The sequence below is a fragment of the Mauremys mutica genome, chromosome 20 (genome assembly GCF_020497125.1).
Source record: "Mauremys mutica isolate MM-2020 ecotype Southern chromosome 20, ASM2049712v1, whole genome shotgun sequence".
NCBI classification, from domain to species: Eukaryota; Metazoa; Chordata; order Testudines; family Geoemydidae; genus Mauremys; species Mauremys mutica.
The window spans coordinates 13,742,475-13,883,650 of record NC_059091.1 but is presented as its reverse complement, the minus strand read 5'-3'; the positions used below and the strand labels follow the sequence as shown (position 1 = coordinate 13,883,650).

Here is a 141,176-nt window from a genome sequence, read left to right as displayed (position 1 = left end):
TTCAACCAATATCATTACACTGGGACAAGCCCAGAGTCGATGACCTTAGACTAAGCTAAGATTGGTGGTGCTGGATAATCAGCTGAACATGAGCTCCCAGTGCGCCACTCTGTGGCCAAAGGAACCAGTGCCATCCTAGGATGCAATAAACAGGGGAATCTCAAGCAGGAGCAGAGAGGCTATTTTACCTCTGTCTTTGGCACTGGTGCCACTGCTGCTGGAATCCTGCGTCCAGTTCTGGTGCCCACAACTCATGGAGGGTGTTGATCAATTGGAAGGTTCAGAGAAGAGCCGCAAGAATGATTAAAGAAAACCTGCCTTATAGTGAGAGACTCCAGGAGCTCAATCTATTTAGCTTAACAAAGAGGTGCCTATAGGTGCCTAAGTGGGGAACAATATTTAATAATGGGCTCTGCCGACTAGCAGAGAAAGGTCTAATGCGATCCAGTGGCTGGAAGTTGAAGCTAGGCAAATTCAGACTGGAAATAAGGTGTAAATTTGTAATGGTGAGAGTCATTAGCCACTGGAACGATTTACCAGGGTCATGGTGCGTTCTCCGTCACTGACCGTTTTTCAATCAAAATTGGATGTTTTTCTTAAAGCTCTGCTCTGGGGATTCCTTGGGGGCAGGGCCATGGGCTGCGTGTTGCAGGAGGTCAGTGGGCCCTTCTGGCCTTGGAATCTCTGCCTCTGCGGGCTCAGTGCACCAAAGCGGGTGGTCGAACAAACAGGTTTTGCAGTGAGCTGGGATATAATACTGCAGATGTTACTGGAATAGGGTATTCTGCCCACCCCATCTCCAAAGTATAGCGCAGACAGTGAAGGGGATGGGAAGTGATTAGAGGTCAGGCGAGGTTGACAAGGTTGGGGGTCAGGAGGAAGGGGGAGCAGGAGAATACGGGGCGCAGAGAAGTCAGGTGCCCCCAATCTCTCTTTCTCATGGCCACTGGACAAAACCAAAAGGCAACACATATACAGCTGATCAGAGGGTCACATGATGCACAGCTAACCTGCAGAACTCCCTGCCCCAAGACAGCATGGAGGCCAGGTATTCAGCTGGACTCTAAAAAAGGACTGGATGTTTATATGGAGAATGAGAACAGCCGCGTGACAAGATCGGAGGCTACAAACTCTCCCACTCCAGGACATGAGACTGACATGAGTTGAGGGGAGTGGGCCATGGGAAGAAACTCTGCCCCTCCCCCCCAATTCTCTGCTAGGGGGTTTCTTGCCCCTTCCTGTGAAGCAGCCAGTAACTGGCCACTGTCCGAGTAGAGACACTGGGCCTCCTGGACCCTGGATCTGCTCTGCTCTGGACTATGGTGCTCAAGGTTATGAACTGCCAAACCCACGCAGACCAGGGACCCATCTAGCCCGGTATCCCGTCTCTGATGGGCCAGCCCCAGCTGCTTCAGAGGAAGGTGCAAAACCTCCTGAACTGCCAGCTCTGGGATAAACTACCTCCAAGGAAAATGCTTTCCTGCTCCCCCTCCCCCTTGAGATATGTTCTGACACAGGAGGATTTCGAGCCCTTCCCAAACTCCTGCTACCTCTTAACCCTGGCTGTGATTATACTCTGGATAATCTCCTTATCTATATAAATGTCCAGGCCTTTGGGGAATCCTGATAAACTCTGGGCCTCAATGGAATCCCATGGCAGGGAGTTCCACAGGTTAATATGGGTTATGTGAAAAGGTTTTTCCTTTTTTCAGTTTTTCATGTGCTGCCTTTCACTTTGTGTCCCCTTGTTGCTGGAGGATGAGCTGAGGAAACAGCAGTTCCTGACTAGCTTGCTCTTAACAAGCCATTATTTGTATAACTTCATCATCAGCCCCCCCATTCATAACCGCTCTCACATAGAGTCCTTCCCGAAAGAGCTCACACTCTAAACAGAGAGAGCAAGGGTTAGCACCCCAATTTACCCCCTGGGGAAACTGAAGTGCAGAGCAATTAGGTGACTTGACCAAGGCCACACAGGGAGCCTGTAGCAGAGCCAGGAATGGACTCCAACTCTCCTGGGTCCCAGGCCACAGCCTTGATTACAGGACCATCCTTCTCCACCTTTTGCCCTTGCTTCGGGACTGGATAGAAGCACCAAAACACCCCTAGCAACGCTGTTGTTGTGATGCCTCTGCATCCTGCTGGGATGGAACAGGGAGCCCTGGAACCCTCTCAAGAGATCAAGCTGGGAAGAGATGTCCCATGAGAAATTCCCTCTCCGGGTGTTTCTCGCTGGTTTACATCCTGCTCTGAAACCAACAGAAGAGCTGAACGATTCTTGTGCTGGCTCCTTCAGCCCCATTTTGTGACACACTCGAGGGGGCGTGGACACTGGAGTCCTGTCTTAGCCCCCAGGCCCAGACAGGCTGGAGGTGCCTCTGGGGGAAGCTCGCTCAGTGGCTGCCTCTCTCCGGGTGCTGGTTATCGGACACCAGGGTATCGGCCAGCCTAGCCCCTCCCCACCACAGAGCGCAGCCCGCCTGCATCACAGCCGATGTCTGGGTGGGAGGAGCGTTCAGCCGCCACATCCTCGTGTGGAGGCTGGAGCCGCTCCAGGCCCCACATCCAGTGACATTTCCGGCTGCTGCTCGCCGCACGCCTTCATTCACGCGCCGAGAAAAGGTACAGCTGCCGCAGCATGTCCCCCGAGGGACGCGATGGCGCCGTCCGCCCATGAGTGCAATTTGTATGTCAGAAGGACCCATGCGGACCCGGACAATAGGGGAGCCTGTCCCTCTACCTGTTTCCTGAAGAGCTTCTGGCTCCCGGCCCGATGAGCAGGAATGAGCTTCCACTCGCCTGCTGCTGCGCTGCGCACGCCTCTCCCTGTCGGGGGACTGCATTCCAGCACCTTCTGAACTGCTCCCTGCAGGGCATCTGCCCGTCCATCTGTTTGCCCCCATCCGTGCCCTTCTATCTGCTTGGCTGGCTGGCACACACTGCCACCCATCGCTGCAGCGCTGGCACTTAAAATCAATGGGCAAGAGCGAAGTCCCTAACAGCTGCTGGCTTTTCTCCCTTTTTGAGGGTATAAAACCTCCGCTCGGGGGGGCTGGAATTTGGAAGATTTGTTTTTAGTTTTTCAGTTTGTTTTTGGAGGGAGGGGCCGGTTGGGGGTGTCAGTGTCGGAGGGACATTCGTGGGATGGTAGAAAGGCCTGTATCAAAGAGGAAGGGCTAACAGTGTGTCCTAGTGCTGGTCAGACAGCGGATTCAGCTGATCTCCTCTGGGAGTGCGTCCCAGAGCCAGACCCCCGACTGGGAATGCTGGGTCCCCAGTTCTCCTGGACGCTGTGATCTGCACCGTCCCAGAGGACCACAGCTGTCCTGGCTGTCAACAGATCAAAATTCAGTCTGGGGCTTGATCTGTTCATTGCTTCGAAGATTCAGACTGAGGCCTTGAGAGCTGATTGAATGAGATTAATGAGGGGGGAGGCTGTTCAGCCCACCCAGAATCACTGCTGCAGGCTCTCTGCAGACTCAGGCAGATTTCACTGCATTGGTTAACCTCCATTCATATTTCATGGGGTCAGTCACGGCTTGTAAAGCCAGACTGTGCTGATGGGGCCACTTGAGTTCTTACCCCTCCCAGCCCACTAGTCTGATTGAATCATGACTCAGGCTACATTTCAGTCACGGGTATAAAAAGTAAAAGTCACGGACAGGTCACGGGCAGTAAACAAAAATTCACGGCCTATGACCTGTCCATGACTTTTTCTATATACCCCTGACTAAAACTGGGGGGGAGGGATGGCTTGGGGGGTCAGCTCAAGGGGTGCCGCAGATGCTGGGGAAACGGCCCAGGGGGCACCAGGGGTACTCAGGGGGCATGGCCTGGGGGAGCACCGGGGGGGGGGGTACGGCCCGGGGGTGCCATGAGTACTCGAGGGGCGGGAGGGTTGGCAGGGCTGGGGCAGGTTCCCTACCCAGCTCCTGGGAAGTGGCGACCTCCAGCTCCTAGCTCCATGTGCTGCCTCCACTCTGCCCAAGCCCCAGTTCTGCAGTTCCCATTGGTTGGGAACTGCAGCCAATGGGATCTGCGAGGGCGGTGCCTGTGGGTGGAGGCAGCAGGTGGAGCTAGGAGCTGAGGGAAGGGAGTTCCTGTTGTGCTTCCAGGGAGGCCTCCCCCACCCCCCAGATTGCCTGCACCCCAATCCCCACACCCAAACTCCTGCTGCTGTGGGGCAGAGGGGCTTGAGACTGCCCCAGAAGCAGCTGGTGTGACTGGCCCAGGGGCTGCCCGAGCTGCTCAGGCGGCTCCCAGGCCATCTGCATGGGCTGCCGCAGAAGTCACAGAGGTCACGTAAAGATACAGAATCTGTGACCTCTTTGACAAACACAGAACCTCAATCATGACCCCCAATCAGCTTCTCCTTGGGCGCTAATTAGCCTCCAAGTGATCTGTGTGCAGGCTCAGGGACTCATTCCCTGCACAGTCACACCCCTGGATGGAGCCCAAGAGCTTGTGTTTGACTAATGCATTTTCCAGCAGGGCCTCCAGCCTGGATCTGAAGGGAGGAAGAGGTGGAGACTCCATCCCTTCCCTCCAGAGTTTGTTCCATTGTTAATCACCCTCCCTGTTACAAAACTGCACCCTATTTCCAGTACAATTTGCCTGGCTATAGCTTCCAGCCATTGGCAGCTGTTCTGCATTTCTCTGCTGGATGACAGAGCCCTTTAGTACCCGGGGTTGCCTCCCCAGGGCTGCCCAGAGGATTCAGGGGGCCTGGGGCAAAGCAATTTCAGGGGCCCCTTCCATTAAAAAAAGTTGCAATACTATAGAATACTATAGTCTCATGGGTTCCCCTGCGGGGCCTGGAGCCCTGGAACTCCTCATTGCCCCCCTCCTCTGGGCGGCCTGTGCCTCGCCAGGAACGCACTTGTACGTCGCAAGCTTCTTTTCACTAAACTGAATAGATTGAGCTCGTTAAATCTTGTTCCAACTTTTCAACATCGTCTTAAAAATGGGGACACCAGGCCTGGCCGCAGCATCCAGTATCTGCACCACCGAGGCCATGCTCAGAGGTGAAATCACGTCCCTGCTCCTCCTCGTTGCTCCCCTGGACTAGCCTCCAAGGACTGCACTAGCCTTTTACCACAGCCCTGCACTGGGAACTCCTGTTCCGCTGCTTGGCCCCTAAATCCTGTCTACAGTCACTGCTTTCCAGGGCGCAGGCCCCTGTCTGAAGGCAAGGCCTGCAAGTGCACTCCTTGTTCCGAGGGTGACCTTGCCTTGCCTGGACTAAAGGGCATTTTCTTAGAAAGGACCCAGCTAAGCTTATCAAGTGAACTGGAGAGCTCCATGAGACAGCCCTGTCCTCCTCATCACTGCCCACTCTGCCAATCTTTGTGTTAATCAGCCGTGATTGTATGTTGACATCCAGATCGCTGAGGGAAGGGCTGGAAGATTTTCAACACTACTGTGGGGGTGAGAATGGACTTTTTTGCTTTGTTGTTAATGAAAGCTGGGAGTCAGCACAATCTGTGTGCCTCATGATCCCGTCAAGCAGGCCTGATTCGGTGCACACACGATTCAGGTCCTGGTGCTGCAGGCTGTTACTCCCATGGAGTAGCACGTACGTAAGGAGAAGCTGCATTGAAGCTGGTCACCATTGTGCGAGGCAGGGAGCGTGAAATGCAATTCACCCCTTTTTTGGAGGCAAACAAGGACATGGTAGTTCTCTCGGCCATGTCCTGGCTAGTGCGCTGTGATTTATTGTGGGCAGTTCACCCTGAGATGTCAGTCAGTGTTTGCACAGGGCCCCGAGGCCATCACTCACACAAGAAGCTGTAGCTGAAACTGACAAACTGATTGTTTCTTATCAGGGGGTAGCCATGTTAGTCTGTATCCACAAAAACAACAAGGAGTCCAGTGGCATCTTAAAGATTAACAGATTTATTTGGGCATAAACCTTCATGGGTAAAACAACCACTTCTTCAGATGCATGGAGTGAAAATCCCTGATGAGGCCCTGATGAGGCCACGGCACACCTGGTGGCTGAGCTTTGTGACTTTGTTCTCACCCACAACCATTTCAGATTTGGGGACAATTTATACCTTCAAGTCAGTGGCACTGCTACCCGCATGGCCCCACAATATGCCAACATTTTTATGGCTGACTTAGAACAACGCTTCCTCAGCTCTCATTTCCTAGTGCCCCTCCTCTACCTGCACTACACTGATGACATCTTCATCATATGGACCCATGGGAAGGAGGCCCTTGAAGAATTCCACCTGGATTTCAACAATTTCCACCCCCCATCAACCTCAGCCTGGACCAGTCCACACAAGAGATCCACTTCCTGGACACTACAGTGCAAATAAGTGATGGTCACATAAACACCACCCTATACCGGAAACCTACTGACTGCTATACTTACCTACATGCCTCCAGCTTCCATCCAGGACACATCACACGATCCATTGTCTACAGCCAAGCCCTAAGATACAACCGAATTTGCTCCAATCCCTCAGGGAGAGACAAGTGCCTACAAGATCTTTATCAAGCATTCTTAAAACTACAATACCCACCTGGGGAAGTGAGGAAACAGATTGACAGAGCGAGACGGGTACCCAGAAGTCACCTACTACAGGACAGGCCCAACAAGGAAAATAACAGACCACCACTGGCCATCACGTACAGCCCCCAGCTAAAACCTCTCCAGCACATCATTAAGGATCTACAACCTATCCCGGAAAACAATCCCTCACTCTCACAGACCTTGGGAGGCAGGCCAGTCCTTGCTTACAGACAGCCCCCCAACCTGAAGCAAATATTCACCAGCAACCACACACCACACCACAGAAACACTGATGCAGGAACCAATTCCTGTAACAAATCTAATTGCCGACTCTGTCCCCATATCTACTCTAGCGACACCATCAGAGGACCCAACCACATCAGCCACAACATCAGGGACTCATTCACCTGTACATCTAGCAATGTGATATATGCCATCATGTGCCAGCAATGCCCCTCTGCCATGTACATTGGCCAAACCGGACAGTCTCTATGTAAAAGAATAAATGGACACAAATCAGACATCAGGAATGGTAACATACAAAAGCCAGTAGGAGAACACTTCAATCTTCCTGGACATTCTATACCAGATTTAAAAGTAGCCATACTTGAACAAAAAAACTTCAGAAACAGACTTCAAAGAGAAACTGCAGAACTAAAATCCGTTTGCAAATTTAACACCATTAATTTGGGCTTGAATAGGGACTGGGAGTGGCTGGCTTACTACAAAAGCAGCTTTGCCTCTCCTGGAATTGACATCTCCTCATCAATTATTGGGAGTGGACTACATCCACCCTGATCAAATTGGCCCTGTCAGCACTGGTTCTCCACTTGTGAGGTAACCTCCTTCTCTTCACGTGTCAGTATATAATGGCTGCAACTGTAATTTTCGCTCCATGCACAGGTACCAACTTTTTTCGGCGCCAGTGGGTGCTCAGGCCCCCACTGCCCGAAAGTCCCCGCCCCAACTCCACCCCTCCCTGTCCCTATTGGATCCCTTCCCAAATCCCCGGCCCAGCCCCACCTCCTCCCCCAAGTACACCGTGTTCACCCTCCTACCTCCTCCCGACCAGGCTTGCCACATGAAACAGCTGTTTTGCGGCATCAAGCACTGGGAGGGAGCGGGGAGAAGCAGGCTGCAGCGGCGCGCTCAGCGTAGGAGGCAGAGCGGAGGCGGAGGTGAGCTGGGGTGGGGCGGGTAGCTGCCGGTGGGTGCAAAGCACCCACCAATTTTTCCCCGTGGGTGCTCCAGCCCCGGAGCACCCACGGAGTCGGCGCCTATGGCTCCATGCATCTGAAGAAGTGGGGTTTTTACCCATGAAAGCTTATGCCCAAATAAATCTGTTTGTCTTTGAGGTGCCACCGGACTCCTTGTTGTTTTAATTGTTTCTTGTTACTTGTCGAACTCTCACATCCCTGGATCCTAACAGGCGCTTTGCTTTTCTTCTCCTCCAGTGCAGTGTGGGCATCCCTGGCAAATCTCTTTGGGGTCTGCAATGCCCAGCACTATGGTGCAGAATCTGGCCATGCATTGCAGCAACCCGGCCTCCCCTCACGTTGTCAAAAGCCCATTCAGCTGGGAGGAGCTGAGCAGAATCCAGGACATTCAATGCGGGAGACAAAGGGAAATCCCAGTGGGCACTCAATGGTTTTAAATTGTTTAAGCCAGTGTCTGTCACTCTGAGATGAAAATGTATCTGCACTTGGTATGTTCCTCTCTTGCTGTGGCACCTGGCTCCCCTGCATCAGCCAGTTCCAGCACATGTAAATGCCAATGGGAATGCAACTGGAAAGTTCCCAGTTCCCAGTGTATGGCCATGCAAAGCTGCAGTGTGGTGTAGGGTGTGATTGTGTGGGGTGGGCTGGCAGAGAGGATGCTGCCAACTGGGTGAGTAACACCTGCTGCTTTCTCTCCATCCCATAGACTTTGTGTTTGTTCTTTATATGTTGTGTTTTCTGAATCTGAACTAAAAGGGAAGGTTTGGGCAGTGGTTCTGGCACTAACCTGGGATTTAGGAGGGCTGGGTTCAGTTCTCATTGCCTTCTATGATGAGATAACTGGCTCTGTGGATATGAGGAAAGTGGTAGCATAGCTTTTGATACGGTCTCCCACAGTATTCTTGCCAGCAAGTTAAAGAAGTATGGATTGGATGAGCGAACTCTAAGGTGGATAGAAAGCTGGCTAGATCATCAGACTCAGTGGGTAGTGATCAATGGCTCCATGTCTAGTTGGCAGCTGGTATCAAGTGGAGTGCCCCAAGGGTCGGTCCAGGGGCCGGTTTTGTCCAACATCTTCATGGTAGATACACTGGAGGGTGGGGATAGGGTCCAGAGTGACCTAGACAAATGGAAGGATTGGGCCAAAAGAAATCTTATGAGGTTCAACAAGGACAAGTGCAGAGTCCCGCAATTAAGACAGAAGAATCCCATGCACTGCTACAGGCTGGGGACTGACTGGCTAAGCAGCAGTTTTACAGAAAAGGACCTGGGGATTTCAGTGGACAAGAAGCTGGATATGAGCCAGCAGTGTGCCCTTGTTGCCAAGAAGGCTAATGGCATATTGGGCTGCATTAGTAGGAGCATTGCCAGCAGATCGAGGGAAGTGATTATTCCCCTCTATTCAGCACTGGTGAGGCCACATCTGGAGTATTGCGTCCAGTTTTGCCACTCCCCCGCCCACATTAATGGTGGCTTAGAATCTTGATGGCTCCCATTGACTAGAACAATTGGTTGTGAATGGGTTTATTTACCTGCAAGCCTTCCTGTGTCGGTGTGGGCCAGCCCATGGGAAATGAAGAATGAGGTCTCACAGGGCATGTGACCATCTTAAATCTGGTACTTTTCCATTTAGCCTGCTGCTAGCATCTGGCTCAACAAGGCAGGGTTCTGGAATTCCCAAGCTGACAGGGAAAACGGGCTCGGTAACAGTCCCAAGGGGGTCTCTGTGACCAAACCCCTCACAACTATTTCACTAGGAGGGCGGTGAATCACTGGAATGGGTTCCTTAGGGAGGTGATGGAATATCCATCCTTAGAGGTTTTTAAGGCCTGGCTTGACAAAGCCCTGGCTGGGATGATTTAGTTGGGGTTGGTCCTGCTTTGAGCAGGGGGTTGGACTAGATGACCTCTTGAGGTCTCTTCCAACCCTGATAGTCTATTAGTCCAAGCCCCGCCCCCTTCACTTAGGCTCTGCCCCTTCCCCTAGGCCCCACCCCCTTTCCCAAGGCCCCAACCCGGGCTCCGGCTGGGGGTGCATGCTCTGGGGTAGGGCTGGGAATGAGGGGTTTGGGGTGCAGGAGGGGGCTCCAGGCTGGGAGATGGGGCTGAGGGATTCAGAATGTGGGAGGGGGCTGTGGGTTGAGGCAGGGGGTTGGGGTGCAGGAGTGGGTCAGGGCTCTGGGCTGGGGGTGTGGGCTCTGGGGTGGGGCCAGGGATGAGGGGTTTGGGGTGCAGGAGGGGGGTCCAGGTCTGGGGGGATCAGAGCTGGGGAAGGGGGTTTGGGTGTGAGCTTACCTCATGCGGCTCCTAACGCAGGAGCTAAGGCAGGCTGCCTACCTGTCTTGGCACCACAGCGAGCAGGTCCAGCACCTAGGTGAGGGTCCAGGAGGCTCCGCGTGCTACTCTCACCAGCAGGCATCAATCCCCCAGCTCCCATTGGTCAGTTCCCAGCCAATGGGAGTGCGGAGCTGGTGCTCATGGTGGGGGCAGCCTGCAGAACCCTGTGGCCTCCCCGTCCAGGAGCAAGACCTGCTGGCCACTTCTGGGGCACAGTGCAAAGCCAGGACAGGTAGGGACTAGCCTGCCTTAGCCCTACAGCATCGCCGATCAGACTTTTAATGCCCCTGTCGGCAGTGCTGACCGGAGCCGCCAGGGTCCCTTTTTGACCGGATGTTCCAGTCGAAAACTGGACACCTGGTCAAGCTACCTGAGTGAAGAGTTGCTATGTCGGCGTGAGCCATCTCCAACATGGCTGCGTCTGCACTGGAGGGTTTGTCAGCAGAGCGACATCAGTCATAGGTGTGGTTCTTTCACATGCCGACCGATGTAACTGTGCCAATATAACTTTGAAGTGTAGACCAGGCCTTAGTTTCTGTGACATACCCAGGTGAAGTCCAGACCCGTGGGGCTGTGTCACCCCTACCATGCAGCCATGGGTGCCTTACAATGCCTGGGCCACTCACAGACAACCTTCCAGCATGCAGGTCACACCCGGAGTGTCTGTGTGAACCACAGCCTGCCAGCCACACTTGGGTTACCTGGCTCTCACCAGCCTTGTTTAGACTGCAGGGTGACCCCAACACACCCCCAGGCTCAGATTTTGCCCCAGCAATGTATGTGCTGTACTGCCCAGCCCTCTCCTGGACAAGACACATATTTTAAATCTATTATTCCCTTAAGGGAATAATATGCCAGTTTATTAGCTCAAATAGTTATTCAAACACTTCAATTTAAACACACTGGATTAGATAAAACAGTAAAATAAAAAAGCTGATTAATGACAAAGAGAGAGATTTTAAGTGAGTACAAGTTAATGAGCCATAAAAGTCAGAAATGGTTTCAAGAAAAGCAAGATAAAACATTTACTAATGCCTAATTTAATGAACTATATTAGATTGAAGCAAAGCTTCTCATCACATGCTCCAGCTGATTACTGACCAAACTCTCTGTCCAGGACCCCTGCTCCAGAGTCCAGTGCCTGCTTCCTTTGTCTCGTCAGGTGCAGTGAATGCAACGGGCGGGCGGGGAGTGGGGGGCGGTGTGCCCTGGGATGCTTGTCCCTCCTTTTTATAGTTTCAGTTCCCCACTTGGAAAACATTTCCAGCTGGGCACCAGGAGACAAAGATTCTATGTGGAAGGATGTTCCCTGCTGCTTTTTCTCACCTGTTTGAGCTTCCTTTGTTTCCCTTCCTGCTTGATGACTCTGGTTACTGCTAAATGCAAATTAAGGTAAGCACACATTCCTTTGTGTAGGACAGACCTGTTTGCCAACTTCTGTCTGGGCAGCTATGTGGAGTTTGTAGCATGTGTTACTAAAACCAGACAGGGGACTCCTATAATTTTACGTACAATGTTGCCACACATATTTTACCAGGACAATACTGACCAGCAAATTATGAGTTTTCAAATGATACCTTACAAGGCATACCGTGTGTGACACATTAGGATATTATGAATACTAATATTGTAAAATGCAATGAGTGGAGCCAGGTGTTCCGTGTGGGGTATCTGCGAAGATGTTGTGATTTGCCAAGTATGATAATCTTGTTTATATGTTTGTATCACCTTCGTATTATGAGTTATAGATATGTAGGGAATATCTGGATTTCCAGCTTGTGCTCTGCATCTGGGTGACACCCACAGACAGATTGGCATCAGCAATGCCTAGGCTGCTTGATGGCCCATCAAGGGACATCAGTGGTACAGTGAACCCATTGAAAGGGTCAGGGATACACCTTATGACTCAGCAAGGCAGGCAGGGGCCTGCCTATGGCCAGAACTCTAAGGCTTCCAGGTTGTGTTTGGGACAAAGGAAACACAAGCCACATGGCCAAAGACTATAAAAGGTAGCTGCATCTTCTCCATTTTGTCTTCATTCCTGCTTCTTTCCTCTGGAGTAACCTTTCTACAAAGGAAACTCCGAACAAAGGACTGAATGAGCCATCCAAGCTAGGGATGTGTTCCAGAGGGACTTTCAAACCAGCAAACTCACCAATACTGCTAGGAACCTGATCTGTGGACTTTGAAGTCTTTGTATGTATGTGACTGCTTTAACGCCGCTCTTCTTGTTCTTTCTTTTTCTTTATAATCAGGGCCGGCTCCAGCATTTTTGCTGCCCCAAGCGGCAATAAAAAAATTAATTAATTAAATAAAAGCCACGCTTGGCGGCACTTCGGCGGCAGCTCTACCGCCGCCGCTTCATCATTCGGCGGCAATTCGGCGACAGGTCTTTTCCCACAAGAAGGACTGAGGGACCCACCGCTGAATTGCCCCCAAAGAGCCGGACGTGCCGCCCCCTTTCCATTGGCCGCCCCAGGCACCTGCTTGCTGCGCTGATGCCTGGAGCCGGCCCTGTTTATAATAAACCTCTAGTTTTAGACACTAAAGGATTGCCTGGCAGCATGGTATTTTGGGTAAGATCCAAACGTATACTGACCTGGTAACGTGGCTGACCATTTTGTAGATGGGAGCAGAGTTTTTTAAATAACTTCTCAGTGTACTGGACCTAGGTGCTGATTGGGAGCCAGAGACTGGAATGCAATGAAGAGGGCCGCGTGGTTTATTTTTTGCTTCTCAGTAACCAGTGGGGGGGGATCAGAAGCTCGGTTTGTGACTGGTTGGGGAGTTTAACTTCAGTGTTACCCACCAGTCTTGGAAGTAACTGCTCTCCCTTTTGCAGCCTGCCCTGATTGGCGCGTCTAGTGAGGGCTGCCCTAGGCACACCAGGTCACACCTTGTACAAAAATTATTGCAACAGTGTGCAGGGTGTGACTAGAGGGGTGTATTATTATAGTAAAATGTAGGGCGTGACTACAGGGGTGTAAGATGTGGATATGGGGTGTATTTTGCAATAGTGTGTAGGGTGTGAATACAGGGGTGTATTACAGTAGGGTGTGAACACAGGCTATATTATTACAGTAACATGCAGGGTGTGAACACGGGTGTATTATTACAGTAGTGTGCAGGGTGTGAATATAGGGCTGTATTATTACATTAGTGTGTAAGGTGTGAATAGAGGGATGTACTACAGTAATGTGCAGGGTGTGAATACAAGGGTGTATTTTACAATAGTGTGTCAGGTGTGAAAACAAAGGTGTATTATTACAGTAGTGTGCAGGGTGTGAATAAAGGGGTGTATTATTGCAGTAGTGTTTACAGTGTGAATACAGGGGTGTATTATTACAGTAACACACAGGGTGTGAATACAGGGGTGTATTGTTACAGTAGTGTGTAGGGTGTGAATACAGGGGCGTATGCTGTCACAGTTTTCCCAGCTGTGAAAGGGGATAGTAGCTTTGCCTCACACAGGTATTGGGAGGGATTGTGATGTGCTGAAGTACTACAGGAATGGGGGTCAGACACATCCCACCGTGAGAAAGTGGGGGGTAAATATAGACCAAACCAAGGCAAATACCCAGCCCCCTGAGAGAGAGCATGGTGTGTTCGGCCCTCCAGAGGGCCCAGACAGGCCAGCATGAGTGGCGCCTCCCCAGGACTGGTGCCTGGCAGAAGGATGGCTTCAGGCTGTGCGCTGAAGAGAACAGGGTTCAGTGCCTGCTGCTGCCACCACAGAATCTGTAGCTGACATTTTCCAAAATGTTCAGCGCCCCTGGCTCTCGGCGGGGGGCAGGGGCATCTCTATTGCTCCTAGCAGGAGGGGTGAGTTGAATGCTGCCTGAGACGGCTCAAGAGCATGGTACAAATCTCAGGGCAGGCTGTTAGGAAGCAGGGCACAACCCCAAACTGGCTGTGAGGGCTATTCTGAGATTTCTCCAACCAGCCATTAAGTGTAAACTCCTCAGGCGGTGTACCAGCCTTAACCTTGAGTCATAGCCAGTCCCCCTGGGTACTCCCATCTATCTTGCCACCCAGGGGAGCATCTCTTTGTGACAGATGGTCCCTTACACCAGGGATCAAAGCATTAGTCAGGTTACTTCCAGTCCCAAAGGACCAGCCACTTACCCCAGCTCAGTTGTACCTCAGATCTCAAACCCACGACAACGCTTGTAGCCAGTCCTATAATAAACTATATACAGATGTATTAACCAGGGAAAGGAAACCAGCGAGTTATTTACAAGGGTGAAGCAGGTAAACACACACACGCGCACACACACACATTCCAGTCTTACGTTTCAGAAGGGAATAGAAGCATCTCTAATCAGCAAGCTCTGTGTGCCCTTCGGGCTAAGCCAGGCTAAGCAGCTGGGGACCACTCACTCACGCTTAGAAATACCTGGTCCCCTTAGAGGCCACGCACCAGAGACAGACCAAGTTCCTTTTGTTTGAGGTTTTCATCTCCCTTCTGCCATGTGCTCTGAACTGCTGGTCTTGGAGACAGTGCAATACCAGGTCAATGCATGGGGTGAACAGAGCAGCTCCTGTTCCATCCCCTTGTTTCAAAAATCAGTTTAACATACAGTCCTCAGATAAAGGACCTATCAGATATTAAACTGATAAGAACAGACGCTGCACTTTGATCTTAGCTCCAAGGAGCAGAATCCTCTTGCAGGACTCATCTTCACAGGGAGGAGACAGGACACATCTTTTGTCCTCTTGTTGAGGCTCCATAGGGAAATTCCAGTCCCACAATAGTCCATCTGGTAGGGATGGTCTTGCCTTTTGGGAAGGGTGTGACACCTTCTGCTGAAGCTTGGCCCTTCGCACTAGTTAATGTCTGGTGATTTACACAGAGACTCACAATGCCAATGCACAAATATTACCTTGCAATATGGGATCCAGAGTGAGATGGATGTGAGATTAATGCTGCAGCAGCTCACGAGTGTTCAATAAAGTCTAAACACTAAACACCTTCTTATCATACTAATACCTGTCGTAACAACACTAGTACATGGGAAAATTCCAGCTAGGGGGTTGTCAGTGTTCAACTCAGCCCCGGGACTCTGGCATGAGCTGGCACCTGGGCTGCCCCCATCACACTGAGCACTTTGGGAAATCTGTCCGCTATGCTCTGTGCCTCAGTTTGCCCGTCGGTAAATGGGGACTAGCATGATCCTGTCCCAGGGGGCGCCTATGCAGAAGACGCTATTGCTGTGTGACAGGCTCAGGTCCTTGGTGGCGCAGCTGGAGTTAATCTGGGCTGGGCTGCAGATCAGGAATTGTTTTTATCGAATGGGTTTGTAAAGCAGTGAATGTGCCAGAGCTGAGTGCTCAGCGGGGCCGAGCGACTATGGGAGAAACAAACACGTTAATTAATTAAAGCCAATAAATCTTGGAAGCGCTCGCCTGCCTCCCCATCACCACGCTCGGCACCACCTGCCAGACAACAAACCAGGCTTTAATGAGCAAAGCAGCGCTATGCTCCCCACGGGACATCAGCCTCACACAGCTGTAAGCCCAGCCCGGCTGCGGATGGGGAAGTGAGGAGATAGCAGCACCGTGACCCCAGGATTAAGTCTGACGGTGTCATTGCTGGGCACTGCTCGGTGTGTGTCATACAGACTGGGGTTCCTTTGTGTCAGCTCTGGCTCCACGACTCAGCGCCAGGGGATGGTGGGGGCAGGGGGGTGAGGAAATGCCCCTCTTTAATGGCCCATTCTTGCACCCGTGCGGTTCCCAATGCTCAGTGGCCCAGGAGGAGCTGCCCCATTAGCTGCACCCCGTCCAGGGGGACGGTCACACCCAAGCTGGTGCATCGGCAGCGTTGCTGGGAGGTTTGGCCTGGCTCGAGGGGCTGGGCTGTCTATGGAGCTGAGGGCTGGCTATGCTGGCCAGGCTATCACCCCTCCCCCAGTCAGGCCAGGAAGCCTGTGGGTAAAATGCTGAATCACAGGTGCCCCATCACAGCACCTGGTCTCAGAGTCTGGGACCTTCTGTCCAGCAAGTGGGATGCTCTGAAATCCAAACTATTGACTGGAGAGGCAGTGCGTAGAGTGGGGGGCTGGGAGCCAGGACGCCTGGGTTCTCTCCCCAGCTCTGGGTAGGGAAGTGAAGTTTAACGTATTAGTGCAGAGGGGGCCGGGGCACCAGGACTGGGTTCTGTTCCTAGCTTGGGACAAGTCACTTCACTTCTCTGCCCATATGTAACGTGGGGTAATTCCTGGCTGAAGCAGTAACACCAAGAATTGTATAGTGAGCGCACGACCCCTCCGCACAACTGGCAGGAGTTGTGGCTCCCCCTCTCCTCCCGTACCACCAGTGTCCTGGCCAGAGTCCTTCCCTCAAGCCCCCTGCAGTTTCCCCTGCATGTGGGACTCTTCTTCACTTCCTGTCCTAAACCAGCTAGCTGGGTTGTTGTGCTCATTTAAACAGCTGCTGCTCCCCACCCCAGAGGTGGCTGCATGTCAGTGGTGGGAAGGAGTTTACTGTGAAAGGCACAGGGCAGTGTTTGGTCAAACAGTGCTGGGAAAACGCCAGCGCAGTAATGTTAGTGCATGAACAACGGGCCAGATCCTTTGCGCTTGGGCCCTGATCTAACACCCAGCCACTGCTGCAGGGGAGGCTGCCAGGGCAGGGTCTTCAGGCAAAGGATGAAATGCGCCAGTACTAATGGCAAGCCCCAGCCGGGAGTGGAGTTGGGCATCTCCCTGAGCCTGTGCCGAGGAGGAGGCTGCGGGTGGCTCTGGGTCAGTGGGGATCCTGGGCCCGGCTGCCTGCAGAAGCATGTTTGTCAATTCCAGAACCACCCGAGTGCCGGATTGTGACTCATTAGGGCCCGACTCCCCCCCTCCCCCCCCGCTTGGGGCCTGCTTGGCCTCCCTCCTCCCAAGGAGAGGTGGCTTGGACCCCCACGCTGATGGGCCCTGCCAGCTGCAGCCTCAGCATGACGAGCTGGGGAGAGCTTGGGGGGATAGTGACTGGGGAGGTTGGCGATGGGTGGGAGGGGAAAGGGGGATGAGGGGGCAGAGTGGCAGGCAGCACCCTGCAGCAGAGGTGGGGGTGGCGGAACCAGGGGACACTCGCTAGGACCCATTAAGTCAGATCAGTGGTGTGGCACCAATGCCTAGAGGCCCCCATGCTCTGTGGATACTCCCAGGAGGGAGACTGCCAAGATCCAGCACTTTGGCTTCAAGATGGAGACAAGTTCTGAGAGAGGGACACTGAACAACACAGGTGCTGGGCAGGGCCAGCGCCTGGGCTCACTCCCCCATCCAGCTATGGGGTGCGCATCAGAGGCAGCAGGCAGTTAACCTGCAGGACTCGCTGCTGCAGGGGATTCCAGAGGCAGAGTCCCCAAAAAGGACTGAGGCGTCCCAGGAATGAGGCTATTCCTATTACTGTTTAATCCTTACTGGGTGGCCAGCAGTCACTGAGAGTCTCCTGTTTGGTTGGTGCTTTTCCTAAAGCCTCAGCTCCTGGAGTCATGTGAAGACATGAGACTTGACACTTTCCTTTAAAAAAACATAGCAGCGTCTAGCCCTGGTGCCTGCCTGGGAAAAAAGATGGAAAATGTGACCAAGTGCGACAGGCTGGAAACCAGGAGGCAATGACGGAGCCCCGAAGCCATGCTTGTGATTTTGTGGGGTCAGACTCCTCATTAAGAACATTTGGGGCTGGTGGGACTGTCTGTAGATCAGGCATTATTGCCATTTTTAGGGGTGTTATAGGAACACCTAGAGACCCCTAATTGAGTAGGAGTTCATGGACGGGTCAATTGCAACACAGCTCTGCCACGTCCAGCGTCATCTCTTGCTTGCTGTGTGATGGCATAGTGCGTCGTGAACGTGTGTGCAGGAGATCGTTGCTGACATCCAAAGCCCCTGAGGCCGACCTATGTCCCTGTGAGGGCTGTGGGAACCCCCAGGGATTCCAGAGGTGCCAGGGGGCAGGCCAGTGGCCCTGAGGCCACGCTGCTGCAGGAGGTGCCATTGGGAATGTCGGCCCTCTGGCAGGGACTCCTCCTCGCTAATGGAGCCTGAGTAGGAGGGGCCGCATCCTGGGGACCAGGACGGTGCCGAGGCCGTCTGTCTACCCTGGTCATGTCACTGGCCCCAAGGCTCCACTGGGGATCTGCAGGAGGGTGATGACTCTCAGTGCCTTGATGCCAGTGACATGAACCTGGCAATTTACACCTAACACTCAGCGAGCAGTGCCGGTCCATTGAGTGGGAGTGAGAGTGAGTAGGCCACCATGCCGGGGAACGTCGGCGTGCCCACAGTGATCCGTACTGGCACTCCGGTGACCGGTAACGGGCTCTCTGGACCGGTGGCTCGAACCGCCAAAGCAGTGCCATACACTGGGAGAGCAGGTATGGTGCTCTGGGCTGCGGGGCTGCAGGGATGGGTGCTGCACCTCTGCGGGTCTGCACTGTTCCACTGGCGATCGCCGCTTCAAGCTGACCCATGTCGGAGGCGTGGTGAGCACTGGCAGGGCACTGCTTGTAGTGAGGAGCAGTGCCGCACGGATGGGGACCATTGGAAGGGTCCCAAGGCAGGTTTACACCTAGAACAGGGCACCGCCGTAACTGGTGTGGGCAGCATCAGTAGGGACAAGATGCCAGATGCCGAATGCCCGTGCCAGGGTGGCGAGCGTGTCCTGGAGTGGGTTAGCCTGCTCAGTGGGAGCTGGGGCCCGACCTCCAGCTGGAGGTGAAAAGCCGCCCCTCACGGGTCTTTGCTCTCCTCCAGGCCTCTCCTTCCCTTTGCAGGATGCAAGAGAACGTCCTCTCCTGGTCTTTCTTTGCCTTCTAGCTGGTACAGGGAGGGGGATCGACACCGGGCTGCAGACAGCACCGAGGCCATGGTGCTAGGAGCGGAGTCTGATCTGGACAGCTCTGGTGCCGCTGCAAGTGCTGACTCCATAAGGAGCGCCCGGAGATGAACGTCCCGCTCCTTTTTGGTCCGAGGTTTAAAACGTTCTCAATGTAATACTTGTCGCTGACGGGGGGTTTCCCCCAAGCACTTGAGACAGCGCCTGTGGGGGTCGCTGACTGGCCCAGGCTTTCTGCAATGGTCGAAGGGTTTGGAGCCCGGGGACTGGGCCATGCCCTAGGGTGACCAGATGAGATGAAGGGGCGGAGCAGCCGAGTGCTGCCAGCGGAGCAAAATATTGGGAGAAATTGCGTCCCGACCAAAGATCGGTCAGGACACGGGACAATATCAGGACGGTCCCGATTTTATCGGGACGTCTGGTCCCCCTACCATGCCCCTCCCTAGGACTACAAATAGGGCGACCAGACGTCCCAATAAAATCGGGACCATCCTGATATTTTTGCTCCGCCGGCAGCACTTGGCTTTTTTTTTTCTCGCTCCCCCGCCAATGTGTCCTGATATTTTCTTCATCTCATCTCGTCACCCTAACTACAAACTAACACTAAACTACACTAATGAACTAAATTAACAACTATATACAGTAAAAAAGTTGACAGCGAGCAGCTGAGCGGGGTAAGCTTATCGAGGCAAGGAGCTGTTCCAGCGCCCTCACTGGTGGTAAGAAGGAACTGACAGTGGGGGAGCCGGCAGTGCCCCCTATACCACGCCATGCCGGTGTCACTCCAGGAGGTGCCATAGGGGAAAACTGTATCCCCTACAGATACTGCCAAGAGGGAAACTTCCGGCACCAGTTTGTGTGGCGAACACACACATCTGCAATGGAATGGACATGAACAAGCACTCGAAGAAGAACCCAGGTGTCCGGCCTCCCAGTGCAGTGGCCGCCCACTAGCCAGCACTGCCTCCCCTAGACCTACAGGTACCATTAACTAGGGCACAAACCTCCCCCATTGTCCTGCTTCAGGGGGACATCTCATTGCCAGCCAGGGGGCCCTGGGAATCGGTGCCTGTGGGATGCCTATTGCACAGCCAACTGGGCACTGCCCCGTACTGTGCCTGGCTCAGTGCCCGGCTCAGGGCAGTGCCGTGGGAGGGCAGTGGGCTCTGCACAATGGGCGGAGGGAGGGACGGGGAAATCTCAGCCCTACCGTAATACACCTAATGACAGTAATGACAATGATCAAAAAGCAAGAGACTGGATCCGGAAGGGGCTCTGATGGTAGGGGATGACATGGGGGCCCGGCCTGGCATTGTTTCTGCTTCCCCTACCCCAGCAGGACCCGGTCCAGGTGCTGGACAGGGCGAGGGGGCGGGACAGAATGCCCTGGCAAGAGAGATTGAAAGGAGCAAGGCTGTTTAGGAGGGAGGGGAATAAGGGGGAAACATGACACAGGGATGCAAAGTAATGGCTGGGCCATCACAGGGTTAAGCAAGGCCTGACAACTTTCTCGATGCCAAGCTCTAGCCCAGCAAGGGCTCCTGACTTCTTGGAGGAGTCAGTGGGGCCGTGCCCCATGTGGGGCCTGGGCAGGGATGGTGCCTGGGTCCCTGGTTCTAAATCACCCACTTGAGCTGGAGAATCCACTTGCTAGAGCTCCACAAACTCTGCCTGGGGGCTCATCACTGGAGGGGGACACAGCACTAGTGCATTACCCAGGCCTCCAGCCCGGGAACCCTCTGGGCAGCCAGAGCCCTGCCTGGGACCAGCTCATGACCGAACATCCCCCAGGGAATCACCATCAGGGGCTGGACCCAGGGCCTCAGGATCCACCCACGTGAGCCGCTGCTGCCAGGGCTAAAGCTCCTGAATGAGCCAAGGCCCCACGGGGGCCAAGACTTTTTTGATACTTTCTCTGGAGTGGCGACACCCAGACTCTTCCCCATGCCCCATGGAATCTGTGGGTTGGGCGACACGGAGCTCTTTTGCGGAGCCAGAGCCATTCTGCCACAGGGTCTGGAGCGCTCTGGTCATGTCTGACCAGACAGCTGGAGATGCCAATTGAAATCCTGATCTTTTGGCCGAAGAGCAGCCTGCCCCACACGAGGCTGTTCCATGGCAGCGCTGGGGAGAGCCTGGGGTCCATCCAAAGTGAGAGACAAACAGGTCAAAATCTCCAAAGTTGTGGTGGGACGGAGGTGTCATCCCACCCCAGCATCCTGTGCAGGCCTGTCCTGGGGACAGGGGGCAAGTTCCTCACTTCCAGCTCCTGTTCAGGGGCCTCCAGACCCCCTCCGCCCTGGCCACACTCCCAGCCTCAGGGTTCCCAGATGTGGCTCATCCGTGGCCACTAGTTCCACCCCCAGGGTCCCTGGAGACTTTGCCTTCTGCTCCATCATGATTCCCACAGCGAAGGTTCCCAGAAATGGGCTCCTCTCACGTGTCCATCAGTATCAGGTCTCACAAACGCCCAGCGCTCTGTCACCCGGCTGGGGCGTCAGCAGCACAGACTGAACCCACCAGCTCTGGCTCGAAGTGCGCGAGCTGCAGAGCCAGAGCTAAGGAGCCAGGCTCCCTGGTTCAAAGGGTGTAACAGGCTCCCAGGGCGCTGTATGTGGAGTGGCCACTGGAGGGAAACAGAGCACCGACCTGCAAGCGCAGGTGACAAAACATCGGGGTGCTGAAATGGGGAGGGGGCAGAGGGCCATGGCCCCATCACTTTTTACTGTTCGTTAAGTGTGACTGATGGAGGGGAGGGGGACGAGAGGAGTGGAGAGGAGAGAACGGGGGATGGGGCGTGTGATGGTGCCCCCCATAAGTCTTTATGGAATATGCTTATGAGTGTATCTATGACATAACTTGAATATGTTTTAGGCTACATGTGCCATGTAACATAGCTACGTAAAGGTTATGAGCTACTGAATGTATTCTCCTGTTCGTATGCATGACTCATTTTTGCATTCAAAGTTATGAATATTGGCTGGGTACTGGCTTGATTTCAACTAGCCTAGCAGAGCATTTGGGCAGCTTCCTGAGAAAAGTGCAAATTAAGTGCCCAGTCAAAAACCACTTACGCCAACAATGAACTTGAAGCTGCCAATCCACATCTGAGCCTTCTCAGCAATGTGGCTTCGCTGGTAAAAACTGAGTCATGCATGGCCTTGTGGCTTGCCCATGTGACTCCAACACTCCATCTTGGAGCTGGACTTTGCATAGGCATGAGGAAGGGGGTCTCCACCCACAAAAGAAAGTCTATTTAAACCCCTGGGAGACCCCCCTATTTTGTCTTCAGCTGGCTCAAGAGAGAGCCTCTCCACCCCTAGGGATACCTGAAAGAAACTGGAACAAAGGACGGTAACTACAGGGGGTGTGGGTGACTGCAGGACCCAGACTAGCAGGAGACTAGTTTGTAAAAAGCAGCTTACTGGAACTGGTGAGGTTTTATTTGTATTCAGTTTCTTAGACATAAACTTTCATATTCTACTTTATTTTACTTGGTCATTCACTTTGTTCTGTCTGTTACTACTTGGAACCCCTTAAATCCTACTTTCTGTATTTAATAAAATCACTTTTTACTTATTAATTAACCCAGAGTGTGTATTAATACCTGGGGGGACAAACAGCCGTGCGTATCTCTCTATCAGTGTTATAGAGGGCGAACAATTTCTGAGTTTACCCTGTATACGCTTTATACAGGGTAAAACAGATTTATTTGGGGTTTGGACCCCGTTGAGAGTTGGGCACCTGAGTGTTAAAAACGTTTCTGTAAGCTGCTTTCAGTTAAGTCTGGAGCTTTGGGGCACGTGGTTCAGCCCCTGGGTCGGTGTTGGAGCAGACGGGAGTGTCTGGCTCAACAAGACAGGGTGCTGGGGTCCCAAGCTGGCAGGGAAAGCAGGGGCAGAAGTAGTCTTGGCACATCAGTTGGCAGCTCCCAAGGGGGTTTCTGTGACCCAACCCATCACAGGGGGGTCTTGTGAGGAAGAGGCAGCATGATGGCAGGGGCTGGTGGAGAAGTGGCGGAGTGAGGGTGGGGCCTTTGGGAAAGAGGTGGAGCAAGGGCGGGGCCTTGGGAAAAGGGGTCATCTAGTCCAACCCCCTGCTCAAAGCAGGACCAATTCCCAGCTAAATCATCCCAGCCAGGGCTTTGTCAAGCCTGACCTTAAAAACCTCTAAGGAAGGAGATTCCACCACCTCCCTAGGTAACCCATTCCAGTTCTTCACCACCTTACTAGTGAAAAAGGTTTTCCTAGTATCCAACCTAAACCTCCTCCACTGCAACTTGAGACTGTTACTCCTTGTTCTGTCATCTTCTACCACTGAGAACAGTCTAAATCCATCCTCTTTGGAACCCCCTTTCCGGTAGTTGAAAGCAGCTAAGTCATGTGCTCCAGCCCCCTAATCATTTTTGTTGCTCTCCACTGGACTCTTTCCAATTTCTCCACAACCTTCTTGTAGTGTGGGGCCCATAACTGGACACAGTACTCCAGATGAGGCCTCACCAATGTCAAATAGAGGGGAATGATCACGTCCCTCGATCTGCTGGCAATGCTCCTACTAATACAGCACAATATGCCATTAGCCTTCTTGGCAACAAGGGCACACTGTTGACTCATATCCAGCTTCTCATCCATTGTAACCCCTAGGTCCTTTTCTGCAGAACTGCTGCCTAGCCACTCGGTCCCTAGTCTGTAACAGTGCATGGGATTCTTCCATCCTAAATGCAGGACTCTGCACTTGTCCTTGTTGAACCTCATCAGGTTTCTTTTGGCCCAATCCTCTGGAGGCTTTGACCTCTGGATCATCACACACAATGACCACTTGGTTTGAAATCAGCACTTTTCTGTTAACGTTTTTTATTAGCATTGCACAAGGCTTCTTTCTCGTTTGATGGCTCCTTTGCTGGGTTATTTAGTTACAGGGGAATACACAATATAAATGTTTGCTACTCCACTACAATGGGATACAGAGACATGAAAACAATACAAGAAACATCCCACTAGTTTTATGAAGTTTGAACAACAGCTACACTCTTATACATTCAACAATCACTCTGATCTACACTGATACACAAGGAAATTGGCCTGGGGCTCTGGCATGGGCTGGCACCTGCTCTGCCAGCGTCACACATCGGTATGCAAATACGTAAAGCCCTTAGGCCCTATGCCTATGGCAATATGGGAGCCCGCTCCGGGACCTGGAAGGTGCACTCATTTGCAATGCGTCAGGGAAGGGGTGGGTGAAGGGAGGCTGGGACCCCGGGCTGCAGCTGTCAGTGGGCAGGGAGTTTGCTCAGCAGGAAAGCCCTGTGCACCTCGCGATAGGCATTGCGGAGCAGGACGTAGGGGAAACAGGTCTCCAGCATGTCGACTGTCAGGAAGGACGACTCCTCCACAATCTGAAAGAGACACACAGAAGAGCAGCATCAGGGCCCGTCCCCACCGCATGTCCCAGTGTATGGCCCCATGGAGCAGAGGAACCCCAGGCACAGCTGCCACATGGGCCTTCTGGAGATCTCTGGGTATTTCATGGGGTGTCCCGCAGCGGGATTAGTAGCAGTAACAGCAATTGCCCTAGAGAGAGCCATATGGCTGGGCATGTAGACCTCAGGGACTGGGCACCCTAGCGAGCCAGGAATAAGGGACCAGCTGCAGGGAATGTCAGGGGGAAAGGCTGGGCTGGTGGCTAAGGGACTGCCTGGGGACTCAGCAGACCTGGGTTCTACTCATCACTGCTCTGTGCCTCAGTTTCCCCATCTGTACTAGGGGTGACCTACAGGAGTGAAGAACGGATACGGGCTGGAGAGGGGAGCGGTGACTTTCCTGAAGTCAGGGAGCAAGGCAATGGCAGTGCACGGGATAGAACCAAGGAGCCCCCTTTGCATGGAACAGCTAGGCAGGGGAGACCAGTGTCCATAAGGCTCCAGCTGTGGCAGAAATTCACACTGGCCCTGCAGTAAAAGTGCTTCAGAACGAAAGAGACCAGTGCTGCCCCTGGGGAATGAGGGGCTGGGATGGGGCTGGGATGGCTGGACGTCAGGGGAAAGCTGGGCCATGTCTCCAGGAGGGTCAAGCACAGCGCTGGCATTCAGAAGGGCCAAGGCTGCTCCTTGGATGGGGCCTTCCTCCCCTGAAAGCCCTGGCAGAGCCGGGTGGGCAGACTGGGAGGTGGGCGTGGGATCATAACTGGCAGCTGCCCCTGCCCCCACAGCACACCTAGCCATCGCCCGTGGCTGGGGGATGGGGACGGGGCATCGAGCCAGGGGCAGAACATCTCCCCAGCAGGGAGAGGCTGGGTGAGAGCGTTGCCTCCGACACCAGCACTGGGTGGGAGGGGAGAGGGGGCCAGTGGGTTTCCTTCTGTATCTAGCGCATGTGAGTCAGGGGAGACGGGCCCAGCACTCTCCATTCACCAGACAAAGGAGCTAGGGACAGGGGTGTAAGAACAATTTGTATTGGTTCCCCAGCACCTCTCGTGCCAGCATCCCAGGCCAGGGATGAGCCCAGGGCCTGCACCCACTCTGCTGTCCCTGCTCCCCAGACAATGCTGCATGGGGCGGCCCATCCCCCCCAGCCAGCCCGGGGGCGGGGGGTTAAGAGTGGATGTGGCCTGCAGCAGCCACGGAATCCAGCATCCCCTAACGCGGCTGTGGAATTTACCTCTCACCCCGTGGCAGCTAGGCACAGAGCCCATGCACTGGGCTCAGCAGCGCTCCCCCCAGAAAGGCACAATGAGCCCATGCAGCCTCATTCACACTCTCTAGATTGAAACATTTGCATTTAAATTGCTTTGCTGCCAACACCCCTGCTCCCCGAATACCAATCACAGGCAGCGGACGGGGGAGCCCTCGCCTTCCCCAGACACAGCCGTCTCCTCCCATCAGGGCAGGAATCAATATCCTTCCAGTGCTAATGGAGACAGATAGCTGCCCAGCCTACACGGATCTGGTGCCAATAGGGCAGCTCCAGGGGTGGCAGCTGCCTTCTTAGAGATCCCCCTCTCACCGGGCCCCCTGCCCCACACACGACAGGGGAATGACAGATGTATTAAACAGGCAGGGAGGGGTCTCTCCCCAATGGAGAGCAGCTAGGGCGTGGGGGACAGGGGAGGCTGGGTGTGTGCTGTGATCTCAGCCCACTAAAGCAGAGGCTGGACCTGGTGATCAAAACCGTCAGGGACTGAAGCCCGGACCCCCTGACAGCAGCTCAGCATCCACACTGTGGGTAAATCCAAGTAAGGGCCAGTGGTACCCACAGTTCCAAACCCATCTCCCAGGGGCCAGTGGCAGGGACACACACCACAGCCCTGGCAGTGCAGGGGCAAGAGGCAGTAGCTGTATGAGCCGTTTGCTGGGCTCTGCCCTGGACGCAGCCTGCCTACCGCCTCCTCTCCAAATGCCCAGGGAAGCCCTGGCCCAGCAGGGTGACTGGAAAGCACCGACAGAGGGGCGTGGGTACAGCGCCCACTAGTGCTGGCCCCAGGGACTACAGCAGCTTTCCTTGTACAGAGGCTTGTGTGTGGTGCTGGGGGTTCGACCCCCACTGAGTGCTGGAGCGCTCGCCTACACAGGGGGCTGAAGGAGCAAAGAGACGGGGCTCTGTCCCTCTGTGGGGCCATGCTCTCACCCCAGAGACAGTGGCTCGGTCCCCAGGAGGGGACAGCAATGGCCCATCCCTGGGGCTGGGTGTGAGAACCGTCCTGAAGCAGCTCACCCTGCTCTGCCCCCAGCAGCGCCGGAGCCGCTGGAAAGCCCAGGCTGCAGGGAGACAGCCTGAAACCTACCCCGAGGCTGGCAGGGCCTGGGCAGGGAGCCTGTCTCTGCTCTGCTGACTGCTTTTATCCCCTGCCCTGGGAATGAGAGCTGGGGAGAAGGCAGGTGCAGCTGGAAGCTCTGTGGGAGCCCAGCCTCACCTCCAGTCTGGGAGCAGCTCAGCACCAGACCACCCAAATCCTAGCCAGGCTCCACAGCACCAGGCCCCGAGTGCATGGCGGGGGTCTCTTAGCCCGAGTGTCTGCCGGGGAGGAGCTGTCCATCGCCCCCAGCACCTGCCCCAGCGCGCAGGAGCCTCACCAGGTGCATCAGCAGGGAGATGGATTCCCGGTTCTTGGAGCGAAGCTTGTCAGTCTCTTGTCCCAGCTGCAGGAGGCTCACGGACGCCAGCTGTGAGGAAGAAGAGAGAGATGAGCTCTCGGGCTCAGCCTACGGTGCCTCAGCAGGGTCTCCAGTTAATGAGGGAAGCAAACCCACAGAGGCCCCTGGCCTGCTCTGTTGCTTTTTGGGCCTTGCCTGCACCAGGGTCAATGGGACCAAAGAGACGACTGGGCTGGGAGCCCGTCTCTGACACCAGCCTCAGCTGGGCGGGAGGAGCAAGGTGAAAATGCTCCTGGGGCACCTGGCCTGCTGCCAACTGTGCATTGGCCAGATCTGCACAAGGGCTCAGCTCCCATTGTTCGGGGGGAGGGGGTTCTCTACTGTTCCTAATGGGAGGGATTCATTCTCAGCAGAGGGGGATTCTCCATTGCTGGGGCGGGGGTGGGGGGGACTTATCACTGTTTGCAGTGAGGAGAGGTGGTTCTCCATTATTCACAGCAGGGGGAAGGAATTTCCATTGTTCTCAGTGCAGGGGGAGGGGAATTCTCCATTGTTCTCAATGAGGGAGGAGATTTTCCATTGTTCTCTGTGCAGGGAACTGGATTCTCCATTGTTCTCAGTGCGGGGGAGGGGGATTCTCCATTCTTTGCAGCAGGGGGAGGGGGAATTCTCCATTGTTCTCAGGAGGAGCTAGGATGACCAGACAGCAAATGTGAAAAATCAGTACAAGGTGGGGGGTAATAGGAGCCTATATAAGAAAAAGACCCCAAAATCAGGACTGTCCCTATAAAACCGGGACATCTGGTCACACTATGGGGAGCTGCTGGGTGCTCAGCACTTTTGACAGTCCCTCCCCACCTCTCCAATCCCATTAGCTGAATCTCAGAACGGGGTCAAGCAGGACCCAAAGAGCGGGGCAGCCAGAGGCTCCCAGACTCGGGGGATGATGACACACACCTGGCTTTGCTTTCCCTAGTGCTGGGCCCAGACTCACATCTCCACCTCCACCCGCCTCACCAGTCCATGTGCAGGATACAACGGCCCCCCGATCCCAGCCAGCCGTGGGCTGGGGGGCAAGCCACGGCCCGGCCTCCTCGGCCCCTCTCTGCCACTCACACACTGTCACAATTGCTTCTTCCAGAGACCTGGGCCCTCTCCCAGCTCAGCCCCTGCGACAGCCTGGGCGCTGCGAGGTTAGTGCTGCCGTGTGCTGGGCACGGAAGGAAACACAGGTGCATCGGGCTTGCCACACTTGATCGGAGCAGGGTCCCTCTAGCGCAGGATCCCACCTCTGGCAGGGGCACCTGCTGCTTCAGAGCAAGGTGTAGCAGCCCCCCTAGTGAGCAGTGGTGGAATAACCTTCCTGACCCCGCTCAGCCAGAGCATGGTTTGCCCTGAAGCAGGAGGAGATTACAGTCTGAGCCCATGTCTACACTACCGGCACCACGACAGTGCTGTAGCCAAGCTGTAGTGGCATATTGTCAACACTTCCTACAGCAAGAGAAGGGGTTTTTCCATTTCACTAGGAGCCCCCTCAGCCCCTCGAGGGATGGTAGCTGGCTTGATGGAAACATTCTTCCCTCGACCTGGCTGCATCTCCATTGCGGGGGTCGGTCACACACCCCTGAGCGCTGCAGCTACAACAACCTAACGTTTAAGTGTAGGACAGGCCTAAACAGACAGACTGACAGACCCATCTCCCTGAGCAAGCACCCCTCTGCTCCATGCTGGGGTAGCTGAGAACAGCGCCCCCTAGTGAGTCGCCCGCACCACTGGCCCCAAGCCATGGGGCATGACGGGACCCCCATCCCTGAAGCATTCCCAGCTGTGCACTGCCCAGGGGGACAGTGCTGATGATCTAACAGGCTCTGTGATTCTTCATGCCCCCTGTGAAGGGCAGCCCAGGCTTGGCACCTGTCCTTGGCATTATTTATCTCTGCAGATGCCCAGACGCATCCCATGCCCTGCATCTGTCTCCAGATCTCTGTGCTGGCCGATGAGGGCAGCAGGGCGCGGTGTGCAGCAGCAGGCAGTGAACGGGCATGCAGAGGACAGATGGTTTGCTTTCAGCTGCACTGGCAAACAAGCCTCCCGCAGCTGAGAGGCCAGTGCTGCCTGCCCCTGGCATGCTCTCATTCCTCCTGTAGAATTTGCACATTGATGCTGGGGTCTGGCCCCCGCCACACGAGAATATGCCAACGTATCTGATCTCACACGCACCAAGGTCACTTAGGAGCAGCTTCGTTGCAGTAAAAGGAGATACACCAGTGCAAGCGAGATCAGGAGCAGACCTGAGTAACCAGCCCCCCGAGCCATGCCAGTCACTCAGTGGCTCGGGCCCGCCAGACCCTTAGACTGGGGTAGAGGCTTGGGGATACAGCACTGCACTAGGACCCAGGGGACTAGGCCTGTAATCCTGGCTTCCTGCTGGGTTATAGGGTGACCAGACATCCTGTTTTTAAAGGGACAGTCCCGTATTTAAGCCCCCTTGCAGGTATCCTGACTTTTTCTTAAAAACGGGAAAATTGTCCTGTATTTTTTGTCTCCCCCCCCCCCCTTTCCCCACATCAGCATTGGCAGGTCCTGCTGCTGGCCGGATCCCTGCTCGCCAGCCACCTGCTCACCAGCGTTGAGTGGGGGGTCCAGTGGCCAACAATGGGGGGGGGGGTGTGCAAGGCTGGTGGCAGGGCAAAGCTGCAGCACGCAGGGCTGGCTGCTCCCCCTGCTGGTCTGTCAGCTCAGCCCCCGCTGTGCGCCGGCTCTCAGCCAGCAGGGCCCTGGCCCCAGTCTTGTTTCTGGCCAGCACTGACTGTGCACTGTGAGCTGCCGTGGCTGGTGAGTGCGGGCAGGCGCCAGCCGGTCACGTGTCACCTCTGCTGCCCCTTTACATGTTCCCCCTTTCGCTGTCCTCTCCCTGCTTTGCCCCTTCACCCCCCCCTCCACCTCCGCCCAGCCCTGCTGTTCCTGCATAATCCCCCCCCACGGGGCCCGTCTCACTTCCAGCACTGGGCAGAGAACCAGCCCCTGGTCAGAGTGCACAGCTCACCAGCAGCCTGGCCGGCAGGCTCCTTCCTTCCCACACTGCCTCTGGCCGGGCTGGCACCCTGGGAAAGCCCAAGATCTCCGGCCCAGGGCGCCGACCAGGAGAAGCCGAGCTCTGCACGGGGCTGGCACGGGGAAGCCTCTCTGCCCCTCAGCTAAGCACACACCCACCCACCTTTCCCCGACCTCCCCCCCCCCCGCGTCTGGAAGCAGCTCCCATCTCTTCCCTCTCGCAGGGCTGAAAGGTTTCTGCTGGCCACATTCTGCTGCGAACCCTGGCAGAAATCTGGGGGGGGAGGGGCATGTGACCCTGCATCCCCCTGCCCCAAGTCGTGCCTTGGGAAGACGCCCTCCCTATGCGAGAGAGGGGTGTGTGTGTGTGTGTGTGTGTGTGTGTGTGTGTGTGTGTGTGTGTGACCTCTCCCTGTGTGAACCCTAAAGCCTGAAAGATAAGAAGGTAAATAAAAAGAATCCAACTCCGCAGTATTTCTTTTTAACAGGGGCTCAGTCAACTTGATGTTAATTTGAACGTTGTGCTGCATAGTTCTGATTGATTGCAGCTGAACTCGCTTGAATACAAGTAATTTTACCAGGTGTCCCATATCCAGCATAGGGAAATATGGTCACCCTACTGGGTGACCTTGGGAAAAACTCTCTGCCTTGGATTCCCACCTGTAAAATGGGACTGTGCTACTGCCCTCCTTTGTAAGGCACTGCAGAGAGCTGGGAAAGACTGAGACTCAGGTATTATTAGCTGGCAACAGTAGTAGTCTGTTACCCTCTAGGTGGACTGGGGAAACACTAGGGGAAATGCAGTTTCAGTTCCCTGTTCTGCCAGACTTCCTGCATGACTCTGGTACTTGAGATATGTCCACACTGCAGTTAAACACCCACAGCTGGCCTGTGCCAGCTGACGTGGCTATGATGCTGTTTAACTGCGATGTCAAGCCGGGTGGGTCACCGAGCCTGTGCTCAAGCATGAGCCTGAATATCTACACCACCGTTCAACAGCCCCAGATCCTGAACTCAAGTCAGCTGACACAGGCCAGGCCTGCAGGCATTTAATAACAGTGTCGACATATCCTTAGTCTCTCTGTGTCTCAGTGCTAGCCCTGCCCTGCCCCCATGGGGGGTGTGGGGATAAATACATTAAAGATTGGGAGATGCCCAGATGTTACAGCAATGACTAAGCTAGCCCAAGGCACAATTTACAAGTCTGTTACCCTGTGATGCTTCTTCAGTAGGAAGTGAACTGAGAACTAACAACTCGTTACACATTGTGGGCCATCAGGAGATGCCAGCTTTTGGTTACTACCATCCTAGGCCAGACCAAACCAGCAGCTGATCCCTGAGCTCTCAACAGGGTTTGTGGCTGCAGGTGAAAGTCCACAGAAAGGACGCCACTGGCTTGTTTTGCGATCTCTGACGTTTCTAATCAACAATGAATCAGGTTCACTCCCTAGCTGGCTGTTTTCCCACAGGCCAAAAATAAGTCTGACGCACAAGCCCTTTCCAATCCCCCAATTCCTCCGTCAATCACTCACGGCGAGCTGGGGAGAATGGCACAGGATTGATTTCCCTCGTGTCTGGCCTTGGGACTCCAGAATTGCATGGAGTAAGGGCTCAAAAGCATGGAAAGCCTGAAACACTCGGAGAGAAAAGACCCGGGAGGCACTGGGAACCGGGCAGTGGCTTGTCCCTCGCAAAATTCCCCCAGCTTAACAGATGGGCAGGCAAAGCCCTGCCAAGATTGAGCTGTGCAGATAGGAGTAAATTGCAGTCTTATCCAATATGCCATCGTATTGCTCTCCAAAGGCTCTCGCTTGTTTCTCTTTCCTTGAAAGGAATTTAAATGTCTCTGAAGAGCTCAAACGAGAACTCCCTGGGGAAGGAATTATTGTTTATTGACAGACTCAGCAGCAGCAGCTCCCTGCTACTTTCCCCTGGGCCATGATTAATTAGCTTCTGTGATAGTACAGCAGCGCCTAGAGACCCAAAGGGCAGGGCTGGACAGGTAAACACCGGGAGACAGCCCCTCCCCAAAGACCTTACAGGCAAGAAAACAGACAAAGGGTCAGAGGCAGGTGAAGTGACTTGTCCAAGGTCACACATCAGGTCAGTAACAGAGCCAGGATTAGACTACAGCTCTTCCCAAATCCTACCCTGGGGCCTTACCCACCAGCCTATGCCAGAGCCTCCCGCCAGCCGTTACCCCGTTCAGGGGGGAACTGGCTGCCCAGCCAGCCCAGCTGGACTCATTTGGATTTTAAATGAAGCCACCAACCACTTTGCACTGCCCAGAAGAGTCCCTTCCCCCACCAGAGTGACTGGACTGCTCCATGCGCTGGGCCATAAACCTCACTCCGGCTCAACCAGGAATTAGCTCTGGGCAGTGCCATGGCCTGGGCTAGGCAGCAGCTCAGACTACATAGTCACAGGCTCCCTTCTGACCGAACACTGACTCTGTGACGCAGAAGCTGAGCCGCCTGGACCTGCCAGATTGGTGCTGATGTCACTGAGAGTTTAACTGCAGCGAGATTGGGCCCTCCTGTGTCTTGGGAGCTGAGAGAGTCACAGGCTCAAACATACTTCAAACTCCTTGGTTCATTGACAGGCTGTCACAAGGAGACTCATAGACTTTAAGGCCAGAAGGGACCATCGTGATCATCTAGTCTGACCTCCTGCACATTGCAGGCCACAGAATCTCACCCCCCGTCTCCTGGAATAGGCCCCTAACCTCTGGCTGAGTTACTGATGTCCTCAAATCAGGATGTATCGACTTCAGGTTACAGAGAATCCACCATTTACACTAGTTTACACCTGCAAGTGACCTGTGCCTCATGCTGCAGAGGAAGACGAAACCCCCCTGGCCTCTGCCAATCTGACTCGAGGGAAAATTCCTTCCTGGCCCAAGATATGGTGATCGTAGGCCCTGAGCATGTAGGCAAGACCCAGAGCCCGCCCCAGCTAGTGTCCCATCACTGGCCATTGGAGATATTTGCTGCTAGCTGTCACAGACTGGCAGTCCCATTATCCCGTATCCGCCAGAAATGTATCTGATGAGCGATAACAGCATCAAGCTCTGGGCTGGCATCAAACACCAGGACCCGGCTGTCCCACTCAGCTGTACCCTTCTCTGCTCAGCCCCCACCGGGCTCCTCTGAAGCCAATCAAGGGTTAGGGGTGCCAGGACCCAGCCGCGTGCCTGCAGGGCATTTTGCAGGTGTGAAAGTGAGGGTACAAAAGGGGTAGGCAGACCGCATCTGTGCTGAAGGTACTCTCCCCTCCCCCCCCAGCACAAACCCCTCCACCCCCAGCTCTGATTTTGAGGGACGCTGAGCAGCTAAAACACCAGGTAAAACCAATACGAGCAGTGAATGCTCAGCACCTTCAGGGGCCTTGAGTTGGAACCCACAAACTGTGCCCCCCCGCAAGTCATTCTTCTAAATGTACCTGGCAGCTCTAACCCGCCCCGGCTGCAGGCCACTGAGATGGGACTCACCCTGGGCTGGCCATGAGAGCTCGATTTGATGTCCTCAGCTCTCACTGACCTTCAGCCCCTGCCTGCCTCTAGCATCCCAAAGCACTTTGCACATGTCAATGAACACCCACAGCCGGGTCAGATCACCCCCCTTTTACAGAAGGGAAAAAACGGGGGCCAAGAGAAGGGACTTGCCCAACTCCCGCAGTAGGATCAGGAATAGAACCCAGGAGTCCTGACTGCCAGGCCCCCAGCTCTAACCAATAGTCCACACTGTGTTCCTCAAAATAGAAGCCCAGAGTCCTGCCTCCCAGACTGCTGCTCTACCCTGGGCCCACACTCCCTTCAGCGCTCAGAGTAGATCCCAGGAGTCCTGACCCCAAGTCACCTTTGCTTAATGACAAAACCCCATGGAGCCCTCAGGCACATGCACACCCCGTGTGGACGGGTTGGAACTGTTCTCAGTTAAAATCTCAGCTAGCAGAACTCACTGATAAGATTCACGTTCTCACCAGCAATGGCCAGATTTCCAGAACAGCTGAGCTCCACAGCTCCCACTGGCTGCCTGGGGTGGCGGCGAGGGGGAGGGGGCTCTAGTGTGCTCAGTGATTCTCCTAATGCGCAGGTACGGCGGGGATGGGTTCCCCATTGCTCGCTGCTGGGTGCCAGGCAGGAGAAGGGAACCAGCTAGCATGTCACCGAGCAGGGAGGTGGCTTGACTGGAACACAGGTGGCTGTGTCCATCCATATCCCATTGGACGCTCCCTGCCAGCTTCCTGTCTGGCAGGGCAGCAGGGACAGCCACTTACTGGGGCTGCCGCCCTTCCCCCAGTGCCAGCTGCCTCCAATGCCACACACCTGGGAGTGGGAGGCCCCTCAGAGCCCCGAATCCAAGGTCTGTGTGAGATGAATCAGGCAGGTCCCGCCAGCCTTCCCCTCTCACATCCCTGTGCTGTGATTGCTGCGGGGTGACTTCACGCTTGCTAAGCACCTGGTGGTGCCTAGGAAGGGGCCAATGATGACCCACCTTGTGGGACCCAGGCGGTATTTGCTGTGGTCACTGTGGGTGAGGCTCTCTGGCCGGTGCTAGGCAGGAGCTCAGACTGGGTGATCAGAATGATCCCTTCTGGCCTTAACAGCTGGAAATTACCAGTTGTCAGGCAGGACATTGGAGTAGCTGAATCTCTGGTCATTCCCATGTACCTGGGCTGGACCATTTGGAGGATAAACAAACTGTTTCAGGCACCTAGCAGCGAGAGGCAGCTCTGAATTCACTGAGCACATCATAACCCACATCCTGCGAGCTCCAGTTCGGCTGGAGAGAACCATTCAGTTCACCCTCAGGTGCAGTACTCTCAGCATGCCCTCGGGCGCAGTACTCCCAGCATGCCCTCAGGGGGCAGTACTCCCAGCATGCCCTCAGGGGCAGTACTCCGAGCATGCCCTCGGGCGCAGTACACCTGGCACACAAGCCCGCTGCGTGGAATGAGACCCGCCCGCAGCCTCTCACCAGCAGGAACTCCTTGAGGTGTGTCTCGATGTTCTTGCTGTGGATGATGAAGAGTGCGGCAGACACGTGGATAATGGCTTTGGCCAGGCAGTGGATATTGTTGCTGTAACCTGCAGGGAGAAGGAGACAGGGGGCTTGGTACTCACAGCGCACTGAACTGCGGCTGGGCAGAGAGGCTGTGCTTGTCTCCTTACAGCAGCCCCAGTCCCCTGCGTGATCAACAGCGCGCCGGGTGCTGCACTGCTACAAAGACACCACCCCTGCCTCTAAGGGCCCGATCCTGGGAGCACTTATACATGTGCATCTCAACCTCACTGAAGTCACTGGGGTGACTCCAGCGCTTACCGTCTGAGGAGGTATTGGCAGCAGAGCTAGGGAAGTATTAATGCCATTGACACGGCACTCGGGAGACCGCCTCCGGAATACCGGGTGCAGCTGTGGCCACCCTCGCTGATGGGAACGAGGCGCAGAGAAGGGCTGCTAGGATGGCCAGGGATGGTGAGCTGATCTTACAGAGGAGACTGGCTCAGCCTATCAAGCGAGGCGGAGAGGGAGGGGGCCACTCTCTGCAAACCCTTCGGGGGAAATGCCAGAGGGGGGAAGAGCTGTTGAAGCCAAAGGACAAGGCTGGCACAGGAATCCCTGGGGTCGGGGATAAACTGGCCAGGGATAAAAGGAGGCTGGAAATGAGAAGCAGGTTTCTAACCATCAGAGGAAGGAGGTTCAGGTTGGAAGATGGAGCTTGAGATGTTTAGGAAGGGCTGCTGACGGGGCTCTGACGGGGCTACTGGCAATCGCAGGGTTTGGGACGCAAGGGTCCTTCCAGTCCTGTGTTCCTGGGGCAGGATCAGGGCCTAATGCTGCGAACTCCCCTGCTTGTCACTGATACGACCTGCGCAAGCAGCCCTGTCCCAGCAGGGAGACTTGGGCCTTTTCCTTTGTTCGTTTCTGTACTTTTCTTGACAAATGACTTATAGAAATAATTAAACATGTCAGCTGGGGCAGGTTCCCTTGAAATGTGAGCCAGGCCTGTGTTCAACAGCTCTGGGACCCCACTGAGCCTTTCCACTAATGCAGGCTGAGGTTGAGTGCGGAACAACACGTGAAACAAGGGCCCGTTTCCTGGGAGTGTGTGTTTTGTAACAAGAACTTCCACAAACTGCCCTGCAGCCTGAGCAGCCCCGGGGCCATTCACCCAGGACAGCAGTGTGGTGGCCTGGGACGCCCCCTGCAGGGCAGGATGGGGATCTAGTCATGGAGCAGTGACAACAAAAGCTCAGACTGGGCCATTTATCGGCATGTGCGGCGGGTGAACAGATTCCGGTGTTTGGAAAACAGCCCGTCCCAGCCTCTTACCGTCCATCTCGACGCTGTACACGGAGAAGGGGTCGGAGGCGAGGAGTGGCAGAGATACAGCCACGAAGACCAGCAGCAGACAGGCTGACTTGTACTCCTCCTCAGGGGACGAACTGTCTATCGGGCAGAGAGGGAGAAGATGCACAACCAGAGATTTCAGTAATAAGCTCGGTTTACGCTCCCCATTCTTCTCTCCGGCTTGGCTACTCGACAGACTTACAAATATATATATAGAAAATCACCCAGCGGCTGTGACAGGCCAGTAAATTATCTGATAGATGGAGCCAGGTCCCTGCTGCTCCGGAGCTTTGAGTTTTGCTGAACAGAACTGACACTGCTCAGATTCGCTTGAAGCTGCATGTGCACCATGGAAAAAAATACCAAAGTGGTGGGGGAAGGGAGAGCTCCCTTGGGTGTCCCAGGCTGGTGGGTGACGTGCAGACAGCCGGGGGACCAGAGCCACGGGGATCCCGGCTGTGTCCCTGGAACATCCCTGGATCAGCTGCGGCCCCTGTGACAATGCTACGTGTGTTATTAAGGGGTATGTGTCATCCCTGCCCAAATCTTTATTGGCTTCGCTCACTGCATGGAGGCAGCTACTGTGGAGCTACCAACGGGTTCTGCCTCCGGCGCCAGATGCTTCAGGGTAAGGCAATTCCCCCTTACTATGGGCTTCCGCTAATAACAAGCCCTTAATGAAGAGAACCCAAAGGCCACTCTCACCATTCCCATTTTACAGAGGGGAAACTAAAGCACAGGGCGGGGCAGTGACTTGCTCAAGGTCACCTTAGCACTTGTATCGTCAAAGCACTTGGCTAACTAAGCCCTGCTCCTCACTGGGAAGTGTCCTGTTTTGGGTCTGTCGGGTGTGGGGGGTGATATTGTACCGATACAGTCACACTGGCACCAGCCCTAGGGGGGAATCGCTGCACTGGCATAAAGCCCCTTTAAACTGCAGTAACTGCATTCATGCTGGGTGGGGATGTACTGCTTTGACTAGACTGGGAGAGTTAAAACGCTACCACTTTCTAGTGTAGACAGGGCCTACCCCCTCCAGAGCCCCTCCCTTGTGGAAGCTGAGTATTGTTCCAGACACAAACGTCTCTAGCGCACATGTGTGTGAGCTGGGACAGAAGCGTGCGTCACGATTCACAATCACATGCTAAAACACGACTGAATGTGCGAGTGCAGCCAGAACCCAGGGCGGTGTCAGCGCTGGGAGACTGGGCTAGAGGGACCCTGCTGTGACCTGGCCTGGCAGCTCCCAGCCTGGCTCTTACCTGTCTTCAGGTTGGAAAGTGCAGTCACCAGGGCTGGGTCAATGTCGCATGGGATCCCGGCAGCCGTGGCCAGCTCGAAGATGCTCAAGGTGACCTGGGGGAAAGGCCAGGAGAAGGGAGGGTGTCAGCAAGGCTGGAGAGCTCCCAGGCTCCCTCGCTTCCACTCCATGTAATGAACCAGCTGCATGTTTATGGGGAAAACATGGCAGCTGCTGTGAGTGCCTGGTCAGCAGGCCGTGGGCAGCTATCAGCCAGGGAGAAACAAGCCTCTTCTGCCACATATTGGCACAGCCTCCTGCAACAGGCCAGCAGGGGCCACAGACAGACCTGTTGTTCCCCCGGGAGCATCTCCCTTCCATGCAGAGGAGCTGGGGGCCCAGAGCCCACTGGGATGTGGACACTGGAATGTGTGAGGCACCAGAGGGTGAAGCAAATGGAGCCTGGTGGGGATCAGAAACCCTGTTGCAGGAGGCTGTGGGGCAGCAGTCGGGACGTGCTCCCTGGAAACATGCAGAGCACGGTGGACAGGAGCAGCAAGCTGGGACCAGCTGCTGAGAGCACTGCTCTCTGGGGTGTCCCACAGCACAGCGGGGAATTACTGGACCCAAACTGTGGCAGAAGTGGCTTGATATTAGCCCCTGCTACAAGCCCCTAGTTTAGACATGATTTACACCAGTGCAGCTGGCTGGACAGCTGAGTCACAAAGGGCTGCCCCTCAAGTATGGACGTAGGGTTTCAAACAGGAGTGTAGCTCCCCCATCGCCCTGCCTGTGCCACCACACTGCTAATTTTAGTGCCCTAGCTCGTGGAAAGCTAGCGCATGTAGATATCCCTGAGCTGGGAATTACGCTTTGCAGCGGCCGCGCAGAGACCCCGAGGAGTGGATTAAAGCTAAGGTACTTGAGACATGACTTTGCCATGCCCTGTGTCCAGCCTGGAGCCTGCACCTGGCCTGACCGCGCCGTGCCCTGTGTCCAGCCGGGAACCCGTCCCTGGCCTCACTGTGCCGTGCCCTGTGTCCAGCCTGGAGCTTGCGCCCGGTCTGACTGCGCCGTGCCCTGTGTCCAGCCGGGAACCCGTCCCTGGCCTCACTGTGCCGTGCCCTGTGTCCAGCCTGGAGCTTGCGCCCGGTCTGACTGCGCCGTGCCCTGTGCCTAGCCGGGAACCTGCGCCTGGTCTGACCGCGCTGTGCCTAGCTAGCAATGGTTGCATTTACACAGACTCTGCCATTGGAAGAAGTTGCTGTGAAACGGCCCTGGGATCTCCACAGGAAGGCGCATCTCATCACAGGTGAGTGCCACTGGGGAGGAAGGGTGCATCAGCGAGCAGGTCGTTCCCCCACCTCCATCAAGTCCAGCGGCAGAGAAGTCCCATCCTCGTCACAGCATCAGTGTGACACAGACCGAGCCAGGCAGGTATGTCACCCCGATGTCCAACCATCTGCTCAATATCTCCCCAAGGGGGGTTGTGTGTGGTCTCTGCCAAAAGCTAGGAACCAGCAGAGGGCCGTGGCTATGGCCAGATGTTTGTACAGGAAACAGTTTGCGAGAGATGCAAAATGTAGACTCTTAGGTTGCAAAACTGCTGCAGTGAAACCTGCCACCTGAGGTGAGGGGGTGTCTCGGGGCTAATACCATCCACGCTGAGAGCACTGGACACCCGTGCAGACAGCCCTTGGCTCACTGGCTCCGCGAGGTGAAGACATCAGCATTTACAAAACCCAACCAACCCAGGAGAATATTCTGGGCATAGAGACAATCGGAAGAGCCTATAACTGTACGAGAGCAGCCAAAATGGCACGAGGTGTTATCCACTGCCCAGGAGAAACTGCCAGCGGGCGGGTAAGGTGGAGCCCAGCTCTCTGGACTGGACGAGCGCCGCAAGGGAGAGAGAGACCGTATTAGGACGTCGCTCGTTAAGACACACTGGCTGTGGATTGCAGGCCATGGTTTCTTTTAGCTGTAACCTTGTTTCCAAATCCTTGGACTTGCTTTTAGCTGAATCTGTCTCAAGCTGTTAAATAAACTTCCATTTGCTTTTACTAGACCCCCGTCTAAGTGCCTTGTGCTACCCAGAGTATTGAACTGAGGTGAGACCCATGCCCTGGGCCCTGTTTCCATGGAGACAGCGGACCAGTGTGCGCTGCGGGTGTCTGGAGGACAAGGGACTGGGCACTCAAGTGTAACAAAGTGGGGTGTCAGCTGCCAGCCGCGGAGGGAAAGAGTAAGGTGTTGCCAGCAGCTGGTGGCTGGGGACCATTTCTGCTCGTGGGCACAGACAGGGCTTTCTCTGCTGAGCAGGTTAGTGATTCCCCTCGGACACCTCAGGTAACCCCCAAGTGTCACAATTAGCTGGCCCCCGAGCCCCACAGAGACCCCTTTATTCCCCAGGAGGGCAAGGGCTGAGGCTGGGGGATAAGACCCTTAGCACCGAGCATCTTAAGCCCAAGTTGTGTTTGCCGCTGGATGGCGCCACCCTCCCCGGCACTCTGACCCAACAGTGCCCTGAACGCCCCCCACGGGCAGCTCCAAGCTCTTGGGATTGTGCCTGGGGAGCAGAGTGATCGAATCCACAGCCCCAAGCGGGAAGCCAGGCTGGCTGCTGGCTGCTCCAACGGCCACCAAGCTCTGTGACTCTAGAGAGAGGATTTGGGGCTGGAAAGACAGTGACGTTAGGAGCTCAGGAGCTGCCCCGGGTCTGGACAGAGCACCAGGATGTAGCTCCCTGTAGGGACTGCCAGAGCGGATCAGACCTGGGCCTCCAGCAGGGGCACCAGCTGCTTCAGGAGAAAGTACGGGGAACCCCTGGGGGAGATCAGGGCATAACCTGCTCATAGGGCACAGATGGGCAAACTTTTTGGCCCAAGGGCCACATCTGGTAATAGAAGTTGTATGGCGGGCCATGAATGCTCACAAAATTGGGGTTGGGGTGTGGGAGGGGGTGAGGGCTGTGGTTGGGGGTGCAGGCTCTGGGATGGGGCCAGAAATGAAGAGTTCAGGGTGTGGGAGGGGGCTCCGGGCTGGGGAGGGAGAGTTGAGGGGCTGTAGTGGGTCAGGGCTCCGGCTGGGGGTGTGGGCTCTGGGGTGGGGCTAGGGATCAGGAGTTTGGGATGTAGGAGGGTGTTCCGGGCTGGGACCGAGGGCTTCAGAGGGCAGGAGGGGGATCAGGGCTGGGGCAGGGGGGTTGTGTGCGGGACAGGGTGCAGGCTGCAGCTGGGGGTGGAGGCTCTGGCGTGGGGATGAGGGGTTTAGGGTTCAGGAGGATGCTCCAGGCTGGAATTGAAGAGTTCTGAGTGCGGGAGGGGGATCAGGGCTGGGGCAGGGGTTTGGGGAGAGGCTCAGGGGTGCAGGCTCCGGGCGGTGCCTACCTCAAGTGGCTCCCAGAATCAGAGGCAAGTCCCTTCTCTGGCTCTTATGCAGAAGCACAGCCAGGCAGCTCTGCATGCTCCCTCGTCTGCAGGCACCACCCCTGCAGCTCCCATTGGCTGCAGTTCCCAGCCAATGGGAGCTGTGGGGGCGACACTTGGGGTGGAGGCAACGTGCAGAGCGGAGCCCCATGGTTGCCCCTACATGTAGGAGCTGGAGCGGGGCCATGCCGCTGCTTCCGGGAGCCATGTGGAGCGGCCCCCGACCCTGCTCCACGGCTGGAGCACCGGAGCAGGGCAAGCCCCAGACCCCACTCCCCAGCGGGAGCTCGAGGGCCAGATTAAAACGGCTGGCGGGCTGGATCTGGCCCACAGGCTGTAGTTTGCCCACCCCTGTCATAAGGGCAATGCCTTTAAGACCCTGTTATTGGTTGTTTCATGTAGGGAGGCTGATAGCCCTTGCACACCTACACGGCCGCTCTGTGCAGTGGGACATGTTCTCACTATCCATACAAATACGTGCTCCTTGCTGGAACCCTGCTGAATTCTTGGGCTCATTGACACCCTGTGGCAGGGAGTTCCACAGGCTAAATGTGCAGTACATATAAGACTATTGCCTGGCTCAGTTTAAATGTGTTTCAGTTTTGTCCAGTGCCACCTCGTTCTGATGTTGACGCCCATGCATGGCTCTTGTAACCGTGGCTCTTGTATTCCTCTTTCCAAGCAGCTCCCCTCTCTTCTAATGTCTTCTACAGCATCCTTTGCACTGAGAGGTCTCCTGCCTGGGCCACTGGCACACAGGATCCTGCCCTGGCTGCAGCCCTGCTCTGAGCAGCTCCTGGTTGGTCAGCACTCTGAGCTCTCTGTGGATAGGCAGGGCTGCCCAAGGCAACGGGGCACAACCCGGGGATCTGCTCAGCACTGGCACAGGAGCTCTGCGCCCCGTGGCAGGAGCTTTCTCTCAGCGCTGGGTCTAAAGACCGCTTGCACTGTGGCCACCACTCTCCCCCCGGCACGGTCTCGGAGCACTACCTTGGCACTTTGCCAGCTCCTGCCACTAGCAGCGTTCCCATTCCTTCCCTCCAGTCTGGAGGGTGAGCAGCTGGTGGCTTTGTAATGGACCAGCTCCGCTGGGGCTGTTTGACTGCCCAGTCCTCAGTGCTTGACTGTCTGGGGGCTGCTGCAATTACTGCACCTACAAAGTTACCCTAAGCTCAGTGAGTTCATAAGATGTTACAATACCCACAGAAATAGGTCCAGGTGTTTATAACAATGAACATGGCAACAGAACACAAACAAACCAGTGCTCGGTGTAAATCAAGGACTGTGGGGGGATCGGACTTGGTGAACAAGCAAATGTGGGAGCAAAGTTTGCCATGCCAAGCCTGGCCTTACGGAAATGGATTTCGCTGGTGGACAAAATAATGAGGATAAAACATATCACCAACTTGTACTCCTTTTGGGGGCTCTTAAAAGGAGACTTTGAAAAAAAAGAATAATCTTCCCCCAGCTCCTCCCCTGCCTGCAGCTCTACAACTCAGCTAAGGCTCTTCCTTGGGGGAAGGCCGGCTGGCCCTGCTTGTTTCTACCTGTGAGTGCTGAAAGTCATCCCATTATCCTGGCATCCAGCCCTCAGCCCACAAGCGGGGATAGCTAATTACCAGCACCGCAAAGGCATGTAAGTTCCTGCATTGTATTCCCTTCCCTTCTTGGGTTATTTTCTGCCTCACAGTGTCTCTCCTATCCTAGCTCACTCTCTTGGCTTTTCTTTGAATCTGAAGTCAACTCTACTGCATTCATCCAAACTTGCCTTGCCTAAGGAGCAAGGATCCAACCCGATGACAGTCCTGACCAGATTGTAACTAACCAGGCTCCAAGCAGTAGGTGTCATGGTCGACTTGCCAGCCAAGCCACCCACTTGTAACTAACCAGCAGTCCAGTGTTCCAAAAATATCAGCAAAAGCTGCATTTCATCCATCTTTTCTATCCCGTTTCTCCTCCACCTTGGGTCTGTCTGTTAGAACAGGCCACACTAAGTTCCCCTCACATCCAGCCTGCGAGTAAAATTAACCTTTCCCTTTTTATTGAAGAAAGATTGTTCTGAAAATAAGAGACTGATATTTTGACCCCAGAAGGTGAGAGACTGGCAGATCTGACTACATTCGTTTTGCATAATCACTCAACCACAGTTTCAATGGAAACGCTGGCTTTGATTTCTTGTTCTTTCATGTGTTTAATCAATAAGGTTCCAATGTGAATGCATGCTCCTGGGTATGCCCAACGCCCGCTGAAGCCAGCTCGTGGTGTTTAATGCTGGACAGCAACGGGGTTTCACTCTTCAGGCCTTTGAGCTCAATATCCGTACAACAGTCGGGGATTAGTGAGGGACAAGGAGCCCTAAGAGCAAAGTGCAGCCTCACAACGTCCCCTAGAGACAGGCTGCGAGGGCCAAGCCTTAGGCCCTGTCACAAGCTGACAGGCTCTTTAAGGGGAGACAAGGCCCAGCCGCCACCTGGACTGATTAGCTGCCTCCCAGCAGAGGCCTGGTCCATATAAAGGGCTCAGCTCAGGGAGAGACTCAAAGGAGAAGGCAGGCTGCTCTGTACAGAAAGACTCACCTTAGCTCCTAGCTGGAGAGCCTGGGAGTGTGGAGCTGCAGAGAGCAGCCTGTGGGAGCTGGCCAGGGCTCCAGGGGGAGCAGCTCTGGGAGTCTGTGCACTGTACGGGTGTGCAGGGGCGGCTCTAGGAATTGCGCCGCCCCAAGCAGGGCAGCACGCCGTGGGGAGCGCTCTGGCGGTCGCCAGTCCCGCGGCTCTGGTGGACCTCCTGCAGGCATGCCTGCGGAGGGTCCGCTGGTCCCGCGGCTCCGGTGGACCTCCCACAGGCATGCCTGCAGGAGGTCCACCGGAGCCGCCTGCCGCCCTCCCGCAGCACACTGCCCCAAGCACGCGCTTGGCGCACTGGGGTCTGGAGCCAGCCCTGCGGGTGTGTCTGTGCTGTATCTGGAAGTGAGCCACTCTTCTCACTTCTTCCTGGTGCCTCCAGCATGACCCTGCCTTTCCTGCTGCTTCCCCATTCCCTTACTCAAAAGAAACACACCGAGAACAACAAACCACAGCCTTCTCTTTACCTTGAGCCTCCAGGTATCTACATTAACTGTATATAAGTGCCTGGAGCGTGACCCTTAGCTAACCAGCAAACTGAGTATAGATCCGGCCAACTATGCCACTGTGACGCTCCCCAGCAGCACCCAGACCCTTCACTACCACTTGCTCTTAGCGTGAGAGTCTTGTCTGTGCCTGCTGTGGATCAGCTCCGTGACTCCACCAGCCTCTGACAGCACAAGCCCGGCCTCCCAGGCCTGCCCCGGCTTCACTCTGTCTGTACAGGTCAGCGATAGACATATACCAGCCCTGAGTCCTCTGAGCATCCCTCTGGAGGGCTCAGCCCCGATCCAGAACAATCACAGAACCCTCCGAGTCTGCTCCCCAAGGAACAGTGCACACCAGCTCAGTGGTCTGAACTCAGGATCACCACTCCGCTTAACACACCGCACTTAGCTACAGCCACAGTGAAAATGAGAACGAGTTTATTATCAGAGACTCCAATGGCAGTAGGTCTGAGGACTGGAAACACAGGATTACACATAAAACTTTCTAGAGCCTCAACTTAACCCACAAGATGGGCTGTCTCCTGCAGCCAAGTTTACCCTCCAGGCCTTTTCAACCAGCATGGCTGGGACCCCCCTTCATCAGATCGACCCTGCTGGCAGCTTCTCGTCACCCGAGTGTCTCTGCGTGCCCAGAAATACCAGCGCAGAACTCGGATCTTCTCCTGAAAACAGGCCCCCGTCCCCCACTGTCCACCTCTTCCTGTTCCTTTGCTTCTGAAATCTCTGCGAGCTCTTCATTAGCATTTGACTCACTTCTGGTGTGACACACACAATGCACCAGGCCAGGGTGATAGGGTCTCCCACCTCCTGTCTGGAGGAGTTTGTCTCCAAGCATGACTGACCGGCTTTTAACAGTAATGCTTAGAGCACATCATTTTCAGCGTATACCCAGAACTCCTCACATATTTCCTGCACGTACGTCTCGTAAGGATTGATGTGTGTGACAGGCTGGAAGCAGACACCTTACGTGGCTTTCTTTGGGGGAACTCAGGGCAACCTTGTCCCTCTGTCCCCCTCTGCCAGCTGGCACCAAGAGGTCCCTGGGTCACAGGGGCGGAGGGCAGGGTGGTATCTTCTCCAGGAAGGGGAGAGTTGTGGACACACTGAGATAATGGTTATTTATCACTTATGTTACAACAGTACCTAGAGGCTCAATTAAGACCAGGGCACCAGGTGCTGCACAGATGAATGCGAATCGCTGCCCCGAGGACTTTGTGGGTTAAGGAGGGACCTAGCAGCAGTAGCAGCACACACCAGCTCTGCACTCTATCTGTGGCCAGGCAGCAATGTGGGGGCAGCTCTCCACCAGTCTAACAAGCACCAGCTTTCAGTTTCCTATCTGCATCATTGCAGAGCTGGGCACCGGGGGGGATTCAAAGCAGGATGAGCTGCTGGCTTTATGGATCTGCTCAGGGAATGGAGGGTGGGAGGGGACTGTGGGGAATCAGGCTAAGGAGGGGGTCTCTCTGAGCTTGTGATAGGATAGCAGGTAGTGAGAAGTCGGGGCTAAGCTGTGCAGGGGGGAGGGGGAAGGATTTGCCAGGGTGAGGGAAGAGGAGTGGCCAAGGGAGGGGTGCCGTGGCCTGGGCGATGACCCAGGCAGATGGCTTTAGCAGCACCATTGCTAATGGACGGGGGAGTTTAGGGGAACTGCAGGCATCCAGCCAGAAGGGGCATGTGCTAGCTGCGGCATTAGGCAAGAGTTCTGGCCGGGTGGGCAGAGAAGGAAGGTCACAGCTTGGCAATGCTGCAGCGAGACATGAGATGACACAGGAAACGCTGGTCACACATGGGGGAGGGTGAATGGCATAATCTGAACCTGGCCCACGGCAGCTCTATCTGACAGCATGAGCCTTCTCACCTTGTGTGAGACAACAGCTGGCAGGGAGATGCCTGAAGCTAGTTCTGTCCATGCAACACGTGAGTTACCTGCAGCACCAGCGCAATGGACACCAGAACATCCCAACATCAGCTCTACTAGGCAACTATCCAGCTCATCATCCTCGTACCGAGCACCCGCTTAATAGCCTCTCCTCCCACCCCCCGTGAGGCGGGAACTCCTAGCCCCGTTCCACACAGAGGCACAGGATGAATTAAGTGCCCTACATAAGGTCACGTACACAGAGTCTATGGCTAAACTGGGAATTAGCCCCAGATCTCTCAAATCTTAGTCCAAAGCCTTAACCACACAGCTACCATCCCCCATCCCCTAGGAAACGGTCATTTCACTGCAACACAATCCCCAGACAAATCCCTTGACAGGTTAAAAACAGAAACTAACAAAAAGGAAAGCGCAGTTGAGCATCCAGGAAAAAGGAGAGGCTGCCTGGAATCTGAACAGCTAAGTGCTGGCTGTGAGCGCCTGTGGAAGAGCCCCGGAGACCGCGGTCGGGTTCTACAGGCTATGAACCCCTATGGAAGGGTCCCTGGAACACAGTCGGGTTCTATGGGCCGTGAGCCCCTATGGAAGGGCCCTGAGGAACATGGTCGGGTTCTATGGGCCGTGAGCGCCTGTGGAAGGGCCCCGGAGACCGTGGTCAGGTCTATTGGGATTTCATGTGTGCTCATTGAAAGGGCTCTTCAGAGCCTGTAGGATTTCCTAGATAACAAGGTTCTGTCTCAAGGATTTCAGCTCCATTTCTCTCAAATCCTACATGGTGGATCATTGTCTATTACACCCTACAGGAAAAGCAGCACGTGGGGAGCGAGAGCCCATGCCGACACTAACAATGAGTAGGACTAGTGACCATCTACATCTCAAGGTCACAAAGGTCACGTGGATGGAAACTAAATGGGCAGAGCTAATGTTAGGGCTCTGTGTTCATTACCCCAGATCCCAGCTCTGTGCCCCAGCGCAGGACCAGTCCTTTGGAACACTCTGCATCTGGTCAAACACTTCTTAGCAACATTAATTAGACCACGGTAATGGGACATGACACACCAAATAAGAGACATCCCTTAAAAAACAGGACAGGTGGCCTCCCTGATTAGAACTAATGTTGGGCATTAAAGGTGACCCCGGCACAGGCAGAGTGCAGCCCTCTGGCCACATGTGGCTGGGAGAGGATTCTAGTCCTTAGAAGATCCCACTGATCCCCCATGTGCTCTGTCCTCGCTGTGGGAAGGAGGCAGGCTCCAGCCTATCCCAGAGGCCTCACCAAGAACACAGGGATCTAGGGCCATGGAGGGCTGGTGAGTCTCACCTGCTGGGAACTCTGGGAATCTTTACCTGGAGGACGGCTGCCCTTTATTTGCAATAAGCATGATAAATGGTTGAGAGGAGCAATTGACATGTCCCCCAGGGTAGGAGGAGATGCCGATCCAGCCCAGATCCAAGAGAGGTGACACCCCTACCCAGCCCAAGGTACTTAGCCCAGCCAGGCTAACTCCCCAAGGGTGCAGCCCCTGACCCACTATGACAGCTCAGTCAGAGGGGCAGCTGCCCTCAGACTGAGATACCTAGTGGGACTCACGTCTGCTCTGCAGGGCATGACGCTACCCAGCTCTGGCTCCCAGCACTAGGCCATTCATGACCCACCACAGCTATCACAGTCGCCAGCTGACAGAACCTCTCCAAGCCCCCGTGACGTATGGGAGTGTGCCGGAGCGGGAGCCGTCAGTTGTCTCCAGTCCACCAGGGCTTCGAGCCTCTGAATCCCAGCTGTCTGGGGGAAGCAGCGCGAATGGCAGGGCAATAAGTGGAAGTGGGACTCCACCTGCCTAGCGAGGAGGCTGGGACTGGATCCAAAGAGAGGGGGCAGAGAGGAAATGCCCCCCAGAGGTGACAGCCAAGGTAATGCCGGTGCCAGCTGCATCGCTCTTCTGTGCAAGCCTCCCTCTGGTAACCGGCTCGGCTCTAAGGCATCCGGAAACCTGCTGTCACCCTCATGGCAGCTGCTGAGCTGACAGGCTGTCACCGGGTAGGACACGCCAGCGACACTGGAGAGGGCTGTGAATGGCACCGAGAGAGGGAAGACTCGGCCCAATCAGTGCAGCTCACCAGCCAGCACCTGTCCCAGACACAGGGGCCCGGCTACACTAGGGAAATGGCGCTTTGCTGACACTGGCCGAGTGAGCTGCATTCCGTCCCTCCGTGCAGCAATGCAACTGGGCACTAGGCTGCCCCAGATTTGCCCACGGCCCAGTGTGACCCACAGATCCCCTTCCCAGTAAGAAGGGGAGAGCCTAGCATGATCTGGCCCTAGGTCCAGCCCTTGGAGGTTCCTACCCCACATCCATCTCTGTCAGAGGCAGCCACACGGGCTCTTTCTCCATCTGCATCATGGACCTGAGAGACCTGCCAGGAGCTGGTACCAGAGTGTGGCAGGTAAATCCAGGGCAGTGTGGGGAGCAGGGCTGGAAGTGGGATGGGATGGAGCGGTGCAGCAGTGGTAGGATCCAGAGCTGGTGGGACATGAGTGACTCCCAGTGATCCCACAGCCCTTACTGTTGGGGGGCTGGGTCCCAGGGTCTCAGTCCAGCTTCTAGTGTCCGTGGTGGTGGCCTGTGCCCACTATCTGGCCTCCTGGCTGGGATCTCAGCCTCCCTGCTGGCTATGAGCAAACCCTAATCCTCAGGGAGGAGGAGACTGATGGGGGCTGGATGGGCTGCGCCCGCTGGGGAGAAGCGGGGGACGGGGGGGGTCCAGGCTCCTCAAGGACAGGGCCCTGAATTCACATCACTCAGATGGGCTTGTTCTTTAGACAGGTTAAGGGAGAGATGCAGGCAGCCCAGAGAGAGAGACAGACCTGACACTGAGAGAGGCAGATGGACAGCCATGACACACACACACACACAGATGGACGGACAGCTCCCTTCATGTTTCAGGAGCCGAGCTCACGGTATGGAGCAAGATAATGAGCTCGCACCAATAGCTCCTTCCTTTCAGCTGCACCTACAGGAATCTGGGGCCTAGTGCTTGTGCCAGGAGGAGGGAGGCAGGACTCCTGGGTTCCATTCCTGGCTCTGCCACTGACCGACTGGCGACCTTTGGTGAGTCACTTCCCCTCCCTCTGCGCTGCAACTTCCCCCACTGCAACATGGGGATAACAAGGGAGCCCCTCCCTGTGGGGTCATTCGCGTCCCCAAGCACCAGGCCCCCGAAGCCCAGGCTTGTCTGCACTCTGCTGCTGAGCAGCAGGTCGTCCTCGGCTAGCTCAGCTGGAGCTCCACAGCACCAGATGTGCCACGACCCCAGTGCGTACATCAGAGAGCTGATCCCCCACGTGTGCTCCAGCACAGCCCCTGCCTGGCAGCTGAGCCAGCTGCAAATTCCAGCATGACACAGACCCCTCGGCAGCTTGGCTTCCTTTGCCCCTGTGTCAGGCCCCAAGTCACGCCTGGGTGGGCTGGGTTTTCCTGACCTCAACGTCCAGCTTTCAGCCTCAGCCCCGGCCACGTTATCGCCCCGCGATCTGGTAAGGCTCATTTGGCAGCGCTGAGCTGTGATTACTGTCCTTCCACGCCTGCTGGAGGTGAGTAACCCCATTACCATTCTCCTCACCCCTCCATTCTGCCGGGAACCTCTGGTTCTGCTTCCCTGTAATTGCTTTGTGGCTCTGGAGGCATTCGCTCCCTCACTACCGGTGCAAAATGAGTTGCACTCACTCCTTATCTGTGCTGCATTGCTGATAATAAAGCCATTAACTCGGCAATGAAAAATCACCCTGCTTACATCCCCGCTCTCCCTTCCCCACCCACTGGCTTCGGGTGTGCAAATACAGGATTGCTTTGTCCACCATGCTAATGCAGCCACCTCTGGAGTTGAACACAGCAGCAACACAACAGGAGAGGACCCCTGGGCGCACAAGGGAATATTGGTGAATATTGGTGATGTTGCTGAAATCAACACCCACCCCAGGGCCAAACCCAAACTAAATACCAACCTAGTTACACATCCATGGGTCCGAAATGGAGAATCAGAACATCCCCGGCCCAACCTGACATCCTAGCCCAGCGTCTGCCCGAAGATCATGGGAGCAGGATAACCCAGTTCCCTCCCATTTCCAGCTTGACTTTGTTTGAAGATCTGGCCCCACAGCGCCACTGCACAGTTCCGACCTGCCCGAAAACCCGAGGTGAGCCCAAAGGGGCCAGCATGGCAGCTTGCCGGACCCATCCCACCCTCTCCGAACACACTCCCACCCGTAACACGGTGCCCATCCCAGCTGTACAGAGAGGGGCTCCCCCCCAGCTCTGCCCCAGCAAACACAGCTCCAGACAGCCCTGTTTTTAAACTGCCATAGCACAAGGCAGCACCTAGCCAGACATCTCATGTGCTGTCTGCTACTGCCCCCTGGGGCTCATGCAGGGTATGACCACCCTGACCCAATTACCCACGTACTGATATTCTCCCAGCTCTGCCTGGGCTCTTCCCTGCAGATAACCCCCCACTGTCCAGAGACCCAACCCTCCCTAGGTGTTTCTCAGGCCTGTCCCCTGGCTGGTCCCCATCAATGGCCCTGGGAAGCACAACCAGCAGAACAGGACAGCACCTAGATGCATCCATCCCTCCTGTCTGTGATGGACAAACTCCTGGGGATCCGCGGCGGTGGCGTCCATCCCCTCCAGCGTGGATCAGGACACATGGCTGCGTCTCCCAGCCCCGCACACCTGGGTCTTGCTCCCAGCAATGCTCCCTGCCCACTCCCCACCACTGCTTGGACCCCAGCCGAGCGGGCGTTTGCATGCAGTGTGCTGGCAGATTCATGGCCTCTCCCTCTCCAGGTCCCTCAGTCCGGGCTGGACCCTCTGGTTGCTAGAGGCACCGTCTGGGCCTCCCTGCTCTTTCTAGCCAGGTGGCTGCTGACACCGCGCTAGTTCTACTGCAGCAGCCAGTTCCTTCCTCACAGGTTCTCCATGCTCTGGGGAACAGCAGAGGGCCTGGCTCTGGCTGAGGGGAGGAGAGATGGGTGGGGACAGAGCTGCCAATCCCAGCTGCACCTTCCGCACTGCTCCTGCATGCTCATCCCCCGTGACAGTGCCACAAGCCCAGCTCTCAAAGCACTGGGCCAGCCCAGTCCTGCCTGCACAAGGACACTGGGGGTCAATGGAGGACAGGACCCAACCGGCAGCCCCAGGCAGCTCTTTCCTAAGCTGTATGGTTCTTGGCTCCCCCCTCCATCTCTCACTGATCATCACCGGCTCCAGCCGCATTAGCCCAGCCCCATGGTCCATCTGCCAGGTGCAAGCGGCATCCAGGCCTGGAGTGATTCATTCCCAGCCCTGCTGAGCACCTCCACATCTGACAGGCCTCAGCATGACAGACTAGCTCAGCCTGCAGATGGCAGGTGTGTGCTGCCATCACAAGATCCCGTGGCCAGCGCCCTTGTGCGATTTGCCTGAATCTAACCAGGGTGACAGTCACCCCTACACGGGGTGCGGCGCCGGCCAGCGGGCCACATGGCCAGATCCAATGCCCTTCTCAGAGCTGCGAAACCCATCTTGCTAAATGGAGCTGGAGTGGGGTTCCCAGCCCTCTGTCCATGGCTCTGAAAAATGGGCAAGTGCTGGCATGTGCCTCTCTGGCAGTGTGGGCACGTTCATACCCAGCCAGTCCAATGCCTGGCCACCACACCCCATTACTTGACTGTCTATGGACTGCTGTACAGTAAATACCCCATGGCACCTCTGCATTCACACCCTGCATCATTAACATACACCCTGCCCGGCATTCACACCCTGCATCATTAACACACACCCAGCCCAGCATTCACACCCTGCATCGTTAACATACACCCTGCCCAGCATTCACACCCTGCATCATTAACATACACCCTGCCCAGCATTCACACCCTGCATCATTAACATACACCCTGCCCAGCATTTATACCCAGCGTCATTAACACACACCCTGCTCTGCTCTGCATTCACACCCTGCATCATTAACATACACCCTGCCCAGCATTCACACCCTGCGTCATTAACACACACTCTGCTCTGCATTCAGACCCTGTGTCATTAACACACACACTGCCCAGCATTCACACTCTGCATCATTAACACACACCCTGCCCAGCATTCACACCCTGCGTCATTAACATAACATACACCCTGCCCAGCATTCACACCCTGCATCATTAACACACACTGCTCTTCTCTGCATTCACACCTTGTGTGATTTAACACACACCCTGCTCTGCATTCACACCCTGCAATAACAGACTCCCTGCCTAGTTCTGCATTCACACCTTGTGTCATTAACACAGGTACAACCCAGCTTTGCATTCACACCCTGCATCAAGACACCCATCCTGCTCTGCATTCACACCCTGCATCATTAACACACACCCTGCTGTCCATTCACACTTTGTGTCACACGCCTGCTCTGCTCTGCCACTACCCTCAGGCCGACCTTTCAAACATCGGTACTAAGGATGGGTCCCATCTAACAGGCATGTCCCCTGGGTTTCCACGAGGACCCCGCAAAACCAGCTCCTTTGGGCTGAAAATGGGGCCCAGCCAGGAAAGCACAATTTGAACTGAGACAACCCTGTGAGCTGCGCCCCTGGGAGGGACCCGCCACACCAGAACATGCCTGTCCGCCAAAGCCAGCGGGAGCCCACCGTGCTCACACATCATGCCACCCTCCCAGGGACCAGCGGGGCAACAAGAGCAATATGGAACAGTCAGTGCCAACTGCATCTGCACATCCCAGTTCTGCCCACCTAGAAGCCGCCCGCGCCGAGCCCAGGGCAAACTCTGGCTCACAGTTTATCGAGTCTCACAATGTGCTCCAACCCCAAGGACGCAGCGTGTGTTCAGGCCTCTCCACACGACAGAACATCTCCAGACCCTGCCACCCTGGCAGCGCAGCGTCCCTGTTCAGAGCTGCCCGGGCTGGGGGCACGGCGCAGGGCTGAGCACAACAAGCCACACGCCTCGGCAGAGCTTGGTGCAGCTCTGCCTAGCCTGAGAGAGGCCCCCAGGTGACCTGCACGTCAGGCAGACTCCACTCCCACCCACGGCTGGAAGCCAATGAACCCGCCAGGGCCCCCGACACAAGATTGTCCAGCCAGGGCAGCTCTGGGGACTGTGGGCTGCTAAACCGCAACCCACTGATGTCAGGGGAGTTTTGCCACCGAGGCCCATGGGGCCGAGATGACACATTCCCAGAGTGCTGCTCTGGCCAGTCACCCTCTGGTAGCGGAGCCCCCTGGGGCTTATGCCCACAGAACAGCCTCTCAGCAAGGCCCACCCAGTCCTGGCACTGGAGTGGGAGTTGGGGGTGTCTCCATTTTTTACCCTGGGTCTCTGCACCATTCGAGGCCTGGGTTCCCTCAGGGCAGGGCAGAGGATTCACGGCGAGCTCTGAGTGCTCCTCCCCTCTGCAGCAGCCGTGATCACTGGCCCAGGCCCAGGCAGCCACTAGTCCCCGGCACTCCCCGCCTGGAGACTGCAGGGAGTGATCTGGGGAGGCTGCTGCTGGCTAGGACGATGCTGAGAGCCCTGTGGACACTGCAGCACACTGGGCCCAGGCCCTGCAAGGCGACGCCTCGGACAGACCCAGACCCCACTCTGTGGTGGGCAGGCATCCTGCATCGCCATCTCTGCAGCATGGGCAGGGGCTGAACTCAGGCCCAGAGCTCCTGGATAAATATTAACTCAGGCGCCGAGGAGAGAACTCTGGTTCATGCAGCAACACCCCTCACCCATCCTCGACTGGGTCTGCAGACCCCCAGTGGCTGCTCCTGAGAACCTGAGCCAGGCAGCCACATGGGGGCTAGATAGGAGGGTCAACGAGAGCTGGGCTGCGGGTTGGAGGGGAGCTGGGACTTTTGTCTCCTGGGGGAAGGAGCATCTCCCATGTGGCTGGACAACCCCCCCAGCCCAGGATTAGGGCTGTGGGGCCTGGCACACACTGCCGCACTCTGGATCCCCAGCTGGGGTAAAGGCCCCTGGCAGGAGGAGAGACGCCCGGGCCAGTCACCCCGGGGCCCGGATGTGGACAGCAACGGGAGGCTGCCTGCGCAGCAGCCCAGCCTGTTCTCTGATCTGCCTGCCTAGCCGCAGAGCCCACCCACAGCAGAGAGAAGCACAAGGGTCGCCCCCACCTTTATGTCCGTGTCTGGGGTGACAAAGTCCTTCAGGCACTCGATGGGGCCCATCAGGAACGGGCAGCGGTTGGAGAAGACCTGCAGCGAGGAAAGAGCCAGCCCTTGAGATGGCAATGGACACAGATCGCCCCCTCTCAAGTAGCAGCCTCTGGGGTGGGACGTGGCAGCTCTTTAACAACTGCCCAGCAGCCAGGTGCAGGAAGTGAGCAATGCAATGCTTGAGGCGCTCCAAGCACCGCACAGGTGTTAGCCAACAAACCCTCCCCACCGCCCCCAGAGAGGGGCTGGGGCCAGTTACTGTCCCTGCTTTCCACAGGCCACCTGGGCAGAGCTGTCCAGAGACCTGTCCGAGGAGGGATGTGGGACACTCACCACCCCTGCCCAGCCACGTCCCCAGCATACATGGGGGGGGGGGTCTGTGACTCCCCTCCATCACAGCCCCATAATGCTCCAGGAAGAGTGTGAAAGCCCTGCCCCACACAGTTCCAATGCTGCCTCCCAGGCTGGTGCACAGTGGGGGCAGCCAGCTCCTCCACCCTGGACTTGAATGGCCCCCCACAGACATGCCGGCCTAGGCCTGGCTCAGCTCCACTCCCCCCCACCCCCAATGGGCCGGCACCCACCTCACGCAGCCCACTCTGTGCCATGGAGCGGAAGCTCAGGATCTCCCCAATGATGGTCATTCTTTTCAGCACATTGTCAGCAGCTGGGGGAGAGACGGGGTGGGGGGTGAATTGCGAGGACACACAGGAGACGGGGCTGCAAAAAAACACGGGGTACAACGTGCCCCTGGGCCTATGCCTGGAAACTAGCACCCCTCTCCCCAACCCTCAGCCCCCTCCTGAGCCCCCAGCTCTGCCAGTGCCCCTCTCCCCAACCCTCAGCCCCCCTCCTGAGCCCCCAGCTCTGCCAGTGTCCCTCTCCCCAACCCTCAGCCCCCCTCCTGAGCCCCCAGCTCTGCCAGTGCCCCTCACCCCAACCCTGAGCCCCCCTCCTGAGCCCCCAGCTCTGCCAGTGCCCCCACCCCAACCCTCAGCCCCCTCCTGAGCTTCCAGCTCTGCCAGTGCCCCTCACCCCAACCCTCAGCCCCCCTCCTGAGCCCCCAGCTCTGCCAGTGCCCCTCACCCCAACCCTCAGCCCCCCCTCCTGAGCCCCCAGCTCTGCCAGTGCCCCCACCCCAACCCTCAGCCCCCTCCTGAGCTTCCAGCTCTGCCAGTGCCCCTCACCCCAACCCTCAGTCCCCCCTCCTGAGCCCCCAGCTCTGCCAGTGCCCCCACCCCAACCCTCAGCCCCCTCCTGAGCCCCCAGCTCTGCCAGTGCCCCTCACCCCAACCCTCAGCCCCCCTCCTGAGCTCCCAGCTCTGCCAGTGCCCCCACCCCAACCCTCAGCCCCCTCCTGAGCTTCCAGCTCTGCCTGTGGCCCTCACCCCAACCCTCAGCCCCCCCTCCTGAGCCCCCAGCTCTGCCAGTGCCCCTCACCCCAACCCTCAGCCCCCCCTCCTGAGCCCCCAGCTCTGCCAGTGCCCCTCACCCCAACCCTCAGCCCCCCCTCCTGAGCCCCCAGCTCTGCCAGTGCCCCTCACCCCAACCCCCAGTCCCATTCCCCACCCCACCTGCTATTCCCCACCTGAGTCTCCTCTCCACTCAGCGCTCATTGCAGCTCAGCCCTGAACTCCATCCTCAGCCGGCCGTGGATTGGGCAGGGGGTTCAGTGCAGATGCCAGGGAGGGGATGATGAGGGTGGGGGAATGACACTTACACGTCAGCCTGGGCAGCAGTGATACCATCTGCTCTGGTTTGTAGAAGTTGGAGCGGATCTGCACCAGCACGTCCATGTTCTCAGTCACCAGCTTCTGCAACAGAAACAATCACAATGGTAAACGGGGGCCAGCCAGAGCCGGAGCCAGCCAGGCCCGACTGGCCCAGAGTCAGAACCAGAGCCAGAGCCAGAGCCAGCCAGGCCCGACTGGCCCATAGCCAGAGCCAGAACCAGAACCAGCCCGGCCCAACTCACCCAATGCCAGAACCAGCCAGGCCCAACTCACCCAGAGCCAGGGGCTGCTGCCATGGGACTCTTCCCTGATATCGGTGTTTTGCCCAGCGCCAGCACCTCCAGCTCTGAAGGGAACTCCCAGACACTGATGTACTGAGCCCCGTATAACAATCACATGAACCTAGGAGCAGGGGCCCTGTGCGCCCCACAGTTAGCTGGGAGCTGATGGGATATTATCCACTGGGAACACAGCAAGCCAGTGACAGGTCTGGCAATAAAACCCAGGAGTCCTGGCTCCCAGATCTCATGCTGCTCTATCCTACTAATCCCACACCGCCCCTAGAGAACCCAGGAGTCCTGGCTCCCAGCCCCCCAGCTCTACCACACTAACCCCACACTGCTCCCAGAGAACCCAGGAGTCCTGGTTCCCAGCCCCCCAGCTCTACCACACTAACCCCACACCGCTCCCAGAGAACCCAGGAGTCCTGTTTCCCAGCCCCCCAGCTCTACCACACTAACCCCACACCGCCCCTAGAGAACCCAGGAGTCCTGGCTCCCAGCCCCCCAGCTCTACCACACTAACCCCACACCACCCCTAGAGAACCCAGGAGTCCTGGCTCCCAGCCCCCCAGCTCTACCACACTAACCTCACACCACTCCCAGAGAACCCAGGAGTCCTGGCTCCCAGCCCCCCAGCTCTACCACACTAACCCCACACCGCTCCCAGAGAACCCAGGAGTCCTGGGTACTCTGCTCTAAGCACTGACTCCCGCTGCCTGCCCAGCCCGTAGCCCTGGGGAGTTGAGTGCAGCCAGCAGTGGCTCCTCCCGTCCCAGCCTCCTACCTTCAGCTCCACCACCTGCGAGGTGACGTGCCACATGAGGTTGTCACTCAGGAACTTCATGCCGTAGGGACCCAGCAGCTCGGCCAGCGCCCGCATCTCTGGGGGAGGGGAGCGGATCATACACAGAGCGTTAGCTCCTTCTGGCCTGCTTGGGTCACACCAGCCCTCGCACACTCCACAACGGCATGTCCCAGCACCGGGCCTCCCAGTCTCCAGCCAGCCAGCCCAACTCACTCTGAGCCAGCCGTCCGCCACCACGCATCCCCAGCCCCAAACCCAGGGCCGTCCGGCTGCCATGCATCCTCAGCCCCATCCCCAGAGCCGTCCCGCCGCCGCGCATCCCCATCCCCATCCCCAGAGCCGTCCCGCCGCCGCACATCCCCATCCCCAGAGCCGTCCCGCCGCCGCACATCCCCATCCCCAGAGCCGTCCCGCCGCCGCGCATCCCCATCCTCATCCCCAGAGCCGTCCCGCCGCCGCGCATCCCCATCCCCAGAGCTGTCCCGCCGCCGCGCATCCCCAGCCCCAACCCCAGAGTCCATCCGGCAGCCGCGCATCCTCAGCCCCATCCACAGAGCCATCCTGCCACCTTGCATCCCCATCCCCGCCCCCAGAACTGGCCGTCCCGCCGCTGCACATCCCCACCCTCAGCCCCACAGCCAGCTGGCCTGCTGCTGTGTGTCTCCACCCCCCGTCCCCAGGGCCGGCTGACCTGCCACCACGCATCCTCACCCTCCTCCCCAGAATCAGCCAGAGCCAGCTGTCCCAGCGCCATGCAGCCCCCTCTGCATCCCGCCGTCATGCGGCCCCATCATCAGGGCATGGAGCTGCCCCGGCTCACCTGAGATGTCTGAAAACTCCTCTGCACTGAAACTCTGCTCCCCCTCCCTGGGGACACTGACGAAGGCCTGCATGGCTGGGGACAGCACAATGGCCCCAGTGCTGGCCTGGCGCAGCAGCGCCTCCAGGTACCTGCATGGAGCCAGAAAGCATCCACTTACACCGGACAGCCAAGCCCAGCACTGTTCTCCCAGCCTGCTCCGAGTCTGCCCTGCCAGAGCCCAAACTCCCTTGTACCGGTGTGCGAGCATGGGATGGAATTGAGGGGCACTGGCAGAGCTGTGTGGGGAGCTCAGAGCTGGGCTAGCAGGGGCTGTGGGTCAGGATTGAGGGGCACTGGCAGAGATGGGGGGGAGCCCAGGGCTGGGATAGGAGAGGGCTGTGGGTCAGGATTGAGGGGCACTGGCAGAGATGGGGGGATGGGAGCCCAGGGCTGGGATAACAGAGGGCTGTGGGTCAGGATTGAGGGGCACTGGCAGAGATGGGGGGGAGCCCAGGGCTGGGATAGGAGAGGGCTGTGGGTCAGGATTGAGGGGCACTGGCAGAGCTGGGGGGGAGCCCAGGGCTGGGATAGCAGAGGGCTGTGGGTCGGGATTGAGAGGCACTGGCAGAGCTGGGGGGAGCTCAGGGCTGGGATAGCAGGGGGCCGTGGGTCAGGATTGAGGGGCACTGGCAGAGCTTGGGGGAGCTCAGGGCTGAGATAGCAGAGGGCTGTGGGTCGGGATTGAGGGGCACTGGCAGAGCTGGGGGGGAGCCAGGGCTGGGATAGCAGGGGCTGTGGGTCGGGATTGAGGGGCACTGGCAGAGCTGGGAGGAGCCCAGGCTGGGATAGCAGGGGCGTGGGTCAGGATTGAGGGGCACTGGCAGAGCTGGGGGGAGCTCAGGGCTGGGATAGCAGGGGCTGGGGGTCAGGATTGAGGGGCACTGGCAGAGCTGGGGGGATCACAGGGCAGGGATAGCAGAGGGCTGTGGGTCGGGATTGAGGGGCACTGGCAGAGCTGGGGGGGAGCCCAGGGCTGGGATAGCAGAGGGCGGTGGGTCGGGATTGAGGGGCACTGGCAGAGCTGGAGGGAGCCCAGGGCTGGGATAGCAGGGGGCCGTGGGTCAGGATTGAGGGGCACTGGCAGAGCTGGAGGGAGCCCAGGGCTGGGATAGCAGGGGGCCGTGGGTCAGGATTGAGGGGCACTGGCAGAGCTGGGAGGAGCCCAGAGCTGGGCTAGCAGGGGCTGGGTCAGGGTTGAGGGGCACTGGCAGAGCTGGGGGGAGCCCAGGGCTGGGATAGCAGGGGGCCGTGGGTCAGGATTGAGGGGCACTGGCAGAGCTGGGGGGAGCCCAGGGCTGGGATAGCTGGGGCGGTGGGTCAGGATTGAGGGGCACTGGTAGAGCTGGGGGGAGCCCAGGGCTGTGGGTCAGGATTGAGGGGCACTGGCAGAGCTGGGGGGAGCCCAGGGCTGGGATAGCAGGGGGCCGTGGGTCAGGATTGAGGGGCACTGGCAGAGCTGGGGGGAGCCCAGGGCTGGGATAGCAGAGGGCCGTGGGTCAGGATTGAGGGGCACTGACAGAGCTGGAGGGGAGCTCAGGGCTGGGATAGCAGGGGGCCGTGGGTCAGGATTGAGGGGCACTGACAGAGCTGGAGGGGAGCTCAGGGCTGGGATAGCAGAGGGCCGTGGGTCAGGATTGAGGGGCACTGGCAGAGCTGGAGGGAGCCCAGGGCTGGGATAGCAGAGGGCTGTGGGTCGGGATTGAGGGGCACTGGCAGAGCTGGGAGGAGCCCAGGGCTGGGATAGCAGAGGGCCGTGGGTCAGGATTGAGGGGCACTGGCAGAGCTGGGGGGAGCCCAGGGCTGGGATAGCAGAGGGCCGCGGGTCGGGATTGAGGGGCACTGGCAGAGCTGGAGGGGAGCTCAGGGCTGGGATAGCAGGGGGCTGCGGGTCAGGATTGAGGGGCACTGACAGAGCTGGGGGGAGCTCAGGGCTGGGATAGCAGAGGGCCGTGGGTCAGGATTGAGGGGCACTGGCTAAGGGAAGCTCTCCCATGGGCAGCCTGCTCCCTTGTTGGCTCTAGAAGTAGGTTTTTGTTCCTTCTCCTCCCCAGCCCTATTTGCCCAGAAAGTGCGAGATCGAGGGGCCTGACTGTTCCTCCCATTGCTGTCCCCATGCTGGGCAGGGCCACCCGTCGCTCTCCGAGCACCCGCTTTCCAGCCCCAGGAAATCCCCCCAGGTGCACAGAACCACAGAAACATGGGGCTGGAAGGGACTGCGAGAGGCCACATAGGCCAGGCACAGAGGCAGGACATCTGGACCATCCCTGACAGGGGTTTGTCCAACCAGTTCCTACAAACCTCCAGTGATGGGGATTCCACAACCCCCTCGGAGCCTGCTCCAGAGCCCAGCGACCCCAGGAAGCTTTTCCCACTATCTAACTGAGATCTCGCTGGCTGCAAACAGCGGATTCCTTCATCTCCCATCAATGCACACGGAGAACAACTGGGCATCGGCCTTCTTCGGAACAGCCCTGACCGTAGCTAAAGACTGGTGTCAAGTCCCGCCTTGGCCTTCTCTGCTCTACACTCGACATGCCCAAGACTTTCAATCTTTCCTCATAGGTCAGCTTTTCCCACTTCCCCCATCCCTCCAGGCATCTCCCAGGCTCTCCTGCCCCACGGCCCAGGGATACCCAGAGCTCTCTCCTGTCCGGTGGCCCAGGCCAGGCTGCCCCCAGCCCAGGCACCCACCAGTTGGTGTAGATGGTGGTGAGGGTCTGCTCCCCGCTGGAGTCCAGGGGTTGTGTCTGCTGAAGCAGGACATTGCGGATGATGCGGCTGGAGTCCATGCACGTGAACTGCCCCAGCGACTGGATGAAGGCGAGGTAGGAGCGCAGGCCAGCCAGCACCTCAGAGGGCCGCGCAATCTCCTGCGTAGCCTGGTTGTAGCTGGCCATCCACACGAAGGATCTGTAAGGGGATGAGGGGCTCAGAGGGGGCCCCACACAGACCCCCAAGTGGATCCCTCCCAGTGGGGGAGGGATAGCTCAGTGGTTTGAGCATTGGCCTGTTAAACCCAGGGTTGTGAGTTCAATCCTTGAGGAGGCCACTTAGGAATCTGGGGCAAAAATTGGTCCTGCTAGTGAAGGCAGGGGGCTGGACTCGATGACCTTTCGAGGTCCCTTCCAGTTCTAGGAGATTGGTATATCTCCAATTAAAAAAAAAAAAAAAAGATCTGCTGAGCCCACAACCTCCCCACTCAAAGCACCCAGCCCCCCTCCCATGTTCCCTGCGAATGGGCATCTCCCAGCACAACTCAGCTCAGAAGTTGGTTGGGGCTTGTGGATGTAATAGCATCAATAGCCAACTCAGTCTCCCAGCCCGAGGGCCATGGACAGGGACACGCCACGTTCCCCTCCCCACCCACCTGCCTGAGGGCCACTGACAGGGACATGCTGTGTCCCCCTCCCCACCTGCTCGAGGGCCATGGGCAGGGACACACCACTCCCAGCCCAAGGGTTGTGGGCAGGAACGCAACGTGTCCCCCTCCCAGCCCATGGTCAGGGACCCATCACGCTCCCATCCCCGCCTGCCCGAGGCCCATGGGCCATGCGCAGGGATAGGCCGCACGCAGCCAGCCAGCCACGGGGCCTACGTACCTGTTGAGCCGCGTCTCCAGGTGGCTGCTGAGGTATTCGGCCGGTGTGACCATGTGCTCGAACACGGTGAAGCTGGGGACGTGGTTGATGCTCAGGGAGAGCTCGCTCAGCATCTGGTGCAGCTTGTCCATGCTGGGGGCAGAGACGCCGGCACGGTCACCGCTCGCCGCAAATGGCTCTGGTGCCCGGGCCCCTCCCCCACACCTGTCAGCCCAACGCACACTAGCTCCCAGACCCCAAATGTGGTGGGATCATTCAAATGAATGGGAAAGTGGGCAGCCCAGATGCCTGGGTTCACCCCACCTCTGCTCCGAGGGGCAACGGGCATCCCGGACACCTGGGTTCACCACCCCCTCCACTCCGAGGGGCGACAGGCAGCCCGGATGCCTGGGTTCACCACCCCCTCCGCTCCAAGGGGTGACAGGCAGCCCGGATGCCTGAGTTCACCCCACCTCCGCTCCGAGGGGCGACGGGCAGCCCGGATGCCTGGGTTCACCCCACCTCCGCTCCAAGGGTGACAGGCAGCCCGGATGCCTGGGTTCACCCCACCTCCGCTGAGGGGCAATGGGGCAACCCCAATGCCTGGGTTCACCCCCACCTGCACTCCGAGGGGCAAGGGGCAGTCCAATGAACCAAGTGTATCTTGGGCAATGGGAAGGCTGGGAGTGCTTATGAAGGGCCAGGTATCAGTATCGCTTCCCGGATCTGAGCCATCAGCCATTCTGGGGACCCAGAACCTGTCCCCCCACTGCCCAGTTACCCCAGCCATCTGAAGCACAGGGGGAGGAGTCCTCTGAATGGGGAGAACCCCCACCCCCAAGGGATGGCAGAGCAGCTCTAATGCCCCTTGGGAGACCCCACGCGGTGGGCTTACTTGGTCACCACGATCCGGTCCTTCCTCTGGCTCTCGGCCCCTGGCTTGTCCCGCTCCGGCTCCCCCTTCTTGGGGGGCTGCTTCTGGGCCTTCTTGTTCCGGGCCTTGCTGATGGTGGAGGCGCAGTGTTTGGGTAGCAGCTTCCCAGGAGATAGAGACAGGGGCACTGAGCGAGGGAGGGGCTGGGGGCCTGGAGGGCCAGGATTTGGCAGCCCCCCAGACGCACATAGGGTCCCCTCCCCCCACAGTCCTGGTGCAGGACACATCCCACCTGCCTGGCATCTGGCTCTTCTTGCCACGGAGCCACTGGCCACACTGATGCCCACCCCCACCGCCGCCAGGGCTCAACAAGCAGCAGTCACTGGCCGTTTGTTCCCTGGCAAGGCTACATGACTCCAACCACGGCCATCTCCATAGCCCCCAGCACCAAACAGCCCCGCAGGGCTTTGCCAGCCTGGAGAGCAGCCTGTGGAGGGCCGGCCACAGCCCTCAGTCAGCGCGCCCAGATGGTGAGCAATCCTGGTACATGCAACTGCTGCTGTGCACTCAGCTGGCACCTCAACAAGGTACCCACCCAGGATCATGCCACACCCTGTGCCCCTCACCTGCCCGCCGAACCCCAGGCTGGAAGCAAACCCAGGGACCCCACCCAGTGCCATGCCACGCCCCATAACCCCCTTGCTCACTGACGTGCCCCCAGTCTGGCAGCTCCCCCAGTACCGCCCAGCCCCATGCCCATGCCCCTCACCTGCTCGCAAAGGGGCCCCCAGGCTGGCAGCTGCCCTAGGCACCGCCCCAAGGGTACAAGCTCCTCCGGCACCCCCAGCACCATGCCACGCCCCTCACTTGCTCGCAGAGGGGCCCCCATGCCCCCAGTCTAGCGGCTGCCCCGGGGAGGGGACTCCCTGACACCATGCCACACCCTCCACCTGGTTGCAGAGGTGCCCCCAGTCTGGCAGATCCCCCGGGCGCCCCCCAGCACCATGCCACACCCCTCACCTGCTCACAGAGGGGCCCCCAGGCTGGCAGATTCCCCAACACCCCCAGCACCGTGCCACACCCCTCACCTGCTCACTGAGTTTGCGCTGCTCGGCACATGCGTCCATGATGCAGTTGGCAGCCTGCTTGGCGATCTCCTCTAGGAAGTTGTTGCATAGACCAAGGCTGCAGCTCTTCAGGTGGGGATACTGCGGAGAGAGGCCAGGGACGGCTCACGGCTCTGCTTCCCCACCTGGCACCTTCCAGCCACAGATCTCAAACGCCAGCCACTGAGCTTCTTACCCCATGGGAGAGGCAACCCTTCCCCTTCCCCATGCGTTGTCCTGTCTCCCCCGCCTGCTCCTCACCCACACATCTCCATGAATGCCTGCCCACCCCTCCTCCCCTCGAGTTCTCCCCACATGGATCATCATGCATGCTCCCCGGCCCTCCCACAGGGGGGGTTTCTTCCCCTTTATATTGCCACCCTTGTCCCCATGTCCCCCCTAAATCCCCATGCATGTCCCCCGCACCTCCCCGATGCATCACCATGCATGCCCCCCAGGCTCTCCCCAGGCAGTGCCCCTCCTCATGCAGTACCCCCCCAGCTACACACCTCCTCTGGACACATGGGGTGGGTGCAGTGGGCAAAGTGGCTGCAGACGAGTGGGAAGGCGATGGTGAAGCGCAGCATGGCCGGCTCCTCCATGGTCAGAGCAAACAGCTTCTCAAAGGGGCGGACGTAGAAACTGTCGGGGTAGAAGGACACATCAGCGCAGGTGGGGCAGGAAGAGTCTGTGTGTGCACACACGTCTCTCCATGTAGGTGTGTGTGTGTGTGTGTGATTCCGTGTACATGTGATTCTGTGTTTGTCTGCATGTGCATGTGCTTTTCCATGTAGGTGTTTGCATGTGATTCTGTGTGTGTGATTCCGTATTTGTGTGTATGTGTGTGATTCCAGGTGTGTGTGATTCCGTGTTTGTGTGTGTGCGCATCTGCCTTTCCATGTAGGTGTGTGCATGTGATTCCGTGTTTGTGTGATTCCATGTGCATGTGATTCCATGTTTGTGTGTGTGTGTGAGATTCCAGGTGTGTGTGATTCCGTGTTTGTATGTGTGTGATTCTGTGTTTGTGATTACATGTACATGTGATTCTGTGTTTGTGTGTGCATGCATGTGATTCCATGTGAGCAGCACCACCCCAGCCCCTTCAGGTCGCTCAGAGGCCTGGATCCCACTGGCTGCTGTGCCCTCTGCAGCTGCATCTCAGTCCCTCATACCCTGGATCAGAGCCAGGTTCTGGGGGGCGTGGGTCTGAATGGGCCAAGTATAGGGCCAGAAGCCAGGCCTTAGTAACACTCTTCCCACCCGCCATCTGACTGTCCAGTGCTCCCAGAGCAACCCCTGCCCAGAAAAGTCAGTGAACAGGCCTCACACCACGGCTCCGAGGGCAGCAGATCCTCTCCCGCACCAAATGGGGCGACGGGGAAACTGAGGCACTGATGGGGTTGAGGCAGGCCCAGCACTGGCCCCTGGGCTCCGGGCGGTGCTGGCCTGCCCACGCCGGGCACTGCGCATACACACCAGAAGGCTGACAGGTCCGAAGTCTCCACTACCAGCTCCTCCAGTGAGTCCAGCATCCTGGAGTGGAACATGATGAGGTTCATCACACGGCCCACGTCCGGGCTCTCGCGCAGCTGCATGGGGGCCTTGGCCACACTGGTGTAAGCCTTGGGGGAGGCAGAGAAGGAGGTGAGAAAGAGCCCAGCCCCAGGGCTTGGGGCAGCCACGTCACCACTCCCCCACCATCAGTCCTGCAGCTCCCCCAGTCGAGCAGAGCGACTCTGTTAGCTGCCAGGACAGGGCGCTGTGCGCTTGGTGCTGCCCTGCCAGGAGTGGTGCCACCAGCTCCCGCTCCCAGCTGTCTTTCCCATGGGCCTGTGGCTGGGCAGGGGCCGCTCCCAGGGCAGGGGAGCCCAGAGCCAGGCCATGGCCCTAGTTAGTGAACAGAAACGGAGCAGAGCTGATGTGGCTGTGGTGGGGGGCAGGGTTGACAACTGTCTACTCCAGGGGTCAGCAACCTTTCAGCAGTGCTGTGCTGAGGCTTCATTTATTCACTCTGATTTAAGGTGTCGCGTGCCAGTAATACATGTTAACATTTTTAGAAGGTCTCTTTCTATAAGTCTGTAATATAGAACTAAACTATTGTTGTATGTAAAGTAAATAAGGTTTTTAAAATGTTTAAGAAGCTTCATTTAAAATTAAATTAAAATGCAGACCCCCCTGGACTGGTGGCCAGGACCCAGGCAGTGCGAGTGCCACTGAAAATCAGCTCACGTGCCGCCTTCAGCACACGTGCCATAGGTTGCCTACCCCTGGTCTACTCGCACAAACCCAAATGCCTTTGCCCTGCCCCCTGTCCCACCCCTTCTCTGAGGCCCCGCCCCACTCACTCCAGCCCCCTCCCTCCAACGCTCGCTCTCCCTCACCCTCACTCACTTTCACAGGGCTGGGGCAGGGGGTTGGGGTGTGGGAGTGGGTGTGGCCTCTGGGCTGGAGGGTGGGGTCAAGGGTTCAGAGTGTGGGAGGGGGCTCCAGGCTGAGCCTGGGGCAAGGGTTTGGGGTGCAGGAGGCGTGTGGGCTCTTGGAGGGAGATTGGGTGGGGGAGGGGGCTGGGGCAGGGGGTTGGGGTGGAGGAGAGGGTGTGGGGTACAGGCTCCAGCCGGGCAGCACTTACCTCATGTGGGTCCCGGAAGTGGCGGTATGTCTGACAGCAGCTCCTAGGCTCAGGGATGGCCAGGTGGCTCTGCGCACTGCCACTGCCTGCAGACACCACCCCCACAGCTCCCATTGGCCACAGTTCCCTGTTCCCAGCCAATGGGAGCTACAGAGTTCCTGTTCAGGGCGTGGGCAGTGCGCAGAGACCCCCCTGGCCCCGCCTCCACCTAGGGGATGCAGCGCACGCCAGCCGCTTCCAGGAGCGGCACGGAGCCAGGGTAGGTAAGGAGCCTGCCTTAGCCCCAGTGCACCACTGACCGGACTTTTAGCGGCCTAAAATCTCCTGGATTGGTTCAGTTGCCTCTGGGAGATGGAGCCCGATTCCGGGAGACTCTCAGCCAAACCGGGAGGGTTGGCAACCCTAGTCGGGGGCTGGGCTGGGTGTGGGAGGTCAGGGGTTGCCGGTTGCAGCCTGTCAGGGGGCTGAGCAGGGGAGGGGAGGGCTTGCTGGTGCGGGCTTGGCAGGGAACTGGCTGGGGAGGGGTTGTTGGTGCAGGCCTGGCAGTGGGCTGGGCAGGGGAAGTTTTGCTGGTGTGGGCCTGGCGGGGGGCTGGGTGGGGTGTGTGCGCCCTGGCAGATGCCCAGCCCCTAATGGGGATGCAAACATCTGGCAGGGGAGTTACCTGCAGCCGGAACCAGTCCAGGCGAAGCCCCAAGAAGTCGAACTTCTCCTTTTTGTCCACTGCAGGAAAGAGAAGCAGCTTTAGAGAGGCGTCAGCAGCCCCATGGGCGGGGGGCTCTCCCCTCTGAGCTAGGGTTGCCAACCCTCCAGGATTGTAGTCTCCAAGAATTAAAGATTAATCTTTAATTAAAGATTATGTTATGTGATGACATCTCCAGGAATGCATCCAGTCAAAATTGGCAACCCTACTTTCTGTGTTCCTGCCCCGCAGTGGCAGGGGCAGAGACAGGGCCTTGGAGGGGGTGGTGAACCCAGGCATCCGGGCTGCCCATTTTCCCACTCATTTGAATGATCCACTCAATGTGCAGCGCCAGTGCCAGTCAAAAAAGCTAACAGAATGTTGAGAATCATTAAGAAAGGGGTAGATAATAAAACAGAAAATATCATATTGTCTCTATATAAATCCATGGAACACCCACACCTTGAACACTGCATTCAGATGTGGTCACCCCAACTCAAAAAAGATATATTGGAATTGGAAAGAGTACAGAAAAGGGCAACAAAAATGATTAGGGGTATGGAACAACTTCCATATGAGAAGCGATTAATAAGACTGGGACTTTTCAGCTTGGAAAAGAGACGACTAAGGGGGGATATGATAGAGGTCTATAAAATCATGACTGGTGTGGAGAAAGTCAATACGGAAGTGTTATTTACTCCTTCTCATAACACAAGAACTAGGGGTCACCAAATGAAATTAATAGGGAGCAGGTTAAAACAAACAAAAGGAAGTATTTCTTCACACAACGCATGGTCAACCTGTGGAACTCCTTGCCAGAGGATGTGGTGAAGGCCAAGACCATAACAGGGTTCAAAAGAGAACTAGATACATTCATGGAGGACAGGTCCATCAATGGCTAGTAGACATGATGGACAGGGATGGTGTCCCTAGCCTCTGTTTGCCAGAAGCTGGGAATGGGTGACAGGGGATGGATCACTTGGTGATTACCTGTTCTGTACATTCCCTCTGGGGCACCTGGCATTGGCTGCTGCTGGAAGACAGGATACTGGGCTACATGGACCTTTGGTCTGACCCAGTATGGCCGTTCTTATGTTCTGGGCTGGAGCTGTGGCCTGGCGCCTGCACACCCCATGGAGGGACCTGCTGCTCCGGGCACAGCAGGGGGCCGTGGGGGCACCTGCGTACCTTGTTTCAAGGTGAGAGACGACAGGGTGCTGACGAAGGATGACATAATGATGGACTCCTCCTCGGGGCAGACGGTCAGATTCTGAAAGAGATGGGCACAGCTTAGGGGGGCTTCTCGCAAGCAGCTGGGCAGGCGCATTCTGGGGTGTGGAGAGCCCATGGCGATGGCAGCGTTCCTGCCCAGAGATGGGGCTGGCTAGTGCAGGGCTCCCACGGCCCAGGGAATTTTCCCCTCCCAGGGTTGCGTGTCTCACTGTCGGGGTCCTGGCTGCATGGATCTAGAGCCCTTCCCCTCGGCATACCTGGATGATATCGCTGAGCAGCAGGGCGTCGAAGCGAGCCAGGTACTGGACGTGGTAGCGCTGGATCACTGGGCCATGCCTGTGCACCAGGGTACGCAGCTGCTCCATGAGGAACAGCAGCTCGGCGATGTGACTGCAGGGGTGACATGGGGCTGGGTCAGGCTTCTCTGAGGGAGACAGTGCTGCACCCGGGCTCCTGCTGCCAAGAGTCACTGGGGAACCAATCCCACAATCCTCCACCCATATCGCCACACCTGGGGGCGGGCAGGGATGGATCCGAATCTGACAGCTCCAGTTGGAAACAGGGTACCCAGGGCAGCCCCGTTCCCACCACAGTGCCACGGGACTCCTGCCACGCCCCCACGTAGGTGTCCAGACAAGTGCTGACCAACCCACCGGCCAAGCGCACGTCACGTTCCCCTCTAGATTCCACACCCAGAAGGGACCCCTCTGACCACTGAGTCTGAGCTCCTGCGTAGCGCAGGCCACAGGCCTTCCCCAAATTCATTCCTGTTTGAACTCGAGCAGGCCTTTTCGAAATTGCCAGTGGTGGAGAACTCCCCGCACTCCTGGGTAACCTGCTCCAGTGATTTCATTATTTCCAGCCTGAATGTGTCTAGCTCAGGGGTTGGCAACCTTTCAGCAGTGCTGTGCTGAGTCTTCATTTATTCACTCTGATTTAAGGTGTCGCGTGCCAGTGATACATGTTAACATTTTTAGAAGGTCTCTCTCTATAAGTCTATAATATATAACTAAACTATTGTTGTATGTAAAGTAAATAAGGTTTTTAAAATGTTTAAAAATCTTCATTTAAAATTAAATTAAAATGCAGAGCCTCCAGACCGGTGGCCAGGACCCAGGCAGTGCGAGCGCCACTGAAAATCAGCTCGCGTGCTGCCTTCAGCTACCGGCCGCTGGAGCATGTCAGACGTTTGTCTGCTAGACTGAGGAGCCTAAATGCACCCTTTTCCGTTTCTCCGGCGGCAAGTACTAGGGACTGTGATCTAGTCGCCCTTTGACCTGCTCTTTGTGAAGATAATCCACGGAGAACCTGCAGTGTTCCGCTAGAGTATTTTCCAATGCTACGGGGAGCTGCTTTAGCTCTCCTGGCAGCAGTCTGGCCTGTGGTGCTGGGGCTGCCGACTCCCCAACCCCCAGGGCAGGATCCACAGCGTCTCCCCTTCCCCGCAGGGGTCATTTCCCATCTCCCCTCGCTCGCTCTTGGCCCATGTCCCGTCAGGCCATGCCAGGCAGAGCGGGTGCCACTTGGGCCTTGCAGCAGCCGCGCCCCCTTTGCACACCTGTGCTGGGGTATGGGCCACGCGCTGCTGGCTGAATTGGGCACAGGATTGTCACCAGGGCCACAAATTAATGCCATGTCACTTGGTTTAATTTCCTACCCCCAAACCAACGCCCCCACGCTGCGGGGCCCTGAGCAGAGACCCCGACCTTCTCCTCTGCCCAGGGGGCCCGTGGGTCCAGTGCACCCCACTCAGCATGGGGCCCACACGGCCTCCCATGTCTCACAGTGAATAGTGTCAGTCTCCCCCCGCCGAGAGCCAGACCCCCTCTAGTGCCTGTCCCCTTCAAGAACCAGGCCCCCCACAAGTGCCTACTCCCCACAGAGCCAGACCCACCATGAGCCTGTCCCCCTCAAGAGCCAGACACCCCCTTCACTGCCTCCCCTCCCCAGAGCCAGACCTGCCCAGTGCCTCCCCCTCTCCACACCAGACCCACAATGGGCCTACCCCCCCCACACATGGAGCCAGCCACCACCAATTCACCCCCCACCCCAGACCCAGACCCTCCCAGTGCCTACCCCGCACATAGCCAGACCCACCATGGGCCTGTCCCCCTAAGGAGCCAGACACCCCCTCCCCACTGCCTCCCCTCCCCAGAGCCAGACCTGTCCAGTGCCTTCCCCTCTCCACGCCAGACCTGCAATGGGCCTAGCCCCACACATGGAGCCAGCCCCCACCAATTCCCCCCCCACACACAGAACCAGACCCTCCCAGTGCCTGCCCCCGCCCACAGAGCCAGACCCCCCAGTGCCGGTCCCCCCCCAAGCAGAGCCAGGCACCCTCAGCCCCAATAGCCAGACCCACCACGGCCTGTCACACCCAGAACCAGACCCACCCCGAAGATCCAGACCACCCCAAAGCCTGTCCCCACCCCCCACTCGCTGACAACCAGACCTCACCTTGGACCACCACCCCTTGCCCAGGACATCCCAGGCCCCATCCCCCCAGTCCCACCCCGCCTCCTGCAAGCCTGGCCCTGCCCTGACCTGTCGGCGTAGTCCTCAGGGGTCTTGGTCTTGGTGACATGCTCAGCATGACGCACCAGCCAGTTCACCTCGTCGCGGCACAAGGAGAGCGCCATGAAGACGTAGAGAGCCTGGCAGGGCGGAGATCGGTGGGGTCAGCTCCAGGCAGGGACAGCTCTGGCCTGGCTGCATGCCGGGCACCTGGGGCTCACAGGCACCACCGCAAACCAGACAGCAAATAGGGGAGGGGCCATCAGAGCCAAATAACCTCCCCTCACGGGCAGCCGGGGGCATGGGGTCATTCAGGGCTACCTGGGATGGGGGGAATCACTTCACAGGGGCAAGGGAGAGGAAACAAACCTCCCGGCATGGCCCCGCGACGCAGGCAGGCCCACACGTGCCCTGGCGGGTAGATTACGTCTGTGTCTGACCATTTCCTCCCTATGACACTGCAGAGGGACGAGGGGGGCTCTGCCAAGAGCTAAGAACTAGCTGATTGTCCTGGTATTGCCAGACCTTGGTATGGGAAATTATGTCTGAGCTGTGGGACATGTGGGCTATTAGGCTCCGAACCCGAGGGGGAGAAACCTGTCCCAGGGCCGGGGACAAGAGACAGCCCGGGGCTGAGCCCGCTGCCTTGCTGCCCAGGGAAGATGCACCCTTGAGCCTACCCAAGACAAAGGAACCCCAGGGGACATCTCAGCCGAGGGCGTGGGGCTCAGACACTGACTGGGACTGAACGAGAGATGAGAGGGAGCGCGCTGCGTGCTGCGTCCCCCTCACAGCGGGAGATTCGCCAGCCGTCTGGAACTGCTGGAACTGGAGGAACGTTGCATGGTCTGGCCATCGGGTGAGACCCCTTGTCCCCCCAGACCTGGGACTGCAGGGCAGAGACCGGAGCACTCCCTGTCAGTGTGACAGGCAGGATGTGGGGCAGAGGGACACTGGACATAAAAACACATGGCACCACAGTGACCGTACATGTTCACACACATGCACACGCATGCACACAGACACGCTCCCTCCCCTTCCCAGTTCCAGCCCCGCCCTGCCCCCTCACCTTGGGGCCCAGCAGCCCGGGCTGGTCGCTCAGCAGCGCCTCCAGCTCCCGCACCGCGTTGCGTAGGAAAGCCCGCCGGTTCCGGTGCAACTGGCCACTGTGCAAGGGGGGCAGGTGATTGCGCTGGACACTGCACTGCCCACCCCCACCCCAGTTCCATGCCCACCCCACAGCCCGGCCCAGCACCAAGGAGTCCAAGGCTGCTCACTCCACTGTGGATGCAGCTACAGCATGGCCATGCAGGAGGGTTGGGTGGGGCAGCCGCATCAGGGGAGTAATGAGGGGCAAATATCTCTCGTCCCTGAAACCAGTGTGGGGCTGGGACAGCAAGGGCCATGGGTCGGGCTTGAGGAGCACTGGCAGATCTGGGGGGGAGCCCAGGGCTGGGATAGCAAAGGCTGTGGGGCAGGACTGGGGGCACTGTCGGAGCTGGGATAGCAGGGCCTGTCGGGCAGGACTGGGGGCACTGTCAGAGCTGGGGGGGAACCCAGGGCTGGGATAGCAGGGGCTGCGGGGCAGGACTGGGGGCACTGTCAGAGCTGGGATAGCAGGGGCTGTGGGGCAGGACTGGGGGCACTGTCAGAGCTGGGGGGGAACCCAGGGCTGGGATAGCAGGGGCCGTGGGAGGAGACTGTGGGCACTGTCAGAGCTGGAAGGAAGCCCAGGGCTGGGGTAGCAGGGGCTGCGGAGCAGGACTGGAGGCACTGGTAGGGCGGTGGTGGAGGAGCCCAGGGCTGGGATAGCAGGGACTATGGGGGGGGGGGAACTGGGGGCATGGGTAGAGCAGTGGGGCAGGACTGGAGCAGCACAAGGTGCTGTGTGTTAGCAGAGGCGTGTTGGACGCCTGCCCTGCTCACACTGCAATGGGCACTGGCCAGTGCCAAGGGGACCTCCCCACCACAGGCACTAACCCCCGTCCCCATGGATGACCCAGGACCCAGGTGTGGATGGTGGATGGCCCTTTACCTGTGCGCCACAGCGTGCTCCTTGCACTCCTTGACATCGGCCACCCGCTTCCCGTACCTGCAGAGGGGGCGAGAGTGAGTGCTGATCACCAGGGCAGCCCCCAGCCAGCCCTGAGCCCCAGCAAAGCCCTAGCACAGCCCCCAGTGCAGCCCCCTGAAGCAGAGCCCCTGGCACAGCCCCCAGTGCAGCTCAGCCCCCTCCCATCCCCAACCCACTGGACTCCAGCACAGACTTTGCTGCATGTGACAAAGTGGGAATTTTCTGTAATATTTTTGACGCCTGTACGTGCCTCAGTTTCCCCCAAACTGTGCATTGCTACCCTGTGAAGGGGACACGGGTTAAGTTTGCACTCGGGGCTGGCTAAGAGATGGGGCGGGGAGGGAGGGTTGCCTGGCTAGCTGACCCTGAAGGTCACTAAAAGTCTGGCTGAGGCCGACCCATCTCAATGGAAAATCCAGTCACCAGGACAGTGATACCTCGTGCCCAGCGCCAAGTGGGAGGAGCAGGCCCCCCTGGAGAGCAGGCCTGGGCGGGGGGAGGTGGGGGCCTGAGTGTTGGCTGCTGGAAGGAACCCCCAGCCCCTGGGAGCTGAGGAAGGGAGGAAGTCAGAGAGGGAGACACGAGGCCTGAAAAAGGAGCTCCCTGGGGCCCCGGCCTGGCCACGTCAGCCTGTGCTTTCCCCTTTGGGCCGCGCTACTGGGGACTCCAGTACTGGGCTCCAGGGGACACAGCTGGGCTGGGGGAGGTGGGGAAGGGGCGTCCGGCTCTGACGAGGGGACCCAGCGGCACCAGGAGCCTGGCTCAGGGAGCTGCTGAGCAGAGCTCCCGGGGTGGGGCAGGAGGGCTGGAGCCCCGAGGGTCAGTCTCAGGAGGCTGGGAGGCCCCTTAGCTGCCCTGGAGGAAGTGAGACCACCTTAGGGTCCAGCACATTAAAGGAGTCCCTCCAAGGGCCTGTCCCAAAGCTGTGGTGTGGCACCGATCCTGGGATCTGGGACACTGTACTAGTCACTTTGGGTGCTCCCTGCCCTTCCCCTGGGTCTGGTGGGGATCCCCCTCCACCTCCACCAGCCACACACCCCCCACCAGCTGCCCACTGCCTCCCTGCCACTGCCCTGCCCTCAGCAGCTACCCTCCGCCTCCCTGCCACTGCCCTGCCCTCAGCAGCTACCCTCCGCCTCCCTGCCACTGCCCTGCCCTCAGCAGCTACCCTCCGCCTCCCTGCCAGACGCCCCCCTGCCTTCCACCCCCAACCTGCCTTCCACCCCCAACCTGCCTTGCCCCAGCAGCCATCCTCCATGCCCGTGCCAGCCCCCACGCATGCCAGCCCCCCCCACCTGCTGCCCCCCCAGCGCCCTCTTACCCTTTCAGACTGCTGAAGAACTCCTCGGTGACCTTGTGGATCTGCAGGGCGTCGTCGCGGATGAGGCTGATGTAGAGCGAGCCCTGCAGGCCCAGCTTCCACAGCTCCAGGCACTGCGGGTTCGAGCTCAGGCAGCCGTGGCACAGGAGGAAGCCGACTGCAGGGAGGGGCAGAGGGGAGGGGTCAGGGGCACAGCAGGGAGGTGAGGAACACAGAGGGTGGGGCGGCAGGGGGCAAAGGGGCATGGCAGGGATGCAGAATGTGGCAGGTCAGGGGAGGAGGTGGCAGGAGCGAGGGGCCCCGGGGTGGGGCATGGCAGGGATACAGTAGGTGGCAGGGCACCGGGAGCAGGCAGCAGGGGTGAGGAGCATAGGGGCTGGGGCAGCAGGGGTCAGGAGGCACAGGGGGTGGGGTGGCAGGTGCATGGCAGGGCACAGTGGCAGGGATGAGGGGCACTGGGGCTGGGGCAGCAGGGGGCGAGGGACCCCGGGGTGCAGCATGTCAGGGATACAGTAGGTGGCAGGGCATGGGTGGCAGGGGTGAAGGGCACAAGGGTTCAGAAGGAGGGGAAGGGGCGTAGTGAGGGGGATGTCAGGGGCACAAGGGGCACAGAGGAGCTGCCAACCCCAACTCCCCATCCTGCCCCCTCCCATCACCATGGGGCGAGCAGGCACTGCCAGGCATCCAGAGGTCAGCAGACGCAGGTGCTGCTGGGCCAAAAGGGGCAGTGATCCCCAGCACCGAGGCCCCAGATTGGGGCTGCTAGTGTGAGGTAATGGCCAGGGCTGGGCAGGGCTCCGGGCCGGGCTCCTGCCTGGGCTGGGCTCTCTCTGGTCTCTGGTGCTTGTGATTTTCAGAGAGGTGGGACCTGCCTGATCCCCCAGGACCAGGCAGGTGATGTGATGAGTGTTAACCCTTCCCTGCCACCTGCCTGCTCACCACACTGGGGGCCTCGTACTGTGAGGGGTGCGTATGGCGATGGGTGGATGCCAGGTGGGGGATGGGCCCCCCCGAGGGCCCTTCCCACCAGGTGCAGCGTGACTCACTCAGAATCCAGCGCTCGATCACCTCCAGCGACAGGTACTCGCAGGCCATCTGTGGAGAGAGGGGCCGTTCCTCAGCGTTGCTCTCCACGGCCCTTCCCAGCCACTCGCCACTAGGAACGGACGCTGGGGCAGAGCCGCTGTCCTGGCTCTTGGCCCTCACTGCCCCCTTGGCCCTGTGGGGGACTGACCCAGCCCCCCAGCCCCCATGGCCAAGCACTTGGGATCATGGGGTCCTACCTGAATGGCTGCACCAAGAGGCACCCCGCCCTCGCTCCCCATGGACAGGGGTCGGCCGTGCATGCTGGGAGTCCCTCCACTGGTCCCTACACTGCTGGACAAGGGGTTGGGGTCTGTCCCAGCCCCCTGGGATCCCCTCAGCTGGGCGAGCCGGCTGCAGGCAGAGCCATCGTACAGTGTCCTGCGGGCAACACCCCCCTGAGCTGTGCGTTCAGGGCCCCTCCCGACGACCCCCAGGCCCCGGAAGTCCAGACTCACGACATCCGAGCTGGCTGGGCTCAGCATGGTGGCCGCATTGCTGATCAGGCTCAGGAGCTGGTCGCTGCGCCACTGCTCGGCCGACTGGTTCCTCCGGGCAAAGAGGAAATGGAGAGACAGAAGTGCACTGGTCATGGCCTGGAGGGGGCAGGGGGCAGTTAGCAGGGGCAGCAGCAGCAATACAACAGCTACAGCTACAACTACACAACCTCCTAGAAGGAATGTTGCGGGCCAGAAATGGGCCCGTAACCATGTGCTGCTCTCAGGGGAGGATAGCACCATAGGGGGCCTGGGGCCAGGCATAAAGCATTATGTGGAGCTAGGTTTGGGGCTGGATGTTGGGCCAGGCCTGCTGGGGCAGGTTCAGATCTCAGCTGCCCCAGCTGAGAATCTGGAGCGAGCCAGGAGCTGTCTATACCACACCTCTGGTCTCGCACACATTGCCCCACAAGCAGCATCTGGCCTCTCACATGCACCGTCAGCATAAGCACACATGCACACCAGGCCAGGCTGGCACAACTGCATGCCAGCTGTGCCTTACTGAATTCCAGGTGGCAGGTGGGCACAAGCCTGTCCGGATCTAAAGACCCCTCCCCAAACCTTACAGGAGGGGCCACTGAACCCAGGGTTCAACTGAGTGCAGGGGACAACTCAGGAAGAACAGAGTCGGGAGTGGGGGTCTGTGACATTCTATTCCAGGGGTTCTCAAACTGGGGATCAGAGCACCTCAGGGGGGCGCAAGGTTATTACAGGGGGTCGCAAGCTGTCAGCCTCCATCCCAAACTCCATTTTGCTTCCAGCATTTATAATGGTGTTAAATATATAAAAAGTGTTTTTAATTTATAAGGAGGGGTCGCACTCAGAGGCTTGCTATTTGAAAGGGGTCACCAGTACAAAAGTTTGAGAACCGCTGTTCTATACCTTGGGGGAGCGTCCTGTAACCCCCATATTCTTCATTTTCATATAATCATATAAAGCATGCCTTGTAAGGTATCAGGGAAAAGGTTATGATCTGCTGAAAGTAATTTCTCTATCCATATATGTGTATCATTAATGCATATGAAGTTATGAAAATTGTGTTGTATGGCGGTCACTAAAACATGCTGTAAGTTGGGGAATCAACCAGACATTAGCTCCCCAGAAGCAACATCAAGGAAAGTAACCAACACCAGGGTGGGGTTTCAAACAACCCATCAACAACCATTGTCCAGCAAGGGAGCTACAATTCAGTGATTCACCTGCACGAGGCCACACCAGGCGAATTGCTCAACCTTGCCTGAAGACTCAGCAATGCCCCCCAGACATGCCTGGACTTGTGTCCCCGAGCACATGGAAGGTATAAAACAGACAGGGTGGACAGATAGAGTAGACAGAGGTATAAAGCAGACATACTGGGCCTTTCTCCTTCACCGACCTACGCTGCAGGCATCAAGGACACTCTGAAGCCTCCACCTGAGGGGACTGGCCCAGATTTCAAGGAGGAAACCTGTATACTATGGACTGCAATATCCACTGGGGTGAGAAAAACTGCTTAAGCTAGATGATGCCCAGTCTAATAGGGTCAAGAGTTTAGACTGCGTGCTTATATTTATTTTTCTTTTGGTAACTAACTGACTTTTTGCCTATCACTCAATATCACTTAAAAGCTACCTTTTACAGCCAATAAATATGTTTGTTTATCTTTACCAGTGAGTTTGTATGAAGTGTGTGGCAAATCTGCTCAGGTTTTGCAAAGGCTGGTGTATGTCCACTTTCCATTGATGAAGTGATGAACCAATTAATAAATCTGCATTGCTCATCTTGAGCAGTGCAAGACGATGTATTCCTGGGGTACAGTGCTGGGAGCTGTGGGGATTTGGCTCTGGTGCCTTTCTCTGTGTGATTTGTGAGTGGCTCTGGGAGCATCCAGGCAATCTAGCTAGGTTTGGGGCTCCACATACGGTTGTGCTGAGTGATATCAGCACCTGGAGGCATCGCTAACAAGGCATCATGAGATACAGTCCAGGCTGGAAAGCGTTAAGGGGGCACAGTGGTCCCACAGTCCCAGGCTGCACCCTGGGGATCCCATCACAGTGACGCAGCGAGCAGGGTGAAATACACAGCTTGTTGTACTGAGCAAGATTTGCACTTCGTACACTGGTGTAAAGATTTTAAGTGAAGGCTTTAAGTGTGGTGGCTAAGGAGAGTCAGGAGGAGGCTACCAGTTTATTTTCTGTTTGCTTATTTTGGGTGAGGGAAGTAGGGACAGAAAATCAGGACAATGAGTGAAAGCAGTGAAGCAATTGTGAAGGAGCTTTTGAAGCTGCAGGTTGCAGAAAAGGAGAGGGAGCACCAGAGACTATTGGACCTGAAAGAACTGGAGATAAAGGAGAAGTGGGAAGAAAGAGAAAGAGAAAGGGAAAGAGAGCAGGAAGAAAGAGAAAGGGAAAGAGAGCAGGAAGAAAGAGAGAGAGAGAGAGTGAAAACACCAAGTCAACCTGCTAGAGAAGCAGAACCAGAACCCACCAGCCCCAGCAATTCCCATCACTCCAAAAATCCACAATTGGGATCATTTATGTCCTGCATACAATGAGGCAGACAATGTTGCTGAATATCTGAGCACCGCTGAAAGGCTGTGTGCAGTGCATGAGATCCCTGAGGCTAAGAGTTCCTACCCTGACTGCAAAATTAACTGGTAAAGCTCTAAATGTATTAAATGAAATGCCTATGGAGGATGCTTTTAGACTATTGTAAATTTAAAAACACGCTTTTGCGAAGGTTTCAGATTCCCCTGAAACATACAGCGTTAAATTTAGGCATGTTAAGAGGGATACTGGTATGAGTAATGGGGAATATGAGACCAAAATGAAAGATTTGATGGGAAAGTGGGTGAGGGCAAAGGTGTTACAAGCTTTGAGGGAATGCTGGATCTTGTTGCTCAAGAGCATTTCCTAGGCACGTGTAAGGCTGATGTAAAGCAGCGTCTATGGGACAAAGATGTAAAGTCTGTGGATGAGACGGCATCTCTTGCTGATGCCTTTGAATGGACGCAGGTGTCTATTGAAAACAAACCACTGAAAGAGGTGTTTAAAGCTGGTGGGAAGGGAAGATCCCATTTTATCCCTAGCAAGAGGGAGGATGGCTGGGAGGCTGAGTACTCACCTCCCCAAAACCATTCCTCTAACCCTTGTCCCAAACATCCTGTAAAAGCAGAAGAGCCCAAAAGGTGCTGTCAATATAAGTCCAACCAGCATCTGAGGAATAAACGCCTTGTGCTAGGAGGAAGCAGGCAACCAACAGCTCATGTTAGTTCTGCTGTCCTCAACACAGAACCCCCCCCACCCCAAGCAATTGGAACCTATCATATTGGTTTTGTGAGGTTAGCCTCTGCAGAACCAGATATGGAGCATGTTAAGATTATCGAAATTAATGGCAGGGAGTACTGGGGGCAGAGGGATACAGGGGCCCAGATCTCTCCGGTTAAGCAGAGTGTGGTCTCAAAGGCCAGTATGTTCCCTGGCCAAACGGCAGAGATTGTGGGGTGGGCGAAAGCAGATTCCTTGTACCACTAGCTAAAACCCATGTGGTGTGGGAAGATTTGGAAAGTGTTTTGAGAGTGGGGGTAGTGGAACACCTCCTAGTCAACCTGCTTCTTGGTAATGATTTTTTCTGTGTAGCTCAGATTAAGGTATTTACCCACAGCAAGAAGAAGTTTTATGCTGGGATCCCCAAGGGAAAGGGTAGGTCTCAGGAACTGCTGAGAGAATGGGAGAGAGTCTCCTTGATTCCTCTGCAGCAGGGAGAAACCACATGCCTTCAGGTGGGAGGGTGGTTGAGACCAACTCCTGCCCTGCAGCTGGAGGAACACCATATCAGGAAGTAACGCCTGCCAGGAGAGAACTATCCAGGTTGTTAACTGCCAGCAAGTTGCAGCTTGAACCAGAGACAAGCCAGGCTCTAGGGAGCAGAGAGCAATGTGTCCCAGAGGAGAGCCCAGAGAGGGGACAGGGGATCTCAGAAACCACTGAGGTGGGTGAGGATTCTGGTGACTCTGTAACACAGGGAAGCAGGGTGCTTCCAAGTATAGGAGGGGCTGAGACTAGCTCCTTTCCAGCAGAAGGCAATGTGCCCTCAGGTGCAGGGGCAGGAGAGGTGCTGTCAGTGATTAAGGAAACTGTCCAGAGTTTTGCAGCTGAACAAGGGAGGGGACCCCTTCCTAGGGAGCACAGAGAAATGTGTCTTGGGAGGGGGCCCAGAGGAGCAGACTGGAGAAGGACTAGGGGGGGTACAGGAATGTCTCCTCACTTGGGAGAGGACGCCCAGGACTGGATGGCTGAGTCAGCATCTGTGCATCCAGGCACTCAGCCTGTGACCCAGGTTTTGAGAAGGAACTGTGTAACCGACCTCCTGGAGGGGAGCAGTCACACGGCTGACTTCTCAGGGACAGAGAAAGGGGTGGCGGAGGGTACCCCAATCCAGGTCCCAGTTTTTCAGGATGCTATTTCTGATACGTGTTTGAAACTTAACTGTCTCTTTAAACCAAGATGCAGCTCCAATGCCTGTGATGGCAGAGGAGTTGAGACCAGAAAATTGCCAGGTGGTAGTTTGTGAGAACAGAAATAACCCAGCTGACAGAGAAGGGGATGGTTTTCCCCCAGGCTGGTGAGAGACAGGGAGCAGTTATGGGAAAGCTGCTGGGAAAAGGTGAATCTGATCAAAGAGTAAACAGACACCTAGCCCAGAGAGCACAGATCACAGCCCTCTAGGGGTCAGGGCTGGGAGGGGAAAACACTGGATAACCCCAAAAGGAAACTGGATTTTACAGTCCTGAGGTTGGGCGGTAGCCCCACAAAGGGCCAGCCAGTGTGCAGGATCCACCTGGACCCTTATCTGGCCAGACCCTGAGATATTAAAATCCTAGAAACGTAATTAAATTAAGAGCCCCCCAGAGGGGAACACTGAGGGAAAGAAAAGCCAGTGACTGATTACATGGGAGAGAGTCAAAGGACACCCTGGGTACCGAACAAACTAACCTCAAACTACACTGAACAGGAGGTGTGGTATCATAAAGATACTTGTAAACACCCATCTGTGATAAAAAAAAATCTGGTATTAATTAAATACTGTTGGTATTAATGTTAAGTTTTGGGATAAGAATTTTGTTACTGACATTAAACCTTATAGCACAGGCAGCCAACCTGTGGCTCCGGAGCCGCATGCGGCTCTTCAGAAGTTAATATGCGGCTCCTTGTATAGGCGCCGACTCTGGGGCTGGAGCCACAGGCGCCAACTTTCCAATGTGCCAGGGGTGCTCACTGCTCCATCCCTGGCTCTGCCACAGGCCCTGCCCCCACTCCACCCCTTCCCACCCCCTCCCATAGCCTGCTGTGCCCTCACTCCTCCCCGCTCACTCCCAGAGCCTCCTGCATGCCAGGAAATAGCTGATGGGGAGGGAAGGGGAGGCGCTGATTTGCGGAGCTGCTGGTGGGTGAGAGGCACTGGGAGCAGGGGGCGGGCTGATCAGGGGCTCCTTTGGCTCTTTGGCAATGTACATTGGTAAATTCTGGCTCCTTCTCAGGCTCACGTTGGCCACCCCTGGCTTAGGGTAACGTTAGTTCTCAGTTAATACCTGTAAACAGATTTAAAGCTTATCACAGCAGAGAAACCATAACAAACCTGGTTTGCTGTGTGTGAATGGGGAAACTGAGGCACGCCACCTCATGGCCTTGATGGCTGGGTGCCAAGAGAACTATAACACGAACTGCCTTCGAGTTAGTCAGTGACCAACCCTCCTGCAGTAACCTAAGGCGGGAGGTGTGACTTTCTATACCTCCCAGGCTGCAGAAACCAAAGGGGGCACAGCAGTACCACAGTCCCAGGCTGCACCCCAGGGAGCCCTGCACAACCAGGGTCATAGGTTCAAAAGCAGGGATCCAGAAGGGGACAGCAGAGTACCCTGGACAGCACCCACTGCGCCTCAAAGGTGTCTAGAGAGCCAGTAGACGCCACCCATAGGAACTCTGCCCATATGCGTGAGACAAGGGAGGAACGGAAATAGGACCCACAGCCGCAGAGCACCCCCTGGTCTAGCATCCTCCTCCTGGTGCTGTAGATGGGGCACTTTGGCCAGCACCAGGAGGAGGTTGCTGAGGAGGTCTCGCGACTTCGTGGGGCTGCGGACAGGGTGTGTGTATATGAAGAGGTGTGGGGAAAAGTGCAGCCAGAACCTCATCAGGAGGTTCTGAAGGAGCCAGAAAAGGGGTTGCAACCTGGAGCATTGCAGACAGGTGAGCGTCAGGGTCTCCCTCACACTGCAAAATGGACAGGAGTCAGGATGGAGTGAGCCGCGCCAGGTTCGCGCCTGTGCTCATGGCTCCATGAAGGAGTAGCCAACTGATATCCCTGGCAGGCCGAGGGACCAAGGTGGAGCACAGGCTGGCCCACCGGGGTTCCTCATCCAGCCACTTGGTATCAGGGCGGGACACAAGGGTGAGGAAGTGCAATGTGTGCAGCACGAGTGTGTAAAGTCGTTCCCTAGGTGCGGTTCAGAACGAACCAGCTGCAGGGCGTGCAGCTGTATCGGGTTGCGGAAAGGAAGGGGTCAGGGGGCTCGTGGGGCAGGGGCCCAATGAAAAGGCCAGGGGTGAGGGGCGGGCAGGGGGCACCTCTCACAGGACCGTGCATGCGGCCCGGACTCTGCTCTCATGCAATGACAGCTGGGAACAGCAGCTATCACTAGTGCCAGCCACCCCCTCCCCCAGTCCACAGCCCCTCGCTGTGTCCAGTGGTTATCACTAGTGCCAGCCACCCCCTCCCCCAGTCCACAGCCCCTCGCTGTGCCCAGTGGTTATCACTAGTGCCTGCCACCCCCTCCCCCAGTCCACAGCCCCTTGATGTGCCCAGTGGTTATCACTGAAGGTGCCAGCTGCCCCTCCCCCCATAAGCAAAGCCCATCGCCAGTGTCACTCACCTTGGTGTGAGGCCCGAACTCCTCTGTGAGTTTCTTGAGTGGGGTGTCATACTCCAGCACCATCTGGGCCAGCCGGGCATAGCTGGGGTCGCTGCACAGGGACAGCAAGGGCAGAGATTTTGTTCATGCCCCCACAGCAAACTGCCCCTCACTGCCTGGGTCATGCACCCCTCAGCAAACTGCCCCCCAATGCCTGGATTGTGCACCCCTCACTAAACTGCAATGCAATGCCTGGGTCATGCACCTCATGACAAATGACCTTGCAGGCTCTGCCAGTGCCCCTCACACTTCCACATGGGCACTACCTCTGGGATTTATACACTACCCCCTGGAGCCCTCTGACCCACACATACCCTGCAGCAGGGAGTCCCACTGGTTAACTCATCCCGTGGCCCAGCCCAGCGCTGTGTGAACCACCCTCTCCTGCACAACCCCCCTCAGTCCCTTCCCCCCAGTTCCCTCTCACCCGCTGCCCTGGATCATCTCGTGGGCACAGTTGTACATCCCGATCAGGGCTTTGCGGTCCTCGATACGCGACAGCAACAGGATAACAGACGTGTAGGTCACCACCAGGTCCAGGTAGTTCTTGGTGAGGTCGTAGTTCACGTGCTGTGGGGGGCAGCGTAGTGGGGGGTGTCAGTGTCCAGGAGCAACTCTGTGTGTCTGTGTGCGCGCGTGTGTGCAAGCGCTGCCCCCTGCTGGAGGGGATGCGCCCTGCAATGCAATGCATGCAGCACATGGAGATGGAGGGTCCTGCAGAGAGGAGAGCTGCAAAGCCAGGCATGCGGTGGGGACTCCCCAGCCCAGCACCCCCCAGGCTGCTCTTTGCACACAGCCTTGCTGGCTGTTGGTATCGGGTGACATTCCTGGGGGAACAGCAGCCCCCAGGGTGGGACGGTGCTCGGTGCATTATGGGCCCACCGGAGATCGGGGCCCCAGGTGCTACATGGACACAGAGCGAGAGGCCGGCCCTGCCTCTGGTAACTTACCCTCAGGATTATCCCTACTTTGCCAGTGGGCAGCTGGGGCCCAGAGAGGCTGAGAGAAGATGGCAGGTGCTGGGGGCACCATTGGGGACAGTGCCTAGCCAAGCACCTGAGGATCTAGCCAGAGGTCACACCAGGGATCTGTGGCTAAGTTGGGACTCAAAGCCAGATCCTCTGACTCCCAGCCCAGTGCATCATCCCCACAACCTTCCTGCCTCCCCAGGGAAGCAGAGACACCAGCAGTCTGTCCCCACTATGCCCCTGCCCACGAACCGCCCGTCCATGCACCTCACCTGCAGCCTGCTGTACCCCTCCCCATGCATTGCCCTCGCAGCCCCCTGTCCATGCACCACCCCCGCAGCCTGCTGTGCCCCTGCCCACGCAACACCCCTTGCAGCCCTCTGGCCATGCACCTCCCCCACAGCCTGCTGTGCCCCTGCCCACGCACCACCCCTTGTGGCCCTCTGGCCATGCACCTCCCCCGCAGCCTATTGTGCCCCTGCCCACGCACCGCCCCTTGCAGCCCCCATCCATGCACCACCCCCGCAGCCTGCTGTGCCCCTGCCCATGTGCTGCAGCCAGGGGACCCGCCCGGGACTCACGATGTCGAAGTAGCACTGGCTGGCATCAATGGTGTTCAGCAACTCGTACACATGGTCCTGCCAAGGGAAGCTGTGTCAGTCGCACCTAAGAGCCCCCAGCTGTGATTCGCCCTCCCCCAGGCCTCAGCCCCAGCAGCCCCACACCAGGCCCGGCATTCCAGGACAGATGGCTGTGTCAGCAGGGGCGGAGGGCTCCGCTACACACATACAAGCCCTGAGTACGCTAAGGAGGGCAGGTGGCTTCCTCACCCGAGATTTGGCACCTACAATAGGGTAAAGAGTCTCCCCAATGCCCCCTTCTGCTCCAGGAGCAACAGGCCCTGGTGTAACTGGTGCCCAGGGTGCAGGGATGCAGACCCCGGGCCTGGAATGAGCCATGGGAAGTGCTCACGTGGAAGCTAGGGCCATGGGGCCGGCCACAGCCCCAGGCAGCCTCCATGACACAGGCAGCAGGTTTAAGCAGCACCAGCTTCATCCCTCATGAACTGACTCAGATTGGTGCAAAGCAGGTGAGAGCTGGGGCCAGCATCCCCAACGTGTGCCCATGAGCACAGCATCTCGGCATCCAACAGTCTTCAGCGCATTTACCCTCCTCAGTCCTGGGTTTACAGTGGCACCATGGAGCCGGGCCCATGCTCAGAAGGGGCCCCCGGCCTGCTCCGCTTGCATTGCGCTCCAAGACCCTGCCAGCCGCTGTCTCCCCACCACCCACTACTTGCTCCTCTCGACCCGCCCGCCAGCCAGCTGAGGGCTCCTCTCCGCCCCCGGCCCCACCCGCCAGCTCCTCTCTGCCCCCTGGCCAGACCCCAGTGCACCTCCAGCTCTGGGCAGTCTCTGCTTCGCACCCCCTGGGGGGCCCCACCTGTCTCCCCAGAGCTGAGCCGCCTGGGACTGGTGCAGAAGCCCGGCTAGTCTCAGCCAGGTGTGTGGGGGGGATGTTGGGCTGGGGCTTGGCTGGGCCCCTCCAGGCAAGTGGGTCCTGAGGGAGCCCAGCCGGGGCAGGACTGGAGCGATTCCCGGGACCAGCCCTGGCTGCGCTGCCGGCTCAGCCTGGCAGACACAGTCGCCTCCCAGCAGGGCCAGTGAGTGCAGCCAGGAGGCAGAGCATGGAGCCTCCATGCCCCCAGCCACCGGCCGACACCCGCCGTCTCCCCAGGGCCGTGGTGCCCCCTGCAGGTACTCACCCGGAACTCCATCACGTCCACGAAGGAGTGGTAGTAGCTATTGAGCACTTTGATGATCTCTGCCTTCTCCTTGTGCACCGGGCCCAGGTGTTGCTAAAGCAAACGACAGACATGGGGAGCAGATTTCACCCTGACTGGCCATGGGGGGAGCCAGCCGTGCGGCTGAGAACGCAGAGCCCTGCCACGGAACCAGCTACCCAACCCCTCACCGCTGGGGACAGAGATCACTGACACACGCAGGGCTGGACACAGCTGCCCTGGCACACTCATCCCTGGGCATCTGCAGCCTTCAAGCTGGAGCTGGGTTGAGAGCCCCCATGCCAGGGTGGTGGTGTGCGGATCCAAGCACTGCACCAGCGGGGGATGGGGCTGTATGAATCCGAGCACTGTGCTGGCAGGGGGAGGGGGGACCTGTACAGATCCGAGCGCCGCGCCGGCAGTGGTGGGGCTGTATGGATCTGAGCACTGTGCTGGCAGGGAGAAGGGGGGACCTGTACAGATCCGAGCGCCGCGCTGGCAGTGGTGGGGCTGTATGGATCTGAGCACTGTGCTGGCAGGGGGAGGGGGGACCTGTACAGATCCGAGCGCCGCGCTGGCAGTGGTGGGGCTGTATGGATCTGAGCACTGTGCTGGCAGGGGGAAGGGGGGACCTGTACAGATCCGAGCGCCGCGCTGGCAGTGGTGGGGCTGTATGGATCTGAGCACTGTGCTGGCAGGGGGAGGGGGGACCTGTACAGATCCGAGCGCCGCGCTGGCAGTGGTGGGGCTGTATGGATCTGAGCACTGTGCTGGCAGGGGGAGGGGGGACCTGTCCAGATCCGAGCGCCGCGCTGGCAGTGGTGGGGCTGTATGGATCTGAGCACTGTGCTGGCAGGGGGAAGGGGGGACCTGTCCAGATCTGAGCGCTGCGCCGGCAGGGGGAAGGGGGACATGTACAGATCTGAGTGCCATGCCGGCAGTGGTGTGGCTGTATGGATCCGAGCACTGTGCTGGCAGGGGGAAGGGGGGACCTGACCAGATCTGAGCGCCGCGCCGGCAGGGGGAAGGGGGGACCTGTACAGATCTGAGCGCTGCGCTGGCAGTGGTGGGGCTGTATGGATCTGAGCACTGTGCTGGCAGGGGGAAGGGGGGACCTGTCCAGATCTGAGTGCCATGCCGGCAGTGGTGAGGCTGTATGGATCTGAGCACTGTGCTGGCAGGGGGAAGGGGGGACCTGTACAGATCCGAGCGCCGCGCTGGCAGGGGGAAGGGGGGACCTGTACAGATCCGAGCGCCGCGCTGGCAGTGGTGAGGCTGTATGGATCCGAGCACTGTGCCAGTGGGAGGGAGGGGGACCTGTAGAGATCCAGATTGGCAGAGGCCCTGGAGGTTTTTCGCCTTCCTCTGCAGCATGGGGCACAGGTCACTTGCTGGAGGATTCTCTGCAGCTTGAGGTCTTCAAACCGCAATTTGGGGACTTCAATAACTCAGACATAGGCTAGGGGTTTGTTATAGAAGTGGATGGGTTAGATTCTGTGGCCTGCATTGTGCAGGAGGTCAGACTAGATGATCGAAATGGTCCCTTCTGACCTTAAAGTCTATGAGTCTATGAGATCCAAGCACCGTGCCGGCAGGGAGGACCTGTACAGATCCAAGTATTGTGCCAGCAGGGGGAGGGAGGACTGTACAGATCCAAGCACCCCATCGCTACCGGCAGTGGTTGGGCTGTATGGATCCGAGCACTGTACCAGAAGGAGGGAGGGGGACCTGTACAGATCTAAGCACCGTGCCGGCAGGGGGGACCGGTACAGATCCGAGCTCCACACCGGCGGGGGTGGGGGCTGTATGGATCCGAGTGCCGTGCCAGCAGGAGGAGGTGCCTGTAGAGGTCTGAGCGCCACGCTGGCGGCAGGGAGGCTGTATGTATCCGAGTGCTGTGTCAGGGCACGAGGCTTGTACTGATCTAAGTGGGAGCTGTACCATGGGGCAGGGCCTGAGTCTGTGGCTGAGGGGGGCTGCTCACCGTGCTGCTCCGTGCGTCCACATTTGGGAACTTCTTGTTGATGTATTTGATGGAGGGCTCCATGGTCTTCTCAGTGAAGAAAGGGGGTTTGGACCTGGGGTCTGAGCATGTCTGTAAGAGAGAAAGCCCCAGGGCGTCAGCAGGGAGGAGTCTCCAGGCAGGGCAGGGACAGCTCCAGGGGCTCCTGCTGGCCGCAGTCAGAACTGTTCCTGCACTCACCCAAACAGGCACCACCTGACTGCCAGAGAAATCTACCCCTTGCCCAGTAGCGATGCTCCCCAATGAGCACCCACAGCCCCTGCTATCCCAGCCCTGGGCTCTTCCCCACCCTCCATCCCAGCTCTGGCAGTGCCCCTCGACCCTGGCCTGCTGCGGGGGCGCCAGTTAGGAGGGACAGTTTCCTACAGGAGGTGAGCTCTTCACTGCACAGCATCAGAGGGGTAGTTCTGTTAGTCTGGATCTGTGAAAGCAGCAAAGAGTCCTGGGGCACCTTACAGACTAACAGACTCTTTGCTGCTTTCACTGCACAGCATGAGTGTGGAATGTGAAGTGCTGCTCCCAGCTTGTGCCCCTGGGGCAGGGAGTCAGGATTCTGTTTACAAACAGAGGCAGAGTGATTAAGATAAGAAAGGGCTGGTAATTAAATTAAGGATCTGGAAGTCCTTAGATTGGGTGTGTGGGGGGAAGGTGGTTGGAATAAATTGGAGAGAGTCCAGCGGAGGGCAACAGCAGTGGTTCTCAACCAGGGGAAGAACAGGCCCTTTGGGGGCCATCAGCAGGTTTCAGGGGGGCCACCAAGCAGGGCCAGCATTAGCCTTGCCAGCACCTAGAAAGCCAAAGCTCCGCTGCATGGGGCTGAAGCCAGAGGCTCCAAGCCCCACCAACCAGGGCTAAAGCTGAAGCCTGAGCAATTTAGCTTCATGGGACCCCCTGTGGCATGGGGCCCTGGGAAGCTGCCTGCTTGTTAAAGCCCCAATGCTGGTCCTGGCTTTTATATGCAGAAAAACAGTTGTGGTGGTAGAAGTGGGCTGTGGAGTTTAGGAGATAGGATGTTGTGGGAGCCTCAGAAAGAAAAGGTTGAGAACTGGTGAGGCCACATCTGGAGTACTGCACCCAGTTTACCCACCCCCTGCCCCTTACACGAAGGATGTGAACAAATTGGAAAGAGTCCACCGGAGGGCAACAAAAATGATTAGGGGGCTGGAGCACATGACTTATGAGGAGAGGCTGAGGGACCTGGGATTGTTTAGTCTGCAGAAGAGAAGAATGAGGGGGGATTTGATAGCTGCTTTCAACTACCTGAAAGGGGGTTCCAAAGAGGATGGATCTAGACTGTTCTCAGTGGTAGCAGATGACAGAACAAGGAGTAATGGTCTCAAGTTGCAGAGGGGGAGGTTTAGGTTGGACATTAGGAAACACTATTTCACTAGGAGGGTGGTGAAGCACTGGAATGGGTTACCTAGGGAGGTGGTGGAATCTCCTTTCTTAGAGGTTTTTAAGGCCTGGCTTGACAACGCCCTGGCTGGGATGATTTAGTTGGGGTTGGTCCTGCTTTGAGCAGGGGGTTGGACTAGATGACCTCCTGAGGTCCCTTCCAACCCTGATATTCTATGATTCTATGAAGAGAGAACAGGAGACTGAGAAGACATACAGCCAAGCCCTCTAAGCCAAGGTTACATTCAGACAAGATGTAGATTTGAGGGCGTAGGTGAAAATAAGGGGCCAAAACCCAGGGAAGGGATAGCAGCGGTATAGAGAAGTTCCCACTCTACCTGTGGTACTTATGTGGCCCCATCACCATAGTATCTGAGTCCCTCACAATGTCTAACCTCTTTCTTCTCACAGCCTCGTTGAGGTTGAGCAGTGCTGTTATCCCCATTGTACAGATGGGGCACTGAGGGACACACAGACTGAAGGGCAGATTTTCAAAGGTATCAGGCACCTCGTGGGAGTCTCAAAAGCGCCTAGGTTTGGTGCTTTGTAAACCCCACTAGATGCCTAGCTGCATCTTTGGGTGCCCAAAAACCTTTGAAATTCTGTCCCTAAGGCACTGGCCTGAGGTCATACAGGAAGCCCAGTTAGGGTGACCAGATGTCCCGATTTTATAGGGACAGTCCTGATTTTTGGGTCTTTTTCTTATATAGGCTCCTATTACCTCCCACCCCCATCCCGATTTTTCACACTTGCTGTCTGGTTACCCAATTCATGGGGGGCGTAGAACCCAGGTCTCTCAAGGCTAACTCCCTATCCACTGGCCCAGCCTAGCTCTCTGCTCCATGCTGCAAAAGAGAGGACTCTGATAGAGGGGAGCAAAACCAATAAGGCCAGTCCTCCAAGACTCAGCAAACAGTCCCAGGTGATTGGGAAGGATTCATGGTTGACAGCATGAAAAGCAGCACAGAGGTCAGGAAGAATAGAGATTGATGAGAGGCAATCACTTAAGCCCCAAGGGCTGGCAGGTTCTGCCTCAGGCTGGGTTGTAGCACAATGGCTGCTATGCAATTTTAGATTTTAACTGAAAACCATTTTGTTTTGTCATTTTTTGTTCTGATTTTGAGAAAAGGAAGGAACGAGTAAATGTTGTATGAGTATCAGATTATGTCTCAAATTCTTAGGGTTTCAGCTGAATCCAGGCCAATTCCAGAACAAAAAACAGAAATTGCATGTTCAGAGTCCATAAAGTTGACAATTATTGTCATGATTTGTATTATTCATTGGGCACCAGCTGGGTGCTCAGAAATGTTCAGAATATGCCAGAAAATGTAGCCCTTGAGCCAATGTGTATAAAATGTGTAGCCCTGGATAAGATGGCTCAGATATTTAAGTATGAAGTGTGTAGTAGAAAGAGAGCCTGAGACATAAGACCTTGGATCTGACGTCTGAACTAAAGTGGTAGTCAGGCCCTGCTAATATAAAGCAAAGTTAGCAAAAGTCATGCTGTGAGCAGAAGTCAGGCTCTGCCTGTGTACAGGCTCACAGAATCTGGCAAGAACAGAGCTGGAATTACAAAAAACACACACATGAGAAGTGCTAGGCACAGGACACTTACACAAACACATTCCAAAAGGGTGGTACCAGAACATCCCAATACCAAGTACAAAGAAGTATCTCAGGGTATGGCTACACTGGCGATTTGCAGCGCTGGAAAGCCTCCACCAGCGCTGCAATTAGTAAGTGGCCACACCTGCAAGGCACTTCCAGCGCTGCAACTCCCTGGCTGCAGCGCTGGCCGAACACCCCTCTCGGCATGGGGAATAAGGATTCCAGCGCTGGTGCTGCAGCGCTGGTCATCAAGTGTGGCCACACACCAGCGCTGTGATTGGCCTCCAGGGTATAAGGATGTATCCCAGAATGCCTGTTCAGCCACTCTGCTCATCAGGTCAGACTCTACTTCCCTGGCCTCAGGTGACCCGCCCTTTAAATGCCCCGGGAATTTTAAAAATCCCCTTCCTGTTTGCTCAGCCAGGTATGGAATGCAATCAGTGAATCTTTACAGGTGACCATGCCTCCACGTGGCAAACGAGCCCCAGCATGGAGCAATGGCGAGCTGATGGACCTCATCAGTGTTTGGGGGGAGGAATCTGTGCAGGCACAGCTGCGCTCTAGCCGTAAGAATTATGATACCTTTGCCCAGGTATCGAGAGCCATGATGGAAAGGGGCCATGAGCGTGACGCGGTGCAGTGCAGGGTAAAAGTAAAGGAGCTGCGGAGTGCCTATTGCAAAGCACGCGAGGGAAACCGCAGATCCGGCAGTGCCCCCACGACCTGCCGCTTTTACAAGGAGCTGGATGCGATTTATGGGGGTGACCCCTCTGTAAATCCAAGGACCACGATGGACAGTTCAGAGCCGGTAGAGGAGGGGGAGGGGGAGGGGGAGGCAGACAGTGAGGCTACTGTGGTGGGGGAAGCCAGCCCGGAGGAGGCATGCAGTCAGGAGCTCTTCTCAAGCCAGGAGGAAGCTAGCCAGTCGCAGCCCCTGGAACTTGGTGCAGAAGAATCACAGGAGCAGGTCCCAGGTAAGCAGCTTTTATTGCAATGCAAAGGTTTGGGGAGATTCGGGGGGATGGTATGGCTGCATGCCTGCATGCCTAGACATGGAATATCCCATTGATGTGGTCTATCACGTCGCAGTAATCTGCCTCTGTAATCTCTTCAAAAGTTTCTGCAAGAGCATAGGCAATTCGCGTGACCAAGTTTAAAGGGAGAGCCATTGTGGTCCCTGTCCCATTCAGGCTAACGCGTCCGCGCCACTGTTCCAGGACGGGTGGGGGAACCATGCTTGCACAGAGGCACGCTGCATAAGGACCCGGGCGGAATCCGCATTGTTGTAGGAAACCCTCCCTTGCTTCTTTGGTAACCCGCAGAAGGGAGATATCTTCCAGTATTAAGTCCTGTGGGAAATGGAGGGAGTGTTTCAGTGCTGGTTTCCCCAACTGCATAGCGCGGCAGGCAGGAACCCCAGGAACCCCAGGGTTAACAAAGCCCCGAAACAGGCAGTCTAGCCATGAAGCAAGAAGCACCCTGCTCGAGCAGACCGCGGAAGGAAAGCCCAGGGTTAATTCCTGAGGGAGATGGAGGTGCTGCGTTTAAGAAAGCACCCCCCCTGCTCGAGCAGACCGCGGAAGGAAAGCCCAGGGTTAATTCCTGAGGGAGATGGAGGTGCTGCGTTTAAGAAAGCACCCCCCCTGCTCGAGCAGACCGCGGAAGGAAAGCCCAGGGTTAATTCCTGAGGGAGATGGAGGTGCTGCGTTTAAGAAAGCACCCCCCCTGCTCGAGCAGACCGCGGAAGGAAAGCCCAGGGTTAATTCCTGAGGGAGATGGAGGTGCTGCGTTTAAGAAAGCACCCCCCCTGCTCGAGCAGACCGCGGAAGGAAAGCCCAGGGTTAATTCCTGAGGGAGATGGAGGTGCTGCGTTTAAGAAAGCACCCCCCCTGCTCGAGCAGACCGCGGAAGGAAAGCCCAGGGTTAATTCCTGAGGGAGATGGAGGTGCTGCGTTTAAGAAAGCACCCCCCCTGCTCGAGCAGACCGCGGAAGGAAAGCCCAGGGTTAATTTCCATTACCATTTCTGGGAGGCTGTGAATTCTCGAGTAGTTGCTGAAATGTGTGAGGAATGCTTGTGAGACTTTAAAATAACTTCAGATTATACACAATGGAAGCTCTCTTAAATGTATCATTTGCTGTTTTTTTACAGTGACCTTGAGTAGTCCTGGGCCAGTCTTATCAGTGACTGAAAGAAAGCTGCAAAACCTGAGGAGGAAACCGAACAAGAGCAAAGAAGAACTGGTGAAGGCAGTTATGAACCAGTGTGCAACAGAGAATAAAAATGCGCAGGAATGGAGAGAAAAGATGCATCACTGGAGGCAAACAGAAAGCAGGAGAAAGGCGTTGACGCTGAAGAAAACCACGAGGCAGCTTATAAACCTCATTGCGCGCCAAACAGACTGTATGCAGTCAATGGTAGCAATGCAGGCAGAGCACTACCGTGCCAAACCCCCACCCTCCCAAACCTCTTTCCCCTATGCACCAATGTCAGCTCCAAGTCCCGTTCCCCAGCATCCAGGTTCTTACCTACACCATCACCAGCTGCCCCCGACACCTGTACGGTCACCTATGAGCCCAGAGAACTACGACCCTTACCCTCTGCACTCAACCCCCATCACCATGCAACAGTACAATCCTGAAGTGCACAGCACTCCTGGCAGTACATATGAGAAACTATGAATGTACAGTTCAACAACCAACCCCCCTGCCCGTGTACTTCATTTTTTTTAAATAAATGATTTCTTTGATTATGAATCAGTTTTTATTATTGCATAAACTGAAAGATAACAAACCCCAATGAAAACACAGGTAACAAACATCAAGGAAAACACAGGCACTGAAAAGCACTGTAACCAGTGCACGTCACTCCTGGTCAAGGCAAAAAAACATTACTGTTGGCTTTCAGCCTCAAATTTCTCCCTCAAGGCATCCCTAATCCTTGTTGCCCTGTGGTGGGCGTCTCTAGTAGCCCTGCTGTCTGGCTGTGCAAATTCAGCCTCCAGGACTTGCACCTCGTTGGTCCATGCCTGGCTGAATGCTTCACCCTTCCCTTCACAAATATTATGGAGGGTACAGCACGCGGATAGAACCGCGGGGATGCTGCTTTCCCCCAAATCTAGCTTCCCATAGAGACATCTCCAGCGAGCTTTTAAACGGCCAAAAGCACACTCCACAGTCATTCGGCATCGGCTCAGCCTGTAGTTGAAACGGTCCTGGCTCCTGTTCAGCTTCCCTGTATATGGTTTCATGAGCCAAGGCATTAATGGGTAAGCGGGGTCCCCAAGGATCACAATGGGCATTTCAACGTCCCTTACTGTGATCTTTCGGTCTGGGAAAAATGTACCTTCCTGCATCTTCCTGAACAGGCCACTGTTCCGAAAGATGCGTGCATCATGCACTTTTCCAGGCCAGCCTGTGTAAATATCAATGAAACGCCCACGGTGATCCACAAGCGCCTGGAGAACCATAGAGAAATACCCCTTGCGATTAATGTACTCGTAGGCTAGGTGGGGTGGTGCCAGAATAGGAATATGCGTCCCATCTATTGCTCCTCCACAGTTAGGGAAACCCATTTCTGAAAAGCCATCCACAATGTCCTGCACGTTCCCCACAGTCACGGTTCTCCTCAGCAGGATGCGATTAATGGCCCTGCAAACTTGCATCAACACGATTCCAACGGTCGACTTTCCCACCCCAAACTGGTTCCCGACCGACCGGTAGCTGTCTGGAGTTGCCAGCTTCCACATTGCAATAGCCACCCGCTTTTCCACCGTCAGGGCAGCTCTCAATCTTGTGTCCTTGCGCCGCAGGGTGGGGGCGAGCTCAGCACACAGTCCCATGAAAGTGGCTTTTCTCATACGAAAGTTCTGCAGCCACTGCTCGTCATCCCAGACTTCCATGACAATGTGATCCCACCACTCACTGCTTGTCTCACGAGCCCAAAAGCGGCGTTCCACGGTGCTGAGCATTTCCGTTACCGCCACAAGCAATTTCATGTCACCCGCTTTAGGAAAATCCATATCATCATCGGAATCCTCACTGTCACTTTGGAGCTGAAGGAGTAGCTCAACTGCCAAACGTGATGTGCTGGCGACAGTCAGCAGCAAATTCCTCAGCAGCTCAGGCTCCATTTCACAGCGTGCTGAACTCACAATGGCAAGAAACGTGGACGGCGAAACTGAGATTGCTGGGAAGTGAAGCGATGCACCACGGGGCGTTGGAACAGGAAGCGGAATGACCCACACACTTCCTTCCCCTTCCCACAATACTGAGCGCCAAAACGGCGCCAAAACGGGATGAGGTGCTCTGTGGGATAGCTGCCCACAATGCACCTCTCAGTACAGCGCTGGAAATGCTGCCAATGTGGCCACACTGCAGCGCTGGTAGCTGTCAGTGTGGCCACACTGCAGCGCTGGCCCTGCACAGCTGGATGACCAGCGCTGCAAACTACCAGCGCTGCAAACCGTAAGTGTAGCCATACCCTCAGAGTGAGTGTTGGTGTCAGCCTAGGGGGCAGTGGAAAGTCCGCCACTGCCTGGTTGCGTCTGTGATCACGGGCATATGTGTTTTAGTATCCCCGTACAATCTGCCGGATGTTATTACTGTGCTTTGTCGACAATAAACCTGACCGAGTGCCTACGCTACTAAAGGGTCTGTGGTTATTGGGCAGTTCAATTGGTGTCTGCAGTACAGACTATCTGGCCAGAGCCACTGCAGCATGCAGAGTGAACACACATGCAGCCAACATCTGACAACAAAGTGTATGGTTATTCAGCACATGTTAATATCTATGAGTCCCCTGTGGGTCCAGGGACAGAATAGGCCCACTGTTTCTCCTGCATGTCATAAGAGGTGACTAAAAGGATCTGTCTGGAGAGGGATGGGCTCCGCCAGGCAGGGCCGGCTCTAAGTTTTTTGCTGCCCCAAGCAAAAAAAATTTTGGCTGCCTCTCGTCCCAGCCCTGGGCTCCTCGCTGCACCTCCCTGCCGCCCCAACTCTGGGCTTCCTCCTTTCCCCCCCGCCATTGACCCCCAAACACACCTCCTGCCACCCCAGCCCTGGGCTCTCCCCCCGCCCCACCTGCACCCTCCTTCCACCACAGCCCTGGGTCACTGGTAACTCAGTCCCAGGGCGGGTCATTCAGCAGGAGTTTTGGATGTGCACAGAACACAGACAGGATTGGTTCCCATATGGTTACAGAACTGCAGAAAAGTGGAACAATTTTCAGCTTGCGTGACTGGAGGATATCTGGATGCATATTATAAGACTGTCCTTCATAAATGAGGAAAAGTTGAGGTGCCTTTATTATTCTTTTGTTCCACTCTTTGTTTCTATGGGGAATTTGCCAATGTAATATCACTATCTTCCTTTTAAACAAACAAACAAACAAAACAAACAAAAACAAAAAGGCAATGGCTGTTGAAAATAGCAATTCCAGTCCTAAAAACCATTAGGAAGCATTTCTTGCTCAATTTTATCTTACTTTTTCTACAGCAAGTTACAGTGGATCAGTATATTTGATTTGGGAGAAATGAAGTAACAGCTGCCCAAACTGAGCTTGAGCACTCCTGAATTTTGAGGTGTTCAAATCTGGAAGGCAGGTGCTGGGGTGGGGGTGGGGCTATGGCTCCGCGGGGGAGCACGGCAGCATGTATGAAGCAGCGTGTCTGGCGCTGTGCGGAGCCAGACATGCTAGTCTGAGTGGCATGGTAAGGGGGCTGGGGGGTTGGAGAAGGGGTAGAGGGTTCCAGGGATTGGATGGGGCAGAGGTTCGGGGTAGGCAGTCAGGGGCAGGGAGAAGTGGGGGTTAGATGGGTCAGGGGTTCGAGGGGGGCACTCAGGGGACAGGCAGCGCTTGGATAGGCATGGGAGTCCTGGGGGTTTCTCAGGGGAAAGGTAGGGGGTGGGGTCCTAGGGGGGAAGTTGGGGGGGTCTCAGGAGGGGGCAGTTGGGGACAAGGAGAAGGGAGGCTTAGATAGGGGGTGGGGTCCCAAGGGGCAGTTAGGGCAGGGGTCCCGGGATGGGGCAATCAGGGGACAAGGAGCAGCGGCGCTTAGATAGGGGGTGGGGTCCTGGGGGGCAGTTAGGGGCAGGGGTCCCGGGAGGGCGTGATTAGGGGACAGGGGGGGTTGTATGGGTTGGGGTTTCTGTGGGGGGCAGTCGAGGGAGTGGATGGTGGCAGGGTGGGTCTACCCTCCCTCCTCGTGGAGTGTCCTATTTTTTGAATGTTATAATATGGTAACTCTACCCTTCATAGTGCAGCTCTCCATTCACAGCAGGCTGCCGCATGAGGTCCCCCGCTTCCTTTCCAGTTGGTAGTGGCCAAGGGAATGCTGGGAAATATAGTTCTTTCCTTGCTCCAGGGCTGGCTCTATAGGCAGGGAGCTAACCAAGGAACTACAGCTCCCAGGGCCCCCTGTTGGTTCTCAGCTCCCATGCTGGATCCCTGCCGGCCCTGCAAATGGACTGCCCCAAGCTCTTGTTTGCTTTGCTGGTGCCTAGAGCCGCCCCTGCCGCCAGGTTAGAAATTTGCCCAAGACACACCATATGATGAGCAAGTCAACAATGTCCATACCAGATTGAACACAGCCCGGGTTAATAATGACTGCGCCGTCTGGAGACGCAACAAGTATACTACTGGTGTAACCCCAACAAAGAGGATCCATGGAAAAGATAACATCACCATAGCCATGTGGAATGTAAGGACATTGAGACAAATAGGGAAGTTGAAAGAACTCACGGACGAAATGGAACAATACACCTGATACCTCCTAGGAATCTCTGAGGTCAGATGGAAGAACTTTGGAGAGGTACGAACAGAAGAAGGCCATGTGCTCCATTACAGCGGAGAGGACAAACATGTCAACGGCGCAGGATTTCTTGTGCATAAAGATATCAAGAACTGAGTATTGGGATGCCGCCCAATGTCCAGCAGGCTTATTTCCATCCATCTAAAGGCAGTACTATTTAATATCACAGTGGTACAAGTCTAGGCCCCTACAACAGACTATGACGATGAGCAAATTGAAGATTTTTACAATCAGCTCCGAGACATCATCAATAAGATACACAAGAAAGATGTCCTGATTGTACAAGGAGATTGGAATGCTAAAGTGGGTACTGATACACAGGCAGATTGGTGAGATTATTGTGGCCCTTTCTGTAATGTGGTAACCAATGAGAGAGGACTGAGACTTTTGGAGTTTGCCAGCTATAACAATCTGGTTCTTGCTAACACATTAGGAGCACATAAAGCATCCAGACGATCAACATGGCACGCACTTAATTGTCTACATCACAGCCAGATCGACTACATCATGGTGCAAAACCAATTTCGTTCTGGGATTAACAGAGCTAAAACAAGGAGCTTCCCCGGTGCTGATACTGGAAGTGATCACAAGCTTGTGATGCTAAATTTTTGGCTGCGGCTAAGGAAAATTGTCAGGCCAAAGTTCACCAGAACCAAATTTGACTTAGAAAGACTCAGAGACTGAAACATTGCAGAGTCATTCCAAGCAATGATCGGCAGAAAATTTGCCCCACTGCTTGCTCTAGAGGAAGACATAGAAATAATGACTAAAAATTTCAACACTGTAATGAATGAGGCAGCAATGGACATCCTTGGGAAACATCGTAAGAAGACAAAACCATTGGTCACACTACAAGTGTGATATTAGAAGAGAGCTTAAGAGAGACAAGAACAGCACTGAAGGAGATAATAAATACAGAACGATTGGCAGAAAGATCAAGAAAGGATGAAGGTGGCCAAGGAGATATGGATTGAAAAACAATGCTCTAAAACTGAAGAGTGTATTAATAATAAAAGTAGCAAACGAGCCTTCCAGGTTGTAAAAGATCTGATGAACGAAAGATGGACCAAAGCTAATGCAATTCAAGACAAAGAAGGGAACAGTCTTACAGAAGAAAGGAACATCATCAATAGGTGGACAAACTACTGCTCTGATCTGTACAACCACCAGACAAATGGGGATCCTAGTGTCTTAGACAGCCCAGATTCAACAGGCAAGGATGACTTTCCAATACTACATGAAGTACCACCACAGGACAGATTTTCAACCTTCGTGTTCTATGTGAGAAGTACTTACAATACTAGCAGGACATCTACCAGGTCTTTGTTGACTTCAAGAAGGCATTTGACAGAGTATGGCACAAAGCTCTCTGGGCAACCATGAAGAAGTACAATGTTGGTCATAAGCTTATTCCTACCATTAAACAACTGTATGCCAAGGCCAGCAGTGCAGTTCTTGTCAATGGCACAATAGATTTTGGAGGAGCCTAGGCAGCCTTGTGAGCTGATGGCTTTGTCTAGTCAGCAGTTTGGGAAGGCAAGGATAGTGGGAAATGAGTGTGCCTATCCCTTACCTGTTACCTGTGTGGAGAATTGTGACAGTGAAGGAAATGTGCCTGTGTCTGTTGGGGGTAATGACTTGCCTATGGAGAAAGCTACCCTGATCTCCAAGCAATTGTCTGTGAACAGCCCGGTGTGCTGGGACAAGGGAAATGAGATCCCAAGCTGTGTGTCTGGTGAAGGAGAATGTGTGTCCAGCTCTTCATCTGTGAAGCAGACAGAAGATGCCTTTCAGCCTGTGATGGTTGAGGGTAATGCAGTTGTCTCAGAGTTGGTTCTGGATTCAGCTAAAGCCCAGGAAGGGAATGGTCCTCAGTTTGTGTCTGCTAGGGAAAATGGCACTGTAACTAGGTTGCATCCAGTTAGTGTCTTAGCAAAATCCCAGAGATCAGACAATTCTGGTGCTTGTATTTTGCCTGTTGCCAATGTGTGGTTGGAAAAGGATGTAGCAACTCTGTCTGATCAGAGTGATATCCTAGCCAGGGCACAAGGAGAGCATGAAGGTGATTTGATGGTGTTGCCTACTGACAGTTTGGAAACTTGTAGCAAGAAGAAAAAGATTCCTGAGCTTGTGTGTGGCAAAGGTAAGGAGAATGTTTCTAACCTTTTGACTATGAAATCTAACCATTGGCCTGAAAGGGGATTGTGTAGAAATCTGCCTGGTGAGCCAGAGGTGATCCTGGATGTAAGTGAGACCCAAAAAGAGTCTGTTGTTGCTCAGGAAAGTGTTCCTTTAGAGCAAGCCCTGGGTGAAGAAAGTAAGGGCAGAATTTCTGTGAGGGGTGAACTGTTGCTTAGAAAAGCCGCTAGGGAAAGGAGTCCTCATGGTAAACTGTACAAGAAGCTTGCTACAACTGAATGGTGTGCAAGTGAGTTAATCAAGGAAGTTGCAGTTCCTAACAGCCAGAAATTTTCTGTTGTAAATGGATCTACTGTCTTTCCTTTTGAAAGATCCAGGGTGGATAGCTTTGAAAAGGTCTCAGATTGTCTCAATCTGTGATTGTTAGAGTAGGGTGCTCAGTTGGTGTCACACACTGGATTAGTTTGGTTGGGGGCTCCATGGGTGAAAGGTGACCAGATAGCAACTGTGAAAAAATTGGACAGAGGGTGGGGGGTAATAGGCGTCTATATAAGAAAAAGTCCCAAAAAACGGGACTGTCCCTTTAAAAATGGGACATCTGGTCACCCTACATGGGTGTCACACAATGGATTGTTTTGGTATGCTCCTCAGGCGATGTCACACACTGGGTTGTTTTGGTAGGGTGCTCAGCGGGCGTTGCACACTAGATTGTTTTGGTAGGGTGCTCAGTGAGTGTGATACACTGGATTGTTTTGGATGTTGCTCAGTAGGTGCAACACACTAGATTGTTTTGGTTTCTTTACCATGAAAATGCAACTTACAAATGTAGATTTTTTTGTTACATAACTGCACTCAAAAACAATGTAAAACTTTAGCGCCTACAAGTCGGCTCAGTCCTACTTCTTGTTCAGCCAATTGGTAAGACAAACAAATTTGTTTACATTTACAGGAGATACTGCTGACCGCTTCTTATTTACAATGTCACTTGAAAGTGAGAACAGGCGTTCGCATGGCACTTTTGTAGCTGGCCTTGCAAGGTATTTACATGCCAGATATGCTAAACATTCATATGCCCCTTCATGCTTCAGCCGCTATTCCAGAGGACATGCTTCCATGCTGATGACACTCGCTAAAAAAGAATGCATTAATTAAATTTGTGACTCAACTCCCTGGGGGATAATTATATGTCTCCTACTCTGTTTTACTCGCATTCTGCCATATATTTTGTGTTATAGCAGTCTCGGATGATGACCCAGCACATATTGTTCATTTTAAGAACACTTTAGCTGCAGATTTGACAAAACGCAAAGAAGGTACCAATGTGAGATTTCTAAAGATAGCTACAGCACTCGACCCAAGATTTAAGAATCTAAATTGCCTTCCAAAATCTGAGAGGGATGAGGTGTGGAACATGCGTTCAGGAGTCTTAAAAGAGCAGCTCTCAGATGCAGAAACTACAGAACACGAACCTCCAAAAAAGAAAATCAACCTTCTGCTGGTGGCATCTGACTCAGATGATGAAAATGAACATACGTGGGTCTGCACTGCTTTGAGTCGTTATTGAGCAGAACCAGTCATCAGCATTGACACATGTCCTCTTGAATGGTGGATGAATCTTTAGCGCATCTGGCATGTAAATATCTTGTGACACCGGCTATAACTGTGCTATGCAAACACCTGTTCTCACTTTCAGGTGACATTGTAAATAAGAAGCGGTCAGCAGTATCTCCCGTAAATGAAAATAAATTTATTTGTCTTACCGATTGGCTGAATAAGAAGTAGGACTGAGCGGACTTGTAGGCTCTAAAGTTTTACATTGTTTTGTTTTTGAGTACAGGGGTTTTTTTATATATAATTCTATATTTGTAAGTTCAACTTTCACAATAAAGAGATTGCACTCAAGTACCTGTATTAGGTGAATTGAAATATTATTTTGTTTGTTTCTTTTTTACAGTGCAAATATTTGTAATAAAAATAAAGTAAGCACTGTACACTTTGCATTCTGTGATGTAACCAAAATCAATATGTTTGAAAATGTAGAAAAATTCCACAAATATTTAAATAAATGGTATTGTATTATTAACAGCATGATTAACTACGATTCATTTTTTAATTGCTTGACAGCCCTAGTTTTATATATTCTCCTGTGAAAACTGCAACTCAATCACTGTAGTGTTGTGTTTCAGAGCCTTCTGGAAAGTAACTAGCTTTTAAACAGGAGTGAAGGCAATGTTGCCAACTCTCATGATTTTGTCATGAGTCTCATGATAATTGTTTTCCTTAAAGCCCCAGTTCTTCAAGTCAAGTGGATGTGTGATGATTTCAGCCTTCTTTGTTAAAGAAAAATGAAGTTTCTAGCCCCCATGGCTGTGGAGAAAGCTTCAAAATGTGACCCCAGTGCACCCTAAAGGCTCAAAAAGCAGAAGGCAAATAAGAACACCAATGCTATTATTTTTACATAATCTCATGATTTTAAAGCCAATCTCTTGATTTTTGGTGAGCCTGATTCATGAGTTTTGAACATTTGGGGTTGGCATTGCAATACTGTGAAAGTGACTTGAAAGTGTCACCCGAAGGTAGGTGCAGTATAAACTCACGGGGCCTTGCCCTAGTAGGATGTTTCCAACGGTTAAAAGGTTAACCAAGCTTGGCGAACTATAAAAAAGTGATAGAAAGTCATCTAGATTTTTCTACAGTTGTTTAAATTGTTGTATTCAAGAATAAGAATATACATTAAAACTGTAAAGCTAACCAGTGTCCCTTAGGTGACTTGACACAAGATGTTGGAACATGTTAGTATTAGAGCAGGGGCGGGCAAACTTTTTGGCCTGAGGGCTGCATCGGGTTTCGGAAATTGTATGGAGGGCCGGTTAGGGGAGGCTGTGCCTCCGCAAACAGCCAGGCGTGGCCTGGCCCCTGCCCCCTATCCCCTGCCCCCTGCTTCTTGCCCCCTGATGGCCCCCCCCGGAACCCCTGCCCTATCCATCATCCCCCTCTCCCTGACTGCCCCTGAAACTCCCACCCCTGACTGCCCCCTGCTGCCCCATCCAACCCCCCCTCCTTCCTTACTGCCCCCCAGGACCCTTGCCCCCATTCAACCCCCCTGTTCCCTGCCCTCTGACCGCCCTGACGCCTATCCATACCCCGAACTCCCCTGCCCTCTATCCAACCTCACCTATTCCCTGCCCGCTTACCGTGCTGCCTGGAGCACCGGTAGCTGGCGGCGCTACAGCCACGCCACCAGGCTGGAGCCAGCCACGCCACAGCGCAGCACAGAGCACTGGGTCAGGCTGGGCACTACAGCTGCGCTGCCCGGCCACCAGCGCACTGAGGCTGCGGAGGAGGGGGAACAGCAGGGGAGGGGCCAGGGGCTACCCTCCCAGGCCAGCAGCTCAGAGGCTGAGCAGGAGGGTCCCATGGGCCAGATGTGGCCTGCGGGCCATAGTTTGCCCACCTCTGTATTAGAGCCTAGTGGATCTAATAGTTATTTAGTTTTCTTTCTTTATATGGGAATTAGATACAGTGCTGCTGTCAGCTGATTTCTAAATTAATCTGCAAGAGAACTAGAGTTTTCAGGTGCCTAAGTAGCCCTTGGCATCATAGTTAAAGTTCCCCTCCTACCCTCACTTCTATCCCAGCCCTGTGGAGCAGTGGGTGGATGCAGGGACTGGGCCCAGTGAACTCATGATGCCATTTAACTCTCCATGGGTTGGCTCATGGAAGGAGCTGGCTGGGGTAACTGTTCATCACTGCCCTGTACTGGGTTCAAACAGAGCTGCTCAACTGTGTGGCATAGACCATGTACTGCAGGGGTAGTCAATTATTTTTTGTCAAGGCCCAGACTCCAGAGAAACTAATAAAAAAATAACAACAACAACAGTGATAACAATAAGTAAAGAAGATTTTGGGCTCCGTTCAAAAGTGTCTGGTGGTCCAGATGTGGTTTGCAGTCTGCCAATTGGCTACCCCTGCTGTACTGCAAGCAGCGATGGAAGAGTCCCCTGTGGCAAGCAGAGAACTTTCAGGCATGGTACGGTAGGGCTCTCCTGCTGCTGTGGCACACCCTGAGATCAGGATCAGTGGGTTAACTCAATCTGTGTAAACAAAGGGCAGGAACTCCTCCCCCAGCTCTGGGAGGCCCAGCAGGGAGGCCTGGGGAAAACAGTCCCGAATTGGAGCAGGACAGGCCCTGATCCATGCATGGGGATGCTATCGCCAGGCCCAGCTGGGAAAGAGGAAGCTGCCAGCTGGTTCCACCAGGAAGGGGGCAGGCAGCAGGTGTTTCCTGTTGTGGCTGGAATGCCTCCAGGCTCTACCCTGCAGCCTCTTGCCCCAGCTGGGTGCTGAATCTCAGGGCACTGGCACATTAGCCAGTCTAACTGCAGCAACCTAGCAAAAGCTAGATCAGGTGACTTGCAAACTTAGAGAGAAGACCCCCTCCCCATGCTAGCCCCTACCCTGATCACTGCCCCAGTAATGCCCAACATTCATCATCTAACAAGAATCCTCAGGCACTTCAGAAAGCTGGGTCCATCTCCTCCTCCCCATGTCACAGATGGGGAAACTGAGGTACAGTGCGGGGGGGGGGGAAACAGCCAGTCGGGCACAGCCGGGGAGAGAACCAGGAGTTTGTCTCCCACCACTGTAGTCTGCTAGGCCCATGCTCCCAGCTACAGCACAAGCTAGGATTTTGCCTCCATCCATTGCTGGGTGGGAGGGGGAATGTGGGTGTCTGATAAGCATGTTACAATCTTGAGGGACCCAAAAAACTGCTGGAGCCACCAGCCGAGCATAGGATGGGGCAGCCTACGAGGAGAGGGGTCAGGGTACAGCCAAGCTGGGGTTTGGGGTGAGTTCACTGATTGCCTGTCCGTGCTCTGGGCAGGTCACACACTGAGCTGGGATCCCTGGGGATTGGGAGTCACAGCTCCTGCCCCGGCCTGGGCCCTTGCAGTAGGATCTATAGGCAGAGGAGCACTGGGTGTGGCTCGCAGGAGATATGAGCCCAAGGGGTGGGCCCTCCTGGGAGCGGCCAGTCTCCTGAGGTTTCCACCAGCTGGGACCAAAATCTCAGAGGGTTTGAGCCTGAACCTTCGCCCTGAATTGGTCTTGAATCCTTAACTGAACCCCAATCTGAACCCCGCTCCTTTCCCAGGCATCTCAGGAATGAACCCTCCCAGCTGCTCCGAAGGAGCTGTTAGCTCATGGGAGAGTGAAAGAAATCAACTTCCCCTAAGTCCTAGAACAAGTCTGGCAGCACTGGGACTCCTGATCGTCTCTTCCTGCTCTAACCACTAGACCCCACTGCTCTCCCTAGGCCAGGATTAGAACCCAGACATCCTGGCTCCCACGCCCCCCTGCTCTAACCACTAGACCCCACTCTCCTCCGTGGACCAGGAATGAAGGCATGCTGGCACCCAGCCCCTGCTCTAATCACTGAAGAACCATCCTTTCCCAGTCAAGCCAAAGGTAAGGCTGGTGCAAACTCAGCCCCCTCCCCCAGCAGGTCGGCCATACCCACCTTCTTGATGTTGTACATGCGGATGAGAACGCCCTTCCCCCTGTCATTGAGGATCGTCAGCTTCTCCGCAAACTTGTGCTGGTAGATGGAGGGCAGAGACATCTCCCCAGGTGAGCTCTCGCCCCCGCTCTGCACCTAGTAACCCGCTGGAGGGAGAAGGCCAGGCCTCCCAACAGCTACGCACCCTCCAGGCACCAAGTCACCAAAATGGCACGTCTGCGCAGCGGGGGATGGGGCTGCGTGCCTGCCGCTCCTCCGACTGGTGCTTCCTCTTCGACGGCGGGGGGGGGGGGGGGGGGAAAGACGGCAGCGATCCCACCATCTGATTGGTCCAGGCACTCGAAGCCACCGCAGAGCTTCACTCCACGCCGACACTTCCCCAAGCGCCGACAGCAGCTTCCCCTTTTGGGCCGTGGCTTCCTGGGCTGGGCTCAAGGGCGGGGCCTCAGCAGGGCCTCAGTGCTCTGCAGCAACCCCCGTCACACGGAGCAACAGTCTGCTCTGCTCTTGCCAAACCCCGGCTGGGTGACATCACCTGAACATTCGCCGTCACCCCTTGGTGGAGCGGGGCCTGAGCCAGAGCCAGGGGTGCAGGGCTCGCGCCTCAGTCCCCCCTGCCGTTCACAGCAGTGCAAAACAAGTGAAAACACCAACACCCTGATCCAGGGGCGACATATTCTGCCTAGGAGAGGGGGGGCATCAGGCCCCGCCCCCTTTGTGGCCCCACCCATTCTCTTTCCCAAAGCCCCCCCCCCCCCCAACCAAGCCAGAAGCCAGACCTGGGCTGGCCTAGGGAGTCCAGACCCTCCACCTGCCTGAGAGCAGCCCCCAGCCTGTGTCCCCACCCCCTGGGCCCCCTACCCAGGGCAAGTGGAGAGTCCACGGCTCCCCACAGTTGCTCAGGGTCCCCAGGCTGGGCTCTGCTTCTGGCCTGGCTGGGAGGCGGGGCCTTGGGGGGAAGAGGAAGGGCAAAGGGCCAGACCCCTGGTGAAAAGTGGACGGGCCAGGCCTCTTGGGTGTCCCCCTCCCTCTCTCCCATTCTGGTGCCCCTGCCCTGATCTGGCCATACATGACACCCATGTGGCATGGGCCTGGCCCTGGATAATGGCTTGAAGTACAAGGCCACACAGAACCAGGGCCATGAGCAGCTGATACAGGACTCGATTAATAATGAACTAAAGGAGGGTTATGTAATTAATGCAAATCAGCATGGGTTTATGGAAAACAGATCCTGTCAAAGTAACTTGAAAGCTTTTTTGATGAGATTACAAGGTTGGCTGATTAAGGTAATAGTGTTGCAGTAACAGACTTACACTTCTGAAAGACATTTGACTTGATGCCCATGACATTTTGATCAAAAAGTAGAACAATATAAAAGCAACGTGGCACACATTAAATAATGGTAAATAATGGTAAGTAAATTATAACAACGATGAATAATAAAATAAAATAGTGGTGTAACTTTAGCGCCCTCGTGGCCAAGATGGAGTCTGCTCTGCAGGCAGCTCTGGCCAAGAGACAACACGCGCAGGAATGCAGCAGGAGAAATCCCTTCCACCCCAGGGGCACCTGTTCCAAACCCCCCAGAGTGAACACACCCACCCACAGGAAAAGCACAATGGATATAACAAAGGGAGATATTTATTTACAGAGGGCTGGGAGGAGAAAAACAAAAAGGGGAAATATAGGGGGAGCAGTAAAACAGGGCTCCATTTAAACCAAAACCCCACAGGCCCAGTGGTAGCACAGTCTGGAAGGGCAGACACTGAGCAATGCGTCTGCACATACAGTTCAGGAGGCCTGAGCAAAGTTCCAGTCCGGTGGTGAGTCTTGGGTGCTCCTGGTCGTCTTCGGCGCCAGTGAACTCTCCCCAGCAAACCCCTCCGGTGCCCTCTTCTGCCGCTCTGTGCAAAGCCACACAGAGCGACCACCTCCCCACGTAACTAGCTAGCAGCCTCCCTCCTTATTCCCAGTGCAGAGTCACAAGCCCCAATACTCACAGCCCCAGGCAGCTCCGGGCAGCCGTGATCCTGGGTCCAGCTCCAGCCTGTCCTTCTCGGGCGATTCCCCCCGGCACAGGGCTGCTCCTGGCTCCTGTCCTGGGCTGTCCCCGATCGGGCCTGTCCTCCTCAGGCAGGTTCTCTCTGCTTCCTTCTCCAGGGCCAGCCATGCTGCTTCCCCTCACTCTCCCTTCGGCTCCAGCCCTGCCCCCTGGAGTTTCCCTCCTTTTTCTTACTCTCCCCCTCCCCCTTGGGAAAAAGATTTAAAGGGGCCATGCTCTCTAGACCCCAAAGGGGTTACAGTGGTACATAATGAAAAGGACCGGTCACTGATACAGAGCAATCGAGATCTTTTGGTGACCAGCGCAAACACAATACAAGTTTTAATGCAACTAAATGTAAATGTATACATCTGGGAACAAAGAATGTCGGCCATACTTACGCGATGGGGGACTCTATCCTGGGAAGCAGGGACTCTGAAAAAAGATGTGAGGTCAAGGTGAATAATCAAGTGAACATGAGTTACATGAGTTCCCAGTGTGATTCTGTGGCCAAAAGAGCTAATGTAATCATGGGATGCATAAACAGGGGAGTCACATGTAGGAGCAGAGAGGTTGTTGTACCTCTGTATTTGTCTCTGCTGAGATCACTGCTGAAATACCATGCTGAGTGCTGGTGTCCACAATTCAAGAAGGATGTTGATAAATTGGAAGGTTCAGAGAAGAGCCACAAGAATGATTAAAGGACTGGAAAACCTGCCTTATAATGATAGACTACAGTAGCTCAATCTATTTAGCTTAATAAAAAGAAGGTTAAGGGGTGACTTGATCACAGTCTATATGCATCTACATAGAAAACAAATATTTAATAATGGTCTCATCAATCTAGCAGAGAAAGTTCTGACACGATCCAGTGGCTGGAAGGTGAACCTAGACAAATTCAGAGTGGAAATAAGGTGTAAATATTTAACGGTGAGCGTAATTAATCATAGTAACAATTTACCAAGAGTCGTGGTAGATTCCTCATCACTGACAATTTTTAAATCAAGATAGGATGGTTTTGTGCTAGTTCTGTTGTAGGTATTTTGTGCCATGCAGGAGGTCAGACGAGGTAGGTGATCACAATGTTCCCTTCTAGCCTTAGAATCTAAGAGTTCAAACCCCAAACTCAGATTCAACTGTTGCTCCACAGTCTTCCAATGGGCCAAACCACACCCCCAGCTCCAAATACCCCAGGGCCTGGGGTGCTTCATAATCCCTGCAGCATGAACCTAGTTTGACCCACGTCACCTCTTCAGCCACTCGAGGGACGTAAGATGTTTCCTCAGGAGCAAGAACATTGAGGTGTCAGATCCAGCCTGGCCTGTGCTGTGCTAAGAGAACCGAGAACCAACAGGCTGGGTCTAGGCTGGATCAGCGTGGACAACCCTGCTGTGACATTGTACCTCATAAGGCTTTATGGGGTGCGGGTGCTCATAAATGTATGTATGATATAACTGGAATAGGGTTTTGCTACATATGCCATGTAACATATCTATGTAAAGGTTATGATCTACTGGTTATGTTTATCCTAGTTGTATGCAGACACCATTTGTGTGTTCAAAGTTATGAACATTGGCTGTATAATTGCTTGATTTCTAAGTAGCCTTAGGCCATGGCTACACTTGCAGATTTGCAGCGCTGCAGCAGGGTGTGAAAAAACACCCCCTCCAGTGCTGCAAGTTGTGGCGCTGCAAAGCGCCAGTGTGATCAGAGCCCCAGCGCTGTACGTTAATCCCCATAGGGAGGTGGAGTACGGACAGCGCTCTCCCAGCGCTGGCGCTCCGACCACACTCGCGCTTCAAAGCGCTGCCGCGGGAGCGCTCCCGCGGCAGCGCTGTGCAGCGCTAAGTGTAGCCATCAGTTAAAACATTTGGTCACTTCTTGGGAAAGGAATGTGCAAATTAAGTGCTCAATCCAGAAGCACTTAACAGACAAAAGAGCTTGGAAGGCTCCAATCCACATAATAAGTCTTCCTGGAGACATACAAGGTACCATATGGAAATTGGCTTCTACCTGTAAAGACTGAGTCATGCATGGACATGTGACTTGCCCTGGGGACTCCAGAACTCCATCTTGGAGCTGGACTTTGCATAGGAGTGAGGAAGGGGGTCTCCACCCAGAAGAGAGAGTCTATTTAAACCCCTGGGAGACCCCTCCATTTGGTCTTCAGCTGGCTAAAGAAGGAGCCTCGCCACCACCCCAGGATACTTAAAGGAAACTGAAACAAAAGAACAGTAACTACAGGGGGTGTGAGTGATTGCTGGACCCAGGCTAAAAGGAGATTAGCCTGTAAAAGGGAACATTCTGGAACTGGTGAGGATCTTATCTGTATTCAGTTTGATTAGACATAGATTTGCGCATTTTATTTTATTTTGCTTGGTAAATTACTCTGTTCTGTCTGTTACTACTTGGAACCACTTAAATCCTACTTTCTGTATTTAATCAAATCACTTTTTACTTATTAGTTAACTCAGAGTATGTGTTAATGCCTGGGGGAGCAAACAACTGTGTATATCTCTCTATCAGTGTTATAGAGGGCGAACAATTTATGAGTTTACCCTGCATAAGCTTTATATGGATTATTTGGGTTTAGACCCCATTGGGAGTTGGACATCTGGGTGCTAAAGACAAGCACACTTCTGTGAGCTGTTTTCAGGTAAACCTGCAGCTTTGGGGCAGGTAATTCAGACTCTGGGTCTTTGTTGAAGTAGACAAGAGTGTCTGGCTCAGCAAGACAGGGTGCTGAAGTCCTAAGCTGGCAGGGAAAACAGGGATAGAAGTAGTCTTGGCACATCGGTTGGCAGCTCCCAAGGGGGTTTCTTGATCCAACCCGTCACACCTGCTTGTGGTGATTTTGTGAGCGTCCCGCTGGCCTGTCTGCAGGAGGGCAGATTGGATGATGTGAACAGCCTTGACATCTCTGAGCAGCTCCGGGTGCAGGAGTGGTGCTGCTGGGGGGCAGTACAAGGGGTCACTTATAGTCACTCCTCTGTGGGTACTGGCTTCCAAATGGGATGTGTTCATGGTTCTCCCACTAGGAGCTTTTAGAAAGCTCTGAGCATGATTTGCAAGGCTGGAGGTTTTTGACACAGGCAACAGTTTTGCTAAGTGTGGAGACAATGTGCATGTGCACGCAGGCCAAGTTCAGCAAGACATTGATTTCTTTGGTGGCAAACCGAAAAATCCAAAAAAATATTTTTGGGTTTTTTTGCTTTTCTTATCAAAATAGAGAACTGAAAACATTGAATGAAATATTTTGACATTTTCCATTATTTTTCTCAACCAAACTATTTGTGAAATCAGGGTGAGTTTGCCGAATAGTTTTGGTGGTGTCCCCAAAAATGCATTTTTCGGTGAATTTATTCTTTGAGACAAAATATTTGCCCAGCTCAGTGTGGCCTCTAGACAAGGCAACTGATAAAGCACAAGGCATCCTGCTCTTCTACTGGATCCGATCCCATGGCAGCTCCAAGCTATGGACCAGGGCGCCCTGAGGCAGCTGTTTCAATGGCCCATTTTCCCCAAACCTGTGAAAATCGAGTTTCCCCAGGGGATCACAGATCCAAACGCACCAGCTCTGCCATGTAGCGCTAAGAGCCGACTCACAAGGAGCTGCTCCACAGGGAAAACAGTGCAATCTTGACAGGTTTCAGAGTGGTAGCCGTGTTAGTCTGTATCAGCAAAAACAACAAGGAGTCCGGTGACACCTTTGAGACTAACAGATTTATTTGGGCATAAGATTCTAGCCCACAAAAGTTTATGCCCAAATAAATTTGTTAGTCTCTAAAGTGCCACAAGGATTCCTCGTTGTTAGTGGTAATCAAAGCCTCCCACTCCCTTCTCCCATGCTTTGACCAGCACTGAAATAGTTAATGGTGCTGCCATTCAAAGTCCCAGCACTGGCCTTTGTGTGAGCCCACAATGAGATAATGGGGCAGTTCACACCTTTCCCAGGCTTTGGAGAGTCAGAGGCCCCTGTCAGGACAGCTCCTTCTCAGTCACCCAAACTCAGGCAGCCTGTGCTGCATCTCTCGAGTCATCTTTTGACAATTTCCTCTGCAACGGTAACAGCCAGAGACTGGTCTTTTTAAATGACAGCAGAGATTCTAGGGAACAATTGTGACACCTCCTAATGCCCTCTAGCTCCTGCTTTGCCCCCCAGCAAGGGGCGCTCCCGCACTTTGGGAAACCTGGAACCCTTCCAAATGAAGGATGCTAGACAAGGGTTCATCCACCACAGTATAGACACAGTGAGCCAGGGAACCCAGGGACAAGATGTTTCCAATCTGTGGGATGGATGGGAGAGCTGCCCCTGAGTCGGCTAAAGAGGGAAACTCTCCCAGGAACAAATGCTTCCGGGGGAACTGACTGGCCTCGTGGAGGGTTATGGCCTCTTGTGCAGGTTCTGAGGCCTACCTCACTGCCTCAAGAGCGCCCCCTCTGCTAGGGCAACTGCCCGTGGATGAAGCCTAATCAGGTTAGAACACCATGCTCTAGCCGGGGATCTTAACCTGCTCCTAACAGACAGCTCCCTCTCATAGTGTGCAAAGAATCCTGTGGCACCTTATAGACTAACAGACGTTTTGCAGCATGAGCTTTCGTGGATGAAGTGGATATTCACCCACGAAAGCTCATGCTGCAAAACGTCTGTTAGTCTATAAGGTGCCACAGGATTCTTTGCTGCTTTTACAGATCCAGACTAACACGGCTACCCCTCTGATACCTCTCATAGTGTGGGCAGCCCCACAGCCGCAGAAAGTCATTGCCCTGAGCGTGGGAGTCAGTCTAATTCCTAGTGGCTCCACAACTCCAGAACTCAATTCTTGTCTGTCTCCTTGGCTCCCCACAAAGAAACCACCCAAGCCAGACCCCTGCCGGAGGCTTGTACTGACATTGTCCGCTTCAGGGCACCCCTCAAGGAGGATCTGAAGCGCCACCAGCAGCCTTTCAAAACAGAGCAGGGTCTTTTAGTGAACTGGAACCCAGCATGGGAAGTCCTTAGGTCAGCAGAGAGAAATAAAGTTAAAGACAGAGTCCATCTGGCCAAGCAAGAGCAATCCACCAGCCAAGTGCTTAGGATGCCAGTTCTGATTCTGGCTCTCTGTCTCACTCAGTTCAACCCACATAAGAGCAAGCCAGCCTCTTCCAAAAGCCAGCTCTGATTCCCTTCCTCCACCTCTTACTGACTGGAGATTAGTCCTTTGTCTTCAGGCAGAGCCATGCTGAGTTCACATACTGCCTGCCTGAGCTTCTCACACTGTAGCCTCAATTGTTCAGTCCTTGGGGCTTCCACTGGCTTTTCAGATTCTCTGTTGTTATGGGTGGGTTCCCACCAGTTCCTTAAGGACCCATCCTGCCACCCCAGACAGTGACTTATCTCTTTTGTACCCATTGGGTAGCAACACAAAGTACAGAGGGAAACCGCAGTACAGGTAGGAGTCACAAAAATATTACAGAATGTCCCCACTTCGCCATGGGCCCTAACTGGCCACCTGGCTGGCAGTGCCAGGAAAGAGGGGAGGATCGAGCGGAGCTGTTTGTGGGGCAGTGCGAGAATCTTCCATTGCCATTTGTGTGTTGGGGGATAAGGAGATGAATGAGCCTCCAGCGGCGACTTTCTGGCACCTCCCACCAACAAGACCACCACACATAGTGGCTCACTGGCCAGTTGATCACACGTAGGGGCCTGTCATGCCAGGTGCTGCACAGACACAGAGCAAAAGACCTCCCCGCCCCAGGGGCTTCACAGTCTGGACAGGACAGACACAGGGTGGGTGGGGAAACAGAGGAACTTGCCTAAGTCACACAGCAGGCCAGGGAATAGAAGCCAGGTCTGAGAACTCCTGAGTCCCAGGCCAGTGCTCTCCCCACTGGGAATCGCTGCCTACTTGACTCACTTGCTGAGCCCAAGAGGCACTAGGGAGCCAGACTGTCAATAGCCAGGATCCCAGGATTGACTTGCATTCCCTTGGAATCTATCACAATTGCAAGTGTCAGGTTCCCAGCATGGCACCCACCAGAGCTCTCTAGGGAAACCACCAGCTCCGGAGTCCTCAGTGCCATCAGGAGTCTCCCAGCCAGGCACTGACCCAGCACAGCCCTACTGAATGAGGGGATCACCCAGGCCCCAGCCCAAGGTAGCATTAAGGCTCCCCTGTGTTGTCTGCATCAGCTCATGTAGGATGATGTCACTGAGCATTCTGAAAGCTCCTTTGCCATTGGCCAGGCCCTCAGTGACATCTGCACCCAGTTCCAGAATTTAAACCATGCATCTGTTTGGCCTTGATTCCATGGGAACGGCAGGGCCCCATCCCTGCATAGTGACCCCCAGTCTGAGCCATATAAGCCAGCCATAGCCACCACTGGGGTGAGCTTGTTTTCATACTTGGGAATAGATTGAAGGGAGGCTGTTATCTGAGAGATAAGGTAGGAATTTGCTAAATAAGTGGCCTATAAAAGGAGCTGAACTCTGCTTAATGAGCAGAGTGGGAGGGGAGGAGCAGAGCAGGACAGGACAGGACAGGACACAACACAACTCAACTTCCAGAGAAGGACCTTCTGTGAGGTGGTGAGTACAGACAAGATTCTGTGGGAAGAGTTATGGTGGAGTAACATCAGGGTTTGGTGCTTAAAATTAGTCTGAAAGACTTAAAGAGATTAAAGGAATCCCAGAGACACAGTCAGGTATCTGGTTTCTAGCTCTAATGGTGGCCTCTCTTTGCTCAGAGGGTTAGTGGCTGGGAGGGGAAGTAGCTGCTGTGGAAACCTTCTTCTGAGAAAACTGGAGGTGGGAGTTGGTAAAAACTAAAGGCAGCCCAAGTTTCTGAACTGAGTAGCATTGAAGCTTGAGTTGAGCTGCTGGGAAGGGGGGCAGAGAGCTAGCAAAGGCTCTTATAAAATATTTAGTGGGAGGCTTTATAGCCTCCTTAACCTGTTGAAGCTGTGACAACAGCAATACCTAGCTTTTCTACTGAGCCAAAGCACTATGTATCTCAGAGTGCTTGGTGCTTGGCAACAGAGCAGTGCAATGCTGTCCCCATTTCATGGCTATAATGCTGCAGTATGTGTCCTGGGCTTCTTAGCTCTATGAGCCAGGTCTTTGTGCTGACCCTGTAAAGCAGGAGTTCATAGCATATCAGGGTTGGAAGGGACCTCAAGAGGTCATCTAGTCCAACCCCCTGCTCAAAGCAGCACCAACCCCAACTAAATCATATCAGCCAGGGCTTTGTCAAGCCAGGGTTTAAAGATTCCACCACCTCCCTAGGTAACCCATTCCAGTGCTTCACCACCCTCCTAGTGAAATAGTGTTTTCTAATATCCAACCTAGACCTCCCCCACTGCAACTTGAGACCATTGCTCCTTGTTCTGTCATCTGACACCACTGAGAACAGTCTAGCTCTATCCTCTTTGGAAACCTCCCTGCAGGTAGTTGAAGGCTACTATCAAATCTCCCCTCACTCTTCTGCAGACTAAATAAGCCCAGTTCCCTCAGCCTCTCCTCATAAGTCATGTGCTCCAGCCCCCTAATCATTTTTGTTGCCCTCTGCTGGACTCTCTCCAATTTGTTCACATCCTTTCTGTGTGTGTGTGTGTCGGGGGGTGGAGGGGTGTTGCAAAACTGGATGCAATACTCCAGATGTGGCCTCACCAGTTATCAACCTTTTCTTTCTGAGGCTCCCACAACATCCTATTAAAAACTCCACAGCCCACTTGTACCACCACAACTGTTTTTCTGCATATAAAAGCCAGGACCAGCATTAGGGCTTTAGCAAGCAGGCAGCTTCCCAGGGCCCCATGCCACAGGGGGTCTCATGAAGCTAAATTGCTCAGGCTTCAGCTTTAGTCCTGGCTGGTGGGGCTTGGAGCTCCTGTCTTCAGCGCCATGCAGTGGAGCTTTGGCTTTCTAGGTGCTGACAAGCCTAATGCTGGCCCTCCTGAAACCTGCTGGTGGCCCCCAAAGGGCCTGTTCCCCCTGGTTGAGAACCACTGCTGTAAGGCACTGGGGACTTGATCTGCCTTGCCTGGCCGCTTGTACCACTGCAGGTAGGCATTGAGGTGAAGTGGCTGTGAAATGCCACTAGCCCAGGATGGGCATTGACTGGCATAACTGTATAACACTAGACTAGTCCTGCTAGTTAGCTTCCCAGTGTAGCCAAGTAACGCTGCTAAAATGGAGCAGAGTTCTCTTGGTGCTTTGCACACGCATTAGGGCTGAGCCCCACCCTGTGTCTCTGAAGAACACTCAGGAGTCCTTACCATGCAGAAAGCAGCACTTAGCACTCTGTCAATACCCTCCACTTGGAGACAGACTGGAGACTGAGGCGTGGCCTACACTTAAAACAGCAGCTAAGGTGCTGGAGGAGATGGCTTTCCTGCAGTGACAGGAGGAGCCCTTCTCACAATATAGGCTGTGTCAGAGGCCATGGCTACACTTGCAAATTTGCAGCGCTGCAGCAGGGTGTGAAAACACACCCTCTCCAGCGCTGCAAATTGCGGCGCTGCAAAGCGCCAATGTGGTCAAAGCCCCAGCGCTGGGAGCGCGGCTCCCAGCGCTGTACGTTATTCCCCACAGGGAGGTGGAGTACGGACACCGCTGGGAGAGCTCTCTCCCAGCGCTGGTGCTTTGACTACACTTAGTGCTTCAAAGCGCTGCCGCGGCAGCGCTTTGAAGTGCAAGTGTAGCCATAGCCTGAGCTATGAAGTTACGCCAGCATAATTACAGCACTATGGCTACAGTGCTATAGACCAGTGGTTCTCAACCTATTTACCATTGTGAGCTGCATATGCAGCCCACAATGTGTTGTGGGCTACATCCAATACTACCTATATGGCCCTGATTATGTCATATGGGCTGCAGCTCTCTGTACTGATTGAGCTGCAGGCTGAGAGCCACTGCTATAGACCCTGTAGTGTAGACAAGCCCTCCTGCTTCAACAGCTGTCTGCATCCCCAGCCAGGTGCCAGCTGAAGTGTCAATATCTCTTGGTGAAAACCATGCTCCCTGCCTGCCGGTGTGGCTGGGATGGCTCTTTGCCAGCTCCCTGCCATCCCCATGGCAGGTGGGCTCTGCTACCAATGCCTGTGGCTCTTGCCTTGAATCTATGGAGCCTGGTGTCTAGTTAACAGCCCAGCTCCTGGAGATGTGATGCTGGGAGGATGCTACTGGCCTTCAATCACCTAAGGCCTAGCCTTGCTGTAAGGGGACAGCTGGCCCCTCCCTGGGGTTTCTGGGCTGGCCCTCTCCCAGGACATAAATGGAAGGGCCAATGAGAAATCAAGATCCTGAGACTGACAGTCCCCAAGACCAATAGGGAGAGGCAAATGCTCTAGGTCAGCCTGATTGACAGGGCAAATGGACCAATGAGGGAGTCAGGAACCTGGGGTCCTGTCCTCTGTGAGCTGGAGTTGCCTGAGCCTGCGCAAGGCGGAGCTAAGGGGAGAGCAGTGGGCGGAGCTGGGCCAGAGGCAAGGCAGGGGGCTGCAGGAGCTGTAGACGCAGGCTGTGCTACCAGTAACACCGGAGCTGGGTGCAATGTGGGGCAGCAGGCCCAGCGCAGGGGGACACCCCCAGGCACGAGGACTCGCAGGTTGGACTCGGAGGGGGTTGTTTGTGACCCCAATGGGGGACAATGCTGGGGAGCAAGGTCCTGCCCCCAGAGCATGAGGGTGTGTGGCCACCGCCAGAGCAAGTGTCTGACCCGCAGTGTCATTGCAGCGCAGCCAGGGCCTGGCCAGGAGGCCTGGGATGGGCGAGGAACAAGCTGTGAACTTTCCTGAGGCCGCAGAGATGGCTGGCTGTGGTGTCCCAGTGCCACAGGGTGGGGTCCTTGGGTCTTCGTCTTTCCATTTCTGCATTATTTTTCTTATTGTTCCTTGCTGTGTAATACATCCTATTCAGTTTGAACTTAATGTACTGCTCGCTGGGGCCAGGGAAGTGGCTGGTGTGGAGAGAGCACCCTGGAGGGGAGACACCCTGGCCTAAATGACCATGACGAGACTAGAGGTGAAGCCTCCCAGGGATCTTGGGCCCAGCCCTGTCAGGATTACAAGGACTCTGTTGCACAGGAGAGCAGAAAGGGAGGCCTTCAGGTCAGGCAGACATCTGGGTAAAGGGAGTGGGAACAAGGACTCAGATCCATTTGCTGCCCAATTCCACTGGGGTAGTGCAGCAGCCAGGAAAGTTTCCCCATATGTTTCCCTGCTTACACTGTGGTTGCAGATAAAATCTGGAAACATGTGTAAAGTCTCTGATCTTATCATTTATTACTCTTTAAAATCTCATGGTCTCTGAGTACTTGGAGGAGGCTGTTACCAGGTGTGATCTCACTGAATTTACCCTCAGAGCCCTGATCCCATCCACATTAAAGTCTATCTTAAAGACCCCATTTTCCCCTGCAGTTTTCCTCAAGTGTGTGTGTCCTTCCCTCTATCATCTGAGACTGTCCTAGTGGGAACTTTCCTGACACTGCACAATGGGTGCTACTTTAACCCTGATAACACCCCCATTTCTAGTCTGTTTCTAGCTGCAGGGCTAATGGTTTCCTGCTTCCATGTGCTGCCAACTGAAACCCTAAGAGCTTACTGGCCAAACCACGGCCATGCCATGCCCGAGGTCATCACTTGTACCCTCTGGCCAAATTTCTAACTCTGGGAACAGAAACAGCCCGAGCTCCACATAAACAGTGCTGGGGCTCCCCTTTGCTCTCTGCTGGGATCAGCTGTGTGTGGAAGGGGAAAACTGGGCCTTCAATATGGGGGTGATAGCTGCTGAAGGCATCACCCCAGGCAGTCTACCCCTCCTGGCCTCACTATCTGTGCATCCGACTAAGTGGGTATTCACCCACAAAAGCTTATGCTCCAATATGTCTGTTAGTCTATAAGGTGCCACAGGACTCTCTGCTGCTTTTACAGATCCAGACTAACACGGCTACCCCTCTGATACTATCTGTGCATCGTGTGCCTTCTGTTGTGCAGGTGTGATGGATCCTGAGCGGCTCATCCAATGCCCCTATGACAAAAACCACCAGATCCGAGCCTCCAGGTTCCCCTACCACTTGGTCAAATGCGGAGAGGTAAGAGCAAGCTACCCAGTGAGACAGAGTCTGAGGTGCCCAGAGGAGATGGCCACCTGTCTTTGTTCCCTGTAACTATTTTCCTCCGCCTCCAGTGCAAACCCCAAATGGGAAATGACTGCCCAGGAAGGAGCACTGCAGAAAAGGATCTGGGGTTTATAGTGGATCACAAACTAAATATGGGTCACAATGTTTGCTCTTTTTGCAATAGTATTACATTATTCTGGGATGTAATGGCAAGAGTGTTGTAAACAAGACAAAAGAAGTAATTCTTCACCTGTACTCAACACTAATAAGGCCCAAGCTGGAGTATTGTCTTGTTCTAGGCCTTGCACTCCAGGAAAGATGTAGACAAATGGGAGACAGTCCAGAGGAGAACAACTAAAGTGACTAAAGGTCTAAAAAACATAACCTGCAAGGAATGATTGGAAAAATTGGGTTTGTTTAGTCTGGAGTGGGGGGCAATAGGTCTTGAAGTAGGTAATAGTTGCTATAAAGAACAGAGTGATAAATTGTTCTCCTTATCAACTGACAACAGAACAAGAAATAATGGGTTTATATTGCAGCAAGGGAGATTCAGGGATTATCTAGGGAGACTTTTAAGATAAACACCTAAAATGGGGTAGGTGACACTTCGTCCTGACTCTGTGCAGGAGATGGACTAGATGACCTGCTGAGGTCTCTTCCAGACCTACATTTCTGTGAAACTCACATTTGGGGCTTATCTTCACTGCCCAGGTAACTCGGGTGTTGCCCCTACCCTGGCTCCTGTCCATCCACACAAACCCTCTGGCCCAGGTGTGGTGCTGCTTCACACCTGGGTTAGCCAGCCCATGCTGGAGTAGGAGAGAGTCTGATAGCCTCTCTTGGTAATCTGCCCTCTCTGCACTGAAGATCCAGACTTAACCTGATAGTCCTCTAATGCTGTCCCACAATTTGCTCGGGAGCAGCTCAGCTGAGAGCCAGCAGCTACACCACCTCCACTTCCTCTGTGCCCCCTTCCCCCTGAAATCTGAGAGCCTTGCATGAGTGAATGTGGCCCCAGCAACTTGGGCAGGGCTCTGTGGTGTGGCTGTTACCTGGGCTAGGCCAGCCCAAATGCTGATTGCCCGAGTTATGTCTTCACTGCAGAGTTAATCCTTGGAGACACCCAGGCTTCAAAAACTCCTGAACTTCAGGGCAGCTTGGATCCAGTGAGGGGCCCCGGTGCCTTAGTGAGGTTACACTAATGTCTCTTTAGGATACTCTGGCTGCACAAAAGGACCTGAAGCACATGGAAATGGTCTCCTGGAACAACAGCCTGCAGAGGGGCCTCCCTGGGTCGGATGCAGGCTCCAAGCTAGCCCAGCTCCATGTCCAGATGTAGGGAACAGGTTGTGGCTGCATTGGGTGTAGCTAGAGTATCTGCTATACCTGTGTTCTGCTGCCCAGGGGCCATGAGAAGTAGAGCCCCATAAGTCAGAGCAGCCCAAAGGTTGCTCTAATTTGTAGCAGCAAGGGCAGGAGCAGCTCAGTCCAAGTCTAGGGAGAGCTAAGGTAGCCTGAAGACAGTCCCCCTGTTCCGCTCCCCACCTCTTCCTGGACTGGGCTGGAGCAACCAAGAATCAAACCCAAGAAATTCAGCACTGCTGCAGATGTACCAGGTTCCCTGCACATACAGATATGTCTACACAACAGCTAGGGGAAGAGTCTCACAGCCCAGGTAGATGGGCTTACAGTAGTGGGGCTTGAGCTAATACAGTTAAAAATCACAATGTGAATGTTGTGGCTTGGGCTCTTAAGCCCGCTTCACACTGTAGGTTTGAGAGTCCAAGCTCCAGTCCATGCTATAGCGTCCACACTGCTATTTTTAGCGGCTACTTTGAGCACCACTAGCTCAAGTCTCTGTCCAGTCTGGAGGCTTGCTCCCAGCTGCAGCATGTGAACCTACTGAGTGGTGCTCTCTCAGTAAGCACTCGCCAAGGCAATGATTTGTTTCCGGCTTGCCAGTTTTCTGGCTCTGATGCATCCCTAAGAGGTCCTCTCAGCTGCCTCCCCCTACGAGCAGTTGTGGAAGCAGTGAGCAGAACTCACGACGGTACCTCCCTGCTGTCTCTGCATAGTGGTATCTTGTGGCTTCTCTTCCAGAATAACAAGAAAAGAGCCAAAGAGCTGGCCACGTGCCCCTACAATGCTCGCCACAGAGTCCCAAAGCGAGAGCTCCAGCTGCACATCTCCACCTGCACAGACAACAGGGCGCCAGAGCTGTTCAGTGGTAAGCTTAGGGGAGTGGGGGGAGCCGGCGGTAGCACACCTGCTTTAATACGTGCCTGCTCCTGCTGACTGACTTGACCTGCCCCAGCCTAGGGAGACTGCAAGGGAGTCTGTTCTAGGGCATTTTGCTCTGGACACCAACGCAAGCCCCGAGCATACCCTGCACTCATCACAACTACTGTAGGTCCACTTGGTCTGAGCAAGGCTGAGTGCTGTTGCCCAGCACATCTCTCTGTACCAGCAGCAGCAGGTGCTGGCTTAGCTGCACTGCTATAAATCGTGACCATGCAGAGTTTGCTCTAGTGGCTGAAATCCCAGCATAGAACAGGCTGGGCTTCTGCTGCTCTTCCTTCATTGACAGGTTCTGCAGGAATTGGCTAGAAATCCCTTTCCCTCCCCAATGCCCATAGCCTGCAGGAGATGAACAGCTGGCTCAGGAAGTATCCTCATGGCTAGCTGGGGGACATGCTCCCTGCCTGGCACAGCAGGGGGCAGGTCACCTGGCATCACTGAAGACTCCTGGTCTCTACCATCTGCTCACTGGGGCAGGAGCTACTGACTCGCCTAACATCTCCCGGGGGAGGGGAAGCGGCTGGCCTGCAAACCTGCATCCAGAGAGCAGAGCACTAGGGCCCAGCATTTCTGAAGTGCCCAACACCAGGCTTAGGGTGCTGGGCCCTGCTGAATTGCTAACTAGGTGCCAGGAGAGCCAGTGGGGAACTTCTTTTGTCAGAAAACACTGTGCTTCATTGATCTCCTCCATAAACACCTCCTGGGAAAGGGTTCTTTGGGCTTTGACACACACTACAACTTGAAAAATCTTAGTCCCATTCTTTGACTCTTGAAATAAGAAAATCCAGTTTTCTGGTTCAAAATGACAATTTGAAACTAATTGTAGTTAAACAAAATAGTCAAAAATGAAACATTTTCACTTGAGCCAAATGCGGGGGAGAAGGCGCTAGCTGAAACTTGGTGAGGTTTTTTGTTTTTGTGTGGTGGCTTTTACTTTTTGTCCTGCTTTCAGACAGGAAAATCACATTTCCTTGGTTTTCCTGTCTCAGCTGCGATGAGAACCTGGCCCCACGGCTGTACTGAGAACTCTGGAGATCAGTGTGTGTACTGAGCCCCATAGGGCCGATGGCATCAGCTCTGCGTGAGCCCCATTTATAGCAGTGGAACCATATTGGCCCCATTGTGTAATGTCAGGGTGATTGTGGGGAGTTCTCTGGTCTTCCCAGCTAGGGCTGTAGGAGCCAACACTTCTCAGCTTGTCAAGCTGTTTGGCTTTTAAAGGCTTCTCCATTCTGTGCATGGCAGGAACTTGAGGGTGGATGAGCTTGTGCTCTGGGGAACAAAGGCTGTCCAGCTGGCTGGAGTGAGCTGGGGCCAGTGCAGGAGAGCAGAGACCCTGGACACACTTCAGTCTGACCTGAGCCTGGCTCTGAGGAGAGTTCAGAGACTCTTCACCAGCTAAGGAGCATTTCCAGTTAAATGTGACCTCTGACCTCCCCGTAATGCTGGGCCTCTGGCTAACAGAACTGAGCCCTGATCCACTTAGACAACCATGTTTCACTCCTAGACCAGCTACCCTGCTTCTCCTCTTCCTTTCAGTCCTGTAACATGTCTCCTCTGCTTGCAGGGACATCAATGACTTTCAGTCCCAAGCAGGAACTGAAAGAGACTCCAAGATCCTGGCAGTGTCCCCCCTGCCAAGAGGACTGGGAGGCAGGTGAGTGGTGGTGAAGAAGCTGTTGTCTCTGATGTCATTGGCATGTGGTAGCTATGCCTCACAGGACTTGGCTGAGGCTATGATTACACTACAAGTGTTAAAGTGTAGGCATTTACTGCAATAGTGGAAGGAGGTTTTTTTAGTCACTGTAGTTTAATCAAGGAGGCAGCTAGGTCAGTGGAAGAATTCTTCCATTGACCCACCAGTATCTATACCAGGGCTCAGGTTGGCTTAGCTACATTTCTCAGGGGGCGGGTGAATTTTTCACACTCCGAAGCAACATAGCCGGGTTGACTTAAGTTTTAGGTTAGAGCAGGGGTCGGCAACCTTTCAGAAGTGCTGTGCCGAATCTTTCATTTACTCTGATTTAAGGTGGTGTGTGCCAGTAATACATTTTAACGTTTTTAGAAGGTCTCTTTCTATAAGTCTATAATATATAACTAAACTATTGTTGTATGTAAAGTAAACATGATTTTTAAAATGTTTAAGAAGCTTCATTTAAAATTAAACTAAAATGCAGAGCCCCCCAGACCGGTGGCCAGGACCCAGGCAGTGTGAGTACCACTGAAATTCAGCTCACATGCCTCCTTCGGCACGCGTGCCATAGGTTGCCTACCCCTGCCTTAGAGCGTGAAACCACACACCATTCTGCCTTTAGCTTTACCAGTCACTACTATACCTTGTCTACATATGGAAGCTAATTGGTGTTTAGTGACCCTTCCCTGAGTATTTCAGAATCAGTGACTTTAATTCCAGAATAATTCATGTGCTTCGTAAGTGAAGAAATCCTGGAATAAAATCATGCTTGTTCTGAAATGGCACTATCCCAGAATAGCTACTCTGGTCAACTCCCCCTGTCGATAACCCACTTTAGACAGCTGTGGGCTTTTGCTTTAAATAGGATTAAAGGTTTGGTGTTAGATTGTGGTGGCTAGGGTTTCACTCAACCAGTTTAACACATGCTAAAGTACAACTGTTTTATCTTGACTAGTTTAATAAACTAAGCTGTATAATGCAACACTTACCACATTTAAATTCTAAAGAAGGTGTCCAGTGGGCAGGGGTCTGAGGGTGTGTGGTTAACATGTCAAAATCCTACTGTGGCCAAAGCAAGCTGTAGCTGACAAGGCTGTGTCTGTCTCCACTTGGGGAATTTTGGGGGCACTGACAGGCTTACCCCCTCACCTCCCTGTGCTCCTGCTGAGCTTCAGTATTGTTGGAATTTGACATCAAGGCTCTGGGGCTGCAGGTTTAATATGGTGGCACTTTGTTTCCAGCTGCTGAGGTTTCTACTGTGCCGGGGTCCTGATGGCTTATCCAAAGCAGTGGGCATCTCTTCCCTGAAGCCCCATAGCATGGACAAGGCCAGCTCCCTATCGCTAAAATCAGTGAGAGCAACCACTGGCTCCTCCAGGGCAGGCTGAACCCTCCTGCTGGATCTTGCATAAGTAGTTAACACATTTCAAGGGACCATTCATGGTGAAGTGGTCTGTTAACACCCCTCCAGTTGGGGGAGGGGGAGGGAGTTGTGGTTTGATTACTGTAATAAACCATAAATCCAGTACGCCATCATGTACCAGCAATGCCCCTCTGCTATGTACATTGGCCAAACTGGATAGTCCCTACGTAAAAGGATAAATGGACACAAGTCAGACATTAGGAATGGCAATATACAACAACCTGTAGGAGAACACTTCAACCTTCCTGGCCACACAATAGCAGATTTTAAGGTAGCCATCCTGCAGCAAAAAAACTTCAGGACCAGACTTCAAAGAGAAACTGCTGAGCTTCACCTTAACTCAGTGGTCCCCAACCTTTTTCATCTGGTGGGTGCCAGGCAATGAGCCACAGAGGACTGTGGCGGCGGACGAGCATCCGCCGAAATTCCACCGACAAGCAGCAACGTCAATAGGCAATGCCGCCGACAAACTGCGTCATCCAGAGGCGTCACTGTCGAAATGCTGCTCATTTTTGGCGGTGACACCTCTGGATGACGCAGCTTGTTGGCGGCATTTCAGCTGATGCTCGTCTGCCGGACAGTATGCGGGCGCACTTAGATGCCCCGGTGGGCGCCATGGTCCCCACGGCACCACGTTGGGGACCCCTGCCTTAACTGATCTCTCACCCATTGTTTCATGCTCTGTGTGTGTGTATATATATCTTCCTACTATATTTTCCACTACGTGCATCCGATGAAGTGGGCTGTAGCCCACGAAAGCTTATGCTCAAATTTGTTAGTTTCTAAGGTGCCATAAGTACTCCTGTTCTTTTTGCTGAGCTTCAGTTCATTTGCAAACTTGACACCATCAGCTCAGGATTGAACAAAGACTGAATGGCTAGCCAGCTACAAAAGCAGTTTCTCCTCCCTTGGTGTCATACCTCAACTGCTAGAAGAGGGCCTCATCCTCCCTGATTGAACTAACCTTGTTATCTCCAGACTGACTTCTGGCCTGCATATTTATACCTGCCTCTGGAAATTTCCATTACATGCATCTGACGAAGTGGGTATTCACCCATGAAAGCTTCTGCTCCAATACATCTGTTAGTCTCTAAGGTGCCACAGGACTCTTTGTTGCTTTTCATAAATCCAGTGTGTCTCAGTCCATGGTGTGTGTTTTTTTTTTTTTGTGTCTAGCAAAGTTAGAAGTTGGTGCCTCTACAAGGAGCCACATTTTAACTTCTGAAGAGCCGCATGTGGTTCTGGAGCCACAGATTGGCCACCCCTGATCTAGACCATCCCTGACAGGTGTTTGTCTAACCTGGTCTTAAGAATGTCCAATGACAGAGATTCCACAACCTCACTAGACAACTTATTCCAGTGCTTAACTCCCCTGACAGGAAGCTTTTTTTTCCTCCCTTCCCCTATGACTAACCTAAACCTCCCTTACTGCTATTTAAGCCATTGCTGCTTGTCCTATCTTCAGAGGTTAAAGAGGACAATTCTCCCCCCCCCCACCTTTTATGTACTTAAACTTTTTTTTTTTCCTCTCTCCCTCCTCAGTCTTGTCTTCTCTGGACTAAACAAACCCAGTTTTTTTCAATCTTCCCTTATAGGTAAGGCTATGGTTTAGTCACAGGTATTTTACTAAAAGTCATAGGCCGTAAACAAAAATTCCCAGCTTGTGACTTGTACTGTACTTCTGACTAAATCTTGGGAGTGCTGGGGGCAGAGAACCGTGGCCAGTGAGAGCTGCTGGGAGCTGAGGGACATGTTGCTGCTTCCAGGGAGCCCCCCACGGTAAACGTCGCCCAGAGCCCTTACTCCTTCCCATGCCCCAGCCCTGAGCCCCCTCCCACACCCAAACTGCTCCTCTTGCTGTTGGGTGGGGGTGCCCAAGACTGACCCAGCAGTGGCTGGTGCAACTGACCCAGGTGTTGCCTGAGCTGCTCAGGCAGCCCTGGAGTCAGCTGCACAGGCTGCTGCAGAAGTCATGGAAAGTCATAGAATCCATGACCTCTATGACAAACTCACAGCTTTACTCATAGGCAATGTTACCTCTAATTTTTTTCCATCCATGTTATATGGGGTTGGACTAGATGACCTCCTAAGGTCCCTTCCAACCCTGAGATTCTATGATATATGCACTGAGGTATGTATGGATGTGCAGCACCAGTAGAAACCACCTATATGTATTTAAATTTACCATAGTGATAATTACTCCAGCAAGGACAGGTTAGGCATTTTAGAACTCACTACTCAAACTACCATTTACTTCAAACCATTTCTCCAGTTTGTCCACATTTTAAATTTTAATTGTATCCTCCAAAGTACTTGAAACCCCTCCCAGCTTGGTATCATCAGAAAACTTTATACATGTGCTCTGTATGCCGTTTGTTTGAAACCAAATATGGATTCCAGTGTGAGGTGGCAGGGGTGTGCAGTTGCGGGGAAGGGGGGTTATTTCTCTATTGAAGCAGGTTCTCTTGGGGTATTTCGGTGTCCCATTCTCTGATTGGAGCTACTTCTGTGGCGTGTCCTTTGGTGAAGGCAGTTTTGAGTGTGTTAAGGTGTATATCCCAGACTTGCTGCTTTGAGCATATTTTGTGGTATCAGAATGTCTAGCTGTAGATAACAGACTGTTTGGCACCCAAATAGCTTGAGAGAACCTGCTTCAATATGGAAATAAAACACCCCTCAGACTGCACACCCCTAGTTGTCACCTGCCAACCCATGCTGCAACCCAAACAAGTACAATGCATACCAGGTAGGGAACCCTTCCTGAACCCCTTCTTTTGCCTCCCTCAAGCTCTCCAAGGTCCTCACAGATTGAACACACCACCTCAAAGCAGCACCAGACCCTTCTGGAACAACAGATGCAAAACTTGTAGACACATCTCTACTACTATAGTGATCACACACACCCACCCACCCCCCTCTTTCAAGATCCAGGGCTCTTACATGTGCCTATCAGACCATGTGGTGTACTAAATGCCCCAATAACTATGGGGGTGAACCCAGACAGACCATCACTGCTCTCGAATGAACTCTCAGAAAAATGTTAAGGCAAAAATACCTATCACCTGTGGGTGAATAATTTTCACAAAGTCATTCACTCTATATCTGACCTCAGTCCCCATCCTCAAAGGAAACCTGCACACACCCTTCAAAAGATAGACCTGAGAGCTTAAATTCCTAACTTTGCTAGACACTAAAAATCATGAACTGAAGAGACACACTAGAGTTATGTATCGGGGGGTAGCTGTGTTATTCTGTAGCCACAAAAACAACGAGGAGTCCAGTGGCACCTTAAAGACTGAGAAGATGTGGGGGAGGACTAGCTCAATGGTTTGAGCATTGGCCTGCTAAATGCAGATTTGTGAGTTCAATCCTTGAGGGGGCCATTTAGGGATCTGAGACCAAAATCTGTCTGGGGGTTGGTCTTGCTTTGAGCAGGGGGTTGGTGTAGATGACCTCCTCAGGTCCCTTCCAACCCTGATATTCTATGATTTAGTTGGGCATAAACTTTTGTGCATTAAAAAAAACCAACTTCTTCAGATGCATAGAGTGAAAATTACAGATGCAGGAATAAATATACTGACATATGAAGAGAAGGGAGTTACCTTACAAGTGGAGAATCAGGGTGGATGTGGTCCACTCCCAATAATTGATGCTGATTGGGTGGTTCCTCAGTTTCTCCCACCACAGTCAGTGTAGTGTGGCGATGAATTTTTTTACCTTCAGTCCATTTGGTATGTTGTCCATCTGTTTGTACGTGGAGAGGAAGCTATCTGTCTGTATCTGTGCAAAAGCTTATGCCCAAATAAATCTGTTAGTTTTTAAGGTGCCACTGGACTCCTCATTGTTTTTGTGGATACAGACTAACACGGCTACCCCTCTGATACTTGGCATCATGCAAGGCACTGAATTTAGCCATATGAAGTGGAAATCCATAAACTTCATGAAAAAACTCACAAATACAGACTATATGGTGAGAGATTGTGCCACACACTCTCAAAGAAACTGAGGAACCACCTGATCAGCATCAGTTATTAGGAGTGGACCACATCCACCCTGATTGACTTTGCCTTGTCAACACTGGTCTTTAAGGTGCCACCAGACTCTTAATTGGATTTATGGCTTATTACAACAATCTGTAACCCACTAACATTTCCCCCGGCTGTCTTCCGAAGGGTTTTAACAAGTCACTTCACCTTGAACGGTCCTTTAGTGTAAGTAGCTAGCACATATTCTAAACAATTTGTTCCACCTTGTGTTTAGCTGTGATGCTCTGAGTACCTTTCCCAGCCCTGAAGATGAGCTCTTTGTGGTTCCAAAGCTTGTCTCTCTCACTAACTGACATTGACCCACTAAAAGATATGGCCTCCCCTACCCTGTCTCTCTCATATCCTGGGACGGACACTGCTACACCAACACTGCAAACATCTCATGAGTTGTCAGCCTTGTCAGTCTCTTGCAAACAAGTCTATATCCTGCTCCAACCCTTTGTGCCAGGCCCCCGCCTGTCAATAGCAAGCTTAACTGTTGTGCAGGTATAAAACCTCTCTAGCTTGTTACTGAGGGCCTGAGCATGCACCGTACAGGGTGTTGGCAACGCTCCCAAATCCCAAGAGAGAACCCCTTCCAACAGACCAGCTAGCACCCCTGGCATTGTGGTTCCTCTGCATGCCCATGCCCCTTATAACTCGGGAGGGCAGCAGGAGCAGGACTAGCACTGTGGGCACTCATAAGAATGGCCATACTGGGTCAGACCAATGGTCCATCTAGTCCAGTATCTGGTCTTCTGACTGGTCAGTGCCAGCTGCTTCAGAGGGAATGAACAGGTCAACTTCCAAGTGGTCCACTCCCAGCTTCTAGCAGTTGGAGGCTTAGGACACCCAGAGCATGGAGTTGCATCTTCCTTCTGAAACACAGCTCAGGAGAACTCTGGAACAGGATCTGTTCCAAGTAAGTGGGCTGGGGAGAGAGCAGGGCCAATGGCCTCTAGTTCATGTTATCTGTGGGTGTAGAGTCGTGGTGTGTTAAACCGGTCCAGAAGCCTTTCATTGTGCACTCACACTAGGCTTTTCCTCCTCAGATGCAGATGAGTCTGCTGCCAGTTCTCCTTTTGTTCTTGGCTTCAAGGCAAATTGCACCTTAAGCACAAGTCAAAGGTAAGAGCTAACTCTCCTCTAACGTCTTCTAGCAGCCACTCTGCACCCCTTTGGGTGCAGCCACAGATCAGGCCGGTCCCCCCACTGGTGTGAATGTCCCAGCTCTACTATCAGAGGGGTAGCCGTGCTAGTGTCAAGAGCTGTGGCACTGGTAACTTTATTGCAAGTCTCGTGATCCTTGGTGGCTTTTTTTGTAAAGCCCCAGCAGCTGGGAAGCTAAGAATGATTTCAAACACATGTCTAGATGTGCCCTCCCCTGGTTGAGAGGAAAGGTTGAAAACATGGACTGTGTGAGCCTAAATGCTCTGTAACCAGCAGGCAAAACTAAACCAACTCCTAAGATTTCATGGGGTTTTGGGGCCTGACTTTTAGGCTGGTTTGTGTTTAACACTTGGGGCTGGCCACACTGTTTGACCAGCTGGGCCCCTGCCCCTCTAACAGCTCTGTGCACTCCTGCAATAGTCAAACTCTTGGATGCTGCCATTCTAGGTGGGCGGCCAGAAATCTAACGGAACTTCCCTAGACACACCCCTGCAGTGCCCAGGGCTGTAATGGGCCTGCTTCTGCTCACATTACACCCGTACAGCCTGACTAAGGGCTGCAGATTGCATGGGTATAAGTGAGGTCAGAACTGGGCCAGGACATGGGTCTGCTGGGCATAAATGGAGCCACCACGAGAACTGCTTGGAGACTCCTGCCTGAATTTGCAGGGGTAGGAAAGAACTGATGTGCCCAGGTCTCTCAGATAATGTGAACACTGTCACAGGGCAGCTGGCCCCAACGGTCTTGGCCCCATCCATGACATGTTTTTCCTCAAGTGGGGAAAATGAAAGTCATGTGACTGGGTCATGTTGCCCACCAATCAGGTCTCTGTGATAGTTAAGGCAAAGTCCTGGGGAAGCTGCAGAGAAGAAGGCAGCTCCAGCTGGGTAGGACTGGGAGCAGCCTGCCAAGGCAAGTCAGGCTCCAGGCAGAAAGGCCTGTGAGTGGTGTGATGAGTGGGGAAGGAGGCAGCAATCATGTTAGAAATACATTGCTCTAGTCCTGTTACACTCCCCCCACCCCGCCTGCATGAGGGAAGAAGCCCAACTCAGTTTCTGTTCCTTTGGGTCTATCAGGATCCAAAACATCTGTCAGTGCCAGAGTCTTATTAAATTCCATTAGCAATTTCACAGACATCCATGGAGCTTCTCCTAGCTTATACCCATATAACTGAGAGCACTGGGGCTCCTTGATCCTTAACCCTTCTCATGGCTTAGGGCTTGTTGTCTTTACTTAGGGTAGGTCTATACTTACCCGCCGGGTCGACGCGTAGAGTTCGACTTCTTGGAGTTCGAACTATCGTGTCTAATCTAGACGCGATAGTTCGAACTCCGAACGCGCTCCCGTCAACTCCGGAACTCCACCACCGCGAACGGCGGTGGCGGAGTCGACGGGGGAGCCGCGGACTTCGATCCCACGGCGTCTGGACAGGTAGGCAGTTCGAACTAAGGTAGTTCGACTTCAGCTACACTATTCGCATAGCTGAAGTCGCGTACCTTAGTTCGACCCCCCCACTTAGTGTAGACCAGGCCTTAGAGTGCTACAGCTGTAGTGCTGTAGTGAAGTTGGGAGAGCGTAGCTAACGAGAGGCGGTAGCTATGTTGATGGCAGAAGCCCTCTTGTCAACACAGCATTGTCTACCTGGGGGGCTAGGGGGGTGTGGGGGTGTGGTGTACACCTGGCCTCAGACAATGCAGTGTGGCGAGTTCCCAAGCTCTTGAAGCCTGGCAGTTACAGGGGCACTAGGGGCAGGAGATCCAGAGTTCAGTGGAATGGCAGCCACACTGTAGCTTTGGGGGACAAACAGCTGAACACCAGAGATGTGGGGGGCTCTTACTGGAAGTGAAATATCCCTCTAAGGGAACGCAGGCTGAGTTCCAAAGCAAGACTGGGATATGCAGGAGCAGTCAGCTGTTGGCTGCTTCACCCTGAAATCCTTGCTTTGTGAGTGGAACATGTCCAGCCGTTTAAACACATGGCAGCAGGAAATGCTGACTTAAGCCAGTTAATGTAAATGTGCTTTCTAAGCAGGGTCCGAGTGGTGGTAGCACCTGGGGATCTCAGATGGGGAGCAAGACCCCGCTGTGCTAGGGGCTGGGCAAACCAGCCAGACTGTTCATGCCCCAGAGAGCTCGTGGTCCAGCCACTGTGGGCACATTCTTCACAAACCCTCCTGGCCAGGAGTAAAATCCATGCAGGTGCCTGAACAGCTGCAGTTTGCCAAGGTGGGAGGGGGCCATCGTTCACCTGGGCTGAAGGTCCAAGCTCACGTGTGGGCTGCATTGGGAAGGCCCATGGCAGCTTACAACCAAGGCATTGCCCCTGCCCTGGGGACAAGACTTACCTGTTACCGGGGTATTGTGGGGAAACAATCCAGTGCTTGCTGACATGGAACAGGATAGAGACACACTGCCAGGACTCCCTAAGGGAAAGTCCAGCTGTCAGAAGGGGGAACCCTCAAGCACACAATGGTGGCAGATCCCAGGGAATGCCATGAGGTCCTATTTAGAACTGGCCTTTCAGAGCTGGGTAACCTGGACTACGGTGCATGTGGCAGTGGGGGTGGGGCTTATGGAGGCAGAGTCCCGTGATGCAGGCATGTCCTATGCAGAAAGCATGTGGGAGCTGTCTGAAGGGACTATCTGGCAGCCTGACATGGGCCATGCTAACTCCTCATCCTGGTGTATATGTACTAACTCCTCTCCATTTCCATCTCATTGTCCAGTCTTGGTGAGGCAGGCCAGGATGGAAACCAGCAAATGCAGGCCGTGAGCACCTCAGCAGCAGCATGGACTCCGAAGGGTCACTCCTGGAGAAATGGTATGAGGCCAGGACACCATGGGAGTGGGACTAAACTGTGTCTGGGAGGTGGGGAAGGGTCACGATATAACATCAAGTTTATCACAAGAGTCCGTATGTCCCTGCTGTACTGGGTCAGCCCTGAGTCTTACTGTACTCATGTCTTGGGCATGTCTTGTACTCCAGGACATTTGCTGTCCGGTCTCGAAGGGACTAGTTACTAAGGTACTTGCTCAAGGCACACTGCTTTCATGAGCAGAACGTGTCCTGTAGCTGGGAGCCAACAATCCCATGGAATGAGGGAGCAGTCGAATGAAGATCCTAAATGAGAGTGGACTCCAACAAAGCTGCTCCCTGCCCAAAGTGAATGTTACTGAACTAGTGTCACTTCCTGCAAGCTCGGTGTCCTAGAGGACTTTCCTCCACTAGAAACAGGCTGATGTTCCTTTTGAATCAGAAGCTCCCTGGGGCTATATAGTGCACACTAAAATAGTGCCCTCTTGTATAAGTAACATGTGACCCTAAGGCCTGGTCTATGTACAGATCTTGTACTGGCAGTTAGGTCAGTGAGGGGTGTGACTTCTTAGCACTGTAGTCCCCAGTACCACCCCTAGCGTGGATGTAGTTCTACATGTTTATATCAGTAGAGTTTATTCACCTTCTCGTATAGGAATAGCTATCCCAGGACTAGCACTCCTATACCAGCATAACTGCCTCAACACTAGGGTGCATCACTTTAACTGTACTGGTATAGCCGGGGGCTCTACCCTTTGATTCGTTGCCTTGGCTTCTGACTCTGGAAACATGGTCTTCAGCTTCTGTAATCTTGACATAACTCAATCATGGCATGTGACATTACAGCAGGACCTGCTGTTTATAAATGTAGTACCTTCCCCCGCCTATAGTCTGTCATCATTCCTGACTCTCTCTCTCTCTCTCTGCAGGATCTCTGTGAGGCTCTTGCTGTGGGAAAGAGCAGCCTGGAGAACAGTTGAAGCTTTTAAACTTGTAGATTTCCCCAATAGCCATTTTAGACATGTTCTTAGTGTCCAGACTGAGAAATAAAACTTCCCTTTGTATCAACAGTGTGTTGCGTTCTCTGCTTCCAGAAGAGACCATGTCAGTGTCCTGACAGATGCCCCAGTGCCACATTAACCCTTCTGAAAAGTGCATTTCCCATCTACTCTTCCTTCCCAACAGAAGTGGCTTGGATGGAATGAACCCTTCATTGCCTTTGAGGAACGATTAATAAGACTGGGACTTTTCCTGAAAAGAGACAACTAAGGGGGGGATATGATAGAAGTCTATAAAATGTTGACTAGTGAGGAGAAAGTGAATAAGGGAGTATTATTTACTCCTTCTCATAACACAAGAACTAAGGGTCACCAAGTGAAATTACTAGGCAGCAGGTTTAAAACAAACTAAAGGAAGTACTTCTTCACACAACGCACAATCAACCTGTGGAACTCCTTGCAAGAGAATGTTGTGAAGGCCAAGACTATAACAGGGTTCAAAAGAACTGGATAAGTTCATGGAGGATAGTTCCATCAATGACTATTAGCCTGGCTGGGCAGGGATGGCATTCCTAGTCTTTGTTTGCCAGACGCTGGAAATGGACAGCGGGATGGATCACTTGATTACCTGTTCTGTTCATTCCCTCTGGGACATCTGGCATTGGCCACTGTCAGAAGACAGGATACTGGGATAGATGGACCATTGGTCTGACCCAGTATGGCCATTCTTATGCCTCTTAAGATCTAGTGGCCCCGTATAGCCTGACCTAGTTATCACAGGTCAGGAATTTCACTGTTACCCCATATCAAGCCTAGTAACCTGTCTGACTAAAGCATCTTCCAAAAGGCCTCCAGCCTGGCTTTGAAGACCCCCCCAGGAGAAGGAGAATCCATCCCCTTCCCATGGGAGTTTATTCCAAGGGGTAATCATCACCACTATGAAAAATGTGCCTTATTTCTAATTTGAATCTGTTTGCTTTCACCTTCAGCTACTGCCTCTTGCTCTAGCTGAATCCCCTAGACTGAAGAGCCCTTTAGATCCCAGTATCTGGGGGCAGGTCTACACTATGGGGGAAAATTGATATAAGATACTCAACTTCAGCTACGTGAATAACGTAGCTGAAGTCGAAGTATCTTATATCGAATTACCTACCATCCTCACGGCGCGGGATCGATGTCCGCGGCTCCCCATGTCGACTCCGCTACCGCCGTTCGGGTTGGTGGAGTTCCAGAGTCGACAGGAGCGCGTTCGGGGATCGATATATCGTGTCTAGATGAGACGCGATATATCGATCCCTGAGAAATCGATTGCTACCCGCTGATACGGCGGGTAGTGAAGACATACCCTGAGATCCCAAGGGAGGTATGTTGACACCTCAATCGTGTTGATAAGCTGAACAGCCTGAGCTCCCTGGGTCTCACTGCAAGGCATCTTCTCCAGCCCTTGAACCATTTTTGTAGCTCTTTTTTGCACCTTCCTCCGTTTTTCAACACTTATTTAAATTAGGGCTGTGGATTAATTGCAGTTAACTCACGATTAACTCAAAACAATTAATTGTGATTAATTGCACTGTTAATATACCAATTGAAACTTATTAAATATTTTTGATGTTTTTCTACACTTTCAAATATATTCATTTACATTCAATTACAACACAATACAAATATATTCATGTACATTCAATTACAACACAATACAAAGTGTACAGCACTCACTATTATTTTTATTACAATATTCGCACTGTAAAAATTATGAAAAAATAGTATTTTTCAGTTCACCTCATACAGGTACTGTACTGCAATCTCTTTATCATGAAAGTGAAACTTACAAATGTAATGGGTTTTTTGTTGCATAACTGCACTCAAAAACTAAACAATGAAAAACTTTAGACCCTACAAGTCCACTCAGTCCTACTGCTTGTTCAGCTAATCGCTCAGACAAACAAGTATGTTTACATTTGCAGAATATAATGCTGCCTGCTTCTTGTTTACAATATCACCTGAAAGTGAGAACAGGCATTTACATGGCACTGTTGTAGCTGGCATCCCAAGATACTGGTGTTGGCCCTGCTTTGAGCAAGGGATTGGACTAGATGACCTCCTGAGGTAGCGTGACTAGATGTCCTGATTTTATAGGGACAGTCCCGATTTTTGGGTCTTTTTCTTATATAGGTTCCTATTACCCCCCACCCCCGTGCCGATATTTCACACTTTCTGTCTGGTCACCCTATCCTGAGGTCTCTTCCAACCCTAATATTCGATGGTTCTATATTTACAGTCCAGGTGCACTAAAGATTCATATGCCCCTTTATGCTTAGACCATCGTTCCAGAGGACATGCCTCCATGCTGATGACGCTTGTTAAAAAAATAATGTGTTAAATTTGTGACTGATCTCCTTGGGGGAGAACTGTATGTCACCTGCTCTGTTTTTTGGCCTGCATTCTTCCATATATTTCATGTTATAGCAGTCTCAGATGCATCACAATGGGAGTTCACGCGCTACTTCTTTTCGTCTAAGACCTGTAAATCCTCTTCAGCCAGTGCTGTCCAGGATCCAGTCCCCCATTCGGTAGGTATGGCCTGCATTCCTTGTTCTGAAATGGCTGTCCCTTGCATTTGGCTGTAGTAAAATCAGTGTTGTTTGAAAGGGCCTGTATTTTCAGTCTTCTGAACATATTGTCCCATATCCTCTAACAGTGACTTGCTTTCTTCCTTTGAAGCTAGTTGCAACCCTGCAGAGGCTCTCACTTTTGGAGGATGGTGTCCACACTGTGCTAAAGCCTCTTACAGGTAAAGTGTTCCTTGCTCCCCCCCTCCCTGCAACAAGACAGTGGATCTATTAACTGGGCTGCATGTAACATAGTCTACCCCAGTACAAGGGGCATTTGTCACAAGCTGCTGTCCCTTTGTGTGAGAGTTACCACTAGAGGGTTGCATGCATCATAGCTTCTGTAGGCTGAGTTCATTGTGAACAGCAGGGACTCTTTGGGTGCTCCCACTTCTTCTCCTACCAGCTCTGTGTCATCCTCTCATTCCCCTGCACTTTAGCAACTCCCTAAAGCCCCACTTGTGACAGGGTCTGTGTGTACCCCATACCAGAGTCCCCCATGCCCCTTCCATGCTGGAGTCCTTAATTCTCCCCCCCCATGGCAGAGGTTGTGTGTGCATGCTCCTCCTCTCCCAATTGCATTCAGAAGTTGTGCTCTCTCCAAACAGATGCCATCAAGTTGAGTGCAGTGTTGTAGCCATGTTGGTCCTAGGATATTAGAGAGAAGATGGGTGAGGTGATCTCTCTTACTGGACCAACGTCTGCTGGGGAAAGCTTGTCTCTTGACTCACCACCTTGCATGTAAGGCCTTGCAAACTGGGCCAAAAATCACTTAGTTGGACTCTTCTTTTGCTTTAGCTATAGCCTGTCTCCAGGGTGGGTTCCTCTAGCAATGATCAGCATCACAGGGCTCCCTGTTGAGGGGGCAAATCTCACATAAACAGGGAAGGAAACTGGCTGTAAAAGCAGCCCTGGCTGGGCAGAGCGGTGCAATCTTGTTCTGGTATCTCAAGTGGATGGGAGAATATTGCGGTTTCCTCTAATTTGATTCTTGTCCACACTATCACTATTCCTTTAGCAGATTACTTAGCTTCCCCTATGTTAGATCCTGTGGAACCATGTGCTGTGCCCTAGGGAACCCCTCAGTATGCCTGACCCAAAGGGCTCTGTGATGTTCTGTACCTCGTGGGAACACCCTACTCTCCCACATTCATCCTTTTAATATGATTGTGTGGTACCTAATGCAAAGTTTGTCATGTTAGATGGCTTCAGAAGGCTCATGATATACTGAGCATTGTTGTTACGGTAATGTCATAGTAATCATTGTTATAGGTTGTAATTTCATATATATAGTTTTGAGGCTGAAAATGTGTCCTCATGGCTTAAAGCAAGCCCAGGCAAAAACTCCCCAAGAGCAGAGGGGCAGTTCACACCTCATCAGGGCATGTATGGGACAAACCCAGCCCAGCCTCACAGGAACAAAGGACACTGGCCTAGGCAGCAACAAAGGATCTGTTGGACTCTCAAGTGAGTCACCCCCCTTCCTTTGGTCAGTTTGGCACAGCGATGAGGTGATGCTCATCTGACTCTGAAGGGGACAGGGGAACAAAGTGAAGAGGGAAGAAATAACATGATAAAAGGGAGAGGCATTTGCCATGCTCTTCCTCTCTATTCCACCTACATCTACAGACATCACCATCAAGCGACTGAAGCACTAATCAAAGAGGAGAGCCTGGCTGAAAGGGCAACCAGCCAGCCAGTGGTGAGAAGTATGTACGTTTGTAATGGCAATGAAAGTGTTAAGATCAGTTTAGAATGCGTTTTGCTTTTATTTCATTTGACCAAATCTGACTTATGTTTTGACTTATAATCACTTAAAATCTATCTTTGTAAATAAATCTGTTTGTTTATTCTACCTGAAGCAGTGAGTTTGGTTTGAAGCGTGTCAGAGACTCTCCTTGGGAGAACAAGCCTGGTGCATATCAATATCTTTGTTAAATTGACAAACTTCTATAAGCTTGCAGTGTCCAGCGGGCATAACTGGGCACTGCAAGACGGAGGATCCTAGGGTTGTGTCTGGGACTGGAGATATTGGCTAGTGCCATTTGGTTGCATAATCCAAGGAGCAGCTTATGTGCCAGAGGCTGGTTGTGAACAGCCCAGGAGCGGGGGTTCTCACAGCAGAGCAGGATAAGGCTGGCTCCCAGAGTCAAGGATTGGAGTGACCTAGCAGATCACTGGTCCAGATAACACCAGGGGAACGTCACAGGCACCCACTCTTCCTCAAAGGTAAGTCCAGTGGCCTCAATGCCTCAGACTGAGCCTCTGGGCTCCAGCATGCCTGTCAGTCCCCTGTGCCAGCTAGTGTCTCTCTCCAAAGGCCAGCTTAGTTCCTAGCCTGCTGTCACCCCTTTTCCATTGTCTTCCTGCTGCAGCTCACGCTGAGCTCACATGTTCCACCTGCCACAGGTCCCTGGGGCATCCTGTTGTCTGTCTGGGTTTCAGCCGGTCCTTAATCTATTCATGTCACTCCAGGCAATTGTGACCCAAGCACCGCATGTCTCCTGCTTTGCTGCAGTTGCATTTTGACCCCTCTGCACCCACTGGGTAGCAACCCCTACTCAAGTAAGTCCATGCCCTGCCCCCATTCATGAAAATATAACCGAAAATTCCCACTTGGCCACACCCTGCAGCAGTCTCTTCTCTAGCTCAATCTTTTGGTTTTTACTGTATTCAACACTGTCACAAATGCCTCAAACTGCAGGGAGGTGGTAGCCAGTAGGGGCTGAGGCAGCTAAGCAAGGACCCTTTGCACTGTGCTGATTGGCTGTTTGCTCCAAATGCTTCCACCAACCTCCCCACTCTTCACCTCAGCTCCACTCCACAGCTTCCCTGCCCTACTTACCCCCTTCTCTTCTGCCCTGTTCTTTCCAGGGAGCTGCTCTCCTCCTGAGTAACTCCCCCCTCCCAGGAGAAAAAAACAGCCTGGCACTAATGTGCCATTTGCTCCCATCGCCTTGTTTGTTCATAGAATCATAGAATCTCAGGGTTGGAAGGGACCTCAGGAGGTATCTAGTCCAACCCCCTGCTCAAAGCAGGACCAAAACCAACTAAATCATCCCAGCCAGGGCTTTGTCAAGCCTGACCTTAAAAACCTCTAAGGAAGGAGATTCCACCACCTCCCTAGGGAACCCATTCCAGTGCTTCACCACCCTCCAACTGAAAAAGTTTTTCCTAATGTCCAACCTAAACCTCCCCCTCTGCAACTTGAGACCATTACTCCTTGTTCTGTCATCTTCTACCACTGAGAACAGTCTAGATCCATCCTCTTTGGAACCCCCTTTCAGGTAGTTGAAAGCAGCTATCAAATCCCCCCTCATTCTTCTCTTCTGCAGACTAAACAATTCCAGTTCCCTCAGCCTCTCCTCATAAGTCATGTGCTCCAGCCCCCTAATCATTTTTGTTGCCCTCTGCTGGACTCTCTCCAATTTATCCACATCCTTCTTGTAGTGTGGGGCCCAAAACTGGACACAGTACTCCAAATGAGACCTCACCAGTGCTGAGTAGAGGGGAATGATCACATCCCTCGATCTGCTGGAAATGCCCCTACTTATACAACGCAAAATGCCATTAGCCTTCTTGGCAACAAGGGCACACTGTTGACTCATATTCAGCTTTTCGTCCACCGTAACCCCTAGGTCCTTTTCGGCAGAACCAGCCATTCGGTCCCTAGTCTGTAACAGTGCATGGGATTCTTCCGTCCTAAGTGCAGGACTCTGCACTTGTCCTTGTTGAACCTCATCATATTTCTTTTGGCCCAATCCTCTAATTTGTCTAGGTCCCTCTGTATCCTATCCCTACCCTCCAGCGTATTAACCACTCCTCCCAGTTTAGTGTCATCTGCAAACTTGCTAAGGGTGCAGTCCACACCATCCTCCAGATCGTTAATGAAGATATTGAATAAAACTGGCCCCAGCACCGACCCTTGGGGCACTCCACTTGATACCGGCTGCCAGCTAGACATGGAACCATTGATCACTACCCGTTGAGCCCGACCATCTAGCCAGTTTTCTATCCACCTTACCACCTTGTTCTACCCCTTCCCCACCCTGTGTCCGTCTGGTCTGCTTAGAGCGTGAGCTCTCCTGTGTGTGTACAGCACCTTAGGCACTACTGTCATAAACAGGGCAGTTCTCAAACAGAACAGGCTTCAAGGAAATGAGCCTGTCTCAGAATGAGGTAGGGAAAGGCATCATTTAAGAAAAAAACAGTAGAGGCAGTTTTCAGAGTTGTAGCCGTGTTAGTCTGTATCCATAAAAACAACGCGGAGTCCTTGTGGCACCTTAGAGACTAACACATTTATTTGGGCATAAGCTTTTGTGGGCTATAACCCACTTCATGAGATGCATGGAGTGGAAAATACAGTAAGCAGGTATAAATATAAGTAGAGGCAGAGAAATCGCATGAAGTGACTGGTATCAAAAGCTCTGTGAAGGCAGCTACAAGCCAGGCCTCTAGTGCTCCTTCTAAGGCGCGGATCCTCACCTAGTGTAAATTGAGCGGAGGATCTGCTCCAAAGTGGGTGGTGCAAAGATGTATGAGACAAGCACAACCTCCTTCAGCTGGAAGCTTATGGCAACGCAAAGGCCTTGAAGCCTCTCAAGCACCCCTGCGAAGAACAGTCATAGGGCACACTCAGCTAGGCAGAGGAAGTGGGATTTCAGAGCTGACCCAGCCCCCCCACTCCCCGTCACAGATTTTAAAGGCAGAAGAGACCTGGTTTATGTCATCTAGTCTGACCTCCGGATAACACAGGCTGGGGCATTTCATCCAAGAACCCTGGTACTGAGCCCACCAGTGAGGGTACTATTATGGAACCTTCATATAAAACATGAAGATTCCCCCTCTGATGCTCACCAAAAAAATCCCCCATCTACAACCTAAGCCCCAGTTTTCACCAGGGCTTGCCCCCTTGTGGGAAGGGTATGGCACTGGAGCAAGAGATGGGTATGTGTGTGACATCTTTTATTAGAAAAATGTTCCCACCAAAAAATGGTGTTTTTCGTGGGAAAATGTCACATTTTGACAGCTTCTTGACAGCCACTGGTTTAGCTTTAAAATTTCCCAATTTTTGTTCCATTTTTAATTGTATTTTCCATTTTGGTTTTTGAAACCTGACAAATCTAGATTTTATTTATTTTTAATTCTTGTTTTCCTCCCTCCCCCTCTCTATTTTCTCCTTTTTCTCCACTGGAAAAAAAAAGGGGGGGAAGGGAAGGAGGTAAAGAACTTAAACTGGAGGAAGTATGATCTTTCCCTTTTCTATTTTTTTTCTCTGCTGGAAAAAAATGTATGCATTTATTTGTAGTACCTAGGACCCCTAGTCATAAAAGATCAGGGTTGGAAGGGACCTCAGGAGGTCATCGAGTCCAACCTCCTGCTCAAAGCAGGACCAATCCCCACTTTTTGCCCCAGATCCCTAAATGGCCCCCTCAAGGATTGAATTTGCAATGCTAGGTTTAGTAGGCCAATGCTCAAACTGCTAAGCCAGGGGTCGGCAACCTTTCAGGAGGGCTGTGCCAAGTCTTCATTTATTCACTCTAATTTAAAGTTTCATGTGCCAGTGATACATTTTAACATTTTTAGACGGTCTCTTTCTTTAAGTCTATAATATATAACTAAACTATTGTTGTATGTAAAGTAAACAAGGATTTTAAAATGTTTAAGAAGCTTCATTTACAATTAAATTAAAATGCAGAGACCCCTGGACTGGTGGCCAGGATCCGGGCAGTGTGAGTGCCACTGAAAATCACCTCGTGTGCCACCTTTGGCACACGTGCCATAGGTTGCCTATCCCTGCACTAATCTATCTCTCCCACTGCTGTGCCAGGGGCTGTACAAACACCATGAAGAGACACTCCCTGACCCAAAGCACTACATTCTTGTGATACTGGCAAACCAGGTGCCAGCTCATTCCAAGGCCCCCAAGTAGGGGTGAGCTGGAGCCGGTTTGCACGAACCCGTTGTTAAATTTAGAAGCGGTTTTAGAACCGCTTGTTAACTAGCTTCCCCTGCGAGGGAAGCTTTGATGGGCTCTGCCTGGGAAGCCTGTAATTCCTCCTCCCGGCCGCCGGGGGGCGCTGTGCTGTGCTGTGAGAGCCTTGGGGGCTGTCTCCTGGTCCTGTTGCTGCTCCTGCTCTTTGGACCTCTGGCCCTGGGGCTGCTGCTGCTGCCACTGCCTGGTGAGTCCCCGGCTGCGTCCTGCTGCTCCCAGCCCCCCCCCCCGTGTGAGTATCTGCGCCCCTCCC

The 141,176-nt window shown here is 54.4% G+C and overlaps 2 protein-coding genes and 1 non-coding gene across 10 annotated transcripts; 1 reads left to right on the top strand and 2 right to left on the bottom strand.

Annotated features, from left to right (window-relative positions):
• Positions 1-14,550: 14,550 nt before the first annotated feature.
• LOC123354127 lies at positions 14,551-14,733 on the bottom strand. The gene has a single exon (XR_006574625.1). It is a non-coding gene; the product is annotated as a U2 spliceosomal RNA (small nuclear RNA).
• Positions 14,734-23,634: 8,901 nt separating this feature from the next.
• On the bottom strand, positions 23,635-104,981 carry NCKAP1L (NCK associated protein 1 like). Of its 2 annotated transcripts, none has more exons than XM_044994938.1 (31): positions 104,759-104,981; positions 87,247-87,357; positions 85,245-85,337; positions 84,061-84,117; positions 82,939-83,081; positions 82,473-82,563; positions 75,524-75,661; positions 75,029-75,077; positions 73,983-74,139; positions 72,623-72,679; positions 71,657-71,753; positions 70,618-70,727; positions 68,331-68,463; positions 68,029-68,110; positions 66,823-66,881; positions 65,006-65,151; positions 64,039-64,171; positions 63,512-63,631; positions 62,445-62,584; positions 61,571-61,702; positions 60,663-60,881; positions 57,930-58,060; positions 57,089-57,186; positions 56,011-56,104; positions 54,875-54,957; positions 54,249-54,329; positions 37,661-37,754; positions 36,381-36,497; positions 35,025-35,134; positions 26,971-27,060; positions 23,635-24,297 (listed from the first exon to the last, which is right to left on the bottom strand). In XM_044994938.1, the coding sequence occupies exons 1-31, from the start codon at positions 104,858-104,860 to the stop codon at positions 24,172-24,174; spliced, it is 3,393 nt and encodes a 1,130-aa protein (XP_044850873.1). In that variant the 5' UTR covers positions 104,861-104,981; the 3' UTR covers positions 23,635-24,171. The 2 variants fall into 2 exon arrangements, 1 of the variants encoding a protein (XP_044850873.1); XR_006574549.1 differs by having other exon boundaries at positions 24,160-24,297; positions 36,381-36,493.
• Positions 77,019-132,381, top strand: LOC123353653 (gametocyte-specific factor 1-like). Of its 7 annotated transcripts, none has more exons than XM_044994940.1 (7): positions 77,019-77,040; positions 117,774-117,871; positions 119,999-120,125; positions 121,764-121,853; positions 128,390-128,465; positions 131,233-131,327; positions 132,251-132,381. In XM_044994940.1, the coding sequence occupies exons 1-7, from the start codon at positions 77,019-77,021 to the stop codon at positions 132,259-132,261; spliced, it is 519 nt and encodes a 172-aa protein (XP_044850875.1). In that variant the 3' UTR covers positions 132,262-132,381. The 7 variants fall into 7 exon arrangements, with proteins under 7 accessions (XP_044850875.1, XP_044850880.1, XP_044850878.1 ...); XM_044994945.1 differs by lacking the exon at positions 77,019-77,040 and adding an exon at positions 113,054-113,166; XM_044994943.1 differs by lacking the exon at positions 77,019-77,040 and adding an exon at positions 113,065-113,367 and having other exon boundaries at positions 117,711-117,871.
• Positions 132,382-141,176: the final 8,795 nt, after the last annotated feature.

What these genes read in the sequence shown, in the direction of transcription:
- LOC123353653 (XM_044994939.1), top strand. Translation starts at nt 116,332, where the DNA reads ATGTGGGGCAGCAGGCCCAGCGCAGGGGGACACCCCCAGGCACGAGGA. An exon ending in CCAGGCACGAGGACTCGCAG is followed by an intron (nt 116,387 to 117,773) that starts GTTGGACTCGGA and finishes TCTGTTGTGCAG; the next exon opens with GTGTGATGGATCCTGAGCGG. An exon ending in CCAAGAGGACTGGGAGGCAG is followed by an intron (nt 121,854 to 128,389) that starts GTGAGTGGTGGT and finishes TTTCCTCCTCAG; the next exon opens with ATGCAGATGAGTCTGCTGCC.
- NCKAP1L (XM_044994938.1), bottom strand. Translation starts at nt 104,860, where the DNA reads ATGTCTCTGCCCTCCATCTACCAGCACAAGTTTGCGGAGAAGCTGACG. An exon ending in GAGATGATCCAGGGCAGCGG is followed by an intron (nt 82,564 to 82,938) that starts GTGAGAGGGAAC and finishes GTCCCTGTGCAG; the next exon opens with CGACCCCAGCTATGCCCGGC. An exon ending in TGGACTGGTTCCGGCTGCAG is followed by an intron (nt 65,152 to 66,822) that starts GTAACTCCCCTG and finishes GCCTCCCCCAAG; the next exon opens with GCTTACACCAGTGTGGCCAA.